The 115,892-nt window shown below is 35.1% G+C and overlaps 1 protein-coding gene across 2 annotated transcripts; it reads left to right on the forward strand.

The window, feature by feature from the left end:
- Positions 1 to 32,908: 32,908 nt before the first annotated feature.
- On the forward strand, positions 32,909 to 82,972 carry Eaat2 (Excitatory amino acid transporter 2). Of its 2 annotated transcripts, XM_036375814.2 has the most exons (8): positions 32,909 to 33,463; positions 34,782 to 35,140; positions 42,675 to 42,854; positions 57,662 to 57,995; positions 77,349 to 77,933; positions 78,806 to 79,135; positions 80,297 to 80,408; positions 80,795 to 82,972. In XM_036375814.2, exons 3-8 carry the CDS (start codon positions 42,692 to 42,694, stop codon positions 80,948 to 80,950), a joined length of 1,680 nt encoding a protein of 559 aa, XP_036231707.1. In that variant the 5' UTR covers positions 32,909 to 33,463; positions 34,782 to 35,140; positions 42,675 to 42,691; the 3' UTR covers positions 80,951 to 82,972. The 2 variants fall into 2 exon arrangements, with proteins under 2 accessions (XP_036231707.1, XP_036231705.1); XM_036375812.2 differs by lacking the exons at positions 32,909 to 33,463; positions 34,782 to 35,140 and having other exon boundaries at positions 41,234 to 42,854.
- The last annotated feature ends 32,920 nt before the right edge of the window (positions 82,973 to 115,892 follow it).

Here is a 115,892-nt window from a genome sequence, read left to right on the forward strand (position 1 = left end):
GCCGAGTAAAAATGAAGCATAAACATGATATATCTCGATTAGTTTTACAACGATTGATATACAATTTTATTTTTGAATTAATATTTTTGGAACTATTATTAATAGAGGCAATAAAAATTATATGCTCTCAGAAATTGTATGTAGTATACTCCTTTTTGTGGTACCTCTCAAACTTACAAATTGTTTTCGTTGAATTGTTCATCTAAAATTTTACATACAAAATGAGGTAAAACGATTACTATAAAACTAACTTCTATAAATGTTATATAAAGATGTGTGCATATATAAAGAGATGTGTATACATATGTATATATAAATTACTGTAAAATTACGTTTTAATTATATTGCCAAACATTTCAGATATTTCGGCATTAAATGAAGTTCACCTGTGGCCATAATTAATTATTAAAGTAACTTTGCGGAAAGTGGTAAAAGAAATAATAAAATAGGACCAAAAACAATTGCCAAACAATTTTAATTTAAGATAAGAAAACGCTGCTTTGGATTATTTCGCAGACAATGCTTAAGTTTAGTAAATGGGAAATATTTTGACTAAAGAGTGTTCAAAGCTTTTTCTTGAATATAACATGTGTGCTGGTATGAGCGTTTTTTTTGTGAAAATGAAATACTAATTTTGAACGGGAAAGTAAAATAAAAAATATTCAAAGTATTAACCATTGCTTTGTACACATTTTGACCACCTTTTTAGCAATTTGTGGATACTATGCAATTACAAATGTTCGCCTCTTCAAGCAAACCAATGAGACACCCAATTTTCGACTTCTGCGTTGGAATCTAAGTACTGCTCAGCCAATGTGTGTGCACTCGATGAAAACAAATGGTAATCGGAAGGTGCCAAGTCTGGTGAATACAAGTACTTTGATTGTATCCTTAACCGATTTTGCTTTATGTGCAGGTGCATTGTCGTGTAACGAAATTACTTTGCCGTTTCTTCTTCCCCATTCTGGTCGTATTTCGATCAATGCTTTGTTCAAATTGATAATTTGTTGTCTGTAGAGATTAGAGTAACAGTTTTACCAGGTTTTAGAACCTCATAATGTACCACACCCTTTTGATCGGACCAAGCACAAAGCATTGCCTTCTTACCGAATCGATCTGTTTTTGCAATCCATTTTTCATCGTCAGTGACAATTCTAGGCAAAACTCATTTTCTTTCGTGTCTTTGAAGCAAAATTTCACAAGTGAGTTCTCGGTTTTGGATTTGTCTTTCATTCAATTCATGTGACACTCGTTTTCCACACTTTTGGATCTTCCCTATAACTTTCAAACGAACTTGTTTGTTGTGCAACATTTGACATGGCTGTCATTTGCTTTTGACTAAAGGTATTATCTTTATCCAATATCTTCAAACGTCTTCAAACTTTTTGGTGGTCTTCCGCTTTCTTCATTTCTCACATCAAAATCATTACCTATGAACCGCTGAAAGAATTTTTTGCATGTTGCATAATACTTGAATTTTAAGCATTCGAGGTGTATTTAAACTTGTTTGTTTTCTTTCTTTCTTTAGAACTATCATGTTTCCTGGCTAGAGAAAAATATATTTTTTAAATTTTATAGATTTGAAAGAAACGTGAAAAATTTTGATATATGGTACTTAGATACCTTTATCGATCTTCCATCGGCTCAAATAATGCATTTCTCTCATAAGAACCAGTAAGATATTTATTTGACGAAGTTATCCGTGTTTTTCTGTTTTTTGAATTTCGGAATCATCACGAGATTAACATCGCTAAGCCGCTAATATAAAATTTTTCTTCAATTTTTCTCTGTGTGTTTAATATGGGACCCGTATTCCTGACAATGAAGTTAAAGTAATCAGATGACTGTTACAATTTGATAAAACTTTTGCTTGTAACAATTAATTGAAAATATTATGCTTATATTAGTTTGAGTTGTATGTATATATGTAATAAAATCTTAGAGTTCAGAAGTCTGATCAACTTGAAATTTTGCACACGTGTCAAGGCCCGATTACAATGCAATAATTTGGAAACTGTTTCCCATTATTTTAACGTAACCCCGCCTGCTAAATGGTTTAATGTATATATATTCCAAACCGCTAAAGCAACTCAACCAAATTTGCTGAGAGGAAGTTCTTTTGGAACATTTTCATACGCTGTGAAAATGGGTTAAATCAGATAATAACCACGCCCACTCTCCATATAATGGTTATGTTGAAAACTACTAAAATTGCGATAGCTCACGAAATAAACGCGTCATAAGCATTAAATTTCACAAACAAGATGGTAGGGAAAAGCTTTATAGGAGAAGGTGTAAAAATTGTAAAATGGGCGTGGCACCACCAACCTTTAGTTGAAGCTCTATATCTCAGGGACTATCGAACTAATTTCAATCAAATTTGGTATGTGAGATCCATGCTGTCCTTTTAATAACAAATTTACTCAAAGGCGGCCTTAAAGAAAGTGAAAAAACTACGTGCGGCTAAATAATAAGTATGTTTTAAAATATCACCTTAATTGTATCACCTAAAACTAATCGAGCTAGAAATAGGGTTATATATATTTAATGATCAGGATAAAGAGACAAGTTAAAATCTGGGTGACTGTCTGTACAAGCTGAAAATTGAGATATCTTTATGAAACTTTGTACACATATTTTTTTATACCGTAAGACGGTTGGTATGGTAGATGGGCGTAATCGGACCACTGCCACGCACATAAAACGCCATTAATCCAAAACAAATAAATTGCCACAACAAAGCTACAAGATAAGATACAAGACTGTTATTTGGTATACGGGATCACATTAGGGAAGGCATCTGCAGTTTAAAATATTTTAAAAAGTGGACGTGCTCGCGCCCTCTAATAAGTTTAATGTGCATATCTCCTAATCCGCTAAAGCTAAAATAACAAAATTCCCTGAGAGCAATTTTTTTTAGCAGCTTTATCGACAGTGTGAAAATAGGTATACCATATAACGGTACTGTTACAAACTAATAAAAGCACGATAAATCAAGCACTAGACACGCCAGAGACATTAAATTTTATCTCTGTGATGGTATGAGATGACGATATAAGAAGCGCGTTCAAGATTCGACAGTGGGCGCCCACTTTTAGGTGAAAACCCATATCTTGGGATGTGCTTAACCGATTTCAACAAAATTCAATCGGTAAAATCGGATTACAACCACGCCTATTATCCATATAACACCATTTTAAATTCCATCTGATGCTTTCACTTTTCACTATGCAAATCTTTGCGTGAATAATGCGTTTAAATTATGCCACCTTGTGATCAAAAATTGTCTTAATCGATCCAAAACTGTTTAAGCCTCTCGGTACTGAACATGTGGACCCAAGTGCCTATAATTGACTTTTTACCGAAAATTCCGGTCAATGTGTAAGATATATAATTGAAATTCATATAATAAATAAATGAAAATCTCGATAATAGTATGTTTTCGTGTCAAAAATGGGTTGAATTGGATCAATACTTACTTTAATATAAAATTTTGCTAACACCTGAAGAATAAAAAGAAAATTTTTGTGATGGCAACATGCTCTAATGGATAGCTCTTGTGCCAAAAATTGATAAAATACCCCTATACAACAAATATAAATATTTTCGAACTTACGGTTGACTTTAAACCGCATCAATCGGCCGTTATGGAAGAAATTTTAGTGGCATTCAGAAAAAATATATTTCTAATAAGTATCCTCTTGCCTAAAATGGATGAAACAGGGGCAATACTTCCCCTAGTCTCCATATACCTTATACATTGACTAATCTATAAGGTTTCTTAATAAAACTCAGAGAGCCTCTATTTCAGGTAATAACATGTCGGAATACCAAACTGGCTAAAATCCAGTCAAAATATACTTCAGCCCATATATTGTATACCTAACGTAAGAAAATTAATAAGAATCATAGTTTAAACTGCCGGCTGGCTCTATACCGTACGCATATACCGGCCACCTCACCAGTCAGATCGATAATTATATACAATATATCATATATTCATATTTTGTGTTTACATAAACAAATTTAATATTAAAGTGATATAGGTATATGTATATGTTGAAATCCGGATGTCTAAGGAAGGGCTATGCTCGGGTGTAACCGAACATTTCATACTCTTGCAACTTGCAATGTATAATGTAATGTAGTATAGTATAATTTCCCATATTTTCGGCATCAAACTAAAGAATATCTAATATTATACGTTTAGTTAATTCTGCTAAGATATATGGTATAAGTACAACCAGAAGTTTAAAAATCTTTTATTAGGTATATGGGAGATGGGTGTAGTATTGACTCAATTTTATTTATTTTTGGCATTACTACATATTATCAACAGAAACAGATGCTAAATTTCTGACTTTTAATAAGGTACCTCAGTAGGGGTTCCCTACTTAAAAATAACAAAGAAAATTCAAATTAAAGGTGAATGTTTATTATCATTCGAAAGAAAATTTTTTGGCATTTATTATTTGAAGATTATCTCTTTGAAATGATGGCCGCGACTACGGTGGGGATGGTCCATCTGTTGAGTCGAATTTTCGATGACTCGTTCGAGCATTTGGACTAGTAGTAAGTGGAATTTGGACTAGTAGTAAGTACCCCATAGGAAAAAGTTTAACGGTGTGAAATCACACGATCTATGTGGCCATCGATCGGGCCAGAATGTGAAATTATCTGCTCACCGAAGTGTTCTCTCAATAAATCCATTGATTGATGACATGTGTGAGAAGTGGCGCCGTCTTATTGGAACCAAATGTCGCCGAGATCACGAACTGCAATTTCAGGTACTAAGTAGTCGGTTATCATCGCGCGATAACGGTCACCATTGACGGTTACGTTCTCACCGGCATCATTTTTGAAGAAATATGGATCGGTGATGCCACCGGCGCACATACCACACCAAACCGTTGTTTTTTGTTGATGAAATTGTAGCTCTTGCGGCAATTTTGCTTGTTTACATACCCATTGAGACAGAAGTAGGCTTCATCACTAAACAAAATTTGGCACAAAAACGTTGGATCTTCTTGGAACATTTCAAGAGTCTTTAGAGATCAGCGATTTTGCTTGGGAAGGTCGAGCGGCTTCACTTCTTGCACAATCTGTATTTTGTACGCTTTCAATTAAAGATCTTCACGTAAAATGCACCCAATCGTTGCGAACTGCGTCGAATCGACTCTCCGCGGTCTTCGTGTACACTCTCATCTACCGCCGCTATATTTTCTTCACTGCGTGCTGGACGTGGTCTATTCGGTCGAATATCGTTAACGGCAAGTAATATATAGTTATAAAACTAATTGAGTCTATGACCTACAAGTATAATACAGTTTAATAAAATATCATATTTGAATGTAATTCATTCACAATTTCGTCAAATAATGAATGTTGAATTATTTCGCAACATTTTTTAATGTGAACTGTGTCAGTATGGATAGATTTCTGGCAAAAGCTAAAATGTTCTGAAAAGACTGTATAAGTGTGTTTCTGTTATTTGATAGGCGTTTCAATTTTTTTGTTAAACGGACAACCTTACCTAGTTATCTAAGTAAGTAGTAATTTAAAGTAATAATTGCTAGGCTGAGGTCTAAACTTACTTATAATTTACCGCAATATTTACATTTTAATTTATCCCTAATGTTTAGCTTCGCATTACTACAATTAATTTGCCACAGTCGTAGAACTGAAACATTGTTTGACCGTCTGTTGTTGTTGAGATTGAATTTGAAATACATTATAAATACAAATGTTTTTAATATGTAATGAGATAAAAAGTGAGAGCAATAATAGGCTTCAATTGCTTAAAGTAAAATTTTGAGTTAAAAAAAATCTCCCTAAAATAGATATTTTAGGAAATTTGAAATTATGCTAAATGGTTCAAAACTTATGGCTTTTTGATAAAAATAGATTTTTATTAATTATTCATAGTGGAAACTTTTAATGCTTACCGACAACTTTTAAAATTAATCTAAAAATCTTGCGTTGAAGGAATTTTTTTCTCTGTACACCTCTCACTCATTTGAACTCATAAATTCTATTTAAGTATATTTTGGCTCACTCTAATGTACATCCACACAGGCATGTATACGTTAGAAAGGATTCGGTTTTAATACACATGGGGTTCTCACTGACACACACACACACTTAAATTCTGTGAGGCAAATAAATGTTATGTTACTGATCGCTCAACTTTGTGAGAAAAAAGGAATAAATAACATAAACAATTGAAAAGCTTTGACCGCTGGGGACGTTTGGAAATGTTGGACTTGCTTTGTTCGTAGTTGTGAGTATCACGGGTTTTCATGTGTGTGTGGGTGCAGGATTGAAAAGTTGTAACTTTTCTGAGTTTCTCTTACTCAGTTGGTTTGGTTGTTTTTTGTCTGACCAATTCGGTTTTTATTTGTTCGAATTGGTGTTTAAATCAGGTGTCTTATTTGCCACCAATCTGACTGGAATATGATTACGCTTTGTTGCTGGTGCAATGTCTTCGGTTTTTTTTGGGCAAGTTCTTATTGAAAGAAATTGCATTCAAATAGTTTATTTACTTTAGTGCTTATTTGTAATATTTTGCTGGATTAAAGTAGTTAGGTCATGATTGTTGGTTAAGAGAGTAATATCTCTTCTATATACGAGTATGTATATACTAATCTTTATTAACTGCTTACATATTGTTTAAATTTACATATTTTAGATTATTTAATTTATGAGTTTTAAAAAGAATATTTGGTTTCATCCTATGTATGTGTTGATAATAAACACATAATAATATACATAAAATGTGGGTATGATAGGGTAGTTGATAAAGATTTTTACTAACACGTTTTTAAAATTCGAAATTCAACGGGCGTATGTATGTAAATCTTAGCAATCAGATAGCAGTGTAATCATTTTAAATGTCTTTGGAATTTTAATATACAATAAATTATAAGTTAAAACTATCCCAACATTACTTCAATTTGCATTGTTGCGTACTTTGGTATATAAATGAACAAAATACTTTTAGACATACCTATTTTGCTCCGTCGCTGTAGTGGGTAAGTATTTCCAGATGTTGGCAGGATTTTATATTAAAGTGGTGAATTCCACATACGTCGTTTGACAAAATTATGAATGGATTGCAATGAAATTTTACTTCTTATGTACTTATAAAATAAGCAAAAGACTTAGTTAGTACTTTTACTACATTTTGATTTCATATAAAAATATTTTTGTTGCGCTTTATTCTATTACTCACAGTTAATCTGTTTTGGGTGTACATAATTATAGAACAGAAATATACCTTCAGTGCCTATTCAAATTCTCTTTTTAATATTTATTCTAAGCAACGCATTTCTTAGGAAATAAGTGTATGTACAAATCAGACTAGAAAGTTTGGCCACCCGTTGGTGTGCTACTCAAGGTAGTAATTTTGTTTCAACTTCGTACTAATGGGGATTTCTGCAATAAATAGGTGTATAGATAATTGTAAAATTAATAAATTTCAACAGGATGCCACGTGGAACGCATTTATCGCAAGTTGATCGTGCTTTAATTAATTCTCTTTGTAATATTCGAACAAACATTACTGATATTGAGATTTGGCAGCTCATATATGTGCATTTGAGTCACACTATGGTTTGGCATATTCCTTATTTTAGTAAAGATATGATGATATAGAGCCAATAATATTGCTTCCACTTTAACTGGATTCACCAATATAATACGGAACAAGATTACACTTTTTTGTACAAAAATAGCTCATCATTTGATATCTGCTATATCAATAATATATCTGAATATACATATGTATGTAATTTAGAGACTCACCCTTTAAGGGGTGCCCCGAAATTAACGCAAAATTGGAATTATTAGAAAACACAGTTTTTAGTCTTTCGATTGTAATTTTTTTATTAAATCATAAAGTACATAGGATAGGGTTATACGGAAAAATGGACGCCCCGGTTTTCCATATACATATGTACATTCGCTGAATTTCATTGATGCAACGTTGATTCTCCTCCTTTAAAGCACGCGTGGTTGTGACCTCTGCTTTCAAATATCCCCATAAAAAGAAATCTAATTCTGTTGAATTACACGGTCTAGGAGGCAAATCTGATCACCAAAACCAGATAGTACACGACCTGCAAATGTCACATGCAGTAATTGAGTTATAATGTCGCGATTCGGGTACCACTCACAATCACTGCTTGACTAGCCTTATTTTCCAAAAAGTATGGTCTCATTATTTCCTACAGCCCAAAATTCACAGCAAACAGTATTACGTTGTGGATGCATTTGTTTTTTGACAATCATATGTGGGTCAGAACGCCAAAAGTGGCAATTTACAAAACCAACAAGGAGAAAATGTGCTTTCATGATTTTCGAAATATTGTTCAATAATGAAGACATGCAGTTCTATCGTGTAACGCTCCATTTTTACTAACCCTAAGCTGTCAACTATAAATTTGTTTGTTTTTTAGGGTTGTCAACACTTTACTACGTAAATGGCGGGAAATTTAATTTTTTCGTTAATTTTGGGACTCTCTTTACTTATTTCGAACTAGATAGAATATACACTTTCGTTTTCCACTTAAAATATCTCATAACTAAGTATAATCGTGCTATAAATGCCGCTATAAAAAGCACACTATCTGTGTACATAAAGGAGCTTTTTTAAAGCTATCTTATTATAAATCAATATATTGGCCAATAGCATAAATTAGGTACTTTAGGTATAAATGCAACAGGATACTTGAGTTAGAGCGAGAGCACTGTAAACCAAGAGAATTTACAACTGCGCATGGTTGCTCTCCATTGCGGACAGAGAGTGAATGCAAAATGCCGTGAGAGTACCTGTACACAGTTAAAACATGTGACATCTTTCGTCGCGTGGTTAGAAAGAGACAGACCGTAAACAAAGACAGCTGCTTGCGGCTACGATGGGTCGCCGGAGCTTCAACGCACTCAAAATGGCCCATAATATAGCCATAAAACGACAGTAGCCACGCTATGCCCAGATGTCATTGTACGCTTGCTGGTGCAGCTGTCTAATGATCCACCTTCTGCGCCACACTGCGCTTTTTTGTGTTCTTCCGGTTCACAATGTCGACGCTACAGCTGCCCTTTTCACGGTGAGTGGGTCAGGTGCAATTTTGCCGTATAATTCTTGCGCGTGACTGCTAGCGTTCCGTGTATGAAGAGAAATTATATAAAAGAGAATTTATCGAAACTAATTGTTGGGCTTAGGAACACACAAAAAGCTTCAGACAAGCGAACGGGATAGCGGGGAAGTGGACACTTTCAGAAAATACCAATAAATAGCAATGACGTACACAAAATAGATTGCGTATAAATATATGTATGTATTTTGATTGCTCACTTGAAAAAAAAGAAAATTAAAAAAAAAAATCTTACTGTGAAAATATTTCGCTGACTTCGAATTAGCAAATATTCAAATTTCATACTAAAATATAATTGAAATTAATTCTCAAGAAAAATAGGCAATTTCACTTTCTGAATTCGCAGCGTGAAGAGTACACATACATATATTCAGTGAACTCTTGTCTGATTTGAAAAGTTGACCGTGAACTTGTGTACACCAACTAAATTGTGTTTGTCTGCTGTTTACGTAATTTAAAATTATGAATGGAAAATAATTCCCTATACCCATATTGTGTATATACTTATATACCCATATAACACATCCCCAACAATTTACTGTGTGTCGCCTTATTATCCGCCACTGTAATGTTCATTGGTATCGCAATTTGAACTTGAGACTAAATTGAGCGCGAGCTGTGCGCTTTGGGGATGGTGTGTCCCAGATAATATCATTCACAACCTATTTACAACTATTCGCCTACACACATACATATATTGAATTGAAAATTATACTTTAACATATTTGGGAAGGAAGTTGAATGAGTGGTTGAAAATATGTTTATAAATATAATGTACTTGTAGGTCATCGCTATTGAAGGGGGTAACGATGTTTACTTTTTGTTTACTCGTACTCTTGTCTATAGCGGTTGTTTCTGATGTGGTGCATAATGTCGCGCGTTTGACATGCGCTTATTAATACGTACATACTAGTACGTGTGCTGTAATTGCTTCAAATAATGAAATTAATGGAAATTGCCGTAATTTGTAAATATTTTTTTTAAAATTGAATACATTTTATGCAAATGAAGTTTAGCTTAACTTTAGGTTGGAATTTTTAGGTATATCCCATTGTCTGGTTTGCTTTACATTAATCACTTTGGGTATGGATTTATGTAAGGTACATAAAAATATTTCGAATAGGAGACTATTTACACAATTTCGCTAAAAATAATGCGTATTAGTTTCGCAATGGCCTCGTGAGATACTTCAAATTTCATACCGATTTACCAAAATTCTAACAATTTAAGCAGATAACTTTGATATGAAACATGTCCTATATAGTTCAAGTAGTTGTTCCCCTTACCTTCCAATTATTTTGAAATATGTCCCCAAAATATAAGTACGGTATAAAGTCACACAAAGTTTATTAAGTACTGGGTATAAAGTTCTAAAAAAAATAGAACCCATTTCATCTAATGTTGTTTTAAAGCACATTTTATTAAACGTAACATACTCTTATGAAATCATTTTACAATGGTGCATCCAGAGGAATGGGTATGGAACAGGGTTGTAAAAAATGCATTAACCAAGAAAAAACGTTTACTTCGGTTGCACCGAAGCAATAATACCCTTCACAAATACAAAGGTTTCTCACAAGAACTTGCTTACGATCTAATTTCGTGAAGATATCTCGTCCATGCAAGCACTTTACTCCGATCGTTCAGTTAATATAGCAGCTATATGTTATAGTGATCCGATCTATAAGATTTTCTCGAATATTAAATTAATGCCCTAAATAATAATATATGCTAAATTTTGTGAAGATATCTCGTCAAATGAAAGAGTTTCCCATGCAAGCACTTGATTCCGCTTGTTCAGTTTGTATGGCAGCTATGTCTATAGTCGTCCGATATCGGCCGTTCCGACAAATGAGCAGTTTCTTTGTGAGAAAAGGACAGGTGCAAAATTTCAGATCGATAGCTTAAAAACTAGTTCGCGTATATACAGACAGACGGACATGGCTAAATCAACTCAGCTCGGCTAGCTGATCATTTACTTATGTATGTACTTACTTATATATTTTATAGAGTCTCCGAGGTTTCCATAAAAAAAAAAACAAAATTTATTAAAATTTTAAATACCTAATAATAACAAAAATTTTAATCCCAAGGATATAATTAAGAATTAAAAAATGCAAAAAATAGAATAAACATTTTTTCGCGTTTGCGTTACGTGTTCTACTATTTTAAACTAGATCTCAGCCAGAGCGGTCATCCTAAATACTCTAGAGCACTAGTCGGCAAACTTACACATTAAAATTAAATATTAAAGAATTACAAATTTTAAATCTAATTTTAAATCCAGAATTTTTGAACTCGAAAATTCGCAACCCTTGTACGAGTATTTATCGCTCTATCCATCCTCGGTACCAAATCACACAGTGCTAATTGAATGAACATCGCCAATTTTATGAAGAAAAATAACATCGGAAAGACCGAATACTAAGGGGAGATAAAGACTCAAAAAATTTTTTTAACGAAGTGTATATATATATCAATAATACTATATTTGGCAAAGCTTCATTTTGATTCTTGTAATCTGTTGTAATGTCAGATTAATGTTATACAAGAATTAGACCTAACCATAGGGCGGAGGTCCGTAGTTAAGGACACATCTAGTGGGAAATTTGGAAAAAATCCATTTTTTTATTCTTGCATATATCGATAGTATATACCTTTGAAAATAAAATACTACTGAAAAAAAAAATTTCAAATATTTTTTGAGTTACAGTTTGCCACGAAGGTTTTAACACTTCAAAGGGGAAGTCTCTGACTACCTATAAATTGTATATATGAATGATCAGCATTATGGTCAATGATGAGTCGAATTAGCCATGTCCGTCTGTCTGTCTGTATATATGCAAACTCAGCCTTCAGTTTTTGAGATATCGATTTGAAATTGTGCACACGTCCTTTTCTTTCCAAGGAGATGCTCATTTGCGAAACCGTCAATATTGGACTACTACAAGTATAGCATAAAGCTGCCATACAAATTAATCAATCAAAATCAATTTGCTGAAAGGTATATTTTGTATTTGTGAACTATATTATAGCTTAGAAGCAACCGAAGGTAACGTTTTCCTTGTTTTTAAACTCGTTTTTCTCAAAGCATTGACATTACTCGAAGGCAAATGATTCGATCACTATCAAATTCCACTATCAATGACCTACCAGTATCTTGATCAAAAATCGAATTTTGACATGTCAAAAATTACCTAAATCTTGAATAAAACAAAATTTTAATTGTATAATTTTTTTTTAAAAAGCCACCATTGTCCCTTTTTTCGACTGAGGTCGTTGGACGAATAATTTATTCCAATAGAGAATCTTTTTTTTATATTTCATCCATGGATAAGGCCGGAAGAACTGCAGCAGGTAATTTTTACCGCCGTCGGAGGTCGCGTGTAACTTAAAAATATTGAATTGTGTGTTAATGTTGACAAACTCTTGAAAGTTTTAAACAACACGGTTATATAGTAAATGGGTGTGGTTATTATCCATTTTGACATTATAACATAATCTCGGATATGATTTGAAGAGTTGTAGTAATTTTTATGGCGGAGTTTCGGTTAATTATTAAACTCTTTGGAATATGCCTTTTTCGTTTGTGTCTCCTGTGTTTAACTGATTTTATTCAATACTATGCGTTTTCAAATACATTTTCTAAGGGATAAAGATCAAATAAATCAAGACGCCCAAATATTCAGTTGTGAGATCGTTATAATCACTTTCACACATATAACCCTATATCTATAATATAATATTATATATCGATAATATCAAAGTGTTATATACAAACTTTATTTATTACTCTCTTATAATCTAGTTGTCTTTAATAGTTATAAGAAGACGATCTATATTGTTTAATAATTAATTATATGCTTGATATTAAAATTTTTATTTTTTATTTTTCAATTCGGGTTTTGGGATTTACATTTTAAAATTTATTTTTTAATAACGTATGTGGATTAACATTTGTATACTATTGCAACATGTTGCAACATAGACAGAGTATAATAGTTTTGTCTACCTAACGGTTGTTTGTGTTACCTAAAAATAATCGAGAAAAATTTAGGGTTACATATATATAAATGATCAGGATGATGAGACGAGTTGAAATCCTAGTGACTGTCTGTCTGTCCGTCCGTCCGTCTGTCCCTATGTGTAAGCTGTAATTTGGGAAAAATTGAGATATTCTAATGAAACTTGGTATATGTGTTCTTTGGCAAACAAGTGAGGACGAGCTCGTATATGGGCGTAACCGGACCACTGTCACGGCTATAAAACGCCATTAATAGAAAACGCATAAAATGCTATAACTAAGCACTAAATTAAGATATAAAACTGTTATTTGGCGCAAGGGATCGCAGTAGCAAGGGGCACCTGTACATATCTCCTAAAGCACTTAAGCTACAATAACCAAATTTGCTTAAGAAAAATAGTTTAAAAACCTCTACCGACAGTGTGTAAATGGAAGGAATCGGAACCCTTTCCCTATATAATGGTTAAAAGCTACTAAACGCGCGATAAACCAATACTTGTATATACCAGAGACATTGAATCTTACACCCAGGATGATAACAGAGAGTTTATACGTGCCGCTTTTAAAATGGACCGATGGGCGTGACACCGACCAAATTTAGGTGAAAACCCATACCACGAGACCTGCCCCACTGATTTCAACCAAGCTCGTATGTTGCATTACCATGACATCATTGCAGTGCAAAAATGGCCGATATCAGACAACAACTACGCCTACTTTCCATATAACACAATTTTAAATTCCATGTGATTATTTCACTTTTCTGTACACAAATCCAGCACTAATGAATATAATCCAGCACCAACGGATAAAACTTTGCACAATTAGTGCCTTAGAAATACGCAATCTGGGCTCTTAGTATCGTCAAAATCGGACCATAACTTTTTAAGCCCCCACATACCGAATATGTGGAACCCAGTGCGTATGGCTGAGATATATTTCCGGAATTCGGGTAAAATGTTTTTTAATAACAATATACCTTTATGTCAAAACTGGGTTGAATCGGGGCAATACTTCTCTTAGCCCCCAAGTACCTAATATAAATATTTCCGAACTTTCAGTTGACTTTATACTACAGGTTGGTTGGTCTCACCAAGAAATAGCACTCCAATTTTGCTTTTCTCAAATTGGTACATCTGTCATCCGAACACATTCAAATTTACAATTAATTCTTTGTTTACAAGCCAACATCAAGACGTGTCACCTATTTTTTTTATATAGAGAAAATTTAATATCGCACAGTGATTAGATTCTTTGTTTTGAAAGGTTTAAAAGTTTTGGAAATTTATTAAAATTTTTTAGAAGTATATCAGGAGTCCTCACTTTCAAAACGCACCGTTGAATTTTGGGCTGGCGAATTTAAACGTGGTCGTACTAGGATTGAAGCCGATCCACGCGCAACCACACGGACGACCAGCAACCGCAACCACCCCAGACATCATTCAGCAAGTTCATAATATTGTTAGTGAAGATCCAAGTTTGACTTAGCGTGAAATTGCTAATACCATAGGCATTCCAGACGAACGACTACCTCATATTTTACATGGAGAATTACATTTGAAAAGGATGTTTAGAAAGTTAGTGCTGCATACGTTAACAATTCAACAAAAACTGGATTGAAAACAACTTTCTCAACATAATTTGAAACATTTTAAGAAGAATAAAACCGATTTCTTGCGTCGTTTTATAACTATGGATGAGACTTGGATCTACCACCATGATCCTAATCATTTTTTGAATGTGTTTTACCAATGACAAAAATCAACGAATTCCTTGAGCATCCAACGTATTCACCAGATTTGGCTCCCAGCAATTACTACCTCTTCAGAAACCTTTCCTTCGTGGAAATCGTTTTTCGTCGAAGGAATAAGTTATTACAAAGACGAGTATTTTTCAGAGCTTCCGGAAAGTTATTATAAGGATGGCATAAAATAATTGGAGGATCATTGAAATAAGTGTATTGAAGTTAAGGGAGATTATATTGAAAAAGTAAAAGCAGTATTTTTTCATCTCTACTTTGCAACCAACTTGTACATACGAGTACATCTGCCAATGTGGGAGTTATTTTAATGAAATTGAAAGAACGTATTTCTCTAATAAGAGTGTATCTTTGTACCTAAAATGGATAAAACCGGGTAAAAACTGCCTTAGCCCCATATAACTGATATTAAGGATTTAAAAACGTCCGGCTTACTTGACTCCATATACATATATGTTTATATTTACCATATATATTTATAAATTTGCTTGAAAATAAGTTCTTAAATATACTGAACAATATCAAAATTTAATGCAATCAGCCCTTACGTTTCTCTGTCACCAATATACCCTCTATAATGATTTCCGACTTTCCAATTGACTTTAACCCAATTCGGTTAGTTAAAATGTGTAATTTTTTTATTAAAATTAAGCGGACACGTTTTCTAAAAATTTATTATATTAAACTATATTAATCGTTTGGCGTCCAATATATTGGGTGTATGCATTAATTCGTGCGGTTTTTTTACGAAAATTAAGACTTTATTGTGAAAAAATTGTTATACATTTAATGTTCATTTAATTGCCCATCGGAAGCTATGATGTTTGCCCATCTTTCTGGCAGTTTGTGGATCCCATCCCAAAAGAACTTCTCCGGCTTGGAGGTCAAGAAAGAATCAATCCAATTTCTGATACCCTGTTCTGAAGAGAAGCGTACTCCGGTGAGGGCATTCTGCATTGATCTGAACAAGTGGTAATCGGAAGGTGCTATGTCTGGGCTATAAGGCGGGTGAGGTAGAACTTCCCACCCACAGTTTTCCAAATAGTTTTTAACTGGCCTTGCAACATGTGGCCGAGCGTTGTCATGATGAAAAATTATTGATTCGTGTCTGGTCGCATATTCTGGTCGTTTTTCTGCGATGGTCTCTTTCAAACGAATCTATTGTTTTCGGTAGAGCTCCCCATTGCTCGTCTGACCCGATTTCAATAGCTCATAATAGAGCACACCCTTGTGGTCCCACCAAATACATAGCATAACCTTGGCACCATGAATATTCGGCTTTGCCGTGGATGTCGATGGTTGGCCGGGCTTCACATACAATCTCTTGCGCTTTGGATTATCATAATAAATCCATTTTTCATCGCCAGTGACAATCCGATGCAAAAATGACTTCTTTTGGTGGCGTTGAAGCAACATTTCCGACATGCAAAATCGACGTTCGACGTCTCTTGGCTTTAATTCATAAGGCACCCAATTTCCAAGCTTCTGGATGAATCCTAATGATTTTAATCGTCTGGAAACGGTTGCTTGATCAACTCCTAATACTTTTGCAAGTTCTTCTTGCGTCTGGCATGCATCTGCGTCGAGCAATGTCTCCAATTCTTCGTCTTGAAGTTTGTTTGGCTGTCCGGGTCGTTCTCCGTCGTCTAAGTCGAAATTGCCACTTTTAAACCGTGCAAACCACTTTTGGCACGTTCGTTCGGCTAAAGCATGGTCACCATAAACGTCCAGTAAAATACGATGGAATATCTTCATGTTAAAATAATGAAGAAGAACTCCCCGCAAAAACACTTTATCTGGTACAAATTTCGACATTTTCATATGAATGAAACAAATTGTTGTTCACGCTCAAACAATTTATATCTACTGAAAACGACGCGAAATGGCAGTACCTTTGAAATGAATATAGCCACAGATGAATACGACGCGAAATAATACTAGTGCATAATGCATACACCCAATAAATGAATTTGGTTTTTTGAATATTGCCTGAATTACTGAAAGGTATTTATCCGGCTTTAATTCTGGAAAGTTGCAAGAGCATAAAACGTTTGGTTACACCCAAACTAGGCCTTTCATACTTGTTTTTATTTTAGTTTTTAATCCGGTATGCGGGTTTTTTGACCCGTATTTGGCATTAAAACACAAACAAATTTTAATTAAAATGTTAATTCAATTAATTTTTTAATCCATTTTTTGCAACCCTGGGGTTAGCGAGCAGGTTTTCTTGTATTTAGTTCAAGTCGATTGTTGTTTAATAATATATCACAATTCATTAAATATGTGGATATTTTGCAGCTTAAAATGTACATTTTCATAATAATACCCTGAGCAGGGTATACTATGTTTGTCATGAACACTCAGAAGGAAACGTCGGAGACCCTATATAATATATACTTACATATAAGTGTGACGAGCTACCACTATAGCATGCAGCTGACATACATACTGAACGATCAAACGCAAAGTCTTGTAAGAAAAACTTTTTTATTTGACGAGATATCTTCACGAAATTTGTCATATAAAATTGTTCAAAACAACGGCGAAGAAATTGTTCAGAGCGGACCATCTAGTTGCTATACTAACTGAACGATCAAAACCAATTTCTTGTATGGAACCTTTTCTATTTGTGAAGGGTATTATAGCTTCGATGCAAACGAAGTTAACGTTTATTCTTTATTTCTTATTCCATTTTCATAAGCTCTTTCTGGGTGTTTTCAAATTAAGTTGGATTTCCAAAGTCTGTACGCACATAATTCTTCGTGGCAACGCCTTACTGCAAAATAAATCCAAATTTGTCAAAAATATTTCTCAAAGTGAGCACATTGTTATGCATACATCTATATATTTGTATCTACGTTTCATTCCTCTATCCACCTAATGCGTTTGGCACTCACCGAGCGCTATTTCCAATTTCTCATTAGCCATCAATCTTTCTGAATCTGCCACAGAAAGTTTGCCAAAATTTCAATTTGTGAATTACAACTGCCGGCAAACCAAAACACAATATAATTTCTATAATTCATTTCTATTTGTGTACCGAAAACTTAATTACTCAGCTTTAAGAAAAACAAATACAAGTAGAATTGTGCTTAGAAATTTGAAGTGCGAGGCGGAGGAAAAGTTTGCGTGACCAAAGAGATTTCATTTGTTTATATATGTGTGTGTGGGTATGAGTATATTGACAAAACAAAAAAAGCGGACTAAGTGTTGCAAAATTTTCTACCAGGTGGTCACGTCAATGACATGGCACTCTTGTACACTGATTGCTCGGAAATGCCAAGGTGACAATTTTTCAAAACTGTGACACGCAACTTGGTCAATACATCCATTGTTATATTAGTTGTTACGTGTGTCTCGTAGATAGGTTGATGCAATAAAATTTACTGACTTTTTAAGGTTTCCATGATTCTGGATCGTTTAAAATTAAAGTCTGTTCATGTAACTCTTTTGATTTTAACCGGATCGTTTAGGTAAAAGTAAATACGTATTCGCTTTAAATATTGATTAAATTTAAAATAGTTTAATTTAAAATACTTATTTACACAGGATGCATAAACAAAGTTATTATATACATATTGTAGGGATAGAGTGAAATTAAATGTGTAGATAACACGTTTCGAATCCCAGAAAATGGAGGTCATCAACTTTCCGAATGATTGAATAGTCTTCTCCTTTGACTGCGTACAGTGGTCTCTTGGTCGTAATAGTTGTCCAGAGTGAGCAAACGCAATTGGAAATCTGTCACTGAGAAATCGTGGATTAAAAAATTAAAATTTAATTTTTAATCAACAATGTTTGAATTAAAAAATTCACAACTTTGGCTAATCATCTTGTCCTGTCAAAAATTCTAGATTAGGGTAATGCATTTTTGACCAAGCAGTTAAACTAATAAGGTCGTACAGTCTTTGTGTGGTATCCGAGGAGTTTGTTATCCCACAACAGAAACTAAAGTTCAGTTTCGCAGGTTAATTCTAACTGTATTTTTTTTATAGAGGTATATGCCAGGCTTAGGTTTTGCGCTGTGGGTATGTCGGACTCGAACATCAACTAGGTGACTTGCAATGCTAATACCCAGTAAAACCTTCCCCTTCCTCCGGCCTCGTATCCCACGGAAACTACCATTAGACATTACTTCGTGGGGGAGGATATACCTACTGCTCTTCCTTTTGGTAGCTAAGATGTTATTTCTTCTTTATTCTAGTCGTTATATTTGCTCTTCTTCTCTCGATGGAACGCAAGTCTATGAGGACTTCTATTGAAAATGTGCTGATGGCGCTGCATTCAGTTTCTGATGACAACATTGCTTCTATTATTGTCTCTGGTTGGATTTTTCCATTTAAATAATGTTCCAGTTCTTCTCGTTGGTAATTGAATCGTGGGCATTCAAAGAAAACATGCTCCGTTTTCTCAATAACTCCTGAGCAGAACGGGTACTCCGAAAAGTTATCGTGCTTGAAGCTTGAAGGTGTAGATAAGCAACCGTACCCTGAAAACATCTGTTTCAGATAATAGTTGATCTCGCCTTGACCCCAGTTCAGTAAAACATCAAGCCGTGGTATCAGATGGTATGGCCATCTACCCTTCTCTGCAGCAAGCCACAGTAGTTGCCAACGTGCGATGCTCTTTTGCCTTTCTTCTGTCCTGAGTTCATCACCACTCAGTGTGGTTGTCTTTTTTCCTTACTTAAGGTCTGTCTTTTTTCAGCAAGAACTCTAAGTGACAGAGTTCCGGAAATAACGCACACTGCCTCCTCAAATATTTGGCGGAAAGCGCTGGCTACTCTTAATGCACTCAGACGATATACTGGTCCAGCTTTTTGCCATGAATCTTAGGCGTTCAGCGCGTCTGCTCAAATGGATATTCCATAAGTCAGCACTGATGTGACTACTGTTAATAGTAGTAGCCTCCGATTCTGCTTTGGACCCCCAGCATTTGGCATCAGTCGTGCTAAATTAGCTCTAGTCTAGTAATAAGCACAGCCTCGGTCTTCTGTTTAGCTAGTTGAAGGTACATTATATCCATCCACCAGTTAACTCTCTCTAAGGTGATGTCAAACATAAGGAGAATCTCATCAAGGTGTTTCGCGTCGATCACAATGACTACATCGTCAGCATATGCTACGAGTTTGACGCTTCTTGGCAGTTTCAGTCTTAGTAGACCATCGTACATAACATTCCATAGAAGTGGACCAAGTACTGATCCCTGGGGTACACCTCCATTAATATCGTACTCCTTTGGACCATTCTTCGTGTCGTATTTAAGAACACTATCTGTGAAGTAGCTGGCCCCTATATTACACAGATATTCTAGTTCGTTTCTCGGAGAGCTTGCATGATGTAGTCCCAGTTGGCGAAGTTGAAGGCGTTTCTGATGTTCCTGCGATTGCCTTCTTTACCGTGTTAACAACCAGATTGATTGTGTCCAGGGTTGATCGCCCTTTTCGGAAACCATACTGGTTGTCTGCAACATTCGAATATCTTACCCGCTGTATCTAACATGCATAGTGGAGTAGCACCAGTCGTTGCTGTTTCCACTTCCGAGGAAAATTCTTCTTCTCTCGTGACAGGTGGAATGTCATCCAGTTCGTCCTGTGTTAACACGTAATTGAAGACCGGCTATCGAGGAAACAGTGCAGCCACAATCTTCTGTAAGAGTTGAGGACAAGTCGGTGACAGCATTGGCTGGTATACCAAGTGCGTCATGACTACCTTATAAGATCTTTCTCACAAGTCCTTGTCCACCTAATTGGTAAGCTCTGTCCAGTAGTTCTTTTTGCAATCTTAAATGGCTTTGTTTAGGGATCGATGAGATTTTTTATACTTTACGATCAGATCTGCCGAGTCGGGTCGTCGAAAGCCACGATGAGATCTTATTTTTCTATGACACTCTTGACGAAACCCGCATAGTGGCGTAGTGGCGTCACAAGCTTGGGTTACTCTCTTCATCAGGTGATTGGTCTTTCCTTCTGCGCATCCTGTGTTGATCGAGTTATCATCAGAAGCTATTACCATTGTACTTGAACCAAATGATCTCGCCTTCGAACCAATGTTGTTAGATTACTTATTAGTCTCAGGGTTTGATCGTTTGATAATCGCATTCTGGTCGCTGGCAGTGTAGATGTCCATCAGGCTCCAGTTGTAGCTGCTCCTGATGAGGCTGCTACTCACAAAGATGAGGTATACAATAGAACCTGCATTGTCACTGGTGTAGGTTGGCGTGTCATCACTGTTGAGCAAAACTACATCTAGTACAGTATAAGCTTCCAGTATTGCTTTTCCTCGTGCGTTAGTTTGCTTGCTACCCTACTGCCCAGGAGTTGAAGTCCCTTGCTATTGCCACTGAAAATCAACAAATTCAACAATGAAGAGGCTAGGTGGTGCGTAGCAACTATAGAAGCGGATGACATCTACAAATGCTGCTATAAAGCTGGCGCTGTCATTGTTAAGTACACTCTGGAAGGGAAGCTTACCACAGAACCAAATGATAGCTTTGGTGGTGGTTTCCGTCTCCCATGGTTGCCCAGTGAGGTGTTTATATGGCTCCGATATAAGCACAAGGTCAAGCTTCGATTCCCGTACTGTCTGCATAAGTAAGTCATGCGCAGCTTCACAGTAATTTATGTTTAGCTGCAGTATCTTCATGCTCGTTTTTCTGCACAGGTTGGATCGATTTACTTCACTCTTGCATTCGACGGCAACGTGTCCATAATGCAAGCATCTGAAACATCGTAGTGGCCGTTTTACTGCTCGAATCCTGCAGTTAATCCAGTCTATCTTGACCTTGCCTTGTTCTTCAAGAACTTTTGTTGTTGTTGGTAGCGTCACTAGCGCTGTCTGAGTGCCTCTGTAGGCTGAACTGATATTGATGGCATCTTTATGCCACCAAGTCGCTGTTTCGCAAACCTTGTCCATGGTGTTACCGACCTGGTCCTTGTTACCGCCGTTTTGATCCTGGAGAGTTTTTCGGCATACTTTTCTTCGGGCAAATAATTAACGCGTCCGATCTCTTAGCTGATCTTCGCAATTTTCTGGGTGTTGGGTTTGTCAAAGGTTTCTGAGGTTTGTTTTTACGTATCTCTCTCTTATCCTTCCTCGATGGCACTTTGTTCCAGTTCGGCTTCTTTTCCTTGACGATGCTCTGTTCGGGCTTCTAAGGATCAGGGTCCTGTGGATCAAAAGAGCTTCGCTCCCTCTTTTTACCAGATCAAGTTCCTCTTTTACCTTTGTCTCCAGCAACCAATTCAAAATCATCATCGACAGTGTCCATCTCTTCTTCTGGCTCTACAGTTAGTACCTTTACTTGCTCTGACTCCATCGGTGGTTGGCTTGCTCTTGCATATCCAGCTTTTCGAGTTCTTCGAAAAAACATTCGATGCTCGCCAGCTGATTTTGGATCGGCTCGGGGAAATGCCTCTCGGATGAGCAAAACCAAAACGTAGTTCTTTAATCAACTTTCCCAGGATGTCCAAAACTAGCTACTTAGTTATTTTCGGGCCAGATTCTAATGCTGCATTCAAGGCATTTCGTCCAATGTTCGAAATTAGTGCATGTCTTTGAATTGACAAGGCCCTCATGAGTTTCTTCTTTTCATCGCTTTGTTTGAGCGCAGCTTGTTGGACAACACGCGAACAGGGTAAATGTATGTCCCATATTTGTACTGTAGTAAGGCCACCTATTTCGCCCAGGGTTGCTCCAGGTGCTCTGGGGGGAATTGTTAAAAAGGCCTATTCCCCGGCGCCATTCAGTCCTCGTAACAGTTCTGCTCCTTGACTTGGGGTAACTTTTTATAGAGGGTTTCTACCTTGCGACCCGTTCAATTAAGCCTAGGCCGCCAGTGCCAAAGACATGACCTTAGTATTACGGTTGTTGTTCATTTTGCGTTATCCAGGGAGTACGTATAGGGTAAACCTACGGACGCGAACAACTCTACTCTCCAATTGATCCCATGTCAAGAAGCATCTCCATTTAGAGTTGTCGATTCTACTAATACAAGTACTATGTTACAACAAAAGAATCTTGAAACTGTTTGGAGCACACATATTCTGCTAATATTTCACACATTTTCGGCATTTAACTATTATTAGATCGGTACATTTTGAAGGCGCTATTTATGCATGGTTTTATTTCGATAACTCTTTTGGTGCTAGATTATATAATGTAATTCTGTGATCAAATAGTAAGTGAATTTGTTTATAAAATGTAAATTCTTTATTTATTCTTCCAAATCAATTTCATCCCCTTGAAAGTAATCTCGGCCCGATAAAACGCACTTTTCCTAACGCTTGTTCCAGTCCTCGAAACAGTCGAAATATTTTTTTCATGGTGCAGTTGTTCGCCCATAATTCCGGCCGTTTCGATCGAATAGCTTGACGCAAGCGACGCATGTAGATGTTACTATTGTGCTATATGGGAAGTAGGCGTGGTTACAGTTTGCTTTTGTCCGCATGAAATGTAATAGCTAAATTGTGTAATAAGACCTTTGCATTACACTGTTAAATAACGCTATCAATTGAAAACACTACACAGCCACAAAGAACATGACTTAGATGTGCCTACGGCGTTGAAAAGATAAATCACAGTCAATACATGTAGAGACCGGATAATAGTGGTACATATAACTTGTTTACAAATTTTACAGCATTAGCATATGTACGTCTTGTATAAACTAAACGTGTCTATGTAGTTGCTAATTGAAATGACACATATACCTAATATAAGCTTCCGCAAAAAATAAAATTAAAAAAATATATATAAGATGATATATATATTGTAAATGAACCATAAGTGGGCATAAGGGAAAATATTAAGCGTGAATGTATTAAATACCTTAACGCTTCAGTTAAAGATTCCCATCAGGAACGCTCTTAATATTATGCGGATATTCATCAATTTCTTGATATAATTATTATCACTAGGGTCGCCAGTGATCGAAATTTTACCAAAAAATAAACTCAACAATAATAAAGAAAGTAATGGTCGATTTAACCAACTAATTAATCTTGGAAAAGTTATAAAAAATTTAACTATTAAACAATGCACTTGAAATATACCTTAAAATTTCTAACTGTGCAAATTAAAATGAACGTTGTCAATGAATTTTCGTTAAAAGTTGCAACAAACCAATGGGAAAAAATTCAATCACTTCCTATTTTGTTGTTGTTGTTGATATTGTCGATTCAACCAACTACATAAAATTGACCTTAGAAAAAAATTATTCAAAAATTAACTATCACACAATGCACTTGATTATTATAAAACGAATGATATCAAAGGTTATTTTCACTTCAATGTGTTTTTTTTTACAAAAAATACTTGAAATTTAATGTCCGTTAAAAATGTAATTGTAAAAGAATTCGGTGTTGCAACACGTAAAATACAAACACAATTAAAAGTAAAAAAAAATTTCAACCACTAATCCACCGTAGTCGATACAAAATTATCCGTTATATGTATTTGCAACTTATACAGAACAGCGAGGAAATGTACTTCTATATACGACTGTGTTAAGTGTGACGCGCAAAGGCAAAATAACGTCAACCAATGAAAACACACCACCGCGCTTTTAGTTGTTGTAATCGCTTAATTTGCGCCAGGTCTTTTTCTTTCGCATGTCTTCTCTTTTCTAACGGTATAAACTGTATCCATATATGTCAACGGCAACACAGTCAAAAAGGAAACACAAACTTTTTTGTTAGCGTAATTATATATAGATTATATGGTTGTTAAAACCAAGATATTGGCTTAAAACGATTTACATAAATTTATTAATTCTTTAATATAGTTTTTTTATTCATATGAAACTTTTTGTTTGACTATATTGATTTAACTACGAGTATATCTATAATTAAAAATTATTCGCAAAATGTGTTGGTAAGCGCATAACTCAACAACCCCTAAACCAATTTTAACAATTATTTTTTTTAAATGTTCGTTGAAGTCCAAGAATGGCCCGTTTTTTTCCTATACAATTGTTTTCCAACTAAAATGTAGTATTGGTATTCAATAAAGTTCATATTAAATTACAAACACTCACTGTTGTCAAAGCAATGTAGGTGTATTCCTAACGTCGAAGTCAAAACAGTATGCAACAAAAGGTGTTTCGGAAAAATAGATCCTCCAAAGCGAACACGCATACTGTTTTGACTCGCGAACTCGACCAAATTGAATAGTCAAAAAATGTAAGATCTATAGATAATTAGTGTAGTTTGTTATAATATTAGCGATAGTTAGTTATAATATTAGCGATATTATTTCTTTTGTTTTAGTTTCGGAACGCGACATAAAATGCATCAGTTTCCACTTCATTATATCTGTCACACAAACCGCGTTAAAAAAATTGTCTTCACTTTAATAATTAATCTATAATATAAAAATTAATCCCTGAATGTCTTGCTAAGCGCAATTTTCGAGAAAAACTGAACCGATTTCGCTAGTTCTATAAAATGGTTCTTACTCCTATATAAACAATTCGTAAACTTATATTATATATGCATATAAAAGAGAGTCGTGTTAGTTAAAAATATTTATAACTCAAAAACGGTTTAATCGATTTGTCTGAAAATTGGTGGGGGAGAAAGAATAGAATCGTCTATCTTAAATGATTCACTACTGTTGAATGAAAATAGAAAAATAAATGATCTAGATATACTCGAAATGACATCACATAATCTTCGGTTGAAAATTATTAAGAGTAATTTAAATTCACCTCAATTATGCAACGGTACACGTTTGGTAATCAAAAATAATTCAAGAACTATCATCGTAGCAACCATTTTGATTGGAAAATTTAATAGAGAAATGTTCCTCTTGACGTTTTCAAATGATACTGTCAGTTATTGTTAAAAATTAAGAATGATCTAGACTAGAAGACCCCGTCCATACGTACAATATATAATATAATTTAGTTAAATTTTACTATATCATATTTTACGGAATTTGAGACTACTAAATTATAAATTAATATGTTTGCATCCAATTATTCCGGCAGTGCCTTGTTGTCAACCGCCTTACATATGTCGATTATATTTGCGGTGGCAGACACCATGGCGTATGCGTTATTACAATTACACAGATGCATTTGTAAATAAATATGTAAATACGTAAATTATTGAACGCGCGTGTGTCTTTCGCTAAATGTGAATAAGTAACACAAAAGTGAGCAGGCAATTTTTCTATTAGAGTTTATGTCACACTCAACGTAAGTACTAGACCACAAAAGACCAAAAACAAGCACTAATGAGATATGATTTGTTCTAGCAAAACAAAATACAAAACATGACAGTTGTACAAGTATGTGGAAAGAAGGTATTATGTAAAGCTTGCTGGGTATATATGAGTAACGTATGATATCTCTTGTATAGCGATATATCGGAACAAATGTGTGCTCGACCATGTCAGGAACACGGCTTATGCGAGGTCTAGGAATGGTTACCTTGACAGTTTTGTTACTGTGTGATTCTCATCTACTTTAACCAAGAGGCTGCTTGAGTGCTGAACAAAGCATACACCGGAGCGAGGCTAAGCCATTGCACTTCGACTAAGTTGACCTTCGCGATTACTTCTATTGCCAAAAACTCGTGAGTACAATTTTAACCACGCCCACTTTTTTAAAAAATTTAAACCGCAAATGCCCTCTCTAATGTGATCCTGTATCTTATTGTGGGGCTTAGTAATGGCAATCTGTTTGTTTGATTAATGGCATTTTGTGGGCGTGGCAGTGATCCGAATACTCCCATCTGTAATACCGACCAAGAAACATGTGTACCAAGTTTCATAAAGATATCTAAATTTTTAATCAAGATACAAACAACTGTTAGTTGAACAAAACTATTATACTCCGTAGCAACATGTTGTGACAGTATATTGAGTGAAAATGAGGCGTCCCCTGTAACGCAGTAAAGTCGAAGTCAAGAGAAGATACGTTTAGTGTTGATTCGGAGATTATATTTTACGTGTTTAAGTTTACAATTTCGCGGAAAACGTATTTGCATGCTCCACAATGATAACAACAATTTTAAACTAATTTCATAGGGAGAGATGAGGTAGCGATCCCCAGTACTTCCACTGGTTTCAGAAGATTAAGAGGGAAAACAGCTCAATATTATTATGATTACAGAGCACGAAAGCGAGCAGAGATGGAAAGTTATCAAATACGGTAACTAGTAACCTGTGTACAAGTTCTGAGATTTAATGTTAATTCTTGTAGAAGTAACGTTTCAAAAGCAAAGCCCTTTGCGAAATTTGCATATTAGATAAACAAGTATTCGACTTTATTAAAAAAGACATTTCGATAGTATTTAATTGTCAAAGTCTTCGTGCACACGCCAATGATTTTACCGATCGAGTCTTCCGAATACGAATATTTTGATGTTATCAGGAAGCTTTAGAAGCGATGAAGAACCTCCTGTACAAGTACCAAGTTTTGAATTTGTTGTGAGATTTTAATATAATGAAATTCAGGTGTTGCCATCTATCGTAATGTATGTCGAAAAAAAATAAAAATTTGTATTTTTGACATATTGAAGTTTCACTTTTTCCACGCGGAGGGACTACACGCACCCTGTTTTAATTTTTGTTGTAATTTAAGTAGAGGTCAAGCATGAAAATAGTAAAACTAGTTAACAATGTAAAAAAAAGTTGTCTAAAACTTGGTAACATTGAAGAAAGCGGTTTTCGAATACTCTCTTGTATCGAATTCAACGCGCTAATTTTGGTGTTGCTTTTTCATGTAAATATTTTGACATGAGAGCAGGAATGAGCAATGTTATCAAGCAAAGAAATAGAGAGTATTAGCTAATGACAGGTATTTGAATTGTCGGCCTTACTGGCTAAATTATATATACAATAATATAAAATTTCTAATATTTTAAAAATTGGATCATCTTGAAAATGTGTCCTATTTTTTTTTGCCTGCCCTTTTGAAAACTAAATGTAAATGTATATCTGTTGGCACCCGCTGGAAGTTGGTGTTGCCACACTTATAAAACTCACTAATCGAAAACTCATTTGAACATACGATAATCAAATATCTGCTGCACTGCCTACGGGAAAGAGCTTCTCAGAAAACCATTCAGGTTTTTGAAGTCGGCCCATCATTTCTCAGAACAGAGGAAAATGTTCTGTCAAGCTTATAAGAAATATGTAGGTGCCAAAAAAACAGAAGGGAAGGTCAAAGTTCGGAAGTAACCGAACAGCTAAGAGAATTATTGACTCAATTTTACCCATTTCTGGCACAAAGGCATGCTGTTATCACAAAAATATTTTCCCGAATTTTAATACTAGAACTCATAGACTAACTGATAGGTTTGGTAAAAAATCAGCCATCATTTAGTGTTTGGGTCCTTGAAAAGTTATAGTCCGATTTCGACAATTTTTGAGCGTTAGATTAAATACTTTGTGTCCTCAAAGATGTACAAAGTTTGGCCCGAGTTCGCCCATTTTTACAGTGAATGATAGAAATGGATGGGCAACCTCACCTGACCAAATTTGGTTGGAGTGGTCCAGTTGTCAATGAAATTTAGGATTTCATCTAAAAATGGGTGGTGCCACGTCCATTGTCTAATTTTTATACCGGTTGCCGTAAAGCCCTGCTCTGCCATTTTGGCTGTGAAATTTAATGTTTGTGGCTCTTCTATTCAGTAAGTTATCGCATTAATTTTCCACATACTCGTAATTGGTTGGTGATTATTATTTGATTTCTTCCATTTTCACAATGTATAAAGTAATGCACAAAAGACTTCTTCTCGACAAGTTTGGTTGAGATAGCTTCAGTGGCTTCTTAGATATGTACATTTAACCATTTAGAACAAAACTATTATATTCCGTGCAACATGTTGCGAGAGTATAAAAATAAATTTAAATTGTATCAACGTTCAATATTTGATCAAAAATGATAATATCGCTAGGCGGCGCTGGCTTATAAAAATTTTAATAATAGCCTGAGATTATTTGTGTTATAGTTTGGGTGCTAAAAATTCTTAAATTTATAAATTTAGAAAAAATGTTAGGTTTATTATTTGAAAAACATTGCAACTTATTAAAATATCGGTCAATTAACGCTCAGAGGAAATGAAACACAAAGTCGTTATGAAAAGACCACGAAGAGCAAAAACAAGTACAATAAATGCTAAAATGTCGCAGAGCTTCGAATATATTGTTATTTGCCTTAAAACTTCGATTGAAAGGGCTAGATTAATCAAAGGTGTGTCAACGGTTGTGTGGAAAACACTACTTTTATGATACATATGTACATATAATATACCGCCAAATGGTATATTGTATATACAAGTATATAAATAAATAGATATATAAACGTTTAAAGTTAAGTAAACAAAAACGTGAGAAAGACTAATGACGATAAAAACAAAAGCTTAAAATTAATGTAACAGCTAAGGAAAATGCACAGAAGAAAGAGAAAAGTAAAGTAGTGACGGACAAAAACTAAGTGAAGACAAGTAAGAAAGTGCTAAGTTCGGGTGTGACTGAACATTTATAATCTTGCAACTTGCAAGAATCAAATACAACAACTTCTGGTGTTGACAATATTAAAAAATGTAGCAAAAGGGTTGAACTTCATTGTTCATCGTAATCGTGAATGGAGTACAATAAAATGGTATCACACTAACTTATTTTGAAGGTCATGGACTCCCCTAGTTTTACTAATATATTTTAATTGCCTCAACGAAAATTATACCAAAATCGTGTTTAAATGAGATCTATTTGATATAAACTCAACCCAAGAGGCTAAATTTAATATATTGAGTTAATATAAAAAACGTCAAACAAAGCTTCGGAAATCATTATATTAGGGATAGAAAGTTTAGACCAAGACTAATTTCATTTATATTGAATGCCTAACCATTAATAATATTTTATTGGTAAATGTAAACATATAATATATATGGAGTCAAGTCAGCCGGACCTTTCAAAATCCTGAATAACAGTTAAATGGGCGCTAGGGGCAGGTTTTCAATCGATGTTTTCCATTTCATTCGCAAAGATACACTGGTCTACAAAAAATACGTTTACTTAATTTAATATAACTACCACATTGGCCGATATATGTGGTATCAGATCAACTGGAAGTTCGAAAATCTTTATATTGGGTACATGGGGGCTAAGGGAAGTATTGACCTGATTCAACCTATTTTTGACATAAGGGTATTTTATTATCGAAAAACCTTTTCCCCCAATTTCAATGACATATATCAAAGATTGACCGATATTTTTGAATAAAAGTCATCACACGCACTGGGGCCCAAAAATTCGACATGTGGGGGCTTGAGCAATTACGGTCCGATTTTGACAATTTTAAGACCTGAGATGTCATATCTCAAAGTTACTATTTATGCAAAGTTTTATCCGAATATATTCATTGGTACTTGATTTGAGTATTGGATATTGAAGGAATCATATGGAATTTAAAATTGTGCTATATGGAAAATAGGCATGACTTCAGTCCGATTCCGTCCACTTTCAAAATATAATTTAAGATCGTCAGAGTTATGTTATGTTTCAAATTTGGTTGAAATACGTGGAGTAGGTACGGAGATATGTGATTTCACCTAAATATGGGCGGTGCCACGTCCATCGTATCATTTTGACCCCGGCCCTTATATGATCTTCATGTATTAACCTGGGCATTAAAATTAATGTTATTGGTGCATTTAGTTATTGATTTATTGCGCTTTTAGTAGTTTTTAACAAAACTATTAAATGGGAAGAAGACGGGGTTATAAGTCGATTTTATTTTCACACTGCCGGTACGGGTCTTTACAGGAATTTTACTAAGAGAATTTGGTTATTGTAGCTTTAGTCGTTTAGGAAATATGTACATTCAGCCTATTAGAAGGGGGACCACGCCCACAGGTTCATTTATATATGTATCGATTATTTTTAGGTTAAACAAACAACCGTTGGGTGAAAAAAACTATTATACTTTGTAGCAACATGTTGCCAGAGTACAAAAATTGAAAAATAAGACAAATTGATGTTACCACATTTGCCAAAAGCAGTATATATCTTTTTTTGGCTCGGAAAATTAAAATAATATTTATGCACGTAGCTTATGCTAAATATTATATATAGTTGGTATATACGCATGCTTGTGTGCTGACATTTTGGCGCAATTGCTAACTTATTATTTTTTCTCGACTCGCTCGTCATTAATAAGCTTAAAATTATACAAGTATTAACATATTGGCTGTGAATATGTCGTGAGCCCTTTGTTTTGGTAATTTGCCAGCAGAAATGGTAGAATAAAACACCCAGCAGAAAATGATTTACTCAAACGAAAAGCGGATACTAATAAAATAGTAGTTCAGGTTGTAGTGACTCTCATGTCACGGGTCGGCGCTGCAAATTAAAGCGGTGAAACGTTAAAAATTAAACCAAAAAAGAAATGGTTAGAAAGAAGATAGTTGTGTCATTTGGAATATTGTCAAACCCTTCGGCTTTAATTTTAGCAATAAAAGTTCTTCCTTTAAATCCTTCTGCTCTTCTGAAGAGGTTAGTTGGACGTTCTTTTTGAAGGATAATATCACTACAAATAGGCAGATAAGTTTGACGAAAAATGTACCCGTTGTTTTGTACTTAATATATGTATTAGAAAATGTGTTATTCAAATACATAAAGTTTTCAATATTTTTTTTGAAGATATGTGAATTATAAGACATGAAAATCACTGAAAAATTATTGAAAATCATCACTTAATAAATTATTATGCTATTCCCTGTAGAGAATCTTCCACTAGTCCTTATTTACAAGGGTGGTTCGAGAATTATTTAGCCCAATGAACTCAAATTTCTGCACGGCGAACTTTTGATAGTTTAGAAGCAAAACGAAGTTATACGGAACAAAATCTGATGTATACGGTGTAGTCGATTTAAATCACAACATTAGTAGCGATATAGTTCGAATATGGTGGTCATCATATTTTCGGTCGAAAAAACTGACTTCCCTTCCTTTAAAATAGGTTCGGCGGGTGAAGTCCACTTGTTTCGATCGTTCCGTGCTCTCTGCTGTGTACCTCGTTACGGCTTCGGCCACAAAACGAAGTAGAAACGAATTAGGCTTAAATAGCGTTTCACACTTCTGTCAAATGGTCGCTTGGTTAAGCTTGTTTTCCGAAAGGCGTAAACATGGAATTCATCGCACCGATAGATGTCTCATCCAACATTCCACGATATGGCCCTCATGGTTTCTGGAGATTCCTACTGTCACAGTTAACACGCGCACTTAATCGGTGGCCTGTCAATACGAGATTTTTGTAATGTGATCCTCAATGGCAGCCGTTTTGGGGATAGCTAGATACAGCTCATTAAAAAACGTCGTACTACTACTAACTCGTTAAAACAACTTATGATGGTCGCCATCGAAAGAGTGGAGTCACCGGGTACAATATTCAAACGATTTTTGATTCCAAGGTGCGATTCGCTTTCCAATCGATATTGCTCTTTTCTCAGTTTCCTAAAATTTGCGGATATGCCCGCTTCCACATGAGGTCAAAAGTATAATGCTGATGGATTCGGTGCGACTGACATTTAGACAGTAATCGTCTATGAGAATGTACTACGCTATAGTATTTTCTATTCGCTATAGTATGACGCTATCGGGTGGTGAGGCTCAGTCATTATCAGACCACTCTCCTAGACATACACACATACATATATTATTGTGTGTAATAACAGTACATGTACACGTGTGACTGTATACGACATGTTTGAGAATTTGTGCTAAATTTAATTTAATACTCATTTTAAATATTGTCGGCAGCGACCAATTGTACCCTTTTCTATCGCCAACCCTCAGACATTTCACTCAACTACAGAGAGGATCGCAGTGCATTCGCACAATCATAGATTTCTACATATGTATGTAGATTATGTTCTCCATCTGCAAAAATTACCTCCACAACTTAACCTCAACGGCTTAGCGTTATACCCACCGCTTCGACCACAAAATCGAGCAGTTCCGTCAGTCAGCCAGGCATATTTTCGTTCGATTCGCTCGCAGTTACACTTCAGCGCGATTTGGTGACAGTCGTTATCGTCGTCGTCGTCGTAGTTCGTTAAACGCATTCATTTGCTTACAGCTCAGGCAATTTGCTAAGCACTTTCTTGCTCCGATCCGTTGTTACAAAACACGCAGCGTTAATTTTACCACACGCAGCCCTAAAGCGACGCCAATTTTCGCATTTGATTGGCGCGTAATTTCTCACCGTTTGTTTGTTTTGATAACGTGTGCGTAAAAATAAATTTCTAACACACGTAAGCACGTCATATTGTAAGCAAGTGGAAAATTAACTTTCTTAAATTGCGTGTGGTTCGATCGCCGGTTGTGAGTTTTTTTATTCTTCAAACAGTGCGGCAAAGCGCCTACTTTAAAGCGAAAAGTCTTTTGGCGCGCATCATTTCGACGCTGGCAACCTCAGTGTATGTCCTGTTAACTGGAACTTAAGATTTTCCAAAGCGAATCTTGTGCATCATTGTGGTTAAGTAAAGCTTTTCTTCGACTGAATTCAAAGGTTAGTTTTAGCGCGGCAGAAGAATTATAATTCTTCTGTTTGCAATTAAAGCAGTTTTGAAAACATTGCGGTCCTTAGACATGAAAATTTTATTTAAGGAAGGATTCGCTCAGTCTATAGTCCTCAAAACTAGCTTAACGTTGACTATTCATTCTAAAGGAGAAGTAAAGAAAAAAGGCTACAGACTTTGCTAAATATGAATTTGGATGTATAAAAAATTTGTATATTGACACTTTAATACAAAATTGCGGCTACTTTGCAAATCTTCGGAATAAACTGTTTCAAGAGGTCCTTGACGGTTGACGGAGATTTTAGAAACACGTACCATCTGCAAATAGAATTGAAGACTGCATAAGACTTACTAGTAATGTACATATGTTTTTAGCTAAACAAAAATTTTTCGCAAAATGATGTACTTTTAAAGTTTAAATATTTTCCCAAAAACACTAGCAGTAAATTCTTTGTAACATATAATATAATAATAATATTACTATGAAGTAACAATTAAATCTTCAGTCTCCAGTACTGTCGTCGACCGATGAAAAATGCAGTTTCCAGAAAACATGACAAAATTTTTTCAATATTCAGCCATATGATAATGATTTTGCGGTCATGTTTACACTTCAGAGAAAAACATTAAAATTTTTTGTGAATCCTAAACTGGTTTGATCGACTACAACCATTTCCATAATCAAGTTTATATAATTTCGAGGATATAAAACGAATTGAGATGTCAAAATGTTCAGATAAAATCTCAAAATGGAAACAATTGTCCTAACTCTTATTTACTTCGAAAACTTTAACGACATCGAAAGCCGTAACGTCTTTATTGTCTGGTATTCCATTTCAGTTTAAAATATTTATCGTGTCAACACTTTAACGGTAATTGCATGTCGTCGATATTAGCAACAATGCATGTTCCGAAGAAAATTATAGATCCATGTGTTTAACTCTCCGTCAACTGTGCACAATAGTGATCTAACCGACAACTCTATTTATTACCTTTTTTGTGTTGGGATTCTGGAGCAAAAAAAAAGTTTTTTAAGTGCAACTTGTACTTCTTGAAGTTCGCATGCCATACTAAAAATATATGTTATGAAAATTCAAAAAAAATTTTATAGAATGGCCTTAATTAATATTTAAAAGCCTAAAGACCACATAGGTGCCAGTAGGTCTGTTCCAATTTTTTTTTCGTGTATGAGTATGACCAAAGCAAAATTTAGCTGCTTCAATCAATTTTATTTTGAAAAAATTCAATGCTTGATACTTAAATTAAACCCAATAACAATTTTGTTATATTTGTATTGTGTTGTTGCAGTAAAATCTCTACAACGGCTACAGCGGTGCAAAGAATCTTGAAGTTGTTGATGCAACTGCAGCACAAATTACTGCGGAAACTAGTCAGTCTGAGCTCAGTGGCGATACGTTAGTTTCACTAAAACCTCGTTCTGTTCAAAAGTATTAGAAGCGTATTCTAGCAACGAGAGTGTCAAGAGAACGCGAACATTATAAATAGAACGGTTTTATCAGTTGACTTGCTTTTGAAAGAAGCGACCCATAAAGAGAAAAGGCAAGAGCAAAACCACAGCGTAAGGTGCTATACCGCAATTATCTTCACTTTTATTCGTAGAGCTGCAAAAATTGCGAAACTGGGTCAATTGTGGTTAGTCGTTAAAGGTATGTGGCAGCATAATATATTTTTCTATGTTGATTAAAGTGGCGTAAATGTGTACAAGAAGGAAAGAGAACGTCTTCTAATTACTCTGCTAATATTAAATATTTGGAAATAAAACGAATATCTTACTTTACGAATATTTTGAGACAAATTGGTCAACCCGATACAACGTAATCTTAAAAAAGGGTATTGCAAAGTTATGTACCAGAACCAGTAATATTTATATCCTTTGTTTGTTATTATGAAATAAAGTTTACAATATTATACTAATACATAACGAAAATAATTATCGTGAACTTTTAAGGACTATCGTATGAGAACGCTAATAATTTGCCCTAACTTTCATCTTGAAAGAAAAAGGAATAGAAAGCATGTGTTTTGGCAATACTTCTTGAATGGGGTGCATCATTTTACTGGTGCAATGTCGACGGAGTTTAGGAAGACATTACTTGGCCGTTGACTATGCTGGGAAAGATTTCCCATAACACTGATCTAGCCATAGTTTTACATCAATGGAGTTTTTTTTACTTCTTTTCCATTGTTAACAAAAATAGAATCGCTTTAAGACCAATAACTTGAAAACGAAACTAACTTAGTTTCAAAATTGACATCAATTTTATTATCCGTGATACAATCGTTGTACATCAATTTCACCAATGTTTGTTAGATTGCTACTCCTTGTCAGACCTTCTATGTGACCAATATCGACAAACTCTCTTACTTTTTGAACCATTACTAATTCAAACCATTCAATGAAACTCATATTTTGTAAGCATCGGTGAAGTACTTTCTGAATTTCAACGGAATAAAAAAACAATTCTTCAAATTTGTTTGATCATTGTATTTGTAATATTAGTACACATATATTTTAACACAAACTTATGTTTATTTCATCATAAATTAGAAATGCGTCCTACTTATGGCGTTTTAAAGGAATAATATTTCAGGTTGATGATGTTTTACAAATTTAAACGTAGCAGAAGATTTTAGTATGTGTTCCAAGTGTAAAATAGTTTTAACTTAATAATACTACAAAACCTTTTAATAATATAGTTATTCAGAACAGCTCGTTTCCTAAAAATGTGAAAACTTTTATGGAGGAAAAGGGCGATCCCTGTGAAAACATCTAAAATAATTTTTTATTGTCGCATGTATACATGTATACATATGTATACACATAATTTGTTCTATAATGTAGAACTATTCAAACACGAATGTAAACACCACTTCTGATTTTTTTTGTTTCTCAACATTCCCATTGAGGTCATTGCAAATCGATATAATCAAAGTTATACTTGTAAATTCAAAAGTAAACTTACCGTGTAAGTTAAATAGCTTAGTCAGCTGACATTCCCACTCGTTTTCGAAAGAAGGCGGAAAATATGAATATTGCAATTAAAATTGCGCGTCATTTATTTTTTGTTTAAATTGTTAATTCAAAGAAATCAATATCAACTGCTCCCTTGTGTGTTCTATAAATAATATAGTATTTCTGCGGCTATATTATTATTTGAAAATTACTAGTTTATTGACATAAACAAGTCGCAGTTAAGTGTTGTTGCTTTGAGGGTTGAGAGTGTGTAGTCGAAAAGAATAGAGTGTTAATTTTTGTATATTTAGCATTTTATTATTGAACGAATACGAATTATAGGTGAAGTGATTTTCATACCTTTCGACAGGTGGTTTTGGAATTTTGAAATTTTAAAAGTAATTTTAAAATAATTAGTTATTTTACTTTCTGTTGATCATTAAAAATATTGGTCCCAAGAAATGTAATGAATATAATTAGTTACTGTCTGAATATGGAAGCTTTCTTTTGCATGAATATTAAGTCTGTATTATTTTGTAAACAGAGTGTCAAAAGAATTTTTGAGTATAACTAAAACTTAATGTTCTAGAATACCATATATAATATGTAAAAACATTGGCAATCGCTCAGAAGTCAAAACAAGTTCTCCATTGTTTTGTTTTAATACAAATCGATATTATCTATATTATTATAACGAACCTTACTTGTTTAGAAATCGCTTTAATTATTTTACCAACCTTTCTGAGCTCGGTTTTTTTTAGACATGTGGTTAGAAAGAATTACAAAAGCGCATATAATTGGCCAAGCATTTAGCTTTATTATAAAGATATGCTCTTATGTTTTAAAAATGATTTCGAGCAAGTGGCCGCCGCGTTTGGTTTGAATTAATTCCAGTCGAGTGACTCAATTTTCGACCTCTTTTTGTATCAACTGGGGTCTTATGTCAGCAACAACGCGCCGAATATTGTCTTCCACGGCGTCAAACGTCTCGGGCTTTTATGCGTAGACAAACGAATTGACATAACCCAACAAAAAATAGTCTAGCGATGTTAAATCGCGCTATCTTAAAGGCCACGTTGCAGGCGCGCGGCGTAAGATGATGCGCCCGCCAAAATGATGATGATGATTAAATTTCGTTGGCTGTAGGGCATGTAGGGACCAATGATTCCCTCTGCCCATAGAGCATACAAATCAGTAACTCTTTGAGAATGTAACGACGTCTCAACAATGGTTTGTGGATTATCATCATTCCAAATGCGACAATCTCTGCAAAACTTAATTGAAATGTTGCGCGCGATGGCGGATGAACTCATTGGGTCTTCTTCGATACTCTGCTCCACGGCAACAACAGCGTGCGCACTGTACGGCGCCTCTGAGGATGCGTATTAGAGTAAATGTGGTGTGAAACCGATCCATGGTTGTTCGAATTACCGACTCTGCTGATTATGTATGTCAACCGGATATTGGACTTACTTTCTTTGGTAATTTTTGGAAAAACTTAATATTTATAATTATTATTGTGGCACGTGTGGGTAATTTCTCATCCATTTACCTTTTAAATATATACTAACGAATTTATCTGAAATATTTCAACTGTCAGTAGGTGCAAGGCGCTTTAATAAATTACTTTGCCATATGACAAATAGAGAAGCATCATCGAATAATATTTTTGTTTTGTTTAGTTATTCAAACGCCATACGTTGGTAAAAGTCATGCGATTCACAAATGGGCACTAATTTGCGAAGACGTAGGCAAAATCAAAGAGCAAAGCAAAAGTCGATGTCAGAAGAGATTAATAACAATTAAAACTATTTTTAATTATTTGCAAGCATCTAAATGTAATTTCAAATCTGTAAATAAAATGCTATGCAATGTGACGGCTACTTAATTTTGTTGTACAGGGTGACACATAATGATTCAACGATTAGATTTATGATATTAATAAATTGTGTAACTTAAGTTATTAATAATCGATTGTAAATGGAAAATAATTGTTTTGGCTTAAGCTCCCTTCCTTTTTTTTTATGTTCAAATTCAATGAATGAAATATAAAATCAACTATTGAGGTTGTGATATCTGAATAGAACATGCTAAGCTTATCAAAACTTCACAAGTGATTGTTTAGTAATTAATTTTCTTAAAATTGAAGATTTTTATACGAATGGGTATTAATATTTTATTTAAAAATTGAACACATATTATTTACAAAGGAAATACCTCAATTGAACCATAGAACCTCATACAAAAAATATAAAAAATCGATCTAAACCACTTAAACTCGGTATAGGGGATAACATAGTGGAGCTGATTATGCAATTTTAAATAGAAATTTGACCCTCGATCGTATTATATTGATGCGAATATTACATAGAAATCGATTAAAGAATACGAAAGCTAATATTTGGGTAGAGAAAGGTTAGCTATTACTGAATGGCAGAGTTGTCAATCAATGTTTGATTTTAATGGGTTATTCTCCGTTATTCCGGTTGCTACAAATTTAAAAAACGTAGCATACTTTTTTTGACATTTGTAAATGATTCAACAACACAACGCTCCAAACAAGAAAAAAAAATTTGGAAATATTGATAAATGAAATGCTGCTATAGTACTAACTAAAAGGAACTTAACAAATATTATTTTTCCATGAATTGCGATCTGAAAAAAGTATTTAATTTTGAACTTTCTTTCAGATTTTTCTTTAAAAAACAGTAAAACTTTTAAAGTTTTTATAAAACATAGTTATTACGATAAAAATATAATAAAATAGAGAATACTCATTTTTAAAGAAGTAGTTTCGAGAAAAAATAAAGCTTTATCTTCAAAAATAGTAATTATTCTTGAAAGGTGAATCTTTGAAATTCAGAATAAAATGATAATTTTTCACATTTCTAAGATAGAATTGCAACCTAATTAGCACCAATAGTATAACTATAAAAGTTCTTTCAGCATTTTATCCATTATTTTCATCACTATGAGCAATCACTGAATTACTTTGTTTATTTCTTAAAACAACATTTTGGAAAAAAGAAAAGTGATTATATTTTGGACCTTACTGTTTAGGGCCTTTGGAAAAACTATCAAACGGTAAAAGTCTGTGCCTAACTGTAACGGAGAACTGGGATGAAAAATTGTAAATGAAGGTCAGCCAACTTCACGAGTGAGTATGGTTTTGTCATCGCTTAATCGCTATTGATGGCGGAACTGGCACGCACTCGTTGTGACTACTTTCGCATGAAGGATTCGCTAAAGCGTGGTCCAATATTTTCCTCTCAAAGTACAAATAGTCTTTAATCGCCATCTCCTTTAGTCGAAATGCACGGACCTAGTTATTCGCAATAAAAGTAGGTGGGATGTACATGTTAATTAGTGCTTAAAGACATCTTCATAGGTTTTAGTGTGAATAAAGCATAAGCAAGAGAGCTTGAGTTAATTGTATGCACAACTAGAGCATATGTGCCAGTTCAGCTTATTTAAATTGAATGTCTAAGTTTATAAAAAGATATAAAAATGAAATATAGTCCATATGATACCCCTGATATGTAGTAATATTCAGCGAAAATTAAACTTCATCTTTCACAGCGAACTATCCAGAATGTTATATCTATAGGTAATTTTATTGGCATTTAGGCAATGGCATTGGCAAAATTCTCGATCAAACACTGACACAACAATTTATGGATTTTATCGAATTATTATATTAAATGATGCTAGCTACATATGTAAATTCCTTCAACAAACCACCCAGATGGTTTATATATGAGTACGGCAAAAAACGGTTTGAGATGTCAATCATATTTAGTGGATCAATAAATGTCATCCGAAATGAAAGCTTGTCACTCAAACTATTGGTGTATTTCATGTACTTCAAATAACTATAATTGTCAATATTCTAATAAGCAACAGATGGAGTGTGCCGGTAAAAATAACAAAAACATATGCATTAAATGTTGTAAGCTTTTGAAAAGAAATAAAATGTTAATTAACAGCAGCGTCAACATGCGCGAAATATGCTTACTTGAAAAATTCATATATTGGGTTATATACTATAATATAATATTATATTGCAACGTAGGCTCTTAATCCAACTGCACTAGTTAACTGTTTTTTTTTTCGAAAGCAAAGTGAGGCAAAAACAAAAAAAAACTTAACCTTCGGTTGCACCGAAGGTATAATACCCTCCACAAATACAAAGTTGTTCCCTAGAACATCTTGATTCGGATTATTCAGCTTGTATGACAGAAGTATGCTATAGTGATTCGATCTGAACAATTTCTTCGGAGATTCCCTTAATGCTTTAGATAATAATTCGTTCCATGAAGATATCTCGTTAAATGAAAAAGTTTTTCGTACAAGAACTTGATTCCGATTGTTCAGTTTGTATACCAGGTATATGCTATAGTGGTCCTATATCGGCCATTCCGACAAATAAGCAGCTTCTTGGTGAGAAAAGGTTATATGCTATTCGCGTATATACAAACGGACGGACAAACGGACATGACTAAATCAACGCAACTAATTATGCTGATCATTTATTTATATGTATGTATATTTTTTATATGGTCTCCGACGTTTCCATCTGCGTCTTAAAAACTTTGTGGCAAACTTAATATACCCTGTTTAGGGTATAAATATGAAAATAAGTAGGTATGACAGTTAGCACTGGATTGCTATAAATTCAACGTTCTAAGCTTATACTTTCTGCATAAAAGCTCTGCACGTGCTCACATCGATTGCTCTGTTGAGTTTATCCTGCTAAGAGAGCGCCGTCTATAAAAGCCAGACCGTGAGGATAGTTACTCTCATTCGGTTTTGCCATTTTGACTTGGACGGAGTTGGTGCGTTTTGCGAACCAAAATTTTTGTGAAAATAATTACTGTGAACATTTTTTTAATTACACAGTCGGAAAAACACTGAACCGAGGAAAAAACTGTCGGGAAATTTAAAGCAAAAAAACCTTAATTTAGAATTATAAAGAAAAAACTGCTTTAAGTGGTTCAAATCAGACAATAAATAGCAAAGTGTCGAAGGACTAGACGGTGCAACGCCCTTTTGTGTACCCACAAATCAACTGAGAAGTGCAAATATACTGATTTGGCCAACACTTGACACAGATTAATTGTGCAGGAGAACTGAAAATCGATTTTTTCGTCGGAAAATTTGGGTCCAGTGATATCAAGTGAATGCTAAGTAATTTCTTTTACTAACTCTAAAAGAAATTTACAAAAAACGCGAATTTAATATTGTGACGAGTGCATTTCTTGTTGCAGCTTCTCATAACTGCCCAAGTACTGTGTCAATAATTTTTTGAAAGATTTTTTTCTACCAAGAATAGACACTTAAGTTTGTTTCACTTTAAACTTTCACTTCGAGTGTTTGTTAAAGCTTTCTAAATAATTTTCTACTAAGTTTTCAAACAAACCACAACAACGGAGCTAATACTAAAATTTCAACTGCTACTAGACGTACCGGACGAGTCCGCCTATACCACTGGGCGGCATTCACGTCCCAAAAAAACTATTCCGCATCGGTAGCCGTACAGTTTTGAAATACGCCATACACGCGTTATGTCAATTAACTGTTAAGTTAGCAACATCAATTGAATATAGCTCCGGAATCAATGGCGTACTTAATCAATATACTTAAATTTAATGTGAAATATTTAAAAAGTAATTAATAATCGTCGTATATACCTATATATAATCCCATAATAGTAATTGTAATAATAATAGACTGTTCACTGACGCACAAAGTAAAAGCAGTTTCAAAACAAAAAAAAAATCCTTTCCCAAAAAATAAGAAAAAAAAATTATAATAATTAAACACGCAATAAAACGAAAATAGAAACCTTTTCCCCCACTATGGATCAATAAACAATTACCTTAATAGCCAACAACAAGCCAAAGCCAAACAAGAAAACAAAGAAAAATTGTAATTAGAAAAAAGCAAGCACAAAAACCACCAGCCGGAAAAACCGACATTATCGATTGCTCCAGCGTAAATAGTGCATACACACTTGTGTATCTACATTACCAATAGTAATTCAGTCACTGCGTACCAGTGTCGCTGTGCAAGATTTAGATTTTTCTTTTCGGAAACCTCTTTACCCATTTCTCTCTCCTTCATTACCACTGTACACATTTACGCTCGACGAATAGTGCATCTATCGAAAGTGGCCGATTGGGGCAAAGCGTCCAATTATACAATGGAAAAATCTGAACAATTTTCAGATTATCTCTTTGCGAAAATGGGCCCGCCCAGTAGTACAACTGTTAATGGCACCGAACTGCCACCGAAGACCACGGAACGTAGCGGTGCGCCACGTGAACTCACCGGCTACCGGAAATGGTTGCGGGAGAATCTAATGTTGCTGGTGACGCTGTCGGGTGTATTGTTGGGAGTCATTTTCGGTGAGTTGAAAAATAGTCATAACTGCTTAATATATCATTATTTTACTATACTTTTAAACTTTGATAGGTTTAGCGATTTTTCAGGAAAATTTAAACCATTTAAAAAAAAAAACTTTCAAATACAAAAATATGAATAACATAGAAATATGCACGAAAGTATTGCAATTGCCTTAAATTTGTTATATTGTAAAATCTAAACTAAGTAATAATAAGCTAAGGGATATTTCGCATTAAGTTTTTAATTCATTTTAGCCCACTACTGTAAAATTTAATTTCTTTTATCAATTTGCATGATTTCAATTTTTTAAACTGCTGCACACTAAAAAAATTGTATACTTTTTTTAGTTAATAATAATTCATAATTTCATTCAAACTTATATTCAATTACAGTTAGAATTTATTTTGATTTTCATTTTTATTGAAATAAGCATTTTAATTAGGTGGCAACCATACTCAAAATATACTCTTAACATAATACTCTTTGTATCTTTTTTTGATGATTTTAAAATCAGCTAACAGGTTACCAAGGAGTTTATATCACGAAAGGTGGAAAAAAATTGCAACACGCTACGTCATCAATGAAACGAAATGTCAAATTTTCTTGATAGTTGTTAACAAAGCTTAAATTTTTGTTCATGACGTTAGGAACTAAGGTATTGTTCTGTCAAACGTACACCAAAAACGAGCGGGTCGAAATTCTCTCTTTTTCAATCTTTCGTGTGCCTGCACCAATTACCAGAAGCTCTTTTTGAGTGAATAATTTCTGGGCATTTTTGTCGTTTTATCTCCTCTTATAGTCATCATGACCTGTGATTATTTCTTTTATATTGATAAAATCATTTGTAAAATGGCGTCGGATTGTCGAGAAAATCATGAAATATTTGAGCCAACATAAGCAATAAAATTAGTACCAGACACTTAATATAAATTGCTGATTAAAATTCTTTTGTAGAAATATAAACAAAGTGTGGCCGTAAATACTTAGTTTTTATACCTGTCCCCATTGACAATGTACATATGAGCACAAATCAAAATTGAGGAAATGGTCTCATAGTTCATCAAACTTTTCTTCATGGAACGCCTTGGAATAGTTGATGTTTAGAAAAACACTCATAACCTAAGAAATACGAATACGATATCCGCTAAGTGCCCTCTTTTATTTTTGGAACTAGTTCGCTCTTTATATGTCCACAGTGTTTTCCTAGTTTCAGAAAGTCATGGCATAGTAATTTAATGAAAAAAAAATACTAATTTTATATTTGACTGAAATCATAATACGATACATCATAAGATCATCACATTAATCGAAGGGCAAATAAATAATATATTGCTATTTAAATTCTCTGAAAAGTAGTTTTGGATATGATTCATTCGTTTAATATAATAGCTTGTAATTTGACAAAATAAACCGCAAAATTTAATGTCAAGTAAATCAGTAATTTTCATGTTATATCGCTCTAAGACATTATATATAATACAATATGTAAGTAAGTTCACCTATCGGTTGTTTGTATCATCTAGAACTAATAGGGTTAGATACAGGGTTATATATATATATATAAATGATCGGGATGAAGAAATGCGGTTGACTGTCTGTCCGTCCGTCTGTGCAACTGATAACTTCAGTACAAACTGAAATATCTTTATGAAACTTAGTGCACATGTTTCTTGGTACCGTAAGGTGGTTGGTATTGCAGATAGGCGTAATCGGATAAATTGCTATAACTATGCTCCAAAATAAGATACAAGACTGTTATTTGGTATACAGGATCGAATTAGGAACGGGCCTCTGCAGTTAAAATTTTGTTTCAAAAGTGGGCGTATTGCCGCCCCCTAATAGGTTTTATGAGCTAATCTCCTAAAATGTTAAAGCTATAATAACCAAAATCACTGAGAACAAACTTTAGCACCTCTATCAACAGTGTGAAAATGGGTGAAATCGGGTGACAAGCCCGCCCAATTCCCATACTGTTAAAAACTACTAAAAGCGCGATAAGTCAAGCACTAAACACGCCATCTCTAGGATGGTATGAAATAACTTTATAGAAAGTGCGTTCAAAATTAGACAGTGGGCGTGACACCGCCCACTTTTAGGTGAAAACACATAATCGGTACTTAACATTCTTCTTATATTTCTATATTATAGTGCGAAAATGGGCGAAACCGGATTACAACCACGCCTATTTCCCATATAACACCATTATAAATTCCATCTGATTCTTTCACTTTCCACTATGCAAATCAAGCAACAAAGATTGTATTGGGGTACAAATTTGCGTGAATAATGCATTTAAAGTGTGCCACCTTGTAACCAAAAATTGTCTAAATCAAAACCGGTTCAAGCCCCAAGATACTGAATATGTGGACCCTAAAAATTTTACCAGCTCCCATGTAATTAATATCAGGAATTTCGAACATTCGTCTGACTTTACTCCATATCATTGGTGATGGTATGTGAGGTACCTTAATGAAACAGTGGGAGCATTTTATAAGTCTGTAGCATGTTAGTAGTATGTGGAAAATTGAAAAAATCGGGTTAATACTACCCTCAACCTCCATATACTACTTATAATGATTTCGTTATTCTTCCTTACTTGTTATTCATTTACATTTATCCTAAACTGTTCCCACAAGATGGTGAAGTAAAATTGTTTAACCGTAGAAGTAGAAAGTCAACGATTTGCACGTCATTAAATTTACTAAAAAAAACGGTAATTATCTAAAATGTCTTATTAATTTTGGGTTGCTATCTTAAAACCGAAATGATAGTAAAAATTTCCTACGTGTTAGGAAATTATGTGTTGTAGCCAAGGGGTGTAGAAGTCAAATCACCACCATATACAATACTAAAATGACAAATATAGTTGTACGTGATGGAAGAATTTTGAACTTCGTAATCAGGACACTTCAAATACTCCCACACACAGGCGCAAATTTTTCCCTCAGATTTGTAATTATCTGGCTAAACTCAATAAAAGAAGATCATAATGAGTTGGGCTGTGAATAACTTTATCTCTGAGATATATTAAAATAACAGAAATTTAAAAAAGGAAACAAGAACAAGTAGGGAAGGTAAAGTAATATACGGAATTTTCGCATATATTTTACAATAATTAAAAGCAGGAAGTATTGCATCCATTACTTACAATCACAAGCAAGAACATACACTACTATTAGAAAGATATTATTTCGGAATTTCATTAAGATTTCTTACATATGACCGATAGATGCGCAATAAAATCAACCGGAAGTTAGAAAATATTTATATTAGGTACATGGGGGCTAAGGGAAGTATTGACCCGACTTTACTAATTTTTGGCATAAAGGAATGCTGTTATCACAAAAATATTCTCCCTGAATTTCAATACTAAAACTTACAGACTGATCGATATGTTTGGCGAAAATCAGTCATATGCACTGGTGTCTACATATTTGCTGTCTGCGTCCTTGAGAAGTTATTGTCCGATTCCGACAATTTAAATACCTTGATGATACTATTTGTGCAAAGTTTTACTGTAATGTCATTGATGTTTGATTTGTATACTGTAAAATAAAAGAATCCTTTGGAATTTACAAATTTGTTATATATGTAGTAGGCGTGGTTGCAAACCGATCCCACATCACACACCAAATTTGATTGAAATCGGGCAAGTAGTTCCTGAGGTATAGGATTTCACATAAAAGTGGGCGGGTCCCGCCCGTTGTCCAATTTTTACACCGGCTTTCATAAAACCCTTCCCTGCCATATTGGTTGTGAAATTCAAAGCTTGTGGTTCATTTATTGAGTGAGTTATCGCCCTTTTAGTAATTTTCAACATAATTACTATCATTATCTGATTTATCCCATTTTCACGGTGTAGAAAGAAATTAGCTTTAGTGGTTTTGGATTATATGTACATTTAATGATTTATGGGGCAGGGCCGCATAAGTGCCTTTCACCACTGCGATCCCCTGTACCAATTTATAGTTTTGTATTTAAATTTAGTGCTTTGTTATGACACTTTATATATATTTGTTTAATGGCGTTTTGTGGGTGTGGCAGTGGTCCGATTGCGCCCATCTGCAATGTCAACCTTCTCGCTTGCACGGACAGACAATGTCAAATTAATCGCTAGAATATTTTTGAAGCTATGAGGCGCATCGATTTTGGATCGCTTTAAAATTTTGAAACCTGATGTAAAACGTTCATAAAACAGGCATAAAACTACTCATAACTTCGGCGGTTTGAAATTTAGACATAACATTTTTGACATATTATGCTTTGACGTAAAATAAAAATTTAAAATACTACTCCCCCTTAAGTAAGTATAATCTTGGACATACTAGATATATAATAGTTTGGTGAAAATGGATGAAATCAGTGTACGAAATAACTTAGCCGCATATACTAAAAATAATAATTTTGGTTATTTTAGCAGATTTGTTCGACATATGCGGCTCATATTGTAAGTTATTTTCAAACAAATTGGGTGGAAATATAGTCACGAACATGTTTTAGTTGAATGTCAAATTTAAATGTAATCAACTGAAAAATGTATTTAAATATATACCATGCATATCATCACAACAGTTATTTACTTCATTTTAAACTTCGTAATTTAAAACACGTTCAGTAAACAACGATTTCTTCACATAATAATTCCTAATTAGTGCGTGCTTTCATGAGACACGTTCAAATAAATTCCTGTTGTATTTTACTCAGTTTAAATAAAAATAATCAAATGATAATAACCTATTTGTTTGAGTTGCTACTTACCGCAATTTTAAACAATTTGTGAATTTGAATCAAAATTGTTGCTCCAGAAATTCATATTTATTTTGTATATAACGTTAATAATTCGGAACAAAGTAGTTTTGCAAGCACTTTTATAATTTACGTAATGGAAATGATGGCGGAATATTTGTATGTATGTAATTGGAATTTGTACGAGCTTGCGTATACTTGTATGTAGAGCTTGAATATTCGTTTAAACTCGCTGGATTGCACAAAAATGCACGTACATACAAACGTTTATACATATCTCTCTATTATATATAAAAGTTTTCTGCTGCTGTCGAGAATCAACTAACATAAGAGCAAGCTAGCTCGCGATCGGCGGGGGGCGGACGTAGGCGAGCGAGCGTGTCGGAGCGCAGCGGAGGGCGCCTAGTATAACTATATAGTTAATAGTATAATAAATAAAAGTAATGAGCACCGTGCTGTGATACTAGTCAAGCTAAATATTTGCTTACGAATAGAAATGCCGATCCACTAGTATCTATAATCTAGCGAAAAACATGATTTCTGCCAGTAATATAGATGTAGATATTTTGAACGGAAATTTTATCTATGATTGATATGATTTTTTATGAATTTTTTTATACAGATTTAACTAAGAAATATTATTTTTCTAAATTGTACTGGATTAATTTTAATGCATTTTAAACTAATATGTGACAAATTATATAAATATTATATTTATAATCAAAACAAGTAAGAAAAGGCTCAGTATGGGTGTAACCGAACATTTCATACTCTTGCAACTTGCAAGGATCAAAGCCGGCTAAATACTATCGGGTATTGGCAAAACTGCATATTAAAAAATGTTCGCCGAAATCGTGAATAAATTATCTGACATAAACCTAACTGAAGAGACAAAGGGAATATTGAGTTCATGCGCAAAACGTCAACCAGAAAATCGAAATTAATGCTATTAAGGATTAATCCATTTATATAATTTGTTAGAATAATGGATATTATTATATGTAGTATAATATAATTTAACATATTTTCAGCATTAGCCTAAGTATATCCAATATTATATGTTTAGTTAATTTTGCTAAGATATCTTACCTATTGACCCATGTACTTGTATATATACGGTGTAAGGCCAACCGGAAGTTTCAAAATCTTTTATTAGGTATATGGGAGATAGATGCATTAATACATATTATTAACAAAAACAGATTCTCTCTGAGTTTAATTAAAGTACCTCACATACCATCAACAATATATGAGCAATAAAGACAACCGGACGATGGAAAATCCTAATATACTTGTAAGTTATACGGGGGCTAGTGCAAGTTTTCATCTGATTTTATCAGTTTTAGGCACAGAGATTCACCGTTAGGAGGAAATAGGTTAGGTTAGGTTAGAGGGTTGATCCTAAGAAGGATCGCACTTGGACAGCTTAAACGCCGGTCCGTTGTGGTACCCAAAACTCCTATGAGCCGGATCAATAGACCCTTACATGTCGACAAAGCGCTTTGTGCCTATCACAGACTTGTTGAGACGGCCAATATCTGTTTCGGCCAAATCTTCTGGTCCGCCAAAGGTGTGATTGTGAGAAAGTGCCGGGATGTTTCCACTTCACCCTCCTCCATGCAGCTTTGACAACTACCATCGGGTAGTATTCTAAGCCGCACCGCATGAGTTCCCATTGGACAGTGCCCAGTGAGAACTCCTACCATAGCGGTGAGTAGAACATTGTTCAAGGCTAGAAGATCCCCTGACCTCCTGCGATCCACTCTCAGCCAGAAGGAGCTGGTTCGCAGTCGCACAGGAGTTGGTCGTTGACCAGCGTCTGCTGAGTGAATGCGAGATCCATTGGTCCAGAGCCAGAATGCAAAACGTTAGTGGAGAACCAACTCGATCCCATTCCGATGTGAGCGGGGCAAGGGGCCCCCTGGCCAGCTCATCGGCCTTGCGATTCCCAGCGATTCCGCTGTGACCAAGCACCCAAACGAGCCTGATATTGAAGTAGCTTGATGCTAATTCTAGTGAGGACAGACACTCCTTGACTAGCTTTGAATGCACGGTTCGCGCACTCAGGGCTTGTATTGCCGCTCTGCTGTCTAAACGAAGCTGCACTTCGTAACAGTACTTCTACCGCCACCTTGATCGCGGCCACTTCCGCCTGAAAAACGCTACAGTGGTCCGGTAGCCTGAAGCAAAGATTGACGGAGAGCCCTTTACAGAAAACCCCCCCTCCAACTTTCCCTACTAGCTTCGACCCATCCATGAAAAAGCTCACCGCGCCTCTTCTCCAGCGGCTTCTTCCTCCACATCTCCCTCGTCAGGATATGGGCAGAGAAAAAGCCGCTGCGACGCAGTGATCCAAATTTTCAGAAATGCAGCTGAAGGAGGATAGAATTGTGCCGAGTCCTTGTTCGGAACTCTGCAATATCGCAGCTTCCCTGAGCCTAATAGCACACATCGCAGCAATGCACCTACCGCCAATGTCCACAGGTGCTACATTTAATATAGCGTTGAGAGCCATGCAGCAATATAAGGCGACCGATGCCTTCTCATAGACGGTATTCCGGAATTTACCTTTAACCATAAGAACCACATCATCAACATAGGCTATCCCCCGACAGCCTTGCTCCACTCCGCTACGACAGTTCTGTCGCAAAGAAGACTGGAAATGAGGTGTTTGAGGTTCGATTCCACCTCAAACTTTTCGAGGGCTTTAACCACTGCCTCTGGCCACACGTTATTGAAGGCCCCTCGATGTCGAGAAAGGTGCCCACTGCAAATTCCTTGTGCAACAGCGCTATCTCCAGCCATGACACTACATCATGCAAAGCAGTGTCGACCGACCTGCCCTTGATATAGGCATGCTGCGCCCGTAACAGTTTACCCCTCGGTATTCTGCACTTAATGTACAGATCCATAAGTCTCTCCAGCGTTTTCAACAGAAACGAGGATAGGCTTATGGGTCTGAAAACTTTTTCACCGACATGAGAGCTTTTACCGGCCTTCGGAATAAAAGTAACATTAACCTGTCTCCAGGCCTTCGGGACATGGCCCAATCTAACACAGTTCGCGTAGATGGGGGCCAGCCAGCTACATGACACCTTAACCGTAGGCTGTAGTTGCGCCGGTATAATGCCATCAGGACCCGGGGACTTAAAGGGCTTGAATGATTTCAGCGCCCAGGTAAGGTGACGCTCATCCAGAAGGTCCAAGAAGGCTGTGCAGCCTTCCAGGAGCTCCCCCAGTGGCACTTTTTCAGTAGAGCGATTCAGCGGAAAATGAGTATCTAGGAGTAGCTTCAGCGACCCTTCGCCACTCGTAGTCCACCCGCTATCTGCATATCTTAGATACCCCACTGGAGTAGGGTTTTTTGCAAGAATGCGCCTAAACCTTGAGGACTCGTGACAACCCTCTACACTGCCGCAGAAGGCTCTCCACGAAGCCCTCTTGGCTTTCTTCAACTCGGACTTGTAAATGGCCTGTCCGGCCTTGTACAATGCTTAGTCGTCACTAGAGCCACTTTTACGGGCTAATTGAAGAGCCTTCTACTCGAAGATCTAATCTCCGTTAGCTCTGAAGACCACCAAGGGGGTTTCCCTTTACTTTTCTGAGTTTTCAGAGGACAGGAGCTTTCAAGAGTAGATCTGCTAACAGGGCTGAAAACCCCGACGAGCTCCTCAATCGCGTCCGCAGATAGGATCAAATTCCTGTCAGGCGCGGTTGGAAGAGCTTATCGTAGCTTCCTGCAATACAGGACCCAATTGGTATTCCTGAAGTTTCTGTAGGTTCTATGCATCGGGCGCGAGGCGTCCAAGCTGAACCCAATATATTTATGATCAGAAAAGGAGTGGTCGTCTAGAACTCTCCATTTCGAGATCAAGGGAGCAACTTCTAGAGGCTAGTGTGACTTCAAGGACTTCCGCCCTGCTAGCTGTCACAAAAGTAGGGCAGTTGCCCCTATTGCAGATAAAAAGGTCTACATCACAAATAAAATCAAAAAGTGACTCACCTCTAGCGTTTGTGTCCGAGCTCCCCCAGACGGGGTGCCTTGAATTGGCATCCGAGCCTCTAGCACTGTCCTCCAGCCTAGCAGTGACGACGTCCTCGTTGCTGAAATTAGGTAAAAGAAAAACGTTAAGTTCATTTCTGACCAACAGACAAGCTCTGGTTCTACCTGTGCTGCTTGCCGCCAGGAGCTTATGGCTTTTTGTCCTTAGTCCAGATATTCCATGGCTGCTCAGCCACGGTTCCAACGTCGGCTTCGTCTCTTCCTAGACGGAGCAATAGATCGGCGGAGGCTGCCTTTGAGTGCTGGAAGTTAATTTGGAGGATCTTCATCCTCCAAACTCCTCTCTGCAGTGCGAGTTCCGCACCATCGTCCATATCATCGACGTCAGCCTCCTCGAACAGACGCTCGAGACTGAGGACGGATCCATCATCACCTGACGATCCACCCTCCGTGCTCACCGCGTCCGAGAGGACAGGGTCGACATCCATTTTTGAGAGGGAAACTTTCCCACTCTCTTCCACCCCAGCAGGAGGCAGAGGGCCATCCGCCTGTTGGGAGCATTCTGAGAACGAGCCTCTCGAAGCCATAGCTTATGGCCCCTTTGTGACATTGAGAGGAGCGAGGAACTCCTTGTTTAGGAGTCTCAGCGCTTGCCGATATGGTGCCTTGGTCCTCTCCAGCCTAATCACTCTCCAGTCTTGGGTGGGGAGAGATGGGTTGCAGTACCGCAACATCTCTTCAATTTCGGCCGGGGTAGAAGGTTCGGCCGGAAGCTAGACCCAAGCCCGCCTTGCTCCTTTCCACACTTCCCCTACCCTGGCTACCGCCTCCTTATAAAGGAGAGCCAACCGTTCGCCGGCACACCTAATTAGTTTGTAAATGCCGAGGTTCCACCCGGCACATTCACATCTAGGGGGTGGTCCAGGGCTTCCCCTGACCACCTTCATGAAAACAGCGAAGATACCAGCGGCTACCCTCTTCCACTCGTCTTAGGAGAGGGCTCCATCTTCCCTGCTTCGGTCGTACACACCAAGCTCCACTGAGCTTGCGAGTTTAGAGATTTCGCTAAACATCGGTGCGGGTCCGACCCGAGGTTTTTTGCCGAGGGAGTATTCCCCCTCCTGCGATCTCTGCCGCTTTATCGAGGTGTGGCGCTCGCTCGGCCCCACTTTCCCGTCGCTCAGCACCCTTTTGGCCCTCTCAAGTGTGCTAGCATGCTGGTCAAATTTCTGATCAGCCTGCTTGCCACCGTAGCGCTCCAAAATCTTGGCAGCCAATCGACGATCAGACTTCAGCTTTTTAGCTGCAGTCCCGCGCTTCCCCACCGGGCCCTTAGCGTTCGACGAGGATCCGTGACCCCCATGAACTTAGCAGAGGTTCCTCTGCTAGTGCTGGCGATTCCGCCTCGCACTTCCGCCCTACCCAAGGTTACCGTCGGCAGACTCCTGCTCCCTTGCCTTACCGCCCCCAGTGACGTTAAGCCAGGCACCCCCTGGATTGCCCTTCACACCCTTAGCCAGGGACGATTTCGTCCCCCTCGATGAAAGTGTCCCCCCCAGGGAACCGTCCACTACAGCAGATGTTGGTTTCGACCTGCTTCCCCGCTCTTCCTTGGTAATTTTGTTCGTATTCATTTTTATTGGGTCCACACTCAGAGCCGCTATCCACCTCCCGGAAATGTAGTCGCCTTTTATGGTCCCAAGGTTGTCTCAGTTACGAGGCCAAGGCGAGGGTTGACGCACGCCCTTATGAGGCAATATGTTCAGAGCCGACCAGCGCCAAGAAGGAGTCATCTCAACAAACACCTACCACACCAACTTAATGATGACGGGAAAGGAACGTACTCCGAGGCCTGCCGTGGTTTTAACGGGACGGAGGCGACCTTGGCATTAGCCCATCAGCCATTTCTGCAGGGTATCACCCCTGCATACTCAGGTGACAGAATACCACTACCACCAGCCCAGGGTTCAACCGAATCCATATAATAGTCCAGGCTATGTCCATGTCGAGCAAAGGTCAGATCAGGAGTTCAAAAAAAGCCGTAAAGGCCGCAGGTCATTTGGCGTTACCCAGGATGCACCGCGCGGAGGCGAACCTGCTCTACATCCCTAGGAGGAAATCGCGTTCGCTCAATTTTATTTTGATAACGCACATATTGGCCAATATATGGGGTATTAAGTCTTCCGGATGTTTGGAAAATCTTTCTATTGGGTATATGAAGGCTAAGGGAAATATTGACCTGATTTCACCCAGTTTTAATATACAGACATTATATACCAGGAAAGGGTTTTCTTCTCCTTTCAATTATATATCTCACACATTGATCGATATTTCCGGCAAAAATCCATAGTCTCTGAAGCCCACATCTTCACAGATTGAACAGTTATGGTCCGATTTCAATAATTTTGAGACTTGAGATACCATACTTTAAATACACAATTTATGCAAAATGTTGTTTTCGTCCATTTTTGCACTGTGATATAAGAATGCCAGGATAATGTTATCTTCCGAATTTGGTTGAAATTGATCCTGTAGGTCCGTAGATGTGAGGTTTCACCTAAGGGTGTTCGCGGCTACACCCAGCGCACAATTTTGACAAGGACTTCTACAAGGCTTTCTTGTATCATCCTGGATCTAAAATTTGATGTTTCTGAAGCATTTTTAGTAGTTTTTAATAAAACCGTTATATGGGCGGGGTTATCATCCGATTTCAACTATTTTCACACTGTCCTGTGCAACTTTGGGTGATATGGCTTGAATAATTTAGAAGTTATTTACATAAAATATATTAGGGTGCTGAACCCCACTCATTTTTAAAATATTTTCAAACTGCAGTTGCCCCTCCTTAATGTGATGCGTTGTATCAGTTGTGTATTACAGAGTAGTATCTTAACTTTTGGCTTAGTTATGGCAATTTACAGGTAAGGTTTAGAACAAGGCTTTCAGGGGGAATATATTTGAAATTTTGTTACTCCAACTGATTTACTAAAAATGTTGGACAAATAACTTCAGAGTATTGACCGAGGCTATCTTTAGTGTAACGGATTGGTTCAAAACATTTTTCAAAAATTTTTGAAATTTTTGCAAAAGGAAATTAGGTAGACGTCGTAAACGTGGTTGTTGCCAAGCGAGCTCCAAAAGCTGTGACTTCATCAACTTCAAATTCCGAGTTTATACATACATAAGAAAGCTTAATCCGTTATGAGTATTTTTATTAAAAGTTCTTCTTAATAATCATCAGTTTCAATAAACTAAGCAAAACCATATACTTATACGACGGTTCTTTAGAATGAGAAATAATGGGATGGCAAATTTAACACCCTACATAGCCAGAAAGCCTCTTTTAGCAAGGAAAACTTTTGGATTTTAAATCGCTAAAATATGATGAATACCTGAAAAGTATATGACAAAGGATTTACCTTCATAAAGGCTGATCTATTTAGAATTTCAAGACTATTATTGTTATCAGATTTGATGCTCGTATTTGAATGGATCTTCGGACCCGATCCTTTTCCTTCTTTGCTGTCTCTTTGTCATCTTATTCTGGGAGTAAGAAAAGGAGAAACAAATTTCGCTCTTTCAGGCTTTACTGAACGTATATTTCAGTATTTAAAAAGGCATACATTGACATTTTGATATGAAATAGAGGCTATTCGGAATCTGCATTTTCAAGAAGACCTCGATGGGTGCTCCTTCTGCAAATAACTCTTGTTGAATATAGCAAACTAGTTCTGCAGCAAGTTTCAAAAATAGGTACCGCACCATACCTACTACCCTCCGAAAGCACGCCTTCCTCTTAAAGAATTCAACAATAACAGCACAAGTTCAATCGGTATAATGGCCACACCATATATGTGTATTTTTTTTTGCGTTGGGGTGTAAACTTCTGACACTTGCGTCATGTTTGCCTTCTGACATGAGACCGCGATAAAAAAGCGTTATCACATTTTAATTAGCGTTATGAGAGTGCCAACGTTAAAAACAAGTAGCATTATTGTTGTTTGTCTTCGTTATTGATACACACCCTCGTTCGTTTCGCTGGCTGCCATCGCCGATTAACACGCTGCCTTGGCAGGCGGAGGACATAGTCCACATACTGCAATGTTGCGATGTAATTCGCAATTAACCGAATTATCTGCTATCGGCCGTCCTGTGTGGTGTTCCTCACAGTTCACTGGCTTTCCTGCAACAAAACAATGCACTTGAATGGCTGTCAAGTTCACTTCTGCTTTCAAAACACGGAAAAAATGCCAAAACACTTGCATAAGCGAATGTGTCTTTGTATGTGTTTGTTTGTGCATGAAAAAGCGAACGAACGAATGTGACCTTGAGCTTGTTGGCCCAGTTTATATGAACGAAGTGTCATTCGTGTGCTCTGACTGTCACTCGGCCATGTCTTAAACGTACTACATACATAAGTGGCACCACATAATGGTTTATACCATATATGTGCTCACATAGGCGTATATGTACAAGTATATCAATATGTATGTATGTTTGCTTCTATTCATCACTTTAATGCGACCCCTTTTAAATATCGCTCATCTAATTTTGTGTAAAAAAATTGCATAAAAAAGGCTAAACATAATTAAAGCTTTCTGAATAATTTCAATTGCTTGGAATTCCTTACAGCTCGTTACATTAATCATGTAATCAAAAAGTCTACTTGAAAATACAATCTCAAAGTTGTCCAGTCTCATAATTTAAAACAAGAGACCATGGAGTCAGGAGTATATCAAAGATGGATACAAATGTGATGTTTGTACTGCGACATTCAACCTGGGATCTATGTTCCCTTTCCTCATTATTATGTCTCATCCAGCCACAGGCTTCTTATAAATTTTAGGATTTAACTTCAAGAAAGAAACTCAAAGATTTGTCTCCTTATTTTAGCGAGAGAGATATGAATATGATATATCATTTGCTTTTTCGATTCGTTACTCTCTAAGGTTTAGTGATACGAAAGTGATTTATATACATATGTGCATATCCATTTATGTACATATATTTGCCTTTCACACCCATGCTGTTTGCTATGTCGAGATCCATTCTGGTGGCCTTGTTCATATTCGTAATCATAGACATTATAATTACAAAACTTGAGTATAATAATTTATAGAACTATTGTGTATAAGTTAGGAGATCGGGACATAGCTATATCAAAATTATCATATACCTAGATTTGAGAATCGATTTATGACTATCTGAACATCGATCTACTCGGACTCAATAACCTTTTAGTGCTATTATTTTTAGATCGAGCAGGTAGGTTTGTTAGTTAATTAATGCCTTATGTTAAAGTTGACCATCTTATTTTTGAACGAAATCTTAACGAAATACCTCATAAGTTCCTCATTAGGACTGCTCACAAAAAGGAGTATAAGCATTTATGTTTGAGTTGAGAAGCATTTGCTTAGCTCAAGGTTTACTTTTAGTTGTTTGAAGGAACTTATCACCTAAGTATCCGTTAATACTATCCAATAATGAAAGGTGATAAGGGTGTAAGGTTACATCTTGACGCCTAAACTATTTTATGAAAGTTTTTTTCAGTTAAAAGTGGATTCAAAAGGTACCAAAGAGTTCCGAAACTGGAATTGAAACATTGATATAAGGAGTGTTAAACTTTTAATAACTAAACCCGCAATCACTACAAGGGTAACCGGGCTTATATACGTTTTGCAAATCTGACACTAGAAGTGTAGCAGTGTTAGATATATCAAATCTTTTACTTAGGATAAAGAAGAACCTTTTCTACATTGCAAATACGTTAAGGGTCGTCCACAAATTTTCTTTCTTATTTTTGGATAAAATTTTTCGTTTTGATTCATTTATGATTTAGCATTGATAAATACATTCAATTCTAAATTTTCACCCTTAAACGATCTACCCCTGATTATTAATCGCGATTTTTATATTTAATTAAATCAAGACAGATCCACAAAATGGCAATCTAATATAATATTATTGTATACTACTATACTGTACTATTAATATGAAGTCCCTATAAATATCATAAATATACATATACTAAAAATAAAACTATTGTTTTTTCTTTCAAAGGTTTTTCATTGCGGCCCTTGAATTTACATGAGGATTCCATTATGCTGATTTCTTATCCGGGTGAACTCTTCATGCGCGTCTTAAAGCTTATGATTTTACCGCTCATCATTTCCAGTTTGATCGCCGGTTCGGCTAGTTTAAATGCGCGCATGAACGGTAAAATTGCATTGCGCACTTTGGTGTACTTCGTGACGACTTCGTTCTTGAACGCGCTGCTCGGCATTGCCTTGGTGCTGCTAATTCATCCCGGTGATCCAAATCTACATAACACCTCCGATCGTTCTACTGATAAAAGGGCTGTGAATCTACTGGATAGTCTTTTGGATTTGGGAAGGTGAGTGAATGTGTAAATTTATTTATAAATATTTTTTATGTGCTTATTATAACTTAGCATTCCTGATTCGATTAATTACAATAGATATATTTACGATATCGTATTCTTTGTAACCAATTATTTGATATATATTATGAATTTTCATAACCCTGTTATCGAAGTCACACCAGAACGTAGAAGCACAGAACGTACGTTCTCTGATCACATTACCACAGCACGTTTAACGTATACTACTGTCAGAGAACGTATATTATACCGCAAGTGAATGTTTATTTACGCTCTCTGCGTTCTTTGCTTCCTATTCTAATGCTGGAAACAGTCACTGACATTCCGCCTTTCCGTACTTACCGCCCGTGTCAAACAGAATTTGTCAAAAGTTATGTCCGTAGTGGCAACGTAGAAATCAGTTCTTCCATTGTTTTTTTCATTTGACATTTAGGTTTTTATTTATAACGTTTCATAATGTAAAAGCTAAAAAAAAATTCCAACTATTAAAAATAGTCTACCTATTTATAAATAAATGTACTGACTGTGATTTTGAGTTATTTTAAGAACCTTTCAAATATATTCAAGTTTATTTTTTAATTACTACAAAATATCGAGACTGCGTTGCTAGAGAGCAATCAGCTTACTCGATTCTTCGGGAAAAATCCAATTTTCGCGGACACCCTACCGTACGGTCTATAGAAGCGGACGGTAGAAGCGGTGGTGAGTGTTCAATAAATTGCGCCCTCATAAAATAGGTCGTATCAGCTGTTTCGGTCTACGACTTTGCGTCAGTGGTTGTTTCCAGCATAACCCGTTTAGTTTGTGTGTGAAATCAGAGAACGTAGAATATACGTTCTCTGCCTTCTCTATAATATACGTTCTCTGTCATTAGCTGGTATGGTAAAACAGATTTGTTTATCCAACAACCATGATGATAAAGCAGTTTCCACCGGCACCGGTTGACAAAGCAGCAACAGAGAACGTATATCATAGAGAAGGTTCACAGTGCGGCCATTATCAAAATATTTCACGTTTCGCAGGGGAACTGAAAAAGATGAGCGTGTTTCACCACATTTGGAAGGGGTACTGAAAACGATGAGCGTGTTTCACCACCGAACATCAGGGGACTGAAAAATAGCAGAGTTGAGCTATTTCAATGTTAATTGAGAAAAATAATGCTAATTTCAATGTTAAGAAATTTACGCTTACAGATTCGTATATTCAGAGAATGTAAATGAATAGAGAAGGAGCAAATGTTAGCTGTACTAAAATGTTAATTACGATGAAGGAACATCGAAAACGCGCAAGTTCGAAAATAAAATGTCACCACACCTATCAGGGTACGAAACGAACTACACCACTCTATAAGCAAAATGTATACACATACATATGCACAGATGTTCTTTGATGTGCGCATAAACAAAAATTTAAAATAATAAAAACGAAAGTAATTGACTTCCGACAAGAAAATATAAATAATGAGAGAAATTCATTTACATTCTCTGCTAAAATGTTATTACGATGAGAGAACATCGAAAACGCGCAAGCTCGAAAATTAAATTTCACGATCCTATCAATTTACGCAACGAACTACACCACTGTCTAAGCAAAATGTATATACATACATATCCACAGACGTTCTTTGGTATGCGCATAAACAAAAATTGAAATAATAAAAACGAAAGTAATTGACTTCGGACTAGAAAACAGTAATAATGAGGGAAATAATATGAAAATATAATTAAAATATCATTCAATAAAAAATGGTTATAAAAATAAAAAAATAGTATATAAAAATGTCTGATAGGATTTGAACTTAGGCAAAATATTTCATTGCAATAATTGAGTGTGCTATAGAAGCAGCGATATTCGAACTAGTTTGTCTAATCTGTGAACTCAAACAACTATTGTTGTTTACTTGCTTGAAATATTCATATGTTATATGTGAATATTCTTGAAATTGCCTTCCTTGATTCGCATGTCCTAATATATTTGCATATATGTACATATGTATGTCCCTCAAAATCAAACATTCGAGCAAGTGACAAAAAAACGTAGACGCCATCATCGGCCAATAATAATCAAGCGAACTCGGGGCATATTTTCTAAGTATTTCATATTACAACGACAATAAATCCATAAGGAACGTGCGTCTGCTTCAAAGCAACGTAAAGTAAAATCGAAGAATCAGCAAAATTTCAATTTTACAATTTGTATCACTGAAAATCCTACCATCCCCCTCGCATTTGTATGTTGCCCACAAGCTGCTTACTCACTACGATGCAAAAAATCAGAAATTGAAGAATTTGTCTGATTCTGTCCCTTCAGAAAGGAGAATTGGCAACATGACCTATAGCGAGTTAAAATAATATTTATGTATATTTTTTCATATTATGCACTATATATGGCATTAATATAAAAAAATTTATATAAAATTGACATGTATATGAAATCATTAACTACTTCTATATATTCTAAGCACACTGCATATAATACTTTTATATGTTTACTTATTATCATTATTTCATAGTTTCTCAATTTAGCCCATTTTATCTAAAAATGACACTATGAAAATGCAGTAAAATCGGTAATCGCAATATTTCAAAAGAGCATAAGTCAACCCACTGCAAAAAGGACAAACGAGACAACATAGCCGACCGACATTGTCGATTCAAACAAATTTTGTCAACTCCGCCACGATTCACACAATTTGGTGTCAATATGTATGCGATCTCATATATGTATGTATATACATATGTGTGTTTGTGGACAAAGTCGTTCTTTGGTTTTTTTCAACAACACAATGTCCGCGCGAACTCGCCGTTATTTCGTTGGCTTGCCACCATGCACATATGCATGTCAAGTGAGGGCTCATAATATATTAATATGTTGCTTAATTTGTGTTGAAAAATACTGATGCATTAAGAATTATTTTCGTAATATGATAATAATATACGTAAAAATATAAATACACATAAATTCATACCTATAATCGTTTTTAAACTAAATTCGATAAATAAAATATATATCCGAAATAATTATGTGGCGGTGCGCCCCAACCCACCTTGCCTGCGATCGTTCAACTCGCAAAAAGCAAAAAGTGTAGACAAAAGTCATTGTTTGTGCGGGACAAGCAGAAGCAAGCATCAGCGTACGTGTATTTAAGAATGTATGTGTGATTATCACATTTGTGTAAATACGCATAATAAGGGAATATTCAATAAACCTAAACATATGAACATATTTTCCTGAAATATTATAATTATCTCAGGAAGTTAAATATGCTATTAAAGTAATTGAATTGAGATATGCTTAGATTCCAATTAATAAAATAAAAAATTAAATAAAATTTTAGTTTCATGAGTTTTAGGGTTCGAACGTATAGGCTCGTATTCGGATTGTGCTTAACCCCTTCCCGCTTACGACCTCAGCCTACTAAAAAGTGGAAACGTGGCCGCTTAGCCACCGTTTTATTGTTATCCTTTGCTCAATAAGCAATTGCTCACGCAACGCACATACATAAGTTGGAAAAATAGCCTATTAAATGTTTATTTTATTATAAACTCTGGGGCGACAAAAAAATCGCAGACGCACTATCATCGGCCAATAAGATCTTGCTTTAATTTCGCGCCATATTTTCTAAATATTCATATTACAACGACAACAAATTCATTTATAATGAATGCGCGTAAGCTACAAAACCAGAGAATGTTAATAAATAAAAGAATAACATTCTCTGACCGAAGGACGAAATTTTTGGAAATAATTTCTTCTTTGTTGTTGTTTGATGGCAAAAGGAAACTAGATTTCGATCTGTTTGAAATTTAATTAAAACCAAATAAAGAAGCGCTATCTAAGTTCAGGTGTAACTGAACAATTAATGCTCTTGCAATTTGCCGGGATCAAAAACAAGGAAATATCTTTAGGTGCAGGCAAAACTTTATTTTAAAAATATTGTGAAAAAATTCAACATTTATTGTTCGACGAAATCGTGATGGATTACAACCAAACTTATATCTTATTAACAAATATTATAAGCCATAGACTAAATTAATGTTAAACTAAATTTAATATATTGAGATGATGTGCAAAATGTCAACCAAAGGATCGAAATTCATTACCTTAAGGATATAAGGTTTAGACCTTAGTCTCCAACTCCATTCATATTAAGCGCTAAACCACATTGCTTAAAAGAAAGATTGTCCACTTAATTTCACTTAAATACCACTCATTGTGGTAAAAGACAGAAGTCGGAAATCACTATATAGGTCTAGTCTAATTGCACAAAATTATTTATTTATGCTCGAGAACATATTTTCAAGCAATTTTATAACAAAATAATTCACATACTGACCGACGTATTCGGCAAAAGGCTTGTTAGAAAAAACAGAATCCTTATACATATGTAGTATGTGGGACTTTGGGACCAATTTTACATATTTTCCACTATTGCCGAATTTATTTGTATAGGTTATTATCTATAGTAATCCAGTATTATGCGTTCAGTTCAGTTAATTTTGATAAGATAACTTACGTTTTGATCAAAGTATATGGTATACCGGAATATTGAAAATCTTATATTAGATATACGAGAGATAGGGGTAGTAGATTTTATCTATTTTTGGCATTACTACATATTATTAACAGAAAACTATGCTCTCATTAAGGTACCTCACATACCATCACCAATATTACCATAGATGTTTGAAAACTCTCATATTATCCCATAAGCGGATCTAGGGCAACTTTTCACCCGATTTAATACATTTTAAGCTCAAAGATGCATCCTTACTAGGAATACTTAATCTCTCAATTTTATTGAGATAACTGACATATTGGCCGATATATGGGGTATACAGTCAGCCGGAAGTTCGAAAATATATGGGGGCTTGAACAGGTTTAATCCGATTTGAACAATTTTTGATCGTAAGATGGCGCACCTCAAAGGCCCATTCGTGCAAAGTTTTAACCCGATAATTTGATTAATTCTTGATTTGTAGACTAGTTTTTATACTGGAAAGTGAAAATTATGTTATATGGGAAGTAAGCATGGTTTATGGGTTTACACTTAGTTGTGGGCGGTGCCACGCCTATTGTCGAAATTTGACACCGGGTCTTATAAAGCTTTCCTGAAACATCTGGGTGTTAAATTTTATGTCTCTGACGCATTTAGTTATCGATTTTCCACACTTTTAGGAGTTTCTAACAAAACCATTTTATGGGGAGTGGGAGGGGTTTAACCATTTTCACAGGGTGGGTAGATATGCTAAAAGAATTTGAATTGAGCAAATGTGGTTAGTAGGGCTGGGGACATGCTCTTTTTACAAAATGAATGTCCTTCGCTCATGCATTTGTTGTACTAAATAACAGCCTTGTATCTTATTGTGGGGCTTAGTTATAATAATAATAATAACCCAACGATTACCCTCCTCCCGCCCAACCGATGCGAGGGGCGCAATCCGCATACGTGCGGAATTAGCCGAGTCAGAAAAGGCAAGAGAGTTTTTTAAGTGTTGAGATCTAAAACTGCTCAGCTACAGAAACAAAAATTTTAACAGCTAAGATTTATAGTTACAATATAATAAATTGTTACATTTTCATTTATTAAGAGAAAACAATAAAGTCTTTTTAATTTTGAAAAGTGAGTCAGATAAGTCAAATGTGCTGGAATGAGAATTAAAATCATGACATATACGGCGGAATGGCTCGTTTAGTTCAAGATTTGATCTACAGGATTTTAACAGTAAAAGTCTAAACTGCCTCGAAAAGCGAATCGGGATATTAAATTTAATTTCAGACAGGAGAAAAGAACTGCAAACTGTTTCAGCTTAGGTCCATATTAACTCCCAAATCAACATAGTTAAAAACTTGCTTCAGAATATGACGTTTTATAACATAAGAAGAGGGGTGCACAGATCTACGGGAAAAGCACATCGTCTTACATTTATTCAGATTTAATGGCAAATCATTTCTATCACACCATGCAACCATATTGTTTAAGTCTGTTTGCAACAGACATCTTTCCTCAGTTGAAGTGTATGATTTAAAGAGCTTTACGTCGTCAGCGTATAATAAAATTTTTGAGAATTCTATTACTGAAGAGATATCGTTAATAAACAACAAGAACAGAATCGGGCCAAGATGACTACCTTGCGGAACACCTGAAGAAACATTAATTGTATCTGAAGGTGTATCCTCATATATCACTCGTTGTGCTCTATCTTTATGTGTTCCTATCTTTATAGAAGCTACCCATTGAAGAAATCTTGGCTGAAAACCCAGCAGATCAAGTTTATGTATGAGAATCGAAAGATTTACTTTATCGAAAGCTTTGTCTGTGTATATAACATCCGTATGCTTATGTTCCCTAAAACCAAACCCTTTACAAATTCAAGCAAGTTACGAAATCCATGCTGAGATGAAGAAACTAACGGAGAAATCGAAAAGGTTATATGATCAGTGATGATAGCTTCAAAAAGTTTAGGTATAACTGATAGTTTTGCGATACCTCTATAATTTTCAATATTGGATCTAAATCCACTTTTATGCAAAGGAATTATAAATGACTGTTTCCATATTGAAGGAAATATATCGTGTTTAAGAGAGGAATTAAATATCCTTGTCAAAGGCAAGTAAATATATTTGGCACTATTTTTTAGGAAGCATGAGGGTATCATGTCTGGGCCGTAACTAAAAGATGGTTTTAACTTATTTAAGTTAAGTAGGATGTCTTCTTTAGAAATAATTGCAGCGTTAATTAAAGTATTCGAACACAGTACGTGCTGATAAGAAAAAGTTTTGGAAGAATTATTACAGTAGTTTGACTTGAAAAATTCTGCAAATATATTGCATATAATAACATTGTCAGTTGAAATGACAGATTTGTATTTCATCGCGGACGGAAACTTGGAAATCCTGCGTTTGGAGTTGACGAAATCATAAAACGATTTTGGATTACTTACAACATTATTTTTTACTTTATTTAAGCAATTATTATAACATTTTTTGTTTAGGTCAAAATATTGTCAACGCAATACGGAATATTTAGAATAGTCGACAAGTGAATCGATATTTTTAAAATGTTTAAAGGCTCGAGTTTTTCTGTTTTTATACTCTCGCAACCTGTTGTTACAGAGTATAATAGTTTTGTTCACCTAACGGTTGTTTCTATCACCTAAAACTAAGCGAGTTAGATATAGAGTTATATATATAAATGATCAGGATGAAGAGACGAGTTGAAATCCGGGTGACTTTCTGTCCGTCCGTCCGTCTATCCGTCTGTCCGTCCGTGCAAGCTGTAACTTGAGTAAAAATTGAGATATCTTTATGAAACTTGGTAGACATGTTTCTTGGTACCGTGAGACGGTTGGTATTGCAGATGGGCGTAATCGGACCACTGCCACGCCCGCAAAACGCCATTAATAAAAAACAAATAAATGGCCATAACTAAGCTCCGCAATAAGATACAAGACTGTTATTTGGTACACAGGACAGTTAGAATTTTTTTTTTAAGTGGGCGTGGTCTCGCCTCTAATAGGTTTAATGTGCATATCTCCTAAACCGCTAATGCTATAATAACAAAATTCACTGGAAGCAAATGTTTTTAGCACTTCTATTGACGGTGTGAAAATAGTTGAAATCGGGTGGCAACTCCACCCAATCCCCATATAACGGTACTGTTAAAAACTACTAAAAGCGCGATAAATCAAGCACTAAACACGCAAGAGACATTAAATTTTACCTCAAGGATGGTATGAGATGACTTTATAGGAATCGCGTTCAAAATAAGACAGTGGGCGTTACACCGCCCACTTTTAGGTGAAAACCCATATCTTGGGATCTTTTTAACCAATTTCAATCAAATTTGGGACATAACATTATTTTTATATTTCCATGTTATGATACGAAAATGGGCGAAATCGGATTACAACCACGCCTATTTTCCATATGACACCATTTTAAATTCCACTAAATTCTTTCACTTTCCACTATGCAAATCAAGCAACAATGATTATATCTGCGTAAAACTTTGCGTGAATAATATGTTTAAAGTATGCCACCTTGTGACCAAAAATTCTCTAAATCGAGCCACAGCTGTTCAAGCCCCTAGGTACTGAATATGTGGACCCCAGTACCTATAGTTGACATTTTACCGTAAATATCGGCCATTGTGTAAGATATATAATTGAAATTCATATAATAGAATAAATAAATCAAATTATCGATAATAGTATGTCTTTGTTTCAAAATTCGGTTGAATCGGATCAATAGTTCTTGTAGTCCTCATATATCTAATATAAATATTTTTGAACTTCCGCGTGACTTTATACCGCATATGTGAGTTATCTCAAAGAAAATGAGAGAGCGTGTTTTACTCATAACAAGATCAAATCGGGCTAAATTTTCCTTAGCCCCCATGTATCTAATATCAGGATTTTCGAACATTCGTCTGACTTTAGTCCATTTGATTGGTGATGGTATGTGAGGTACCTTAATGAAACAGTGGGAGCATTTTATTAGTCTGTGGCATGTTAGTAGTATGTGGTATTGGAAAAAATTAATAAAATCGGGTTAATACTGCCCTCAAATTCCATATACAACTTATAATGCCTTTCGTTATTCTAACCAGTTTTATGCCGAATATGTCGGTCAGTGAGTATTAATATTTTGTTTATATAGAAAATTGCTTCAAAATATGTTCTCGAGTATAGCTGAGCAATGTCAAAATTAATAAATTTCTATATCCCCAATATATATATGATTTCCGTCTTTCCACCTGACTTTACACCGTCCCGGTTGATCAACGTGATATTTTAACGAAATTAAGTGGAAAAGATTTCTTAAATATTATGTGGTTTGACGCTGAATTAGAATGAAATTAGTATATACTAAGTCTAAACCTCACACCTTCATATAATGAATTCCGATTCTCTGGTTGACGTTTGCCACCTAAGCTTATAATATAAAATTTAGCCACTTTGGTGGAGTTAATATCACATTCATACTTATGTATACCTCACTTCAAGCAATAAAACTGAGACTAAGTTTATGGCCTTTAATATAAGTCAATAAGATACCAAATTTGATTGTAATTTAATCACGATATCATTTAATAATGGATGTTTAATTCAACATTTTTTAATATACGGTTTGGAGGAGTTTTCTGGTCTTTGATTTTCCCAGCTCACATGTACTACTTATGGTATAATTTTTTTCGTCAATTTGATAATTTAATTAAATTAAATGGACAGGTTTTCTTAAAAATAATGTATATCGCTGCATATGAATGAAATTGGTCTAGACTTTGTTTAAACCTTATAACCCTAATATACTGATTTCCGCTCATCTGGTACAACAGCAAGATCATATACCCCACATATTAAATCTAACCCCTTTGGTTCAGTTTATATCACATATACATACCATGTTTGAGTTAAATAGCTTCTTTTTATAAAAGTTAACATTTCGAAGAAAAAAATAGTATTGACAAAAAATAAATCTATGATCAATAACATAAGTTAATAAGATACCAAATAATAATCGAGTAATGAATGTTGAATTCTTTCGCAACATTTTTATACTTTCGCAACATGTTGCAACAGAGTATAATTTTGTTCACCAAAGAGTTGTTTGCATCACCTAAAGTGATAGATATACTTAGATTTCTATATACATACATATATTTACTCTAATATTTGGTGATAATCAGTGGTTAGGTATATTTTCTCAGCCATCATGTTGAACTTATTATAAACAAGTAAGGACGGGCTAAGTTCGGATGTAACCGAACATTTTATACTCTCGCAAAGTCAAATGGTATACTCGTTTGAGATTTCTTTGTGGATTGACTGATATTTTCGGTAGAAGGTCAACTATAGGCACTGGGGTCCACATATTTAGTACTTAGGGGTTTGAACAGTTTTGGTTCGATTTAGACAATTTTTGGCCGCAAGGTGGCATACTTTAATTGCATTATTCACGCAAAGTTTTACCCCGATATAATCATTGTTACCTGATTTGCATAGTGGAAAGTGAAAGAATCAGATGGAATTGAAAATGGTGTTACATGGGGAATAAGCGTGGTTGTAGTCCGATTTCGCACTATGACATAGAAACGTGAAAAGAACGTTATGCACCGAATTTGGTTGAAATCGGTTGAGCAGATCTCAAGATATGGGTTTTCACCTAAAAGTGGACTGTGCCACGCCCACTGACTAATTTTGAACGCAGTTCCTATAAAGCCAATTTATACCATCTCAGAGATAAGATTTAATGTCTCTGGCGTGTTTAGTGCTTGATTTATCGCGCTTTTAGTAGTTTTTAACAGTGCCGTTATATGGGGAGTGGGCGAAGTTGACACCCGATTTGAACTATTTTCACACCGTCAATAGAAGTGCTAAAAACATTTGCTTCCAGTGAATTTCGTTATTATAGCATTAGCGGTTTAGGAGATATGCACATTAAACCTATTAGAGGCGGGACCACGCCCACTTTTTAAAAAAAAAGTTTTAACTGCAGATGCCCCTCCCTAATGTGATCCTGTGTACCAAATAACAGTCTTGTATCTTATTGCGGAGCTTAGTTATGGCAAGTTATTTGTTTTTGATTAATGGCGTTTTGTGGGCGTGGCAGTGGTCCGATTACGCCCATCTGCAATACCAACCGTCTCACGGTACCATGAAACATGTCTACCAAGTTTCATAAAGATATCTCAATTTTTACTCAAGTTAGAGCTTGCACGGACGGACGGACAGACGGACGGACGGACAGACAGTCACCCGGATTTCAACTCGTCTCTTCATCCTGATCATTTATATATATATAACCCTATATCTAACTCGATTAATTTTAGGTGATACAAACAACCGTTAGGTGAACAAAACTATTATACTCTGTAGCAACAGGTTGCGAGAGTATAAAAATAGTGAGCAGTCACAAAATACTGAAAGTCACGCTAATCGTAGATTAGATTCCGATGTACGTCTGTCCGAACAAATTATCAATACAAATCAACATAGAACCAGGCGGGAAAATCCGCAAATTTGCTCTGAAGAGCAAATAAGAGATACTCGAGGTCATAGGTCTCGGCGTGAAGACCCCGAGGTTCGATTTGTTGAGCAAGTTGCAAATACTGTTCAACATAGAACAAAGCGGCAAGATCCCCAAATTCGCTCTGAAGAGCAAATAAGAAATACTCGAGGTCATAGATCTCGTCGAGAAAATCCTGAAATACGTTATGATGAACAAAGTAGGAACACTAGGGATCATAGAGAACTTCGCGCAAGAAATCCTGAGTATAGGAATTTAGAGCGCATTCGTGATCAAATGCAAAAGGAACATGCAAGAAGAAATCCTGAAATAAGGAGAGAGGAGCGTGATAGAGAATCACAACGTCGGCAGCTTAGTAGGAGTGGTATTAGGGAAGAAATTTTGAATCAGAGACGTCTTAGACAAGGTCAAGTTCGCCTTCGTAGAAATAACCCACTCAATAGACAAATTGAAAACCAAAGGCAGTCCCAACGAATCCGATTAACGAGAGAAAATAATGTTATAGAAACTGATAATAGTGGCAATTTAACAGATTTCAAAAACATATATTTCCAAAATATAAATAAGGGCCCTACAGAAATATGTATTTGCAGCGACGGCTTATGGTTTTCACACCAAGTTCGCAAATTAAATTTCGAAGCTATTGCGCAAGGTCACCCGAATGCTGCATCCGCCTTCTTTTTAATGCAAAAATTTCCTTCACAAGATGGAAATTACAATTTTTGTGCTACTTGCAAAAATGCGATTGTTAGAAAGAGCGTTCCAAAAATATGTTTAATTAACGGTCTAGACTTTCGTGAAATACCGGATTGTTTGAAAGGTTTAACCCCAATTGAAGAACGTCTCATAATGCCTAGATTGCCTTTTATGACAATCCGTCCGTTAGGATATCAAGGTCAGAGTTTGCTCAAAGGTGTTGTTGTTAATATACCAATTTCTGTTAACAACATTGTGACATCTCTACCAAGGTCCTTTGATGAGGCTCATGTTATACAAATTCACTTAAGAAGGCGTTTGGAATACAATCATGATTACATGATCGATACCATACGCCCCGCAAAGATTATGGAAGCTTTGCAGTTCTTAGTGAATACCCCTCTGTATCGTGAGCACAATATACATATTAATGAAAACTGGATTTCAGAATTTAATAACCAAGAAGAAGTTCCGTTTGTTGCATCTGCAGAGGATTCCCGATTGGTTCAATCTTTTCATGCGGCACAAACTTCTCATGATAATCCCTCAGGTAATAATATTCCCACGGATCTTTTACCTTCAGAGCTAAATCCAGGCGGTCAAGAAACTCTTTTGGACAATATGCCTGTAGAAAACTTAGACTATAACCGTTTAGTTATAGCGCCAGGTGAAGGACAAAGACCAATTGACATAATTCAAGATAATAATTCAGAAGAGTTGTCATTTGGAACAATATACGTTGGGCAGAAGCGTAAATGCTCTGAAACGTATAGCAAGATAATACGTTCTGAAATTCGCCGTTTTTACAGAAGAGCGTGTACCATTCCAAAGTTGTTCTATGATTACAAAAAATTAGAACTGCTACAAATTAAGACATCCATTTGCCTTAGAAAGTTTTCAGGTCGCAACCGAGTTACGGCCCAAAATCTATTAAACGAAAACTTTGTTCAAAACTTGATTCAACACAATGATGGTTACAAGGTTTTGAAAGGCGTTAGATCCTCACCTGCGCACTGGGAAGCTGAGAAGAAAAAGGCAATCGCTATGATTCGCCAATTTGGGCTTCCAACCTTCTTTATCACTTTATCGGCTGCAGAATCTCAGTGGGTTGAGCTTTTGGTCATCCTCTCTAAAACTGTTGATTCTAAAGATATTTCGGAAGAGGAAGCCAACAGTTTAACAATCCAAGATAGATATCGCTTAATTCGGTCAGACGCGGTTACTTGTGCTAGATATTTTGACTACCGCTATCGACAAATTCTTAAGCTTTTTAAAGATAACGCCGGCATTGTTGGAGAGCATTTTGTTACAAATTTCTACTGGAGAGTGGAGTTTCAACAGAGATCCCCGCATGTACATGGCATGTATTGGCTTAATAATGCTCCCAGGATCAACCTTCAAGATCCTCAGACATTCCCTGATGTCATTAGTTTTATTGACAATTATATTTCTACCGATGGTTCGATCAGCCACTTAGAAAATTATTAGGGTTATCAAAAGCAAAACCACAGTCGGTCTTGTACTAGGGAAATAAGAGGACAACAGTTTTGTCGTTTTGATATACCATATCCACCAATGCCTTCAACGCAATTACTGTTACCTCTTACAGAAACAAGTCAAAATTCAGAAAGACACAAGGAAAACTTTTTCAAAATTCAAAACGTTTTAAATTCAAATATGACTACAGAAGACATTTATAATTTAAACGATTTTGAACACTTCCTGTCTGATAGTAGAATAAATATGTCTTTTGATGACTATTTGTTAGCCCTTAGGTCAAGTTTAACAAAACCCAAAATTTTTCTAAAAAGAAAATTACAGGATCGCTTTATAAACGCTTATAATCCTCTGATTTTGGAACTCCATAGAGCAAATATGGATATCTAATATATACTGGATGAATATGCTTGCTGTTCATATATAATTAATTATATTAACAAGTCTAACAGGAGAATTTCTAGGCTCTTAAATGAAGCTATATCAGAGGTAAATGCTGGAAATTATACTATTAAGCAAAAACTTAAACATATAGGTCACAAATTTATATCAGGCACAGAAATATCTGCACAAGAAGCAGTATATTGCTGCATTGGGCTCCATCTTTCGGAAGCAAGTAATGCAGAAATATTTATAAATACCTCTCGACCTGAGGAACGTGTTCGAATGGTAAAACCTACAGCGGAACTTCAGAACCTTCCTTCAGGTTCGACTGAAATATTCGTAGCCGGTATTTTAGACCGTTATGTTCAAAGATCCGATCAGTTAGAAACTCTTTGTTTAGCTGATTTTGCATCTAGGTATAAATATTTTAAATCTAGTAGAAGAGCACAAGATAGTGATCATGAAGAAGTTTAATTTGATTAAGACCTCCTAATGAGCCAATAACGGTTGAAGTAATAATTACGAAAATGATGAAATTGTTTTGTATGATGTAAGAGATTAGTATAAGAGGGGCAATTTTTTGTTATGTTATTAAAGTGAGTGCATTTATTCAGAGAGGGAAGACGATAACTTACCAGAAAGCGGGGTTGTCATGTCTCTTAAAGACGGTAGCGGTTTTGTGAAAAAACGTACTAAACCTTGTATTATTCGGTATAGAAGCTTTAACCCAGATTTGGCCAGAGTTGAGTATTTCCGCGAAATGTTAATGCTTTACTATCCTTGGCCGTATGAACAGCAAGATCTCATTGAAAACGATAATGAGCAGACTTGCAAAGCACATCGTATTATAATTGAGGAAAATCAAAGAAAATATGATGTTTTTGAGCAAAGAGAACTTGAAAATGTTCTAGAAAGTCTTTATAATGAAATAGACGTGGACGAAGGTGCTCAAAATGAACTACCTATCGTGGAAAATGAGTTCAGAGTGTTGGCACTTCCAGAAATAAACCCAAATATAAATTTGCTGGACTTGCATGGCGAAGATTCAACAGATAATGGCACTGAATCTGATTGCAATATTAGACTTATTAAACTACCCCCTTTAATTCCAGTTGAGGAATTATTTTCTTTAGTTCAAAGTCTAAATACTAAGCAAAGAACCTATTTGACACATTTGATGCACCACCTAAAAACAAATCTCCCATTTTATGAGTTCATTGGCGGCGGTACAGGTGTAGGAAAGAGTCGATTGATATCTGCAATATATCAAGCTCTTAACCATCGTTACAATTCTACACCTTGATCCAATCCAAGTTCCTTAAAAGTTCTTCTTTGCGCACCTATGGGTAAAGCAGCATTCGGAATAGGTGGAATGACCCTTCATTCAATATTCTCTTTACCTGTTAATCAGTTGAAGAGAGATTTGAGGCCACTTAGCAATGACACAGTGAATTCATTGTATTCTAGACTTATCGATTTAAAATTAATCATAATTAATGAAATATCGATGGTAGGTGCTCGTATGTTTAGCTCTGTTGATGCGAGATTAAAACAAATTTTCAAAACAGACAGCCCCTTCGGTGGTATACCGATCATAGTGTTTGGTGATTTGAAGCAACTCTCACTTGTTGGAGATAGGTGGATATTCTCTCTTAATCCCAATGATGCATACAGCACTTTAGTTGGTTCCCCTTTGTGGAAGTTATTTAAATACTTTGAATTAACAGAGATAATGAGACAACGGGAGGATCAGGCCTTTGCAATTGCATTAAATCATATGGCATCTGGTACTATGACATATGAGGACATATCACTCATTGAAACTCGAGTAGTTAATTTCGAAGAAGTTCCCGATGATGCCATACATTTATTTTGGTCCAATGAAGAGACAAATAATTTCAATGCCCTTAAGCTCAGTCGAATCCCAACAGAAGCTTTCCTTTCAACTGCAAAAGACTCAGTTAAAGGTATTGGTATAAATGAAAATGATAATATTTTGGAAAGAGTTAAACTTTTCAAAACTTCTGAAACGCAGGGACTGCCCTATGAATTGACACTAAAAACCTCCGCCAAATATATGATTACAGTGAACATAAACACGTGTGATGGCTTGGTTGCAAATTGATTTCCATTGTTATTTTCCAACAATTCTGTGGATTAAATTTTTGGAACCTTCTGTTGGTTTGATAGCACGATCAAAAAAGCCTCATCCTCTAGAAAGTTCTTGAACACCAATTGAAAAAGTTCTAAAATCTTTTCAATATAAAAGAAATGAATAAATTTCAATTGAAAGAAATCAGTTTCCAGTTGTTTCGGCTGAGGGAATAACTATTCATAAAAGTCAGGGTGCCACATATAATAACTTCTGCAGAAGGTCTATTCATCATAGGAAATTTTATTCCTCCTAACAAATTTTCTGAATCGGATCCCGTATTTAGGGAACTGAGGGAATTGAACACAAATAAAGCTTTGACCACAAGTTTGAATTTTATGATTTCCCGAACATCAGGACATCAAATTTTATTCCATAATGTTCAGAGTCTTCACGCTCACATTAATAGTATAAAAAGCGATCTTAAGATATTTTATGTTTTGTAGAAACTTGGAGTTATCCTTGCGAAAGTTTTGATATACCAGAATTTACTCCAATTAACGAGCTGAAGATAGATAGCACGGAAACAACCAACAGAAATAAACGGGGCATTATAATATATGCAAAGCATAGTATTGCTTGCTCTATAGAATCAAAGGCTGTAAAGAAAATTTATTCAGGCCGCAAAGTTTTAGAAGCGGTTTTGTTTAAGTGTTTCAATATTAATATTCTAGTTCTATATAGAAATTCAGCATTCTCTGGCAGACAATTAATTGTAGACCTTCAGGAAGTCCTTACTTCTGAGTTAGGCAATCAAAATGTGCTAATTGTTGGAGATTTTAACATTTGTTTAATGTCTACAGGGACTGCAATAAGAAATCTGCTCCAAGAAAAAAACTTTAGTTCCCTGCTTGGTGCAGAATATTCAACTACACCTGCCGGTACACAAATTGATTGGGCATTTTCAAACATGGATCCTTCCCATGTAAATGCAATTACTTTTGAGACAGTACACAGCTATCATGACAGTATTTGTGTCTCTATTTCGAACTAAAGTTTTCAGACTTAGTGCAATAGTTCTTCATTTTTTTTCCAAATATAATCGAATTGGAATGGTATAGGAATTTGGACAGTAGTTTTTAAGACAATTTTAAGAAAAATATGTAAATAATCTAATTAAGAAAATTTAAATTATATATATAATTTGTTATTATATATGATATTATTGTATAAATATATGATAGAAATTAAGTAGTATAAGGAAAAAGAAATATAATTTGGATATATGTATAAGAATCTCTACAAATATTTATGTTTAATATTGTAAATATTATATACAAATTAATATAATAATATTATATCATTTTTAAAGTTGTTAATATTTATTATTTTTAAGCTAAACATGTATAATAATATCGATATAATAAATAAAAAATGTTATTCATTGTTCAAAAACGATTTCTCTTCATACTTCTCAATACAGTTGTAATGCATTCTATATAAAATCAATTATAAGCGTATACAAAGAGCACAAGAACGATTTCTCATAATTTGAGTAAATTTAGTTTACAAATTGCTTTAATTATTTTCACTGTGAGTGAAAAGTATATAACTAAGGCAACAGTTCCTACTTCTAATTATTAAAATAAATAAAGAAGTCTCAAACGAATATACCATTTAACTTTGCGAGAGTATAAAATGTTCGGTTACATCCGAATTTAGCCCTTCCTTACTTGTTAAAATTAGCTTTTGCAAAGTTGAACCGAGTACGGAAGCACGAAGTTTGATAATTATTATCGCGTACATTGCTTATGATTTCGACAGATATTTCCAAAGCAGGATGATACGAATCCTCTGGTTGAACAAGAGGATTACTCTGAATAACGGACCACTTTGAAGAGGTATCAACGTATAGTAAATCTAAGCATTTACCAAATTTATTCGGAATCAAATTAATTTGGTTCAGACCCAACTCGGACGTTTTTTCGAAAAACTCATGAAAACATGACCGATTGCAAATCGGTACGATGTAGTCATTGAAAGCTTTCCACGAAGCACACGGTAAATTGAAATCTCCTAATACGATTATTGAATCTGCATTATTTGCCATCGAAGTAGCACTATTTATTAAAGAAGCATGCTGCATGCATACAGATAAGTCCGAATGGGGTGGTATGTAAGACAGGGTTAAATAAATAAAGCAACTATTAACATATACTCTAATACATTTTAATTCAAATGAGTCGGTTCCTGGAACAAGAACATCTTCAGATGGGATAGAGGAATGTACGGCAAATAGAAGACCTCCACCGATTCTGTTCAGTCGATCACATCTAAATATTTGAAATTCGCTATTTAAAATCTCATTATCAAAAATGTGAGGTTTTAACCATGTTTCTGTAAATCCAATTATATGGAAATTAAAATTTGAACTGTTAAATTTTGATAATAAGTGCTTAGCGAATTTTTACCACTCAGTTTTTTATATCGGTGGTTGCTTTTGGTAATTTAGCGATGTTTTCCTCAGTTTGACTTCTAAATTTAGGCTTAAATTCGCGTACAAAAGCCCCAGGTGGACTCAGACAGACAGTCACTCTGAATTTAACTCGTCTCGTCATCCTGATCATTTATACATACATAACTCCATATACATATATTTGGATTATTTTAAGGTGATAAATAATCGTTAGGTGAACAAAGCTATTATATTCTGTAGCAACATGTTGCAAAAGTATAATAAGCGAATACAACAAAGGTGATTAAAGAAAGTTGAAAAATATGTATGAGGAGAGTGGCCACTTTTTGCCAAAATTGATAATATAATCAAACGGATAAAGTTAAGAAACCTTCTATATGCTCAGATAATCTGAAGAGGTTTAAGAAAGTTTACAACAGAGAAGTTATTTAGTTGCCACTTGTTTGAAATTTATGTTGATAAACCCACCCTGTTTACAATATGAGTATAAAACTAAAGAGGTTTAAAGGACTTAGAGTCGAAAATAATTTTGCAAATGGTTGCCACTTGTTTAAATTCATTAAACGTTAATTAGAGTGTTTCGCGAAATAATTATATGATAAATGGAGTGATTTGTGAAAGCATAAAATCAAAAATTTGTTAATGATGAAGATTGCCATTTGTTTAAAATGTTTAATTCCATCAACTTATTAAGATAAAAAAAACTACCATGTATGTCAGTATAAAAGATGTTTAAAAAATCTTCGAATTCACAAATATTTCTTTCGAGACAAAATTTAAGATTGGCAACTTACCTATTTAACCTATTTCTTATAATTGGTGAATACAACGAAGGGTACAGGGGACGTTAACAATTGTTGTCAATTTAATTTAAATTCTGAGAATTTTTCAGAACACCTGTCACCTCTTTGAATAGCAACATTAAAGCAGACGGATGCAATAATAAATATTTATGGTATATTTATGTACATAGGAAAATATGCAATGCATAAGCAGTTTAACTATTATCATTCTTGAATAAGATTGGAAACAATTATATTTCTGTTGCCTCTGGATAATTCTACTTCACTCGCACTTAGTTTTGCCCCAATATTTGTGCGATAAAATATTAATATTTCGTTTAGATCAAGTCAGTATTTATATACCAAGCGTTGAATTTGTTTCTTTTCAGAAACGTTTTCCCGGACAATCTTTTTCAGGCATCCTTTCAACAAGCGCACACTGTTTACCTTCCCAAACCAAGTATTTTGCATACATTCAATGAGACACTTAACGACACCGCGATTGGTACCGAATTCGAACCGGCCGAAGAGATACAAGCACAACAAGGCGGTGATGTACTCGAACCCGCGCTCATACGTGTGGTACAATATCGCAGCGGCACCAACACGCTCGGCATCGTCTTCTTTTGCCTAGTCTTCGGCACCATATTGGGCACGATCGGCGAAAAGGGGCAAATTGTGGTGGATTTCTTTACGGCCGTCTTTGAGGTTATCATGAAGATGGTCACCTGCGTCATGTGGCTCACACCCATCGGTATTAGTTCGGTGATAGCTGGCAAGATATTGGGCGTCAACGATCTGCATTTGGTCATGGAGCAGCTGATGTGGTTCATACTCACCAATCTGATTGGCGTATGCCTATATCAGTTCATTATAATGCAGGGGATTTATTTTGTATTCGTGCGACGGAATCCATTCAAATTCTACGCCGGACTTATACAGCCCATGCTGACCGCTTTTGCGACAGCCTCAACGTAAGCAAACATATCTACATATGTAAAACTATGTAACTATCTTGTATGTATGTAACATAAAACGCATAACAGCATACATACATACATACATATGTACTTATTGTACTGCCTCATAACGTATCTGAAGTCTATGTATCTGTGATAATTGCATTTTTGATTATTGTACTTGTATATTCGAGAAAGCACTTTTAAATGTCTGACATTGTCTCATAATGATATATATGTATATGAGCACGCTCGTATTATACATTATATACATATACATTTATATATATAATATTATATATAACAGTATGTCCTTAACGTTGGCTACATTCAAGTATCCACTTGCCACACCGGCCTTTATACATATAAACAAACAAAAATTTATACATATGTATGTTTATATGTATATACTATTTATACCATTATATAACATACATATGTATATTTTATATGCAGTTGTGTGCACATGGCCTGTGATTAATGAATGCAGCACCGTTAGACCTAATTTTAATTGCTACAAATATTTTTTTCCTTCTTTTTGGTTTCCAATTTTTTATTTGCATTTAAAATTTTTATTTTGAAAAAAAAAACATAAAAACGTAACAAATCGAAATGCGTCATTTGATAAATAACCAACAAATCAACATAAAACTGAAAATGTTTACAAAAATAACAAATCAATAACCAAAATTTTATAAAACCATGATAAACATCAAACTCAAAATGGCCGACTGACTGTTCCCAACAAAATGGCTGTGCTGTACTGTGCTGTACGTAACGCGTTTCTTGTAAACCGCACCTGAAATCTCTGCATCACTTTATCGTCACCTCGAAATGACAATACTTCTCATCGAATCCTGAAATCTTGAAAATTCGTGCAAGTGCAGTGCTGCTGCTCTACCGATCACATTTCGTTGCATGAATGACAAGTTGCGTGTGGATCAGCGGATCAGCCGTTTCGTGCTACCGATAGGCTGTAACATCAATATGGACGGTACGGCACTCTTCATTGCGATTGCCTCGATCTTTATCGCCCAGATGAGTGGCATACCGTTGGGTTTTGGCGAACTGGTCACGGTTTTATTGACTTCGACTGCGGCTTCTATGAGTTCGGCTAGTGTTCCGAGTGCTGCTCTGGTCCTGCTGCTTGTGGTGCTTACTGCCATCGATGCTCCGGTACAAGATGTTACGCTACTCTTTGCTGTCGATTGGTTTGTGTGAGTATCTTTAATTTTATGTACATATATATAAGCTGTAGGTTTCAAAGCTTACCTACAAGAAAGTGTTAGTTAATATTGCCAATGAGAACTAGACTTAAAACAAAACTGATCTCTTCAGGCAATATTCTTAAATTTTAAGAAGTTGGGTCGGACTTCTTCTTTCTTCTTATAGTATGTACCTATATCGAATGTGTAATTTTTGTTAACGTTTTTCATTTGCCAAAAACCCTTTTTTAGTTCTCTTATGTAACCAAAATTTACAAGAAAGACATTCTTTTAAAGGTCGAAGTCCTATATGACAAATATAATATTAATAGGCACAGCATATTCGACCTGGAAAACCTCTGATTATATTTTCTAGTAATCATTCAACAGACAGACTGGAAAGTTCATGCCATTTTAATGAAAAGTTGATTTTTTCGGCTAAATTCGATTGAACGATAGATGCCATCAAAGACGATACCTGATTAAAGTTATCACCTTTTTCGATACCATTTTATAGTATAATAGGTCTTTTACTTCGAAAGCGATTTCAGTCTCGGCGATTTGTTTTCAATGAGCATACTCTCGAAGTCTGAGGACAAAAACATGTCGATCACATAAAATCCAAAAAAAAATGTAGGTACAAAAGCTAGTAGAAGTAATTTTACTATATTTTTTTATCGATTCGAGAGGCGGTGTATTGGATATTATATTTTGAGCCCACATGGCACCCAGTTTGGATAGAGTTTTCGCTCAATGCCTTCCTTTAATATCTTTAGAGCGTAAGCAATTTTGATTCATTTTATTGTCTTTAAAAATCATTATGTGTTTTTTTTTTGATGTTTTGGTTCTTAACAGCCTCTTTTGGACATACACTGAATTCATCGTTTTCGGTGCTCATATTGCCAGTATAGAATTTAAACAGTCTCGTACGAATATGTCTGGATAATGTTAGTTCTAACTGCAATTCTACTTCTTCTTTCATAGAAACTATATGAAATTTTACGAAGTACGTATTAGGTAGGTTCTTATTATATTTTGATTAATGGCACGATAGTGCATAGGAGCGATAAGTAATATTTTCTAAACTGCTTTAACGACCTTATATCTATCTATCTATCTTATTTTTTTTGGTTATTTTGCGAATCTAATCATATATCCATATACTAATTTTAGAGATCGCATGCGCACCACTAATAACATGCTGGGCGATTGTTATGCCGCCGCCGTCGTTGAAGAGCTATCACGCAAAGAACTAATGGCACTGGATGCCGCTATACTCTATCAGGTAATACAATCGGCTTTGATGCCTAAGTATACAGAAAAACAGTGTCAAAATTATACCATAATCAACGAAAAACGTTAGGAATGTACTTAGGTAATTCCATATATTACATACATACATAATCCATATAAAGTTAGAATAACTCAAACATGCCATGCTATTGCTATGCTCACTAAAAATCCGATTGCAGATGTACTACACGCGTTCCGAGTGTACATGGCGTTCAGCGGCCACCGCTAGGCAAAATTATTGCGCCGCACAACGAAGTGACAAAGTACAGCTACCATACCACTTATGTTGCCAGATATTTCTAAAATAAACTTATTTATTCCAATTTCTCTTTAACTTTTACTTATTTTAACTTTTATCTTCCCATTTCTTTCGTACAGGAAGTGCCAGTTGGTACGCCAAACGGAAATGCCTTGCTTGAGGGGCAAACCGAGTTGGATAGCAAGTGCTCGATGACCGATTCGGTGGTCATCGATATCAATAATGTGATCAACAGCAGTAATTTGCAGAAGGAGAATACTGGTTGTCGCGCCTAAAATTATAATATTACAATATATTCGAAAATTCACATACTCAACAAGTGTGTAGGCGCACGTGCACTCTCATTAACCCAATATTTATACTACGCAAGGAAATAATTTTTAAGTATGAGAACATATAAATTCTTTACATGAATTAGATTTGGTAATTAGGCGGGATTTACCTATACTATGTAATTCAAATATATTTGAATTTAGTTTCTAGTTATTTTTTAAATATTTTTGGCATAATTTTCATGCTCCTCATTAATTGCCTTGAAAATATTTCTCGTAAGAACCCATTCCTAGGTGAAACTAAATTATCTGACGGAAGCATACAGGGTGGTTCATATAGTGTAGTTTGTTTCTCTCAATTAGAAATATTAATTGGAAAATATTTTTTTGGGTATCATTTGTTTAGTCAAAAAAATCTAAAAATTTAAGGTTCGGTTCGGTACGTTTTCTGCCAAAAATTAAAATACAAATATTTCTTTTACTGATTTAAAAAACTTAAGACTTGAAACTCGACACTATGGGGTTAATAAAATATTTCTATGCGTGAAAAGTAGTATTTCTCTACCAAATAAAGAAGTTAGAGTTCATATTACCACAAGATTGTACCGTAAGTGCTGCCAGCTTGTTTGAAGAACTGGTATAAAAGACAACTTCTATAGCTTTGCCCGTTGACGTCTTACTTATTTCACTTTATATTATTTCATTCCCTTCTACGGAGAATATATCTCTTCATTTTGTTCCAAATATTCTAGCAAAAACAAAAATCCAAAAATGGTTTACCAAAAGGAACAGTAAATTAAAAACAAAATGCAAAATGTGTATGAATCACCCTTTTTACACTTACATAAAAGTACTAAACCAAATAGAAATATGAACATTCATAAATCAAAACAAGTAGAGTAGTGACCAGATCAGCATTCATCAAGTATTGACATAAACAATAAAGCCAACAATGAATAACAGAAAAATATATTAACATCAAATCCTATAATATATTATATAACGGATGTAGCAAACATGTATTAGATATTACATGACGTACTTACATAATTTATGGCATACATACAAATATATATGTATTTATATATTATATGTGTGATTTAAACACCACATTAAGTATTTAATAAAAACAAAAGCAAACAATGTAATCCAATGACTAGAACTAATCCGATAACACCTACATATGTACTATACCTATATGGCAATGTTTACATACTGTTAGGATAGCATTTATGTATAATATGTATGTCTGTAAACACCCCAACGTGACATTTAGCGTTGCATCCGTAAATAATAGAGACTGTTAATTTTTAAAAAACGTTGCAAAATTTTTTGAAATTTATATGTATGTATCTATGTGCATAAGTAAATTGTGAGCCCACCAATTGATACGGTGTTTTTGTTTCTCAAAATAATTTACCAACAATTTTACACTATAACAGAAAAATGTTCCCTGTATGAGTATACAGTAAAAACGGAGTAGAGTTAACCAAATTAGCCAGCAAATGTTTATAAAAGTTCATAATTATAACATACCGACCTACTAGCAAACTAAAAAATAAAACAAAATATAAATATTATATAAAATATTGTAATAATAAATAAATCAATAAGATGTCGAGCAAAGTTTTTAGACAAAGCCACTTAAGTACATATATATATGATTTTAAGCAAACTTTAAAAATCTATAAATATATATTATATTTCTCTTAATTTAGCGCTTAAAAATGTATATGTATAATTTTAGTGCGGAACAATATTTGTACATATCTGTATATTTATGAAATTCGTAAGATTTAAAAAATATGTATTCATTGCATCATAGACGAAATACCCACTTTCATATGTACGTAAACACATACTATATACGTACATACTTACATATATACAGGTATTAGTAGAAAGTGTGATACAATGTTGACGAGGATATTTGGTAATGATTGGGAAGCCTATTGTGTATCTCAGTAACGTTTGTGATGTTTTGATATAAGAGTTATAATAATAAATTCTTGGAAAAAATTTTAATTTCGATTTTCTTTTATCTATATACTTATAATGTAGAAAACATCGCAACCCTTGATTTTTAGGGATATCTCATGAATTCAATCTAGAAAACTTATTTTTTGGTTTTATTTTAATGTAGAAAAATATAGGTAAAACGAAAAATTGGGTTTGGTTCATAATTATGTTATTTTTTTTGTATTTTTTCTATATTTACATAGTCAACCGTCAGATGTATATATTTACTTTGTTTTAAAAATTGAGCTTTAATACTATGTTCGCACCGACACAAACTTCGTGTTTTCATAGACAAAAGAGGTTTTCAAACGAAAACTTGTGTTTTCATCCATACAAAATCTGTCAAACGAAAACACAGTTTTCGCTGAAAACCCCTTGAAAACTTACATTCCACTCATTATAATCGGTGCCTGCTCTAGTTTAATCGATATTATTAGAAGACATATTTTGCCAGCCCTAAATGTCAGTTAACAATTTGTTTACATTCCATAATTGGCCCAAACGTACCCTACAAGAAACTGCTGATGGGTTCACCAATACACTCACATTTGATATATCAGTACTGTTAATTTACATTTGCATTTTTAAGTTCAGAACTTTCCGCTGATTGGAGAAAGACGTACGCAGAGATATTAAGAGGAGGAGATGGCATCAAGTGAAAATTTATTTTTATATTTTCATATTTTATTATTTAATTTTATTTTCGTTGCATTCCTTTTTATATTCAGGTATATTATTATAACTAATGTTGATTAAAAGTTTGAAATTTATTAAATAAATAAAAATTATATTATCTACTGCGCAAAAGAATTTTTCACTTCTGATAGCGTTTCAGTCATAACTGACAATTTTCAGCTATGACGGATTTATGGACAGCAATGACTCAGAAGAAGACATGAGAGTGAGCAGTATAGATATATAGTGAATCAATTCCGAATACCCATGTGTTAAAGAGAGATGCAAACTCGCACACATACGTTTGTTTACATTAGTTTTTGCACAAGGCTATTAAGAAAATGATAGAAACTTTGTTCTGCGCGCTGACAAAATTTTTTCAGCTATGACTGTCATATTACCCATCAGATGACCGGCACTGTTCTTGTAGGGTACATAAAAAAGTAAACAAATAGATGTGTGAACTGTCAATGAAAACTCAGCTAAAACACACAATGTCGGTCAGAACGACTTTGGTTCCACAATCCACAAATTGTGTTTTCAAGAGGATTTCAATTCGGTGCGAACATAGTATAAGAGTATTTACTGAATAAGTAAATTTTGAAATTCTCCGAAATGATATTTGCATATGAGTTCATAACTAATTGAGTAGAGTACTCAATACATATATAAAAACTCAGTCTTTTCGACGTAAAGCTCTCAAAAAACTTATTAGCTGAAGATAGTTAAAACTTTCAGCTCAACCCTCCATACTACAAATAAAAATAGAAGTTGGAGCAAATATTCATAAAATATATTGAAGTATATCAAATTTTGTAAATTAAGAAAACGACATTCAATATCGAGCCAAATACCAACGGAAAATATAATTTACCATAGTTTCCCTCTTCTCTTTTCAACGGGAACCTTCATTTCAAAAAGTGAAATAATTATAATAAATTACTTTTACTTCGGGATTTTTCACTAAAACTGTAGTTTAGCAATATTTTATTATGCAAGGAATAGTTAAGAAAAAAATTCTTACATTTTCCATATTTTAAAATGAAGGGTGTCACAAAATTTACGCTAGATTGGTATTAAATAGAAAAAACAGTTATATTAGTCTTTCATTTGTATTTTTTTTATTGAATCATAGAGTACATAGGATAAGGTCATTTATGAAATAAAACTTGAGTTGAATGCGCTCCACGGCTTTCGAACTCATTTTCCGGAATTTTCCATGACTATTCTGTGTAAATGTCGCTGAATTTCATTGGAGCTATGTTGAATCTCCTCCTTTAAAGCACGCGTGGTTGTGGGCTTTTTGCAATAGACCTGTGGTTTTAAATAACCCAATAAAAAGAAATCTTATGGTGTTAAATCACACGATCTTAGGGCCAATTCTGATCACTAAAACGAAAGAGTACACGACCTGGAAATGTTTCATGCAGTAATTGAAGTGTTTCACGGACTGTATGATATTTGGCACCGTCTTGTTGAAACCACATATTGGCCACATCAATATCATTAAATTTCGGCAAAAAGAACTGGGTTATCATGTCGCGATATTGAGCACCAGTCACTGCTTGACTAGCCTTTTTTTCAGAAAAGTATGGGGTTCATGTGGGTTCTTAGAACCTCAAAAGCAGCAGTTTTGGCAATTAACAAATCCATCAAGGTGAAAATGTGCTTCATCGCTTAGGATGATTTTGCTCGAAAAATCAACATCCAAGCTTTTTTTTATTTTTTTAATATTGTACAATAATAAAGACACGTTATTCTATCGTGTAACGCCCCATTTTACTAGACCTAAACTGTCAGTTGTCAATTTGTTTTTGTTTTTAGCGTTGTCAACACTTTACTACCTAAATGTCGGCAAATTTAGATCTTGCATTCATTTTGGGACACCCTTTACTATTTGAAGGTTGTATTTTATTACTATATTACGTAAGTCCAGAGAAAGGAAAATTTTTAGAAAAAGAAATTGTTGTGACCTTTTACTTCTTAAGGAGTTAATGAAAAGAGTGTAAGCCGTGATACAAAAGCGATTTTATAAAAGTATTTGTTCGATTAGATACTTGTCGTGTTTAGTTGCAAACCAGCCTAGCATGTACATTTAGTAGCCTATCTGAAATAAATTTGTAGCAATCAGCAAAATAGATTACTATGTGGACTACTCTACAGAAAGAAATAATTGTTACTAAACAAATCAAATCGTAAATGTTCGTAGACGGAAAAATAAAAATAAAACAAAATGCAAATGACTTAACTAAATAATATCACATTCGTAGACTGATTAGTATTATATTTTCTTTGAAGTTCGTTAATAAATATTTTTATTAATTGATAAGCAAATAAATATGTATCTATATGGGAAAACTTAAAGTGTGTTTATTTGAGAAACAGTGCTCGAGTTGGCATTCAGAAGGAAGAAATTGAAAAGTCTGAAAAATTAATAAAGTATTTAGGTAAGAGTTCTTGTCAATTAATTGGATTATTGTGGGTTTTTAGACCCATCTTTTAATGTAAGAAGTAAGTAAGTTTACAATTTTATTTTACTTTTCCTTTGTTGAGAGTATTTTCGTTTTCTTACCTTGCTAGTAATTTTAACTAAAATTTGGATAGGTCATCTGAAAGTTACAAAACTCTATTCTGGTAATTCCTCATAGGAAAAAGTATATAGAAGTTCGTAAAATAAAATTTACAATGGATAACCATCACATAGTTCTGTAAATTCTTTCCACCGATTAGTATGTGTCGACGTGATACATTTTCTGAATATTTTTTGTTTATCTTAAAAGGAAACGTAACAACGATAATTAAATATACCTAAAAAATCAAAACTTAAATATGACATTGCCTAATTTAAAGCTGATGAACAAAGGACTCCAGGTTTAGACTAAACGGATTCTTTCTTAGCTAGAATGTGTTCGGTAAAGTTAAGGTCTCTCGTAATCTTCTGGTTTGATAATTAATTACAATGTACAACACTCGGCTGAGTATTGGACCAAACTAATTTTTTTCGAAAGAGTGAAAGAATCCGATTCTGCCTATCTGCAATACCAACCGCCCTTGGCTATCAACGCACAAGTTTCATCGAGAGAACTCAAATTTAACACAAGTTATTGCTTTCACGGACGGGCAGACAGTCGCTCGGAATTCAACTCGTCTCGTCATCCTTATCATTTGTATATATATAATACCATATATATCTCGATAAGTTGTAGGTGATACAAGAAAACGTTACGTGAACAAATCTATTACGAGTATACTCTGTAGCAATTTGTTGCAAGAGTATAAAAATGTTGCGACAGAATCCAACATTCATTATTCGACGAAATCGTGAATTGATAACAATCGAATTTGGTATTATTCTATTCATATCTTATTTCTCGTCAGCTAAAATTATAATAAAATCATCCTCACATTATATAAGGTTATCTAAATTTAATTTATTGAGTAATCGAAGAGGATAAAAATTCTTTATGTTAGTGATATGAGGTATAGACCAATTCCATTTATATTCTGTGGTAAACCACATTAAATATCACACATCTTGACAAACCGGTAAAGTTTAAAGGCAAGTGGAAAGTTGGCTATGTTCAAAAACTCGATACATGGGTTCCTCACGAACTGAAAGAAACGCATTTAACGCAAAATTATCCATTTTTAAAACGAATGACAACTGGTGATGAAAAATAGGTTGGTTATAACAATATCGAATGGAAAAGATCGTGGAGCAGGCCAGGTGAACCAGCTCGAACAACATCAAAAGCTGGTATTCATCAAAAGAAGGTTTTGTTATCAGTTTGGTGGGATTATAAAGGAATTGTTTACTTTGAACACTTACCACTCAACCGACCGATCAATTCTGTTGTCTACATTGAACAACTACCGAAATTAAACAATGCATTTGAAGAAAAGCGGCCCGAATTGATAAATCGAAAAGGTGTTGTATTCCATCATGACAATGCAAGGCCACACACATCTTTGGTCACTCGGGAAAAATTATTGGAGCTTGGTTGGGATGTTTTGCCACATCCACCATATAGCCCTGACCTTGCACCATTGGATTACTTTTTGTTTCGATCATTACAAAACCCCTTGAATGGTAAAAATTTCAATAATGATGATGATGTCAAATCGTACCTGATTCAGTGTTTTGCTAATAAAAACTAGAAGTTTTATGAACATAGGATTATAATGCTGCTTGAAAGATGGCAAAAGATCATTGATCAAAATCGGCAATACATTACAGAATAAAGTTATTTAGTTCCATGAAAAAATTTTCTTTGATTTATAAAAAAAAAACCGCAATTACTTAGTTGCCAATCCAATATTTTAATATATTTATTAGTACTTGATTTATATAATATATTGAAAAGTCAAAAAATCAGATGGAATTTAAATTTGTGTTATAAGTTTTTCCATAAAGGTGGGCGGTGCCACGCCCATTGTCAACCTTTTGTATTGGCTTCAATAAAACGTAATTGTATAATCCTTTATTTAATGAGTCATCGCACTTATAGTAGTTTTAATCAAATGCGTTATACAGTGGGAGTGAGCTACCCATTTTCATAATGTTGGTAGGGGTGCTAAAAGATATGTTCAGAGTGAATTTGATTATTATAGCTTTAGTGGTTTAGCAGATATGTAAATTAAATCTATTAAACCTCGGGGCCACCCCAAATAAAGATATAAAATCTCTTAAACAACTCAAGCTATTATAACAAAATCAAAATAAAAATGGATGATAACCCCGCCCACTTTCTATATAACGGTTCTGTTAAAAACTACCAAAAGTGCGATAAATCAGAAATATAAAATTGAACATCCGAGATTATAAGAAAGGGCTTTAACGATGGGCGTGACACCGCCGACATTTTGGTAGAAGCTCATATCTCCTTAGCTGCTCGACCGATTTCAACCATATTCAGTAAGTAGCATTATTCCTATGTCGCAGTGCGAAAATGGACGAAATCGGACCACAGCTATGCCTTCTTCCCATATAACACAACTATAAATTCCAATGAGTTATATATTTAAAAAATTGCTTGAAAGTTTGTTCTTGAATATACCTGAGCATTCTCAAGAGTTAGTGAAATCAGCCCAGATCTTTATTGCCCCCTATATACTTTATATAATGATTTTCGACTTCCCATCTGTCTTTAATCGTTTAGGTTGGTCAAAATTTGTGTTATTATATTTTAATAAATTTGAGTGGACAAGCTTCTTAAAATTTTATATAAGTTAATAAGGTACGAATTTGATTGTAAACCATTCAGTTTAGTCGAATAATGAATTTTGAATTATTTCGTAACATTATTTTAAATAAAATCTTGCCAAACACTTGAAGGTATTTCCCCGGATTTGATCTTTGCAAGTTGCAAGAATATAAAATGTTCAGTTACATCAGAGCTTAGCCCTTCTTACTTGTTATTTTTTATACACTTGGAACATGTTGCTATAATAGATTTGATCACCTAACAATTGTTTTTATCACCTAAAAATAATCGATATAGATATAGAGTTATGTGTATAAACATGATCAGGATGATGAGACGAGTTGAAATCCAAGTGATTGTATGTCTGTTCGTCCGTGCAAGCGATAACTAAAGTAAAAATTGCGCTATCTTGATGAAACTAGATAATCCTTGGCGAATAATTGAGAACGAATTCGTAGGTGGGCGTAATCGGACCACTGCCACGCCCACAAAATGCCATTAATAGAAAACCTATAAATTGCTATAACTAAGTTTAGATACAAAACCGTAATTTAGTACAACGAATCGCAATAATGAAGGGCAGCTATAGCTGGCGTGGCATGCCCACATTTAGATGAAATTACATATCTTCGAACCTACTCCACCAATGGTAATTCGTGCAGGATTTCGTGTTGGTGTACTAGTCTATATGACTGATCGGATTTATGGAATTTTATAATATTATTATGGCTTATATGGAAGGTAGGTGAAACTGGGGTGCAATTTCGTCATCTTTTAACTCTGCTAAAATAACGTCATCATAATGATAGAAACCAAAGTTAATTCAAATCTGCAAAGTTGTTTGTCCTATCAAAACGTTGTCGGGGTAAGCCTACTATTTGTGCTCACCAACAAATTTTAAATTTCTTACCCCAAATTTAACTATCGAGACATATAAATTTATCGAATTCAATAAAAGGTTATCAAACATAAAAGTTAAATTATTCGAAAAAGTGACTAGTGATTCATTACTGATCGTTGTGCAACGCAGTGACAAAATCATTATACCAAAAACTCATGCTCTGTCGCAACTAAACATAAATTTCGCACGAAATCAATAACTCATCTAAATGAACTTGCGCACATGCGCATAGAAAGCCACATATTCGTTTATGGGTATCTAAATCCACGAGTTAGTTAGGGTCTTGTACAGTTCATTGATAGTTCAATTGATATTTATATATGTAGAAATATATGAATTATACTTAGATTGTCAACATGTATATGTGCATGAATACCGGTGAGTGGTTCAATGTTGCTCAAATACTGATAATCAATATCACATCTATGGTTAGGTGTGTTTATACCCTGAACAGGGTATATTAAGTTTGCCACGAAGTTTGTAACACCCAGAAGGGAATGTCGGAGACCCTATAAAATTTTAAGTTATCGACATCTGAAAAGTTGCACCTATCCTTTCCTCACTAAGAAGCTGCTCATTTGTCGGAACGACCTAAATCGGACCACTATAGCATATAGCTGCCATACAAACTGAACAATCGGAATCAAGTATTTGTATGGGAAACTTTTTCATTTAACGAGGTATCTGGACGAAATTTGATATGGATTATTATATTAATGCAACCTTCGAAGAAATTGTAGAGATCGGATGACTATAGCATATAGCTGTCATACAAATTGAACGATCGGAATAAAGTTCTTGCAAAGAACCTTTGTATTTCTTAAGGGTATTATAGCTTTGTTGTACCCGAAGCTTACGTTTTTTCTTGTGTAAATAATACATACTCACAACAGCCTGTTTTATTGTTCACAGTCAGATTTCTCTAAATAAGTATATGGTTTTGATAGTGAATGAAATCGAAAGTTGAGCATACGCACAAGTTTTACTCCAATTATTATGCCTATGCAATATACCAGTCCATAAAATTTCATTCCAACATACTCGTAGATCACTGCTGTAATTATATGTTTTAGTAAATAAGTAGGTATATATGTCCGCTTTTGGTCATACACAAATGTTTTATTTTAGTGAAATTCGAAGGAGAGGCTTGTTAGCCTCATATCTTTTAAACTAACAAGTTACACATACTACAACTACATTTTATTTACGCAAAAAATGGTCTTAAACTGACGTGTTTTCATTTAGGAAAACTAGTTGTACATTCAGTATCCTAATTTTATTAACTTAAAGAGGATTAGGTTGCCAAATTTATTTGTGTTGATCAAATTACTGTTTAATTATCTATTTCATTAAATTTTTGGGTATGAACATAGTCCAAGTTTTTAATACATTTATATATATATGGCAACTTACATAATTGCTCAAGATATTTATCATCTGTTGGATTTATCAGTATTGCTTTTCACAAATAATAGACCAGTGCATGCATATTTTTATGCCATAATGAATGGCATTCTTGTTGGCTTTCAGTCTTGGAAAAAGAATATAGTCACATGGTGATAGAAAGCGAATACTGTGGGTGGTTGATGAGAGTAATAAGTTTTTTCATATGGGGTTATATATATATATATATAAATGATCAGAATAAAGCGAAGAGTTAAAACTCGGTGACTGTCTGTTCGTCATTCCAATTGTTACAGTGCGCAAATGCGCGAAATCGGACTGCACTCACGCCTACTTCCCATGTAACGCAACTATAAATTTCATTTGATATTTTCACATTCCAGTATACAAATCAAGCGGCAATGAAAATTTTCGGATAAAACTTTGCACAACGAGTGCTTTTGAGGTACACCATCCCAGGTCTTAATATTGTCAAAATTGGACCATAACTATTCAAGCCCCCAGATACCAGAAATGTGAAGATATATTATTGAAATTAGGAGAGGATCTTTTCCTGCTGTATGCCAAAAATTGGTCGAATCGGGTCAACATTTCCCTTAGCCTCCATATACCTAATAGAAACATTTTCAAACATCCGGCTGACTTTATACCCCATATATTGGCCAATATGTGAGCTATTTTAATTGAATTGACTGAGCACATTTTTCTTCTAACGGTGCATATCTGTGATTAAAATAGATAAAATCGGGTGAAAACTTGCACTAGCACCCACATAACTAATATCAGGATTTTCAAACATCTGGTTGACTTTACCCCCTTTATATTAATAAAACTCAGACGCCATCTGTTTCTGGTAATATTAATTAGAAATACTATATCTAATATTAATATTTTCAAACATCCGGGTGGCTTTAATCCTTATATATTGGTGATGGTATCTGAGGTACCTTAATGAAACTCAAAGAGCATCTATTTATACTCTGATCCTTTGGTTGATGTTTCACTCATTACCTCCATATTATATTTATCCTCTTCGATTAAGTTTATGTCAGATATTTACTTTCTATATTATTTCAGGATGGTTTTAAAATAATTTTCGCTGATGAGAAGTAAAATATAGTTATAAATCCAGTTAAATCTATGACCTACAATATGAGTTAAAAATATACAAATTTTATTGTAAATCATTCACGTTTTCGTCGAACAATAAATCTTGAATTCTTCCGCAACATTTTTAAATCAAGTTTTGCCTACACCTGAAGATATTTCCGCCGCTATGATCCTGGCAAGTTGAACGAGAATAAAATGTTCCCGAACTTAGCCCTTCCCTACTTGTTTAATATAAATTTATGTCAAAATAATATTACAGTACAATTAAAAAGTTCCAGGACTTTTTTAAACAACGCGGCTTCTAGTGGCGCCATCTGTCTGAAATTGTTATCCCTCAATTGTGTATTCTTCAGTGTTGTCGTATAAAATTTATATAACAGCTGACTTGTATAACAGCTGAGATATCGCGCTACATGTGACATTGCATTTGTAGTGTTGGTCGGAAAATGAGCATCGAACAAAGAGCCAACATTAAGTTTTGTCTTAAACTTGGTAAAACTTTTACCAAAACTATTCAAATGATGAAACAAGTTTATGGCGATGATTGTCTATCCCGTAGCCGTATTCACGAGTGGTTTAAACATTTTCAAGAGGGACGGAAGGACTTGGAAGACGACGAACGTTCGGGCCGGCCAAAAGATGAAGTGAACGAAAAAAACACAGAAATTGTGCGTGAATTCATTAAAAAAGAGCCGAAATCATCGCTTAAATATATGGACGTCGATTTATCGTATTTTGACAGACAATTTGGGCCTCAGAAAGGTTTGTGCTCGATTTGTCTCGTACACTTTGAAACAACACGAAAAAGACCTCAGAATTCAACATTCTTTTGATCAAAAAACGCATTCATATCATCAAGCATTCACCCTATTCACCTGATATGGTACCCTGCGATTTTTATTTGTTCGGAAAACTACATTTGGCCATGAAAGGAAACCGCTATGCTGATGTTTAAAAAAGTCATTCGATAACCTTCTTGAACGTGCAAAATAAATAAATTAAAAAAAAAAAAAAAATAATATTCGTTTTTTAATAAAAGTCCTGAAACTTTTGAATTGCACTGTACTTACTGAATTTGGTTGAAATCGATCGAGCAGGTTCTGAGATATGGGGTTTCGCCTAAATGTGGGCAGTGCCATGGCAATCGTCCAACCTTTCCACTGGCTCCTATAAAACCCTCTCGTACCATTTTGGGTGTAAAATTTCATGTATTTGGAATATATAATTATAGATTTATCTCACTTTTACTGGTTTTAACATAACCGTGATATGAGGAGTGGGCGGGTTATAATGCGAATTAATTCATTTTGACAAAAGCCACGCCTACTTTAAGAAAAAATGTCAACGGTAGAGACCGTTCCCTAATATAATCCATTGTACTAAATATGATAGAAACAACTGTTAGGTGAACAAAACTATTATACTCTGTAGCAGCATGTCGAAAGAGTATAAATATGACGCGAAAAAATCCAACATTCATTATTCGACGAAAAATATATACAAGTATATACGAATCATCCGAAATGAGATATATCTCACATAAACTTAACGGAAGATACTAAATTTTATATATTGAGTTGATGTGCAAAACATCAACCAGAAGATCGATATTGATGATATTACGGATATGAGATTAAGGCTAAGGTTTAGATCAACTCCACACATATTCAGTGCTAAGCCACTAACATATGTAATAAAGTTTGTTAGAAAAGCGAAATTATTATGTGGAGTATAATATAATTTCACATATTTTTGACAGTAAACTAAAGTATAGCCATTATTATACGTTCAGTTAAGTTTTGCTAAGATATCTTCTATTTTGACCGATATATGTGGTATAAGGCCAACCAGAAATTTGATAATGTATTATTAGGTAGATGTGAGAAAGGTATTGACCCGACTTTTTTCCACTTTTCGCCTTATTAAACATTATTAACAAAACACAGATACCATATTTTATAAATATTAGGCACAGAGATGCATCGTTAGGAGACAAACACGCCCACTCAATTTAATTAAGATAACTCACTCATTGACCGATATGTGCTATATAAAGTTAGCCGGAAGTTCGAAAATTTTTCAATTAGGTATTTGGGGACTAAGAGAATTATTGATCCGATTAAGCCCATTTTTCGCGAACAGTTTTGGTCGGATTTGGATAACTTTTGGTCATAAGTTGCCACACTGCAAAGGCAGTATTCGTGCAAAGTTTTATATCTTTACGTTCAGTGGTGCTTAATTTGTGTACTGGAAAGTAAAAGAATCATATGGAATTTAAAATTGTGTTATATAAAAAGAGTCACCCCTTCCGCGTAATCCGATTTATCCCGATTTTAGCACTGTGATTTAAGAAAGTCAGAATAATTCCACCTACCGAATTTGGTAGAAAACGGTCGAGCAACTCTCGAGATATGGTTTACCACTTTAATGTGGGCGGTGCCACACCAATCGTGAAATTTTGACAGCGGCTCTTATAGAGCTCCTTCCAATAGTCTCGAATGGAAAAATTTTTTGACGCATTTATTTATTGATTTATCGCGCTTTTAATAGTTTTTAACAGAACTGTTATATGGGGAGTGGGCGAAGTTATCATCCGATTTCAACCGGTTTGACAGTGTTGGCAGACGGGCAGACGGACAGACAGACAGTCACTCGGATTTCAACTCGTCTTATCATCTTGATTATTTATATATTAGGTGTAGTAAAAAGAAATTATTATTATTAATTTTTCCAATAAATGGCGTAATTTATTTGTATCTCGCGTTGTATAAGTCCGATCGGGTTCGGATGGCGATAGAAAGATAACATATCATACTAAAAAAAGCTTTTTTGACAGTTTGGTTATTCAGTTTGATTGGTTGATTCAGTTTTGTTTGAGTGCAGATGGACACTAGCAAAGATAAAATAGCTATATATACAGTTTTTCTACGATAAGAGCGAAAACGCCAGCCAGGCGGCTGAAAATGTGAATAGCGTTCATGGTCCTAATACTGTAACAGACAATCATGCGAAATTTTGATTTCGTCGACTCCGTTCCGGTAATTTCGATGTCAAAGTTGCACCACGCTCTGGAAGACCAATTATAGGAAAAATCGATCAAATAATGGAAACCGCCAAGTCCAAACATCGATTACAATTGTCCAGGACCTAAACAATGCACGAAAAACCGTTTGGAACCATTTGAATAAGGCTGGATACGAAAAGTAATAATTAAAAGCATTCTATTTTATGCAAAAATAATGGATTTCTTTTTACTACACCTAATATATTATATAATATAATATATATAACCCTATATCTAACTCGATTAGTTTTAGGTGACACAAACAACCGTTGGGTGAACAAAACTATTATGCATACTCTGTAGCAACATATTGCAATAGTATAATTAACGGAAAAATCGTACCGCGTAATTAAAATAAATTATAACAAGTAGGGAAGGGCTAAGTTCGGGTGTAACCGATCATTTTATGATAGATGTATAGATGATAGACTCAACCGAAGAGGTTAAATTTAATAAATTGAGTTGATCTGAAAAATGTGTTTACTTAATTTCATTTAAATATCACACATTTTGACCAACATAAAAGGTTGAAAGTCAGGTGGAAAGTCGGAAATCATTATATAGAATATTGGGGCAGAGAAATGGAATGGCTGATTGCATTAATTTTTGATATTGTTCAGGTATACTTGATAACTTAGTTTCAAGAAATTGTATAAATATATATAAGTAAAGTAAACTGGATGTTTCAAAATCATATTAGTTATATGGCGGCTAAGGTAAGTTTTCACCCGATTTTATCCATTTTAGGCACAAAATTCACCGTTATTAGAAATATTTTAAAGCCACCTTTTACGCCAATTTTTATTCGGATACATTGACTGGTTTTTTATTTATATACTGGAAAGTGAAAGAATCAGATGGAATTTCAAATTGTGTTATATGGGAATTAGGCGTGGTTTTTGTATGATTTCAACTTGTTTCGCACTGTGACAGGGGAATGTTAGAATAATACTACCTACTGAATTTGCTTAAAATTGGTTGAGTAAGTCCGGAGATATTTGTTTTCACCAAAATTTAAGCGGTGCCACGCCCATCTTCCAATTTGACCCCGCCTCCCAGAAATCCCTCTTGTATCTTATATCATCTTAGGTGTAAAATTTAATGTCTCTGGCGAATTAAGTTATTACTTAATCGCACTTTAACAAAACCCTTATACGGGGACTGGATGGGGCTGTCATTCGATTTTATATATAGTTTGAATGGATGCCTTTTCCCAGTACAATTCGTTGAATAATAGACAGGTATCTTATTGCGGAGCTTAATTATGGCGGTTTTCTAAGAGAGGGCTCTACTAGTATTATTTCGCGTCGTATTCATCTGTGGCTATATTCATTTCAAAGGTACTGCCATTTCGCGTCGTTTTCAGTAGATATAAATTGTTTGAGCGTGAACAACAATTTGTTTCATTCATTTGAAAATGTCGAAATTTGTACCAGATAAAGTGTTTTTGCGGGAAGTTCTTCTTCATTACTTTAACATGAAGAAAAGTGCTACCGAAAGCCATCGTATTTTACTGAACGTTTATGGTGACCACGAACGAACATGCCAAAAGTGGTTTGCACGGTTAAAAAGTGGCAATTCCGACTTAGACGACGACAGCCAAAAAAATTTCAAGACGAAGAATTAGAGGCATTGCTCGACGCAGGTGCATGCCAGACGCAAGAAGAACTTGCAAAAGTATTAGGAGTTGATCAAGCAACCGTTTCCAGACGATTAAAGTCATTAGGATTCATCCATAAGCTTGGAAATTGGGTGCCTTATGAATTAAAGACAAGAGACGTCGAACGTCGATTTTGCATGTCGGAAATGTTGCTTCAACGCCACCAAAAGAAGTTATTTTTGCATCGGATTGTCACTGGCGATGAAAAATGGATTTATTATGATAATCCAAAGCGCAAGAGATTGTATGTGAAGCCCGGCCAACCATCGACATCCACGGCAAAGTCGAATATTCATGGTGCCAAGGTTATGTTATGTATTTGGTGGGACCACAAGGGTGTGCTCTATTATGAGCTATTGAAATCGGGTCAGACGAGCAATGGGGAGCTCTACCGAAAACAATAGATTCGTTTGAAAGAGACCATCGCAGAAAAACAACCAGAATATGCTCACCGATGTACGCTTCACTTCAGAACAGGGTATCAGAAATTGGGATGGGATCCACAAATTAGCAGAAAGATGGGCAAACATCGTAGCTTCCAATGAGCAATACTGTGAACATTAAATGTATAACAATTTTTTAACAATAAAGTCTTAATTTTCGAAAAAAAAGCGCATGAATTAATGCATACACCCAATAGGTTTTCAATTAATGGCGGTTTAAGAGCGTGGCAGTGCTCCGATTATGCTAACCAATGAGAAGGAATTATTTGCCATAGTGGAGGTTTTAAAAGCATTACGTAATAATCTTTGTCATATGTTAAATATAAAAGTTAAAATATGAAGGGCATTTATTGAGGAATTTTCGCCAAAAATTATTACAAATTACAATTTACAAACAGGGGTCAACAAATGTAGTTCCTGACGCATTATCAAGATAAATATTAAATAATTTAACTAGTTCAAGGAGTCAAGCGACTCAAGTGTTTCAGTAATAAATACGCAACATTCTGCGGAAAGCAACGATTAATATCAGATTCATGAAACAAAAAAACCATTAAACCACAAGAAATAGAAATAGACAACGGAGCAAAAATAACCGTGTTAGAGACGATTTCTTATTTTAATCATAAACCAATAAATTAAAAAAAGGTGTTCTGAAAGAATATATAAATCCCAAAGTAGTTACGGGAATATACTGCACAGCTGAAGTGCTTTATGAAATAAAAAACATTTTGAAAGAGGCTTTTCCCAAAATTAAATTTGTATATACTAAATTATTCTCTAATGATGTTACTAATAGAAACAAGTAAGGAAGGGCTAAGTTCGGATATAACCGAATATTTTATACTCTCGCAAAGTCAAATGGTATACTCGTTTGAGATTTCTTTGTGGATGGACTGATATTTTCGGTAGAAGGTCAACTATAGGCACTGGGGTCCACATAGTTAGTACTTAGGGGCTTGAACAGTTTTGGTTCAATTTAGACAATTTTTGGTCACAAGGTGGCATATTTTAAACGTATTATTCACGCTAAGTTTTACCCCGATATAAACATTGTTGCTTGATATGTATAGTGGAAAATGAAAGAATCAAATGGAATTGAAAATGTGTTATATGGGAAATAGGCGTAGTTGTAGTCCGATTTCGCCCATTTTCGCACTATAACATAGAAATATGAAAATATGCACCGAATTTGGTTGAAATAGGTTAAGCAGATCCCAAGATATGGGTTTTCACCTAAAAGTGGGCGGTGCTACGCCCACTGACTAATTTTGAACGCGGTTCCTATAAAGTCATCCCATACTATCCCAGAGATAAAACTTAATGTCTCTGGCGTGTTTAGTGCTTGGTTTATCGCACTTTTAGTAGTTTTTAAAAGTACCGTTATATGGGAAGTTGGCGGTGTTGTCACCCGATTTCACCCATTTTCACACCGTTAATAGAGGTGATAAAAAAATTTTCTCCCAATGAATTTTGTTATTATAGCATTAGCGGTTTAGGAGATATGCACATTAAACTTATTAGGGGCGCGACCACGCCCACTTTAAAAAAAATTTTAACTGCAAATGCCCCTCCCTAATGTGATACTGTGTACCAAATAATAGTATTGTATCTTGTTTTGGAGCTTAGTTATGGCAATTTATTTGTTTTTGATTAATGGCGTTTTGTGGGCGTGGCAGTGGTCCGATTACGCCCATCTACAATACCAACCGTCTCACGGTACCAAGAAACAAGTCTACCAAGTTTTATAAAGATATCTAAATTTTTACTCAAGTTAAAACTTGCACGGACGGACGGACAGACAGTCACCCGGATTTCAACTCGTCTCTTCATCCTGATTATTTATACTTGTATATATAACCCTATATCTAACTCGATTAGTTTTAGGTGATACAACCAACCGTTAGGTGAACAAAACTATTATTCTCTGTACAGCAGGTTGCGAGAGTATAAAAATCAGGGGGTGATTATTATACAAGCACATAATAGGGCGCGTAGAAATTATTGGGAAAATTTGGCACAAATTAGGCAACAATATTATTGGCCGTTGATGATAATACAATTTAGGCAATATGTGAAAATTTAAGTAATAATAATAAATACGAATGACAATATTAAAGTTTAATGTTGATATATTATAGGCACAATGAAGAAAATTATACAAATTTAAATTATTCTTTGTAAAAGAATATTTCTAAACAAAAAATCTTAATTTAAGATTAAACAATATCAATATACTAACTGCCATAAAACGGTAAATAACAAGAAATCCAGTTTGTTGGTCGTTTACTACGGCAATATTAATAAACATAATAGCATATTGTAAAAGAAACTGTAACGAACAAAGAACAGAATGGAACATTATAATGTTTAGTAAGGTGAGCGCGGAATTTAGCGCTGATCTCGCATCCGCTCTGTTGTACCTAAAATCGATTAGCGCTGATCGAAATCAGCTTAGCACTCGGCTCGGCTTTGAGGGTCCACTCTGCAGACACTCTTAGCAATAAGGAAGCGGTTATCAGCTAACACCTTAAATACTTTACGTAGAATTAAGATACACTTCCTAAGCAACATAATTTATAAAAGGAAGTGAAATTAAGATATTAAAGAAGAAAGACGCTGAAAGCCGAGCTTAGCGCAAAACTGATTTCGATCAGGGCTGATCGATTTTAGGCAGCACAGAGTGGATGCGAGATTTAGCACTGAATTACACGCGTACTGTGCTATAATGCTTTTACATGTTTGCTTTTTAGTTTGGTAATTTTATTTGTGATTATACAAGTGAAAATAGAAGAGATGGACTCCTCAGATAAGGCATATTTTACACCCAGCTCTGAGCTAAATATGAAAAAAAATCGAAGTATGGAAAGCATCCCATAACTACAAAACGGGATAAATTTGGTAAATTTCACCATTTGTACAAAGATTTTAGACGTTATCCGCAAAAAATTGTTTAAATATACACGAATGAAAATCGAAGCATTCGATTTCATTCCGGATAAGGTTGAGTTCTATATATAGATTTTTAACTATTGTATTATTCGATTATGATAATTTTTATTTTTTTGATTCCCTAGAGCAAGGCGAGAAAAAACTACACCTATTAATTTGTTAACATCCTTATTTTCAAAATTACATGTTATCAAGCAATCAATCAAAAATCAACTGAATAATATGCGCAATTCGGCGTCGCAAACTTTTTCTCGCATTGATCAGCTTTACGCTCGGCTTCTGTCAGCTTCCACTCTGCGATGCCTGTGCGAGTTTGTATGAAAATGAGGAGTTGAATTCCAAGTGACTGTCTGACTAAGATATTTTGATGAAACTTAGTACACGTGTTCCTTGACACCCAAGGGGTGTTGGGATTGCAAACGGGCGAAATTGATGTATGCCACGCCCACAAAATACCATTAAATAAAAAGTTAAAAAGTGTCATAACTAATATAAATAAATATTCAAAACTGTAATTTTCGCATGAGATTTCAGTAACCTGTGGGCTAAAAGTTTTTCAAAAGTAGGCATGACCCCGCCCTCTAAATGGTTTAATGTACATATCTTCAATACCAATCAAGCTAAATCAATCAAACTTCCTGAGGAGTCTTATTAGTACTTCCACATACGCTGTGGAAATGGGTTAAATCAGGTAATACCCACGCATTCTCTCCATATAACGGTTATGTTGTAAGCTATTAAAAGGGCTATAACTCACTGAACAGATGCGCCACAAGCATTAAATTTCACTACCAAGATGGTAGAGAACGTCTTTTTAGCGGCAGGTGTAAAAATTAGACAGGCGCGGTAGCCTATACCACAGGAACTACTTGAACAATTTCAACCAAGTTTGTTGTATGAGCTTACCCAAACGTTCTCATTACACACTGTGAAAATGGACGCAATCGAATGACAATCAGGTCTACTTCCCATACAACAAGCTTTTCCATCTGACTTTGCAGCTTACTTATCAAACATCAATGAAGTTGTTAGAATAAAACTTTGCACGAATATAAATTAGTATTTCATCTTCCGCCCAAAAACCTTCAAATACCTGGAGTTTGTCATTACATTGGTAAAAACAAGAGTCGATAACCAATTCCAATCAAGAGCTGATCACTAATTAACTTCGCTACCGTTAAATGCCATCAAGGAGTTCCAATGTACTTTCTACTAAAAATATAATACCTCTGTTACTGAGAAAATAGAATAAGGACTTGTTCGAGAAAATATTTTGGCTATCTTAACTCCAAGCGTTGACGATTAAAAAAATTTAAAGTCAAAACAGGTATTTACAAAAGACTTTAAGCATACAATAGTTCATGAATTTTACCTCCATTTTCTCATCTTAGGGCTTTCATTTTAGGAAGCTCTACAGTTATTTAACCACAAAATTGTAATATTAATTTTTTCCTTATCCTTGATCTGCAAAGTCCAAATATTCGAGTTGCCGTGTTAGATTTCAATCGATGCCTAGCGCGATAGCGATGAGGAGAGGAGATCAGCCTTTCCATACTCCGGTGCTTGTAGTGAATGGATTGCTGAAGTTTCCGTTCCGGATTGTCTTGTTTGGATTACATTTATTTAGTGCCAGCCAGGCGAACAGCATATATTATGCGAAGTGTGTTTTCTGTTGCAATACTGCTTCGATAAATATTGGCACCAATCCAATTGTCAGTGGGGGTTGCCAAAAAATTTTATTATCTTTTTTATAGTCGCTCTCATTTACCTAATCGTTGACCCTAGAAGAGTTTGATCCCAATTCGTTGTATCGTTGGTGTAAGTAAATCATCTATCCATTTTTGTATATTTTTAACAGTTAAACAGTTAAACGTGTTTTTAACAATTCAAGCTTTACATCCATATAATGGTCCGTTATTTCGGACTTGTTCGGTGTCTATTGTACAACATAAGTTTCTGAATTTAATCGTATTTCTTTTCGACAACTGTGCATATTTTCTCATATTATTTTTCAATTAGTGAAAGCTCGAGGTACTATGAATCATATACTACTACACAATGAAAGGGGAGTCGTTACACTATTTGCAAGCGTATTTGTTGCATTATTTTGACAACGGGGCACATCCGTTGTCGTCATCACACCATCGTCGCCATAGTTGTTGTTGTTTTTATTGTTATTGTTATTGCTGTTGTCTTGTTAAACTGCTAACTTAATCTTGATACACTTTGACTGCTGGCAGCTAACACACAATCGCCGCCGTTAAGAAAGAGAAAACATTAAGTGTTCAAAATGTGAGGCGGAATAAGAAATAACTCCAAAAAAGTTCGCCAACTTGTTGTGTTGGTGGAGCTGTAAGCGAAGTTGAAATAAGGTGGCGGTACACTTAGCCGATACGCACACAAGCACACTGTCGACACTCGCACACTACCTTCTTTTGACTCGCCTTCGAGACTAGAGTCGGTGGGACCCCGAGTAGCAGCAATAGCTGGGACCCATCGACATATTATCAACCAAATAACATCGATGTGCGTCTAAACTTTGAAAGTGTGTAAGTGTGTGCATTAGCGATATGTTTTATTTTGGCCTGTCATAAAGTAATCATACCTGACACCTAACTACTCTTTTTTGGCCTATGTGTGCGCATACTTGTAACATCACTTTTACAAATGCTGAGGCTGCTTTCCGAGTTGCTGGTGCAACTAATAAATTTATATGAACTGTTAGACGCTCAAATTCATTAGCATATATTTAAATGGATATAATTCAAAGCACAGTGAGTTTTCTCGTAAGTATAATATATCACATGATCTGCATGCGCCGAAATAATTATGCTCCTCTTAGCAGCAAAACAATTAAAAGTAAAAAAGTTTCATAGTAAAAAATATAAGCCATTGGAAAAAGAAAAAATAACTGTTTTATTTTCAACGTGCCTCTCCGTCACCTCAGCTATTCTACTGTTAGCGTTGTGACAGCACATTCTGTGAGTAGAATCTCAAAAATCTGCAAGAAAGTCTTGCAGCTGACTTTCGTACTTGTTTAAGCGCTAGTTGGCCAACTCGTGTATTTAACAATTTCAGACATGTGGTTGTTGTGCACACATACATCGTTGTCGGAAGACCCATAAACAAAAAGATACGATCGACTGTTTAATAAGTATTTATTCATTATTTCAAAGTTTTATATTTCGATTATGAATTTTTGATACATAAATATTAGGAAATTCCTGTTATAAATTTGGCCTTGAAAATATTTAGCCCTTTTAAACAAAGACTTTTGAATCCTAAAAATATTGAGTAAAGAAATTATGAATTTTTGATACATAAATATTAGGAAATTCCTGTTATAAATTTGGCCTTGGAAATATTAAGCAGGTAGGTATTATGCATATTGTTCTACCACATTCATGCTAATTCATTGCAAGCAAAATGTGGGACCACCATTCCAACATACAAATGAAATATGCAACATACTCTAAGTGTTGCGCATTCGAACGGCACAAACAGACAGAAAAACTATACTCGAGTCGCTGGACTCTTTTTGCTCGTGTGAAAGCAGAGCATGATGCAAGCGTTTACACCATAAAACATGTTCATAACATCATGTTTTTAAAATATTTAAAAACCATCACACATGTATGACATACACGAATTTATTATGTTTACACGCTCATTCTTCTCATCACGCCGCACATGCTTGCATACAAAAATGACCGTGTAAAGGCCGCTTACGGGAAAAATCCAATTTTCGCGGATATCATACCGTACGGTCTGTTGTAGCGGACGGTAGAAGCGGTGGTGACTGATCATTTACATTGCGCTCTCATGAGATAGGTCGCATCAGCTGATGCGGGACACGGTTTTGCGTCGGTGACTGTTTGTGCCTTGAGCCGCGCGGCATGGTATCTCGTTGAGCTACACCCCCTCCCGGCTTGCCCGCAAGTACCGCCTCTCTCCCGCCGCGCCGGCCAGCGCAGAGAGCGAGTTGGTTTTGTTTCGGAGTTATTTATCATTGTAATCTTTAAAGTTTTTTGTTGAAATTAAGTTATGTCAAAGACAATTTTATTCACAATGAAGTACTCTTAACCAACAACATATTTATTTGAATAAAGATTAATATTATTATGTTGATACAACTTAAACAAATTATTTCGACCAAATTAGATACCATAAAAACGGTTTTTGTGAGTTAATCTTAAAAGATAGACATATACTATCGCGGAGATCATTAAAAGAGCTATTATTCTTTAATACATATTTTTTGTGTATCTTGAACCGTTTTCACGGCGCACGCAACGGTAGGCTTCAAAGATGAAATAATTTCTCCCGTTTTTTACACATTTACCACTATATCTTTGGTCGTAGATATTATATAGCCTATAGCCTTCCTCGATAACTGGACTATCCAACACAAAAAGAATTATTCAATTCGAACCAGTAGTTTCGGAGATTAGCGCGTTCAAACAAACAAACTCTTCAGCTTTATAATATTAGTATAGATTTACCGTCCCATAAGTCTGAAGCTAACTAATGTTCGACTGCTTCGGTTTTAGAAGTATGTCATAAGACCACAAAAACACATAAAGAAACTCAACAAGTTAATTTAAGCCCTCAGCATTGGCATTGACCAAAGGAGTTTTGAGCAAAAAATTTAGTGATTTGTCGCCAACGACTAATTTTTTTCGAGGCATCGCAGAAAAAACTCCGAAAACATCCAAATTACAAGGTTTCCGAGGTGTAGTGGTTTGAGGTAAACACTGTCGAATAAGAGTAATTTCTCTTCAACCATGTTAAACTATGCCATGCCAAATCAAATGGCTGCTTATAGGTCCTGTTCTTTGTCGGTCAACATCAAGATGCATATCTCAAATGGAAAGATGAGGAAAGGGGTAAGCACCATTTATATATTATATAATTCATAAAGACTCAAGCTTTTGGTTTCTTGGAAGTTCGATTCTAGCGTTTATCTTTGTATGCAGATATGTAAAAAATTCGACATGATATGCTAGCTAGCTTTAGTTTAGCTTCAGAATGCGGGATGCCAAAATGGCATATTTTATTTTTTGCTACTAGGATCAAAACTAAAAAAATTTAGAAATGTATATACATATTTATAATTCACCCAGCAGTAAAATTGGGAACAAACTCATAAACTGGTCGCTTCAATCTTTTTTTGAGATATTTGGCACACGATACTTTTACTTTTGGATTTAACTCTTTCAAATAGTGATTTCAATACTTATGGAGCTTTTACTTTGTTGGAGTAAATAGTTAAATTAGTTTTCAAGCTTTCTATCTAAACAAATAATTTTGGCATGGGTGGTTGATTCAATTCGGTAATTCTTGACATTCGTCATAACTTTACTACGAAACTAAACTATTTTTTAAATCGTTGTTTTAGTATTAGAGCGTGGCATTCAGCATCGTTCATTTATCGTTATAAAGTATTTTCGTAAAACTGTTTTGTAAATGTTAGGGGTACGAGCCTTATCACCATCGGGTCCGTACCAAAATCATGACTTTTTGCAAAAAGAACGTTTATACAATAGATACCACAAAAGGAATGAAAAAAACGCATTTCAAAATTTAATATTTGTTGTGGAATATGAGATGGCTAAATTCCTAAAAAAATATTCGTAAAAGAAGCTGAGCAAGAAGTGGTTTGTTTATTACCGCAAAATGAAGTAATAGCGCGCTATGCATAATATTGCACCATAACAGTACACATCTAGTTAGCAGTACTGTATGAAACAAGAAAAAAAGTTAACTTCGGCTGAACCGAAGCTATAATACCCTTCACAAATAAAAAAGGGTTCTATATAAGATCGGTTAGTTTGTATGGCAGCTATATACTATATGTCGTCAAATAAAAAAGTTTTCCATTCAAAAACTTGGTTCCGATCGTTCAATTTATATGGCAGCTAATGCTGTAGTAGTCCGATCAAAACAATTTCTTCGGATATTGCTCCATTACCTTAGACAATATTCTATGCCAAATTTGTTTAAGATATCTCGTCAAGTGAGAAATTTTTCCAATCAAAGTATAGTGCTATAGTAGTCCGATCTATGCCGTTCCCACAAATGAGCATCTTCATGGGGAGAAACGGGCGAGTGCAAAATTTTACATCGATATCTCCAAAACTGAGGGACTAGTTCGCATATATACAGACAAACGGACATGGCTCAATCATTCATATATACCATATACTTTATAGGGTGTCTAACGTTTATTTTTGGATGTTACAAACATCTTGGCCAACTTAATATACCCTGTTCAGGGTATAAAAATGTATTCAGTAAGAGCCATCTTACTTGTATACCGCCATAGTTGCTGTTGGTGTGCATTTTTGTTAGCTGGCGTAAAAATGTGCGCTTGCTCGAGCACATATTCAACGACTCTGACTCTATGCTATTTTTTTTTGGGTCGGCGGTTTTTACTCGTGTGTGCCTGTTACTTGGCTACGTACTCGTATGTAGGTATGCAAGTCATTCGATGTTCGCCTCGCTGCGCCATGTTTTTGTACCAATGTTATTGTTGTTGTTGTCTTATTTTTGCTCGTGTGTTGCTTAAGATGCATAATAATTTATGATCGCGTCCAAAATGTGGGTTAATCGTGTACTAGTCTAAGTTTGAAATTTTTTGTAAAATTTTTCTTTTTTTCAAGTGCTGTTACAGTTAGGTACTGATTTTTCATTGTACACATCGTAATCGTAATATAATATATAAACATAGATATTTATTTATATGTATGTGCGCAATTCTTTATTTATTCATGTATATTTGAACCAGTTAAATAGTTTCCGTTTTTGAATAAATTCTATTTAATTAGTTAATATTTTCTTGAAGCAATTTGTCACCCCTCATACTAATGTCTAGCACACTGCTGCTTAATAGTTTTTAAATTGTCGAGCCAATTTGCTTTTCGGTCCTCTGAGCCGTTAGAAACCCATCAAATAGTCAGAATTTCAACTAACCAAACTTCGCTACCGGATTTCAACACACTTGGCCATTTGCAAACAAACTATAAAGCTACAACAAATACTGCATCCGCACTGCATCAGTTCGATTTTGACATCCCCGACGATTGTTGATTTGTGCACTTAGGCACAAACGCATGCGCACACGCACACAGAATTGAAAAGAATAAAAGAAAGTGGAAGGTAGTTAAGTGTTAAGGGCATTTTATGTTTACATTTGCCATACAAACATACATAGGTTTTTAAAAGTTCCGCCAGTGAGCAAGTCGTCCTCGTTTACGACCCTAACAATGCAACAAAATTGCATCTGCCTACAATGTTAATTGTTCCTAATGCATGCGACTAATTTATATTTCCATCAACAACAACGCAAACATTTCCAGCGCTTTATCCATTTCCATTTGCCGTGCTCTTGTCCGATCTTTATCTGTACGTCTGTATAAGCATATATTACGTCGGCAGCTTCTGTGGGCCGTTTGATATTTGCTTAATGCGGAAAATTGTTTGCTGTAAAAATTCACATCCTCTCGCTATAGCGTTGCGCAGTTGGCGGCGACTACTTGCTCGCCTAATCGCATAATCCGACTTTGTTGGCGGCTGCTACTGTTCTTGGAATCGAATATATCAAAGACCACCGGCTGTGTTTCATTTTATTAGTGGCAGGATTTTTATTTAATAAGTGCATCACTTGAATTACATTTGTACTTACTGTCGCATTTCTTATGCTAAGCAATATGCCGCGACAGCACTGTGTTTAAATATTAATAGCTGAATACTAAACGGGAATTTTACCTTGCATTAAGAATTCAAAACCAAAGCGAATATAATAACTTTCTAAATTAGTTGTCTTTGGCGACAGTCAAATAAAAGATATGTGACTTCCTGAATGTTTGTATCTGTACTACATAAACAATTTTATACTCATAGATAATGTCATATGCTTTTATCGAGTCAGCCGATATATAAATGCTAAACTACCATGAAATAGGCATTGTCTCGCCACGCTTAGGGCAAAATTTTAGTTTAAATAACCTGTAACAAAAAATCGTTTCAGTTCAGAGCTACCGCTACCGATGCGTTTGGGCCGAGAGAAATTCAAGTGGTTAACAAAATGGGAAAGGTTCAACAAGAAATTAACCGCTTTCTCCCTCAAAGTATAAGTCTTTTGAAGGACAAGGAAGGTCTAAGTTCGGGTGTAATCGCACTTTTATTACTCTCGCAATTTGCAAGGAGCTAAGCCGGATAAATACCTTCAGGTAATTCAGGCAATATTAAAAAAAAACAAGTAAGGAAGGGCTAAGTTCGGATGTAACCGAACATTTTATACTCTCGCAAAGTCAAATGGTATACTCGTTTGAGATTTCTTTGTGGATTGACTGATATTTTCGGTAGAAGGTCAACTATAGGCACTGGGGTCCACATATTTAGTACTTAGGGGTTTGAACAGTTTTGGTTCGATTTAGACAATTTTTGGCCGCAAGGTGGCATACTTTAATTGCATTATTTACGCAAAGTTTTACCCCGATATAATCATTGTTACCTGATTTGCATAGTGGAAAGTGAAAGAATCAGATGGAATTGAAAATGGTGTTACATGGGAAGTAAGCGCGGTTGTAATCCGATTTCGCCCATTTTTGCACTATGACATAGAAACATGAAACGCACTATGACATAGAACGTTATGCACCGAATTTGGTTGAAAGCGGTTGAGCAGATCTCAAGATATGGGTTTTCACCTAAAAGTGGGCTGTGCCACGCCCACTGTCTAATTTTGAACGCGGTTCCTATAAAGTCATCTTATACGATCTCAGAGATAAAATTTAATGTCTCTGGCGTGTTTAGTGCTTGATTTATCGCGCTTTTAGTAGTTTTTAACAGTACCGTTATATGGGCAGTGGGCGGAGTTGACACCCGATTTCAACTATTTTCACACCGTCAATAGAAGTGCTAAAAACATTTGCTTCTAGTGAATTTTGTTATTATAGCATTAGCGGTTTGGGAGATATGCACATTAAACCTATTAGAGGCGGGACCACGCCCACTTTTTTTAAAAAAAGGTTTAACTGCAGATGCCCCTCCCTAATGTGATCATGTGTACCAAATAACAGTCTTGTATCTTATTGCGGAGCTTAGTTATGGCAAGTTATTTGTTTTTGATTAATGGCGTTTTGTGGGCGTGGCAGTGGTCCGATTACGCCCATCTGCAATACCAACCCTCTCACGGTACCTAGAAACATGTATACCAAGTTTCATAAAGATATCTCAATTTTTACTCAAGTTAGAGCTTGCACGGACGGACGGACAGACGGACGGACGGACAGACAGTCACCCGGATTTCAACTCGTCTCTTCATCCTGATCATTTATATATATATAACCCTATATCTAACTCGATTAGTTTTAGGTGATACAAACAACCGTTAGGTGAACAAAACTATTATACTCTGTAGCAACAGGTTGCGAGAGTATAACAAATTTATTTATATTGAGCGCCAAACCATTAACATAATTTTAAAATTTGTAAGAAAACGTGTTCACTTAATTTCATTAAAACATCACAAATTTTGACCAACCTAAACGATTTAAGGTCAGGTGGAAACTCGGATATCAGTATATAGGATATCAGGGGCAGATAATAGGAATGGAATTTTGACATTGCTCAGATATACTTGAGACATTATTTTTAAGCAATTTCATAAATAGGCATGTATGTATTATATGGGGGCTAAAGCAAGTTTTCACCCGATTTAATTACATGATACAATGTTATTAGAAAAATACGCTCCCCCAAATTCATTAAAATAGCTTTCACGTTGGCCGATATATGTGGTTTAAAGTAAACTGGTAGTTCGAAAGTTTTTATAATAGGTATATGGGTGCTAAGAGGGGTATTTACCCGATTCAACTCAATTTTGACACAAATATGTTAATATAGAACAAACATTTTCCTCGAATTTTAATAAAATATGCCACAGATTGACCGATATTTTCGGCAAAACGTCAGCCATACGCACTGGGGTCCACATACGCGGTGCCACGCCCATCATCCAATTTTGACACCGGCTTCTATAAAGCCCCCTTGTAACATCTTAGGCGTAACATTTAATGTATCTAACGTATTTAATAATTGATTTATCGCGCTTTTAGTAGCGTTTAAAAAAACCGTTACGGGGTTATATTTCGATGTCATCCATTTTTACACTGTCGATAGGGATTATTATGAGCTTTGCTCTGAGCGATTTTGGTTATTGTAGCTTCAGTGGTTAAGAGATATGTACATTAAACCTATTAGAGGGCCACTAACACTTTTTCAAAAAATTTACACAACAGGTGCCCCATGTTACTGCAATCCCCTGTAGCAAATTACAGTTTTATATTATATATGAATTTAGTGCTTAGTTATGGCGTTTTATAGGTTTTCGATTAATGGCCTTTTGTGGGTGTGGCAGTGGTCCGATTACATCCATCTCGCCTTCACTGTTTTACTCAAGGTACAGCTTGTACAGACAGATAGACGGACGCAAAAAAAGACAGTTATTCGGATTGCAACTCACCTCATCATCCCGATCATTTAGGTATATACCTATATATAAACCTATATCTATCTCGATTTATTTTAGATGATACAAACAACCGTTAGGTGAACATACTATTATACTCTGCAGCAACATGTTGTAAGAGTATAAAAATGTTGCGAAAGAATTAAATATTCATTATTCGAAGAAATCGTGAATAAATTACAATAAAATTTGGTATCTTCTTGACTTAAATTGATCTTAGAACTTGGACTTAGACTTAGTTTCATAATTATATTTTAGTTCGCGTCAGCAAAAATTATATTAACAAGTAAGGAAGGCCTAAGTTCGGGTGCAACCGGACATATAATGGCACTTTTGTGCCATTCTCCTTGTAAAATTAAATGCTTCTGACGCCTTTAGTTATTCATTTATCATAGTTATCAGTTTGTAACAAAAAAGTTATATGGGGAGTAGGCGGTGTTATCATCCGATTTCACATAAACATTTAATTTATTAGAGGGCGGGGCCACGTCCAATTTTAAATCAGGTTTCAGCTTGCACAAACAGAAACTAACAAACAAGTTCTGATTTGTAACCACCCTTCAGTTCTTTCGTGTATAACGCAGCCGATACATCTTAACGTCCTTACTCTCTGACACCGAAGATTCTTCAGAATGCTATCAAATTGAAACTAATACATATTGAACGACATTGGAAGTGTAAATAAAAATTGTGTGCACTGAAGGATGATGATAATACCAGGGTACTTGGATGTTAGTTGTCTTGCAGTATTTAGAGTTAATTTTTTAAAGTTGTCCACATTAATTTTATACCCTGATGATAAGGCTTACAGAAATGTTCCACAATCTTCAATTAGCTGTTTTTCTATGCCAGTTATTTCAGCTGCTAATTGAAGATCGACTACAATCTATTTTTGGTCGAATATTTTTTGTAAACATTTGTCAATATCGTTCATCTCAGTAGATTTGGCTTGGCATATACTTTGCAGATGTGTTTTTAGTCAAGACATTGCAGACTTTGCTAACCACCATAGTTAGTGGAAGAATACGATCGATGTAGAATTTTCGGTTGGTAGCTGTCTTGAATTCAGAGGTTGACTCCCCACTTCTTAAAATAAAATATACATCTAAGCAAGAACTTACACGTGCATACATACACACGCACATATAAGCAAGACAAAATAAAACATTTGGTAGAAACACAAGCTTTACACAGAGAGGAGAAACAGGTGGCAGCTAAATTTAATAGTAGAAACTAAAAAACATTAACTAATAATAAAGAAATTTTTTGATTTGAGGTCACGACAGGGATCACACATTTTTGTCTAATTCAAATCAACACATAAAAAAAAATACACCACTCGAAAGGTTACTGATAAAACAATAATTTTACAAAAATTGGTAAGCATATTATTACATTAAACTACTTACTTATGTAGTCTATACCTTTTTATGTAGTCTATACCTTTATGTTCAATATTCATTATTATTTAACTCAATTAAACGCGATTTCATATTAAAATTTAATTTTTTTAAGAAGCCCAAATTTAAAGCTCCGTATGCTGCACAGTCCGTTTGGTTTTATTGACTCTTTATTTGTATAACGTACGACAAAAATTAATCTACCCTTTATTTTATTGTTATTTTAAGAAATAGTTTTGATATTTACAGTGGCACATTTCGGACATTTCATTTTTTTAATTTTGGCCGATGAAATCGACCACAATGGGACGGAAAGACAAACTGCTACCCGGATTTCAACTCGTCTCGTCATCCTGGTTATTTATACTTGTATATATAACCCAATATCTATCTCGATTAGTTTTAGGTGATACAAACAACCGTTAGGTGAACAAAACTATTATACTCTGTAGCAACAAATGTAGCAAATCGCTCAATGAACACTTTTGTTGTAGCTTACTAAAATTAAAAGCAATATCATTTTCTCTCAGAGTAGTTTACAAAAATAACCACTGACGTATAAGTTTAGAAAACTCCCAACACCAAAGAGTATTTAGTACAATACGTAGTACCTCTCATACGAGTACATACCTCAATTATTCCTTGAAGTGAGAGTATCATCTATATTTCTTATTCATTTTAATCCATGCATTAGTGAAAGCCCTAAACAAGGTTGGGGTTTTTATGTACACATATTTTAAAAAGTTCTGCTTTTTGTTCAATTTTTCGTATATGTTTTGTTCTTCTGCTCATAGAGTCGACTCGTGAGATGTTATCTTCCGTTATTTCACTGACTGTGATCGTACTGAATTATACAACAGACTTAAATTTTTATATTTTCAGACCTTGAGAATTGACATTCAACAAAATATCTTAGCGAGCGTTGTCGCTCCTTATATTACCGTTCGAAAATAGCTTTCGCCGACATCAATATTTTGAATATTATTTGAGAGTGTGCCGTCAAGTCTTTCTCAAGACTTAGTGTGAAACGCTTTTTGATAATTACGCAGATGATATATAGAAATAGGTCCGTGATATGCATAAGCATTATTTTCATCCCAAATAGGAATGCTTGTCCAATTTAACGCTTTGTAGCAAATGAAATGCGAATTCCATATTATTCTTTTAAAACCATTACTTCACCGAGGCTTAGAGTTTTAGACGTAAAACTCATAAACATGATATCTGCATTTTGAAGCGGTCATCAGCTACACGCACCAAAGTAATCTGCCACACAGTTGGTTCTTAGTAAGTGAAGCAGGAACCCTACACCCTGTAGGAAAGCGAACATAAAATTTCTGCGGCAATAAAAGCTTTCCTTGAGTTCTGTAAGTAAGTTTTGGGTGCTTTTATAGTTACATCGCAGTTATTTATTCTACAAGGAGGGGATGGAATTGAATGGTTATAAGTTCGTACAGCCCATCCTTCCATCTTATGCTCACCTATGCGAATCCGGAAATGTTCTTAAATCCGAAAAATTATTTTTCTCTCGAAAACCGCTTTATGATATATAGTCAAAATGCTGGCAATTGTAAATAACGCATAATTTCAAAATTCGTATGAGGTTGCAATGGAAGAAAGCGAAATTGTTAGATATCATGCCTGCAGGGACTTTTTTTATGCTACGAGTAACATAAGCACAAAATCATATTCATTACCATCTACATTTGGGTATATGTTTGGTGCTGAACGCATCACCAGCAACTGGTTATGCTTTCCGCGTGGAAGCTTCTCAAGTTGTCCCAACTGAGCGTTAATTCAGCGGATCATACTGGGCAGTGTTCGCCACTGTATGTTGATAATAAAATAGTTTTACGACTTTTTGCCTGCTCATGCCATTTTTAATGGGTCTCACTGTCAGTTCATCAACGGGCGTGTTGAAACCCATAGGTGTACGAATATTTGACAAGCGGTAGACAACATTCGGTATGCCAATGTATCATCCTTAAATCTGAAGACATTCCAATACATATTTGTATATTGCTACTACTCGTACTTGCATCCTTGTAATTTGGTTTCAATTTCTCATTACGACTTCTTGGAATACTGCATTGGAAGTTATCGATGGTGGTATTAACAGCAAAAAGAATTAGTGAAATGGAAAGTGGGCTCCGTAGTCTCAAATGCATTAGACATGATGAAACTTTGAAAGTAAAAAGATATTATCGTTTGGTTATACTTTTTTCAGTACATCTTTATGGGATTAAGAACAGATACAAACGTCAATTTTAAACCGCCTTATAAGTGCAGCCAATTCGAAATATTGGTTTAAAGATCCTGTGAATTTGGAAATGAATAGCATTTATGTACCATACAGCAAATTTTAAAGAATTAAGGTTTGAAGTTATGAATCTCAAGCGCCCGATCCAGCACTTGATGAGCAGCCTTTGTACGGGCGTTTAATGCCATTAGGCATCTATAAAGGCGAATTATTACGTTATCTTGTAATTTTTTAAAGTAATATTTTTTATTTAACATTCATACACATTCGTCTGGGTAGAATAGAAAAATAACGCGACTCCAGATGAATGTTCGGGGAGTTATGAGCGTCAATGTGTTAAAATCATGCCGGGATTATATATTGGTCTCACTGACAGGAGGTTCAGATTTTACGAGGAACGAAGAAAGTCAAGATACAGTAAAAAGGAAGAGTCCTACTTAAACAGTTGCTCTATGGTCGCAACTTGACTAATAAGGAAACGTTATCGAAAGCTAGAAAAGGAAGTCAGTGACTGGAAGAGTTTTGAAAAAATTAAATCAAAAGTGTCGTGTCTCTCACAAGGAGTGAATATCAGGGAAATTTTTATGGAAGTAAATATGAAGATCTGATCTCTAATTCCTCAAATCTTTTAGGTGAAGGATTCTAATGATTCCGAAGGAACAAAGATCTTTCATAAAGATATTTGTCTTGATTTTGATCGGGAATGGCGGCAGGATGTTTGGAGATTGATGAGTTGCCTTCGAGAATAACCTATGTCAAATTTCGTGTAGATATCTCGTCAAATAAACAAGATTTCCACACAAGAACTTGACTTCGACGGTCAGTTTGTAAAGCTGTGTTCTAATGAATAGAATAGAACTTGTGAAAATTTTCAGATCGATATTTCAAAAAGAGACTAGTTCACGTATACATAGTTGTCCACTAACCGGCATTCAATTCATAATAATAATAATAACCCAACGATTACCCTCTTCCCGCCCAACCGACGCGAGAGGCGCAATCCGCATACGTGCGGAATTAGCCGAGTCAGAAAAGGCAAGAGAGTTTTTAAGTGTTGAGATCTAAAACTGCTCAGCTACAGAAACAAAAATTTTAACAGCTAAGATCTAAAGTTACAATAAAGTCTTTTTAATTTTAAGAAGTGAGTCAGATAAGTCAAATGTGCTGGAATGAGAATTAAAATCATGACATATACGGCGGAATGGCTCGTTTAGTTCAAAATTTGATCTACAGTAAAGGTCTAAACTACCTCGAAAGGCGAACCGGGATATTAAATTTAATTTCAGATAGGAGAAAAGAACTGCAAACTGTTCCATTCA

The sequence above is a fragment of the Bactrocera oleae genome, chromosome 3 (assembly GCF_042242935.1).
Source record: "Bactrocera oleae isolate idBacOlea1 chromosome 3, idBacOlea1, whole genome shotgun sequence".
NCBI classification, from domain to species: domain Eukaryota; kingdom Metazoa; phylum Arthropoda; class Insecta; order Diptera; family Tephritidae; genus Bactrocera; species Bactrocera oleae.

What these genes read in the sequence shown, in the direction of transcription:
- Eaat2 (XM_036375812.2), top strand. Translation starts at nt 42,650, where the DNA reads ATGGAAAAATCTGAACAATTTTCAGATTATCTCTTTGCGAAAATGGGC. An exon ending in AGTCTTTTGGATTTGGGAAG is followed by an intron (nt 57,996 to 77,348) that starts GTGAGTGAATGT and finishes GTTTCTTTTCAG; the next exon opens with AAACGTTTTCCCGGACAATC. An exon ending in GCTTTTGCGACAGCCTCAAC is followed by an intron (nt 77,934 to 78,805) that starts GTAAGCAAACAT and finishes GTGCAAGTGCAG; the next exon opens with TGCTGCTGCTCTACCGATCA.